The 144,179-nt window shown below is 34.7% G+C and overlaps 10 protein-coding genes and 1 long non-coding RNA gene across 20 annotated transcripts in view; 4 read left to right on the top strand and 7 right to left on the bottom strand.

Annotated features, from left to right (window-relative positions):
- The first annotated feature begins 3,592 nt into the window (after positions 1-3,592).
- On the top strand, positions 3,593-28,129 carry LOC131949847 (uncharacterized). Its single transcript, XM_059311858.1, has 46 exons — positions 3,593-3,736; positions 3,832-4,061; positions 4,160-4,249; positions 5,123-5,246; positions 5,408-5,530; positions 6,008-6,167; positions 6,521-6,702; positions 6,845-6,976; positions 7,862-8,028; positions 9,295-9,488; positions 9,601-9,858; positions 10,097-10,179; positions 10,326-10,568; positions 10,697-10,805; positions 10,915-11,117; positions 11,421-11,577; positions 11,791-11,895; positions 12,535-12,688; positions 12,869-13,007; positions 13,408-13,539; positions 13,916-13,996; positions 14,214-14,286; positions 14,671-14,783; positions 15,082-15,241; positions 15,448-15,684; positions 16,099-16,106; positions 16,275-16,285; positions 16,924-17,042; positions 17,480-17,640; positions 18,117-18,318; positions 18,465-18,616; positions 19,187-19,402; positions 19,486-19,713; positions 19,833-19,946; positions 20,150-20,377; positions 20,914-21,118; positions 21,296-21,535; positions 21,898-22,130; positions 22,948-23,138; positions 23,246-23,430; positions 23,992-24,096; positions 24,341-24,493; positions 24,656-24,759; positions 25,073-25,217; positions 25,997-26,286; positions 26,734-28,129. Exons 2-46 carry the CDS (start codon positions 3,880-3,882, stop codon positions 26,929-26,931), a joined length of 7,089 nt encoding a protein of 2,362 aa, XP_059167841.1. The 5' UTR covers positions 3,593-3,736; positions 3,832-3,879; the 3' UTR covers positions 26,932-28,129.
- Positions 28,130-29,221: 1,092 nt separating this feature from the next.
- Positions 29,222-33,447, bottom strand: LOC131949823 (integumentary mucin C.1-like). Its single transcript, XM_059311815.1, has 6 exons — positions 33,443-33,447; positions 32,798-32,863; positions 31,967-32,087; positions 31,549-31,782; positions 31,193-31,343; positions 29,222-29,554 (listed from the first exon to the last, which is right to left on the bottom strand). Exons 3-6 carry the CDS (start codon positions 32,034-32,036, stop codon positions 29,380-29,382), a joined length of 630 nt encoding a protein of 209 aa, XP_059167798.1. The 5' UTR covers positions 32,037-32,087; positions 32,798-32,863; positions 33,443-33,447; the 3' UTR covers positions 29,222-29,379.
- Positions 33,448-35,956: 2,509 nt separating this feature from the next.
- On the top strand, positions 35,957-53,832 carry LOC131949848 (uncharacterized). The gene is made up of 30 exons (XM_059311859.1): positions 35,957-35,975; positions 38,238-38,391; positions 38,551-38,710; positions 39,111-39,242; positions 39,619-39,699; positions 39,917-39,989; positions 40,374-40,486; positions 40,785-40,944; positions 41,151-41,387; positions 41,802-41,809; positions 41,978-41,988; positions 42,627-42,745; positions 43,183-43,343; positions 43,820-44,021; positions 44,168-44,319; positions 44,890-45,105; positions 45,189-45,416; positions 45,536-45,649; positions 45,853-46,080; positions 46,617-46,821; positions 46,999-47,238; positions 47,604-47,833; positions 48,651-48,841; positions 48,949-49,133; positions 49,695-49,799; positions 50,044-50,196; positions 50,359-50,462; positions 50,776-50,920; positions 51,700-51,989; positions 52,437-53,832. The coding sequence occupies exons 1-30, from the start codon at positions 35,957-35,959 to the stop codon at positions 52,632-52,634; spliced, it is 4,614 nt and encodes a 1,537-aa protein (XP_059167842.1). The 3' UTR covers positions 52,635-53,832.
- A 1,092-nt stretch (positions 53,833-54,924) lies between these two features.
- Positions 54,925-60,174, bottom strand: LOC131949822 (integumentary mucin C.1-like). Its single transcript, XM_059311814.1, has 7 exons — positions 60,041-60,174; positions 59,147-59,232; positions 58,502-58,567; positions 57,671-57,791; positions 57,253-57,486; positions 56,897-57,047; positions 54,925-55,257 (listed from the first exon to the last, which is right to left on the bottom strand). Exons 1-7 carry the CDS (start codon positions 60,084-60,086, stop codon positions 55,083-55,085), a joined length of 879 nt encoding a protein of 292 aa, XP_059167797.1. The 5' UTR covers positions 60,087-60,174; the 3' UTR covers positions 54,925-55,082.
- Positions 60,175-66,669: 6,495 nt separating this feature from the next.
- LOC131949849 (integumentary mucin C.1-like) lies at positions 66,670-70,780 on the bottom strand. The gene is made up of 4 exons (XM_059311861.1): positions 70,742-70,780; positions 70,309-70,609; positions 68,610-68,760; positions 66,670-66,906 (listed from the first exon to the last, which is right to left on the bottom strand). Exons 1-4 carry the CDS (start codon positions 70,778-70,780, stop codon positions 66,732-66,734), a joined length of 666 nt encoding a protein of 221 aa, XP_059167844.1. The 3' UTR covers positions 66,670-66,731.
- A 38-nt stretch (positions 70,781-70,818) lies between these two features.
- LOC131949827 (uncharacterized) lies at positions 70,819-72,024 on the bottom strand. Its single transcript, XR_009388201.1, has 3 exons — positions 71,933-72,024; positions 71,388-71,453; positions 70,819-70,915 (listed from the first exon to the last, which is right to left on the bottom strand). It is a non-coding gene; the product is annotated as an uncharacterized LOC131949827 (long non-coding RNA).
- A 3,711-nt stretch (positions 72,025-75,735) lies between these two features.
- On the bottom strand, positions 75,736-86,132 carry LOC131949850 (uncharacterized). Its single transcript, XM_059311862.1, has 14 exons — positions 85,587-86,132; positions 85,329-85,471; positions 84,917-85,086; positions 84,666-84,721; positions 84,353-84,507; positions 83,848-84,048; positions 83,387-83,475; positions 80,397-80,521; positions 78,710-78,849; positions 78,258-78,427; positions 78,043-78,098; positions 77,335-77,489; positions 77,041-77,241; positions 75,736-76,675 (listed from the first exon to the last, which is right to left on the bottom strand). The coding sequence occupies exons 1-14, from the start codon at positions 85,841-85,843 to the stop codon at positions 76,569-76,571; spliced, it is 2,025 nt and encodes a 674-aa protein (XP_059167845.1). The 5' UTR covers positions 85,844-86,132; the 3' UTR covers positions 75,736-76,568.
- Positions 86,133-87,872: 1,740 nt separating this feature from the next.
- LOC131949826 (diacylglycerol O-acyltransferase 1) lies at positions 87,873-107,285 on the top strand. 3 transcript variants are annotated; one of them, XM_059311821.1, is made up of 17 exons: positions 88,366-88,420; positions 92,682-93,290; positions 93,722-93,809; positions 94,118-94,158; positions 94,954-95,036; positions 95,309-95,361; positions 100,617-100,719; positions 100,979-101,116; positions 101,993-102,061; positions 102,202-102,305; positions 102,428-102,466; positions 102,583-102,669; positions 102,958-103,070; positions 103,525-103,590; positions 103,735-103,822; positions 103,991-104,053; positions 104,622-107,285. In XM_059311821.1, exons 2-17 carry the CDS (start codon positions 92,719-92,721, stop codon positions 104,793-104,795), a joined length of 1,881 nt encoding a protein of 626 aa, XP_059167804.1. In that variant the 5' UTR covers positions 88,366-88,420; positions 92,682-92,718; the 3' UTR covers positions 104,796-107,285. The 3 variants fall into 3 exon arrangements, with proteins under 3 accessions (XP_059167805.1, XP_059167804.1, XP_059167803.1); XM_059311822.1 differs by lacking the exons at positions 88,366-88,420; positions 92,682-93,290 and adding an exon at positions 87,873-88,005 and having other exon boundaries at positions 104,622-105,960; XM_059311820.1 differs by lacking the exon at positions 88,366-88,420 and having other exon boundaries at positions 92,634-93,290.
- A 292-nt stretch (positions 107,286-107,577) lies between these two features.
- On the bottom strand, positions 107,578-115,921 carry LOC131949837 (SUMO-activating enzyme subunit 2). The gene is made up of 18 exons (XM_059311846.1): positions 115,763-115,921; positions 114,458-114,541; positions 114,069-114,139; positions 113,780-113,844; positions 113,573-113,673; positions 113,277-113,398; positions 113,080-113,147; positions 112,724-112,848; positions 112,495-112,594; positions 112,257-112,399; positions 111,840-111,933; positions 111,475-111,587; positions 110,975-111,130; positions 110,649-110,706; positions 110,210-110,248; positions 109,970-110,075; positions 109,641-109,750; positions 107,578-108,717 (listed from the first exon to the last, which is right to left on the bottom strand). Exons 1-18 carry the CDS (start codon positions 115,904-115,906, stop codon positions 108,521-108,523), a joined length of 1,896 nt encoding a protein of 631 aa, XP_059167829.1. The 5' UTR covers positions 115,907-115,921; the 3' UTR covers positions 107,578-108,520.
- An 11,256-nt stretch (positions 115,922-127,177) lies between these two features.
- On the top strand, positions 127,178-136,230 carry LOC131949824 (Bardet-Biedl syndrome 10 protein homolog). 4 transcript variants are annotated; one of them, XM_059311819.1, is made up of 3 exons: positions 128,984-129,088; positions 133,673-133,803; positions 134,543-136,230. In XM_059311819.1, exons 2-3 carry the CDS (start codon positions 133,683-133,685, stop codon positions 135,406-135,408), a joined length of 987 nt encoding a protein of 328 aa, XP_059167802.1. In that variant the 5' UTR covers positions 128,984-129,088; positions 133,673-133,682; the 3' UTR covers positions 135,409-136,230. The 4 variants fall into 4 exon arrangements, with proteins under 4 accessions (XP_059167799.1, XP_059167802.1, XP_059167800.1 ...); XM_059311817.1 differs by lacking the exon at positions 128,984-129,088 and adding an exon at positions 130,681-130,851; XM_059311818.1 differs by lacking the exon at positions 128,984-129,088 and adding an exon at positions 131,456-131,573.
- Positions 136,231-143,503: 7,273 nt separating this feature from the next.
- The window catches only part of LOC131949834 (phosphorylase b kinase regulatory subunit beta), a 20,070-nt gene continuing 19,394 nt past the window's right edge, over positions 143,504-144,179 (bottom strand). For all 5 annotated transcript variants that reach the window (XM_059311843.1, XM_059311842.1, XM_059311839.1 and 2 more), the window contains one exon: positions 143,504-144,179. This exon is cut by the window's right edge and continues 828 nt beyond it. The gene's annotated coding sequence lies outside the window, so the exon portion shown is untranslated.

The raw sequence follows: 144,179 nt of genomic DNA on the forward strand, positions 1-144,179 counted from the left end.
TATCTTTTAATCACCATTTCCAGGTAATCTCTTACTCTTAGTTTTATTATCAATGCGTTCGGTAACTGTGCAACCACTCTCCCACAAACACTAATTTAGTGGGTTTTCTAAGTCACTTTGGCCAAACTACATAGGCCTAGATCTAGATTTATATTAAAACAAAATTAGAAAAGAGGAAAATAAAAATATCAGCATAATCTATATATATAATTCTCTTCTTGGAGACGTTAGAAAACACCAAGCTGTAAGCGCGCCTAGCAGCCCCCTCGATCTTCCTCTCTAGGCATATCGCAACCACCCCCACCCCCACATGGTCTGGTGAGCTGTGGTTCACGCTAAATGTTTACAATCGTAGAGCCGGGTTTAGGGGCAGATAATTTAGTTTGAAACTATTTTAAACTTACGGGGAGGTATAACTAAGAGGAGGCTGCTTTCACGGGAGGGGGGGGGGGGGTTGGGGGAAAGGAGGGTTTTAGTGTTTTAAAGCAAATATTTTCAGTGACAGCATTGGTACTGTCGAATTCACAAATTATGAATTACTGAAAAGTAGAAAATAAAACTAAATAGCGGCGTGATACGCCGCGGGTCGGCTCGTGATTAAATAAACTAGATCTAGTCTAGGCTAGTATTTCATTTTGAGTTTACAACCTAAATGCATTTATTAGTTGTTTTCCTATTATATTTTATAAAAACTACAATATTACTTATGGCAGTCTGTTCACATGTAATGGAGTCATATAGGACTATATTTCAATCATTTGTTTGTTGAAACATCAACTGTGCTTATCGTCAGTGACATTTACCCCTCGTTCCAAGAATTTTCCAGGAATTCTAATCCATTTTGCCATATTGGTTTTTCTTTTTCGTGACTAATGGCTTTGGTTATGTTTCATAAATCGATCTCTTATTAGTAAAAATAATCTTTTTATATACATAGTTTTATAAATAATTAATAATCTTATCATGCTTTAAAAAATCATCAATAATTATTTTTCTGTTTTTAGGCAGAACTTTATATAAACTTATTTTATTTTATTACGCAACATTTTTCCTGGTATCTGGCGTTACCGAAACAAACAACGTTTAAGTTGTTGGCCTATTTTTAGCTCTACCACTAGATCTAGGTTCATTATTTCGATCGAAAATGAAACTTAAAGTAAACGCTAAGTTACAGACATATCCTAATTGCAGTTTTAAGGGGAAAACCATTATTACCAAGTATCCATTGGATGGTTTGCTTTTAAATTCACATTGGCAAGTGATGAGTCTCCGAGACCGAGCAAGTCCAACTTAATTAAAAATTATTTATTATTTAACCTGAACTGAACATTCAAGAATTCAAGCCAAAAATGATTTTTGCTTTATCGTGATCTTTCGTTGAAAGTAATGTCACAAATTGTTAATAGATTTAGATCTAGTATATTAGTTAATAATGTTTATAAAATTGTATTGTTTAGGCTGTTTTTTTTTTTTTGTAATAAAGATCTAGGTCTAGATCTAGGTTTACCATTCTTATATCTTAATTAAACTATTAAACTGTAGGCCTAGGGCCTAATAAAAATTTATTGTATTATTTTGCTAACAATTAGATCTAGATCTGATCTAACATACAGTCACTGACTGACAGTATATTTATATATATATATAGGCCTATATATATATATATATATATATATATATATATATATATATATATATATATATATATATAGCCTATATAAAATATATATATATATGGCCAACATATGAGATTTCAACTCCCACTTACAATGTTAAAGCCTAAAGTGTTTTTAAACTTCTTAACTAAAATAACTGAATTTAAAACATGTTGAAATAAATTCTACTTGTGTTAAAAAGTACAAAGCCACAACTCTAGCCAGTAGCCTACTGTATTACCAAAACATGACATTTAAGAAATATGAAAGGATCATACTTTACAATAGTAGTAGCATTTCTTGAACAATTAATTTAACATGTATGTTATTGTTTTTGGTGCACTTGAACTCTGATCAGACTAAGTTGATTTTATTTTTCAGAACTTTTTGATGCCACTGCATGAAACGCATTTGGTTGTGAAATGAATACTGATTCAAAAAGATTGAGTCTTAAGCAGAGTCTGGTTGATTTTCTAAATACTCAAGAGGGTAAAAAATGCCCAATCAAAAGCATCTGGCAAGAATTACAAGGCTTCACTAAAAAGCCTGTTTCTGCCAAGAACTATGGTGTTACAAAAATGAATCGGCTGTTAGATCTAGATGCTTTTAAAGATGTGATAAGTTGTGAAAACAACTTTGTCACTTTGAGGTCAGTAACAGCTAGCGTTGAGAGTCTTGAGAGGAGAGGCAGCTTTCAGCTACAACACGATAAAGTTTCGGAGACAGTGGAAAAAGGCTGGGCACAAACCTCATCACAGTTCTCAACAACAGAAAATCCTCTCAAATCTTTTCCCCAATTTCATCTCAGTAGGAACGTACCTACAGTTACAGGTACATATATTGATTATTTTAATAAAACTTTTCATGGTTTTAATCTTTATAATACCAGTTTTAATTAATAATTAAATGGAATAAATTTTAAAGAAAGTCATTTCTACTTTATATTGGTCTAATGCAATTAATCTAATGAAATATTCAATACATTATTTTTTTAAAAAGTACCTAATCCATCGTTGGATGCTGATTTTCCAACACTGGCTGCATCAAATTCAAATATTCCTCCAAAATCTTCAAGGAAAAAATCCAAGCAAGCTCCCTCACATTCAGAAGAAAGCACATCTCAACATTCAACACCAGAGCGATCATCGCATCATACAACTACAGCACTAGCTGAGATAGAAGATCTAAGTTTGGAGAATGTGAGTAATTTTACTTTAATTTTTGTATTTAAAGTGTTGTATTTTGAATTTTTTATTCAATTTCTAGTTACGCTTTCTTTTCATCATTAGATCATTGTACAACATTATAAAAAGGTTTTTTTTTTAATAAATGCCATGCATTTTTCTTTCTACTATTAGTCATGATAAGGTGATTAAACAAAAATTTGGCTTTAACTTTAAGTTAATGCACTGGTTATGACTAAAAATTAATTTTGCACTATCTGTTTTTAAGATATTCTGAGTTAAACTTTTAAAATTTGGCATAAACAGCTTCATCTAATTCTCATTAGAATGAGTTTTTACAAATTCAGGATAAGAGGAAAACCTCCCAAGTGGTACGTAAAAGTAAAGAGAAATCTCGGCTCAGTGCTGAGTCATGGCCAGCTACACCAGTCAGATCAGGTTGCCTCCCAGGGACCAAGATTGATGATTTTCACAAGGTTTGTTTCTTATATTGGTAGCATGGGGCCTAATCAAATTAAATTGTGATTTTAATTGTAGTATATATTTGTCCCAATGTGATTAAAAATGCTTAAACACAAATACAAATTATACAAAGTACACAATATGTGTTTAAAAAGTGTGCTTGAAATTATAGGTACATTATGTGGTAGTATAACAAAGACTAACGTAAATCTCATTGTTTAACGTATTATTACTTAAGTAGTGTTGATGACATTTACAAATTGGTTTATTTTATTCTAGGAAGTAGTCATGAAATGTATCAATTTACCAAAAGGTACACGCCTTACAACTAAACAAGTTGATAATGAAATACAAATATGTATTGAAGATCTTCATAATGCCAGAAAATTTGTCAATTTAAAAGACGTGGAAACAATACTATTAAAAAAATTCCAGGTAATATGGTATCCCAGTCACTTTTTTTAAAGTTAACTTTTCTGCATTGTAATTTACAATAATGCAGCATTATACATCCATTTTTTTTTATCTAGGTAAGAAGATTTCAAGACCTCGAGTTGCCTGTGAATAACTTTTATAAAATGGAATCGGCAGTTAAACATAGTCGTGCTCTCTGTAAAGTGGATTTGTTTATAGAAACATTTCTGAGAGGCCATTCTACTTGCACCCTGTATGAAATAATGGAATTGTGTGGTCAGTTGAACCAAGATCAGGAGAGCTTTGAAAGTTTGAAGCTTGGGCCAATACAGAGTCTGCCAGTAATGTAAGTGCAGAATTTAGATTTAGAGTGTATTTATTTTTGTCCTACATTATTTAATATTTTTTTAAAATTAAAAAAAAAATGAAATTTAATCTTTCTAGTTGGAAACATTTCCAGTTCCCACAAGATGAGCATGTTCCAGACATAACAACTGCTGATGTGATGGAGCATTTATACAATTATTTGGATGAGTTGGTTATTTTTTTATTACATTTAAGTCTACTATCAATCTCCCTTTATATATATATATAATATATATAATATATATATGTGTATATATATATATATATATATATATATATATATATATATATATATATATATATATGTTATTGTTTCTCTTTCGGTACTCTTGAAATTTTTAAATCTAGAAGCAAGGCCTACAAACAAATATCTGCCATAATTTTTTTGTTATCAATGGGAAAATTATGTTCGCTACAATTAATTTAGCTTGAAAATTAAATCTCTCTTTGGCTCACAAGACTACGAATTTTAAGTGAGAAAGAACGAGACTTACAGGCCCTATAACATCTTAATAATTAAATATTTTAATCGTGGGTCGGCGTGGTCGAGTCGGTAAAGCTCATGGTTGCTAAACCGAAAAGTCTCGAGTTCGAACCCCCGGGCAGATGAGGCTCGTTAGCTGTGGACAGCCACTCTTCTATGAGAGACAACTCCAAAATTAAACAACTGCTGCCTTGTAGTTTGTTCTTGGTTGGACAAAGGCTATGGAAGCAAATCCAAAAAGAAAAGCAGGCTGAAATCGGAGTTAATGGCCTCAATGGCGCATAACCAGTTGACATGTAACGCTTAATTGTGTTGGAGGCGTGGTCGAGTCGGCAAAAAAAGCTCATGGTTGATAAATTTGAACAAAGGTTTGAGTTCAAACGCACTGGCAGATAATTCTCGATCCCCTTCAACACTAATAATTAAGAACGAAGAAGAAGAAGAAGAAGAAATATTTTAATTAAAACAAATAACGGCTCAGCTAGAGGCTTGACAAAAATATTTGAGAAATGACCAGCCCCATACCAATCTAAATAAATACAATTATTAATTTTAAGAAAACAACTGTGGACAGAGAGAACCAACATTGATGACTTCATCCTGTACCTTGCTAATAAATATGCTGTCTCAAGTCCATTTTCATTAGGTGTCAAAATTGGAAGTTTACCTTTGGCTATACAGGTAATTGTTGCAAAATATGTTGTGTTGTTGTTGTTTTTATTTTAGGTGAAGCAAAATTTTATCATGTCAATAGAAATATTAAAACTTTTGAAACATATTAATTACAATTTTCAGGGATCGTCTTAAAATTTCACATCTGTTTCCTGTTTTATTTTGTATAGTCTCTGAAGAAGTCAAATCGTGACATGTCAACACTGAGGAAAAAACTTGTAGAGCAACTCAGAGATGTCTTCTGTCAAGACATTGAAGATGCCTTTCGATGTTTTCAAGATAGCATTTTGCAGGTGTCATATTTTTAACTAGTTGGAACTTTTTTATTTCAAAAGTCACCCAGACTTTCAAAAAAAGTTATTAAAAACAATTATATTAGCTTTGACATTATTCCTTATATTTTAGTGTTTTTTAGAAAAGTTTTTTCATTGAAAAAAAGATTATTTTGTAAGGAACCAACAAATGCAAATGATGTTCTAAAGCTACGACAGCACTATGTGACCTTAACCCCAGAGGTCACCCTCGAGGAAATTTTCAGAAAGTTTAAATTATTAGCAACCATTGAGAATTCTCCTCGCACTTATAAGAAAATTTGTATTCAGATAGAACAGTTTATAAAAGTAAGTGAAAATGACTATTTCTATTTTGATTATATTTAGAATTTTGTTTTTATGATGAAAATCAACCCAAAATATTGTACAGAGCATATTATACTTTCTTACTAAATAAAAGCTTCAGTTAAGATTTGAATTTCTGTATTTCTGTTTCAGGTAGTTCTCCATGATCCTTTAGCCCGCTTGCTTTATCACTTGTCAGTGTGTTTATCTGATCTTCAAGTACAAGAGAAGGCACTTGAGTATTTTCAAAAGTTGAATGAACAAGATCAGGACAATGGACACACACAGAACAAGAAAGTACCACCATCCAGAGGTTAGTTCTAGTTTATTGCTCTGTAAACACTTTACTTTTTCAGGTTAAATATTAATTTTGTTGAAACCAATAAAAAAGATGTTAGTAGCTGTGGATGTGAAACAGCTATTATTAAATTATATTATTATTATAGACATATAATTGATGGCTTTTTAACTCTGTGCCAATTTATTTTTATTAAAATCTATTTTAGTTTTCTAAAACTTTCATTAATCTAAAAAAAAAACCTTATCACATTATCCAAAGTTGATGAAGACCTTAGGTTGTAACTTGTGGTTCTATATTATTCTAATGAAGTTTATAAGATATTTTTGTGTTACAATTTAGCAACCAATTCTAATTTATACTTTCAGTTCTTCTTGTACAAAAAGTGGCACAGCATTTGACCTCCTACCTTCAAAATGGCTCCTTAAATTTAACACACCTGCGGAAGATTGAGTCAGATATTCTTGATGAATTTGATTTCCAATCATTTCCTGAGATGGACAGTCGCACTTTTCTAGACGTTATTGTGTTCGAGGAAAAAATCAAAAAGGTATATTTAACTTCAACTAATAAAATACTTTAAATGTTAAATATATAAATTTTGTCTTTTGTATGTAAAATCTTTTATTATTTTTTTCTGTTTCAAATGTCTTCAGCTCATCTCTTGATGTACTGTATCCAAACTTTTTCAGATTTTTGATGACTGCGGTGGAACAGCACTTGGATCAACTTCAGGGAGCCACGAAACACCTGCACACTTCAGGCCCAGCTTAAAACATCTGTTAGACTTTATAGGCCAGGCCCAGTCTGCAGGTGCCACCAAGGTGATGCTCCAGTTTAATGTTAATTAGTGCACCCTAGGTCATGCTCCACTTTGATGTTAATTAGTGCCACCTAGGTCATGCTCCACTTTGATGATAATTAGTACACCCAAGTTCATGCTCCACTTTAAGATAATTAGTGCCACCTTGGTCATGCTCCAGTTTAATGTTAATTAGTGCCACCTTGGTCATGCTCCACTTTTACATCAGTTAGCACCATTTAGGTGATGCTTTGCTTTCATTAATAATTAAAAGATTATACCTGTCTTGCTGTATATTATGAAGATTAGATTCTCACTAATTTTCGTAGTCAAATGAATTTGTTTTGTATACTTTAGCCTAAAAGTTGTTAATTCCATTTCAAAATTAATTCCATTCCAAATATGTAATAAATATCTTAATAAAGTCGGCGTGGTCGAGTCGGTAAAGCTCATGGTTGCTAAACTAAAAAATCTCGAGTTCAAACCCTCGGGCAGATGAGGCTCGTTAGCTGGGGACAGCCACTCTTCTAGGAGAGACAACTCCAAAATCAAACAACTGCTGCCTTGTAGTTTGTTCTTGGTTGGACAAAGGCTATGGAAGCAAATCCAAAAAGAAAAGCAGGCTGAAATCAGAGTCAATGGCCTGAATGGCGCATAACCAGTTGACACGTATCCTTAATTGTGATGGAGGCGTGGTTGAGTCAGCAAAAAGCTCATGGTTGATAAATTTGAAAAAAAGTTTTGAATTCAAACCCTCTGGCAGATAAGGCTCGATCCCTTCTAACACTTAAAATTAAGAATGAAGAAGAAGAAGAAGATTTTAATAAAAAAAAAATTATTAATTAAACCTTAAGTTTTAAGATGAAACTAAATGTAATGATTTACTATTTGAACTTCTACTCAAAAGATTGAACAAAAAGAAAACTGCATATGCCAGCATTATCAAGTGAGTGACATTCGACATTTGGGTCATGGCAACATTGCACGACTCTGCCAGGCTGCTGAGAAGTCTGAAAAAAACTTATCTAAAGAACACAATGTTTGTTTTGAATCAGCATTGTGTGCAAAAGCCAGGTTAGTTGCTAGGAACTTAAACTTGTTTAATTTGACATTTCTTTAATACTATTTTCTTGTGCAATATATATATTTTGTCAGAGATTTAGAATTACACATGCACATTGGTTATAAAAGAAATAATCATTAAAAAGTGTGTTTGAATGGTTATAAAAGAAATCATTAAAAAGTGTGTTTAAAACAAAACACTTGTTTAAAATATATTGAAAGATACCTTCATTAACTTTATATTTTTTAAATACTTTTAACCCTTTGAGCCCTGGCCTAATTTCTCCCATTTCCTGAGCTCCCAGGGCCAAACCAATTTTCACTTACCTGCTTCTAACTTTGCCTATAACTTTTGAACCGTTTGAGATAATCAAGCCACATTTGATATCCAGACTCAGGATCAAACAACGATGCAGCAAGATTCTAAAATTCTTTATTTTTTAACAATGTATGAACTGAACAATGTATATAAAACGAACACGTAATTATTGTTTTGATAGAACATAGAAGAAACCAATTTACATTTAGTAATTGTTTTGTTATTATTGATACCTGGCCATACTAGTTGATCGTCAGAAGTCCACTTTTGTGTGATAACTTTCAAAACAGTTATTACTGCCGGACCCGATGCAAAGAAAAACTTCGCATGTTTTGCACCAGTAAACAGTTGTTTTTTTTCGTTTCGGCAAGTCTTTGTCCTTAGCACTACGTGCATCAGAACGTACTTGAACAGTTTCATTGTCACTGTCAATTTCAATGTCACCGTGTTATTCTCAAATTCAACGTCACTATCATCACAATAAAGACCAGGAATATTATCTTCTTCATTAGAATCAATAAGTAGTTGTATTGCCTGAGAAGCAGTCATTCTACTTCTTTTGTTGATATTTCGTTCTTTTGTTTCATCTTTTGCACCAACTTTATGTGATGAAGTCGACGGCTGTGGCTTAGCTTTTCGTTTTGGCGGCATTGCTACGAAATGTAAACACTTTCATTTTACCTAAAAATCAATTTTTAAAATCATGATTCCGCACTCAAAAGACGTATGCGCAGTTTTAATCAGTCTTCCGCTAATTATACTTAATTAGACGGTATACCGGCCGCTAGGAATATGACGCTAGATCATCGGGCCGGAAAACCGGCTTTTCGGACATATTTGCCTAATGTTGAAGCCGGTTTACCGGACTGGCGGGCTCAAAGGGTTAAAATTAGATTATATTGAAGACAATTCTACAGTAAAATGTGTTCATTTATACACTCTATACATATAAAATACAGCACAGAGACACAGAGTAAAGTTGGCATTAGAGGAACTATAAAAAAAGAGGCGGCGCTGGCATGTTTGACCACATGTCCACTCCTGGAGGATATGGCTGAGTGGAGCCACTGGTCACTGGTGTTCCAGCCACAACTGGGCTGCTTGAGACACTTTATAGAAAAACATGGAGGAAGACAGAGTTTAACTCTGGAAGGTCAGGGACTGTAACTATAGCTTAGAAATGTATGAAGATATACACGTTATTTTTGGCATGATTTGTTTATGTTTAATTATGTTTAATTGAACTTAGTGTTGTCTGTTCTCAGGTGGACACAAGATGGCCACATCAGATTTCAAGGCCTTGGAGGTGGCACCTGGTAAATTTCTAAAAATATCTTCCTCTGATGGCAGTCTAAAAGATCTAAAATCAGCAGTGGAGACTGGTGATGCCCTGACCACTGCTGGTCAGCTGGTCTCATTAATTGTGGCCAACAAAGGGTTAAAGAATACACAGCTGGCTTTGGTGTCTGAACAGATCAAGACAAAGCTGATCCTATTGCATGCACAAAGCTCACCTAAACAAGGTAAATTTTACTAGAATTTTTTTTTATTTTTGTCTTATGTTCTTTACTACTATTATTCATTTTTGCCATTTTTTTACTAATAAAAACTGTTACAGGTTATTTAATTTTCTGCAGTAGCTCCAGTTTTGTTAAGAATTTGATTTTTTTTTTATTTGAAATGATTTGTGGACCCATATAACTATTTTTGTTAACATGTCGCTATCAAATATTTTCTTCATCATTTCAATTTTTTCTACAGAAAGTCTTGATTCAGCTGTGCTTTTTATAACTCAAATTCTGCTTAAGCTTCCTACCAAAATTTGTGTGGAAGTTGCCAACCAGGTAAAAGAGAAAAATAATGTGTTAAGTTTGTTCTAGTATCCCTAATTTTTGAAAGAAACTTATAAAATTGTTTGAGAAAATATCTAGCAGAATTAAATATGTATGTAATTACAATTTAATTAGTTAAATCTCAATAAAATTTTTAGGTACTGCTCAAACCATTGGGTGATGTTGTTGGCTCAGACAAGTCTAAGAAACTTATTCATTTGGCTTGTGAAGCTCCCTGGCAACAGCAGAAACTAGAGTTGCTTGGCTGCTTGTTAGGGTTGCCAGAGTGGACATCTTCTCTTGACAATAAATTGTTATTTCCACAAAGTTGTGTAGAGGACATATCAAATGAATTGTTTGCACCAGAAAAACTGCTAGCAGAAAATGATGAGGAGAATGAGGTAATTTAATAATTACTATTTTTTTAAATTATAGTTTCTTCATTATTGTAGTGCTAGCAACTTTATTTTCATGTAAGTCAGTTAATTACAAATTAAAAATTACCTGAAACATTAAAAATCTTTGACAGATTACTGATAGCAGTTATTCAGATGATGAGGACCAATTATTAGATCTCACATCAGAGACAAAGCCTGCTGTTGATTTAAATCTTAAAGCTTCCAATAGTGCAGATTTAGGTATTGTGTGAGCATTGTCTAAATAATTCATGCTTAGATCACTTTTTTAACTTTAGTTTTATAAGGGTAAATCAGATAACATAATCTTTATGTTTTTTCTATTAATTAGACTCCAATGAAGATGGGGATTTGCAGAATAAAAAAAGTGACGTAAACAATAAAGAAGAGTTACCTTCAAATGAAAATTTAGCCCTGCAGGAAGATAAATTGTTGGCCCGTGAAGAAAAATGCCGGCTGGTTGTTGAGGAAATCAGACGAGAAGAATTTGGTGTGGGCGTGGAACTTACTGAGGCTGGAAGTAAACTCATGAAGGTAGGTGGGGTTATTTTTAGCTCACTTGGAATACCCATTGAGTTAATGTATTCTAAGAAAAATAAACATGATTTTTCTTTAAGCAATAATTAAAATTGTTTTGTTTATTAAAACTTACTAAATAGATTTCTGGAGCTTTTTTCATTTTTATTGCATTTAAAAGCTTGTCATTATAAAGTAAAGATTTTTCTAGCTGTTTTATATATTGCTTGTATTTACATTGAACGTAGAATAACAAATCGTTAGGGTTATGTTTTATAATTTGTTTGAATGTTACAAATTCTTGAGATTTGTTTCAAACAGACACTGCAGGATCGCCAAGGCCGAAGCTTGCAGAGACTGTCCAAGGATCTGTACAGCAAGGATACCCACTTTGTGCTGGAGCTGATCCAGAATGCTGATGACAACAAATACCAGGGGGAGGTGACTCCATCTGTCAAGTTTCTCATTGACGAGATAGGTAATAGAACTTGAATAGTGCTACAGATGTTATTTGTATATTGGTATGGCACTAATATATTGATGTTACTAGTAGGCCTATAACAATAAATAACAGATATTAAATTAATATGACAGAAATTGCATTAATAAATATTAAAAACATTTAAAGTAGCTATTGTTATTGTGCAAATATTATTGTGGCATAAATTTAAAATGTATTTTCCATTTATAGGGGTAACAGTACTGAACAACGAAGAGGGATTTGAAGAGCAAAACATTCGAGCCGTTTGTGATGTTGGCAAGAGTACAAAATCCAAGCATACACTTGGATACATAGGTAAACATAGGCATACATTCCAGTTTATAAATATATGGACACATTATTTCATTATAGCTATAATAGCAATATAAACATAAAGTGATATTTCAACACCAAGGGTAGACAAAGGTACAGAATATAGTCCAAGTAAAGACAGAACAGACAGACCCGACGGGTTCCGAACCTACCATTCGACACGGCACCAAATCGCCTCGCCTTCCATGCCTCAAGTCTGACTTGAGGCATGGAAGGCGAGGCGATTCGGAGCCGTGTGGAATGGTAGGTTCGGAACCCGTCGGGTCTGTCTGTTCTGTCTTTACTTGGACTATATTCTGTACCTTTGTCTACCCTTGGCGTTGAAATATCACTTTATGTTTATATTGCTATTTCAGTTACAACGCCTGCTTCCACCCCTTACCATGTTTACATTATAGCTATACAAATCTGTGTAGCCTATATAGCTTTCAAATATAGATATATATTATTTCTTTCATAGCTCTGTTTATTGAATGAAATGTTAATCTATTTCTGTATTTTAGAACTATATAAATGTAAGAGAAAAAAAACATTTTAGTTATTATTTCCAATGATATATATAATATATTTGACCTACTTCTGCAGCTAATTTTAACATTGTTATTTTCTATACTTCTTCAGGTCAAAAAGGCATTGGCTTCAAGTCTGTGTTTCGTGTGACCATGAGACCTGAGGTCCACTCTAATGGTTACCATATTTATTTTGATGTCAACAGTGGACCAATGGGCTACATCCTACCTCACTGGTCAGATGACAGCAAACAGGGGGACACAGAGTAAACAATCAGAATTTTTTTTTAGCAAAATGTTCATTGCATGCTGGTATAGGCCAAATCACACTTCACTACAAAAAACAAAAAAACGAAATCATTATAAAATTTTAATTATAGCTCCATTTAATCTTATTGTCAAGCATTGTTTATAACTTTTTGCAGCAAACAAACTTGTGATTTCAGATGGCAAACAAAAATCATTTTGCCCTGGACTGAAGAAATCAGGCAACAAATCCGTACCCATGCCGCCCGTTTCAATGACATAAAGCCCTCACTGTTGCTGTTTCTTCATCGCCTTAAGAAGATAACAATAGATAATAAGGTCAGTCATGATTTTATTCTCATGCTTATTTTCTTATTTTTAAAGTATATATTCTGAAACAATTATTATGTAATTATAGTAGTTGTAATGTGCTTAAAATAGACTTTGTTTTGAACTCCTAAATAAAAGTAAAATAAAGTTACCCTTTTGGACCTGTTAGTATAGTTTCTATGGCCTCTGCATATTTGCATATAAATAGTGTAGTCAGTTTTATGCCCATCCACCTTTACTGTCCTTTATGTGAGTCAGATACCCTGGGTGGACTTGAGCCCAGGATCTTGAGATTTTACTGCTTAACTGTGCCATTCCATTGGAAAATCCTAGGGATTCATTTTAAATTGTATTACGGCCAACATGAATCTGTTATGGCTTACAATGTTGATAAAACCAATGATTACAGGTAGAAGGTGCAGAAACTTTCATGGTGCGCAAGGATTTACCTAATGGAGAAATTCACATTTCACACAATCATGGCACAGACAAGTGGTTTGTGCTGAAGAAAGTTTTGGATACATCAGACATGTCCTTACAGGTGAGTTGTGGATACATCCTTCAGGTCATTACATATGAGTCATGGATACATCAGGCGTATCCTTACAGGTGAGTTGTGGATACATCAGGCATATCCTTACAGGTGAGTCATGGATACATCAGGCATGTCCTTACAGGTGAGTCATGGATACAACAGGCCTATCCTTACAGGTGAGTCATGGATACATCAGGCATATCCTTACAGGTGAGTCATGGATACATCAGGCATATCCTTACAGGTGAGTCATGGATACATCCATTATGTAATTCAATATTTTATTTTAATTTAGCTCAAGCTTGTTTTCCAAACAGATTTTTTAACCATCTCAACAAGTTCTACTTTTATAACCTAACATTGTGTTGATCTTTGAACACAGGCTAAATCAGGTGCGGAAGTTGAGTGTACAGAAATAGCTCTGGCATTCCCATTGAAAAATACATCAGCAATCAATTCACAGGTACATTTACTATACCTCACTGCAGAGGATTTTTTTTTTAAACTTTAGGATATGTGTTCACTAAAGATACATTATTCTTTGAATTTTATTAAGTATTCATTCCATTTTAGAAATATTTTTTAAAAGTGACTCCATTTCTTGCACTCGCTTGTTAAATCTGTTGTTAGTAATATTACCCCACATACTGTCACATTTTTACTATGAAATTAAACCACAGGTAAAATATGAGATGCAGCCAGTGTTTGCTTTTCTACCTCTCAGGTCGTTTGGGTTTAGGTTTATCATTCAAGGTAAGTAATGAAGTTGTATACTGGAGTTACAGGGCTAAAAAAAATTGTACATGATTCATCTACTTAAATTACATACGTAACAGTATTCTATACAACATAATATTGGTATATGTTTGTGCTAGCATTTTATAACATTTGTTGAAGATTTAATATTAAGGTTTTTCTCCTATTCTTTTACTAAACAATTTTGTTGAATTAATTTATTTAAAAAAAAAAATTTACTACATATGAATATGCAGTTAGTCTGATACACAAGAAAATAATCAAATAGCAGCTTTTTTTTCTACAACCACATGATGAGATTTTTGTGTATGTGGACTATCTATTTTGACAAGTTTTTGTCTACCTATTGGCAACTTTGACAATTGTTGTGTGTACCTGTAGGAGACTTTGATGTTCCCTCTAGTAGAGAAGACATTGATCAAGACAGTGCATGGAACCAGTGGTTGAGGGATGAGATTCATCTCTTGTTTTTAGAAGCTTTTGATGCCTTCAAGGTAAACAATCAAATCATTTTTTTACTGCTAGATGAACAGTGTCTGTATTAGTTTACCTATTCCGCACTATCATTTACTTATCCACACCACTGTTATATTGCTTATTGGTTTCCTTTTTTTTTAAGTCTTTTTGTTACAATTTTGTTTCACTGATACTTTTTAAAATACAAAATGTTGATGTGAAAATTGTAACAGTCAGGGTGCCTGTGGGGCAGGTAAACCAGTTTTCTACAGGCAGCCTGTCAGCAGGTTACCTGTTTTCTACAGGTAATCTACAACCAGGTATTCTTGTTTTCAGACCAAGCCAGACATCCCAGCCCTTGAAGCCTTTGTCATGTATCTTCAGTTCATCCCCCTTGAAGGAGAACTTCTGGATTTTTTCAAGCCAGTCTCCACACAGATCTTGAGACAACTCAAAGCAAAGGAATGTGTCCCTGTGCTTTCTACAGACAGTAAAAGTAACATATACATTTTCAGTAGAACAATATTACATTTTTATCGCAAGATGCTGTTTATCAGTATTATATCAACAAAACATTTTCTCTCTTCAAGTCTGTTACTTTTAGAAGTAACTTTATATTATAAGAAGTTAACAGTTTTATTATTAGAAATATTTTTTTATCAATTTATGAACCACTGATCATGAATATTTTGTAACCACTAGGCATTGTGTGGAAAATTCCATCAAAAACAGTGATCACCCATGACAAATTAGTTCTGAGAATGATCTCCCCTGAGAGGTTGCAGAAGGAGTTAGACTTGTACTACCTCCACCCTGATGTGGCCAAAGTTTTGAGTGAGCCACTTCTGCATGCACTGGGCATCAACTCAGTAACAGCTAAGCATCTGCTGCATCTTGGACAGTCCATCAGTCAAAATTTCAAGCATACAGATATTGAGGGTAGGCTTTAGTGGTTTAATCTCATCCATCAAATGAGCTCTAACCCTGGTGCAAGGGTACCTGTCTCATGTTTGGGACAGTAAGGGTGGCTGGGCATAATGCTGACATACCATCTTCACATGCCAAACTCAAAAAACATATAAACCCTACTTCATCTGCCCTATGTATATATCCTTGGGTTTAAAGGGTAACTTTAACTTTACTGGTCAAAGTTATATTCAGATATTAAACTGTGAAAGTCATTCACTTGATATAAATATATATTGATGTTTTCATTGCACTAACATCAAAATTATGTTTGATTAACTTTTATATATCGCATATAAATCTTTAGAAATAGCAAACTGGTTGGCCTGCCTTTATCGCCACCTTGATAAACATCAAGACAATTCTGAATTATTTGATCATCTTCAGAATATGAAGTAAGATTTTTTTAAATATCAAGATGAAAAATATGTTTTATAACTGCTTATTTTTACTCAAATTTCTAAATGTATTCATCTTTAATATTTATGCAGTGATTTAAAGAAATGTTTTTAGTTTTTATGCTGTGTAATTACTTTTAAATCAGTTTTTTTCTCTTATTCTAGCTATTCAAGAGGTATTTTTCAGAATAAATTACATTTTTGTGTTTTTAATAATTTGATAACATTTTTGTTGTTTATTTTTGTTTTTACTCCACTTTCTCCCTTTTCATATATATATATATATATAGAGAGAGAGAGAGAGAGAGTTGGATGGAAAGTGACACACACACATATTTTGTATCTACCCTTGTTTTTATTGTTGTTATTAATTATCACTGGTTCTTCATTTTGGAAAATTTGAAGTTTCGTTAGCTCAAAGTTTCATTTGTTTTTTATTTAAGTCACCACACGTGTATCAGCTGGTCAAAAGTTTTTTTGTTGTTTTTTTTAAATTAAAAATTCCCAAGATAGCCTTATAAATAATATTGGGATTTAGATAATTGTATTAGTTTTGACTTTAAGAATTCAGCAAACTTTAGCTTTCATTTTAAAAGCTCCCTTTAAACCTTATAATTTTTTCAAACCCTTATACTTGTATGTAATTATATGTATTTTTCTTTGTGTAGTGTACTGTTTACTTCACTTATTTAAATTATTCTTACTTCAATAAAACTAAGATATATATCAGCCAGTATGCATAGTTTTAATTAACAGCACTTTTATACTTTCATTTTGTCTTTTCACATAAGATCATCATGAAAATTACTTTCAGGATCATTCCTTTATCAAATGGAGACCTGGTATCCCTCACACAAACAACAGTTTTTCTCTTGATCAGTACAGACCAATCAGGTCCTAGCGAGAAAAAGCAAAAAGCTGACAAAAGCAGAGGTATTTTATTTTTTTCAATCCATGTAGGTAGTATTTTTTTGCAATTGCATAATCAAGCAAAAAAAATTATTATTTAATCACATAAAAATTTTGGTTTGTTTGTTACATTATTGTTTTAAAAGCGTAAGGTCCAAGCAATAGTCATCATCAATGTTACATTTGTCCTGCAACTTTTAAATAATTAAAACACATTGAGATGTTCAATGTTTCTGATCTCCATCCTAATTTGGCTTTTATATCTGCTTCTGGATTTTTATTTTTATCTTTAGAATGTCTTATCTATAAGGCAATTTGTGGAGCCCAATAAACATGAACAATATTAAAGTTGACACATTAAACTTCCACTGTGTCTACCATGGACAGATCCTCTAGAGAAGTTAAAGACAGATCTGAACTTGGTTGACACATTAAACTTCCCCTGTGTCTACCATGGACAGATCCTCTAGAGAAGTTAAAGACAGATCTGAACTTGGTGCACTTTGACCTGGTCAACACCCAGGCGGTCAAGCTACTGCAGAGAATTGGCATCAAACAATTGACCGCTCATGACCTCATCCACAGCCACATCATGCCTGTGTTGAGATCAGATCAATGGAGAGTAAGTTGATGGTTGATTTGGTTGTTTTTAGCCAACTTTATAACTATACATACACTTCAATAAATACATATGTGTACTTGCAATATGCTGCAAGTCAGATACTATGTCACTTACTGAGTGAGTCACTATTGCTGGTTATGGTGCTAGCCAATAAGCTCATCATTGTCTAGGGGTTTTTATCAGTAGTGTCTGAATCAGCCACAGTAAAATCTTGTAGGAAGGACAAAAAAACTTACCTGAGTTTAAAAGTTGATTTACTCAATAAAAGTGTTCTGCTGAGTGAGGCTGTAGTCCTATCCTAATCGCTTGTAGGTTGATAGAGCAATTATCAGACTAACCAGAATTTGTAACCATGTCCTATCCCTCTAGCTATTTCCACAGATTTAAACTAATGAATTATCCTTTCTGGTACTGATAGCTCTGCCCACTGGTCATTACTACCCTTACATTGTCTAAGCTGTCCATCTCTCTTAAAGGACAAACATCCAGACATCATAGTCAGTTATCTGATCTACATCAAAAATGAGTTGGACAATAATCCATCCATCTTGGACAAGTCGGAGCTGCGGTCAGTTATAAAGCTGGTCACAAACCATGGCGTTAAGTCCCCAGTAGATGTTGACATTCACTTCTCAACAGCCTATGGAACTAAAATTGACTTGTTCCACTTATTACCTGGTAACCTAAAATCTCTTAATTAGAATTTGTAATTATTTTCTTGTTATCTACATAAACTTGATCTTTCATTAATTTCAAAAACATGGTTCAATATAAGCCATCTGTTATTATTATTTAATATTCTTTTTTTGTACCTTTTGTTTAAGGCATAGACTGGGTTCTACTGGACTCGTCCTACCTGCCAATCCCCCCCACACAGCATGACAAGGACACCTGGAGAAGTTTTCTCCAAGACTTGGGTGTGGTGGAATTCCTGAAGGTGAGAGAGGTGGAGCTACAGGTGGATGAGATCAATATGGTGAGTACTGTCCCACTATACTGAGGCTTATTGTTGAGTCAAGGTTTAATTGAAATTGCTGAAGCTTCCAATTTGTCCCAATACACTGAGGCTTATTAATGATTAAAGGTTTACTTAAGGCTGCTGAAACTGTCTAGAATTAATGAATCAAGTTTTAACCTTTCCTGATAAAGCTTCAGTAAATCATAAATGAATAAGTTTATTTGTAGGAACAACTTTAACCTAATGAATTGAAAATTTTAATTTTTAAAATAGAAATAATAATTTGAATTCACTTATTATCTACTTAAACTTGGTGTTTCTCTTTTTCTGTTTGGCATGTAATCTTTTCTTATTTGATTGCCCAAAATCTTAAACTTCAGAATTTTAAGTATTCATATGATGAGCATTAGCACGTTAGGGAAAGTAAAGGCGGCTGGGCATAGTGCTGACCACACTATCTCTTCATATGCCGAGGTCACAGAAACAAGTGAACTCTACTTCACTTGCCCCATAAATCGTCAGGTTTGAAAGGGAAACGTTACTTTTTTTTACTTATATGATGAGCATGAGATTTTTTTCCAAATCCAGCAAGAATTGGCTGACTTGCCAGATGGGTATACCATTCTGGACTTCCAATGTGAAGAGTTCTACAATCTTCTCAACAACAACCAGCAGCCTGACACTCTGTATGAGCAGATGGGGCAAGTGTTTGAACTGTTGAACAGGGAATGGGAATCACAGTATCAAAACTTTGTCTGTAAAGAGATAAGATACAAAAATGGAAAAGTCCACAAAAAAACTCAAGTAAGTTTTTGAGTTATTGCATTTGTTTATCACAGTGATGATGAAATGTATTTAAAAATAATATTCTTTATTATTAATTTTAGAGCACTTTTGGTAAGCAGTTACAGTCCTTGCCCTGGCTACCAACATACTCAACCAAAGTCACATTTGACAAACAAAGTAAACAGCTGGATTCCCAAGAATTTCATAAGCTGCAGTCTCCAGTTCAGCTCTACCTGAAACAGGATAATATACAAAGATTGCTTGCAGATACAGTTCAATACCTTGATGTGAAGTCACAAAAGGATACCCCGTTTACAAAATTCCTAAATGTAATACATTTTCACTGTATAGAAATTATTCATTTATTATTTATATTTATAATCTTTTTACTAAAAATTTCATTGTGCCATTTAATTTTATTTATCTTATTTTTTATTTGTAATATCAGATCAAGTCCAATGTAACAGCTGAAATGGTTAAAGAGAATTTAATCTCTTGGTGTACTAGAGAGGACGATGATGTCCCAGTCACATTCTGCACTAGAGTCTGGCACTTTTTTGAAGTAAAACATTTTTTGATCAGTTGATTTTTTTTCCATTGTAACTATAGAATGTCTGTTTAAATAAACTTTTGTAATTACGTCTTTCTGCTCATGTAGCCTATATTTGATTTTAATCATAATAATATATATTAGAAATGGTTTATGATTCTCCACCAAATTTATTAAATTATTGCAATACAGAAATTAAAATTTAATTTTTTCAGGTGTATGCTTACCTAGAAGGAAATCTGAAACCTAAAGAATCTCAGGACCTCTTCCACACCCACCCTGCCATTTTTGTCCCCCTGACTGAGTGTGATGGGGCTGGAGAGTTCTGTGCGGGGTTGATGATGAGGAGAGATGAGGTCTGGTGGTCTGACTATGATGGACTCTTCCTCAAGTATCAGCCCTCACTGGACTTGTACAAGTCTCCACTACGCAAATTTAGAACAGTGAGGATACATTTTCACCAGTGTTTTTGTTAAAGAGCATTATACCTTTTTGTTGTTTTTTTTTAAAGCAAATTTCTTTGTCGTTTGAGGTGTTGACTTATTTAGTAATATCCAGAGCGGAAAAAATAAATATTGTACTAATTGTTTTTAAATTTTCAATATCAACTTAATATTGTATTTTTTTAAATTTCTAGATGCTAAAACAGCTTTATATCTATTTTTTCTATTTTGTTAAACAACACTTAGCAATTATCTTTTGGTAAATTTAATTTTCCCCACAGGATAATTTTAATGTGAAAATTGTTAATATTTAAATTAATTAACCACACCTAAAAGGAAGGTTTAATACATGCTTAATCCTTTTATTGGATAATTCAAAAATGAATAGGCCTACTAGTTTTAGTTTAAAAACACATTTTAAATAGATTAAATAATATTAAAATTTGAATATTCAAACAAAACAGTAGAGCATTCTTAATTTAAAGTTGGATACACCTGCACATAGATATCATAACATTGATTTATTAAAATTCCAGCTGGAGAAAATGTACCAGGAACAATATAAAATGTTAAAAAAGTTGTTCAGGATCCAGAAAGAACCTAATGCACTTTATCTGGCAGAACTTTTGAAACACATCTGCACCATTCATTCACTTTCTGAAGAAGGTGTTTTGGCAGATAGTTTAAACATACTTTCAAAAATTGGAAATGATCTAAGCCTTGCTGATGATATTGAAGGAGGTGAAAATGTTGTAATATTGTCCTTAATATATTCTTATACACTTACTTAGACGTGACAGTTCATAAGTGTTATTTATAACATAAACATTATTATTTTAATTTAAAATATAAAAAACTTAATTGCTTATACTACTTTACTATGCTAAAAACAACCGTTTAACTTTTTATACAATTCAGGTGTGCCGACTCAATTTGCTCTGGAGGTTAAAGAAATCTTCCCCCAAGTGATGGAAATACTGCAAGAAGCTTCTATGTTCCCAACTAAGTCAAATCTCTGGGTCAGTATGAAGGATGGACCAATGATAGCAGATGACGCAGAGCTAGCAGAAATGTTTAATTCAAAACCCGGGGTCCATTTTCTGCATTTGGATACAAGGGGTTCACACAAGCATGAGAAAAAGCCAGATGGAACTATGGGTAATGTTTTAACTTTACTTGAAATCACAATTTATGTTCACATTTGTTTATCATTTGTCATTTTAGGAGAATGAAACTTTGTAACTTTATTTTTGGGTAGAGGATGTTTGTCATTTTGTGACTAAAAATTGAATGTCATTTTTGGGTGGCAGATAACACCAAAATATTGAGAAATGTAATACTAACAAGTTTTAGAATTATAAGGAGTAATTTTATATAATACTTGTAAAATTTTAGATATTTACTGTTTATCTCATTGGTTTTATTTTAGAATGAATATAAATAAAAACATTTGAAAAGAATTTGTTTTTGAAATAAATCAGACAATATATCTTCTATAAAATCTGATTGATTCCTGTCAGCAGGTAATGAGTACCTAGAGCACCTGTTCACATTACTAGATGTGAAAAAATTAAGTGACTGTGTCACTGTGGAAGCCGTCACATTAATGTTCCTGCCATACACCAAAGGCCAGACATACCTCCACACTGTTGTTGGTCTGCTACAGAGCTTTCTGTATAAGCACTATCCTGAGGTCTACTGGAGAGTGAAGGAGAAAAAATCTGGACAGTTGAAGGAGCTGCTGGTGTGTCAGGTGGGTCCATGTTGACTTTAAAGTCATGGGGTGGTCAGGTGGGTCCATGCTGACATCATGGGGTGGTCAGGTGGGTCCATGCTGACATCATGGGGTGGTCAGGTGGGTCCATGCTGACATCATGGGGTGGTCAGGTGGGTCCATGCTGACTTTAAAGTCATGGGGTGGTCAGGTGGGTCCATGCTGACATCATGGGGTGGTCAGGTGGGTCCATGCTGACTTTAAAGTCATGGGGTGGTCAGGTGGGTCCATGCTGACTTTAAAGTCATGGGGTGGTCAGGTGGGTCCATGCTGACATCATGGGGTGGTCAGGTGGGTCCATGCTGACATCATGGGGTGGTCAGGTGGGTCCATGCTGACTTTAAAGTCATGGGGTGGTCAGGTGGGTCCATGCTGACATCATGGGGTGGTCAGGTGGGTCCATGCTGACATCATGGGGTGGTCAGGTGGGTCCATGCTGACTTTAAAGTCATGGGGTGGTCAGGTGGGTCCATGATGACTATAAAGTCATGTGGTGGTCAGATTTTTGATCATCCCTATCCAGACTTCCATTAACCCTATCATTTATCCTAACATGACCATTACAATAACAGTTTCTTATTCTATTTGACATGTGACATTGTTTCCAATACAACCTCATTCCAAAGCAAACGTTCACTTTTTATACTCTCCTCATTTAATGCACAACCTCCCCTTATTGGTACCTAGAACATAAGATTAAAATATTGAGCAGGATATAATATTGCTGATAAAGATTCCCACTATTTTCATACAACTTGTTACTATTCTCAATGGCTTGCCATCTTATCAATCCCAGGTTAGTGAACTAAAGATCAAGTATTCATTATCTGGTCATGAAGAGGTGAATGTGGTCAAAGAGATGGATTGTTTTGTCATTGACAAGCATTTCTACATTCAAAAAGATTTTATCACTGACATGGATGTCATTAACCGTCAGATTGCCAAATATTTTTCTGATGGAGACAATAGCTGTTGTAGAGAAATAGGGTAAGGATAAATAATTGTTTTACTACCTTTTTCCAGAGCCCCATTTAACCCCCCCCCCCTATTTATGTAGTTAAATTCTGTTAGTAATTTTTTGTGCTGTCCTACAGGCGCTTGCTGCCAACAAAAGCATCTTTTCTTGACCACCCATCTGAGGAGTTTTTGGCTGAGATGTTCAAAAGGAATGAGTTAGAAGATTTACCTGCTGATGAGGAGGCATGGGTTGTCTCCCTGCCTGTGATTCCAGTCAGTCCAGTACCTGAGCCTGAGGAGGAGATGATGGTGTATGGAAAAGGTGAGTGAGCTTGTTCAATGTATGATTCAGGTAGCCTGACAGGTAAATTGTATGACAGGTAATCTGACATTGTATGACACAGGTAGTCAGACAGGTAAATTGTATGACACAGGTAGTCTGACAGGTAAATTGCATGACACAGGTAGCTGACAGATTGATTGTATGACACAGGTAGTTTGACAGGTAAATTGTATGACACAGGTATTCTGACATTGTATGACACAGGTAGTCTGACAGGTAAATTGTATGACACAGGTAGTCTGACATTGTATGACACAGGTAGTCTGACAGGTAAATTGTATGACACAGGTAGCCTGACAGGTTCATTGTATGACTCAATTTGACAGGTTAGCTGTATGGTTAATTGTATGACATATATATCAACTAATTACAGTAGTATAAGACAGGCATGCAGATTGATAATTGTGTATACTAGTAGTACCAGACAAATTGATTTATAAAAATGTCAGGTTTCTGTGGCCAAGTTATAAAGGCTGTGATCAAAGTGTTTTGTTACATCCAAGTTATAAAGGATGTGATCAGAGCATTTTGTTACTTCAGGTACTGACACAGAGGATCCAACCACTGTGGTGGAATGTCATGAAAGACAATCCTGGCCTCCAAAGTTAGGTCAAGAGTTTGATCCCTTGGTTGTTCTAAAAATAGGTATTTATATTATACTTGTAGATTTATTTTGTAATTTTAAACCTGAGCCCATCTTTAAGCACCAGTTGTTCAGAGAATGGTTAGTCTATGATGTGATTGTTTTAACACTTTATATTGGTTCAAATCAAATATAAAAATTATGGTGTCTAGCATACCACTATAACTAAAATTCATTTACTTTTTATAATCTAGAAAAAAAAAGGTATTGAACTGTAACTCACTAAGAATTATTCCTTAATGTCAGATGGCAATAGAGCTGACAATATTTGGCCACCACCAGCTCCCCCTGAAGGCTTTATCAGCCCACCTCAACCAACCATCACATACAGATCAGGGGAGACAACCACGAATATTTCATCATCGGCTACTGAAGACAGTGATGAAAGATCTACTGAAGGTTAACATAAACATTGAAATTATTTATCTTGTTTATATCAGCTGGTCAACTTTTGCAATTAATTTTTTTGTGTGAACTTTTATAATTAAGATAGACTATTTGCTGAACAATTTTTTTTTTTTACATTAATTTTGTATGATATTTATGATCTAAATAATAAAGATGTGAAGCAGTTGACTGGAACACAGCCCAGGGATCATGGCAGTACCACTGTCTCCAGATCTAGCTCAGTGCTAGAGGGTCCATATATCCACACTAGGATACAGGTGGGCACTTTACAATGTTTACCTTTAGCTCAGGTGTGTAGATATCCACACTAGGATACAGGTGGGCACTTTACAATGTTTACCTTTAGCTCAGGTGTGTAGATATCCACACTAGGATACAGGTGGGCACTTTACAATGTTTACCTTTAGCTCAGGTGTGTAGATATCAACATTAGGATACAGTTGGGGGATTTAACAAGTTTTACCTACAGCTCAGGTGTGTGTAACATTTATACATCACCTGAATCCATGAGCTCTCCTATGTCTTCCTGTTATCTTATGTATAACACATGGATATAAAAACCTTTTTCAGGGAGAACAGATTAACAAAGACAGCCAGGAGTTTCAGGGTTTTGAATACCCATTTCATATGCCAGTTGAAAGTACAGAAAAATATTTTGATACTTTTGGTCAGACCAGTGGACAGCATGGTGCCAACCATGGTGGCATTAACTTTAGTGAGTTTATTTTATAGCCTGTTTCTAATTTAACCTCTTATGGCCAAAAACATTTTTTTAAGTATGCATAAAACATTGCCTTATGTATTTTGTATATCTTATCAGTGATATCTTACAAATTCTATACCAGGAATCTTAATTAAGTCTTTAGGGTAAACAGATATATGCTTTACCACACTGCAATGCCGTCCTATAAGCTGTCTTGTATTAAGTATATGTTATGCTATGTAAAAATTTAATTTAAAATTATTCTTATCCACCTGCAAAATAATTCCCATCCAATGTAAAATGATTCTCATTCACCTGTAAGTTAGAACGAAGAAGAAGAAGACCTGTAAAATCATAATTTTTTCTAATCTACCTGTTAACTGACTCACCCACCTGTAAAATGACTCACCCACCTGGTAACTGACTCACCCACCTGTAAAATGACTCACCCACCTGTAAACTGACTCACCCACCTGTAAACTGACTCACCCACCTGTAAACTGACTCACCCACCAGTAAACTGCCTCACCCACCTGTAAACTGCCTCACCCACCTGTAAACTGACTCACCCACCTGTAAACTGACTCACCCACCTGTAAACTGACTCACCCACCTGTAAAATGACTCACCCACCTGTAAACTGACTCACCCACCTGTAAACTGACTCACCCACCTGTAAACTGACTTACCCACCTGTAAACTGCCTCACCCACCTGTAAACTGACTCACCCACCTGTAAACTGACTTACCCACCTGTAAACTGCCTCACCCACCTGTAAACTCACCTGCAGATGAGCCTGTCTGGACAGAGACCAACAAAGAACTCGACTACACTGAGCTCAAGTGTGAGCAGAACCTGATCACATCCCTGCAGACGCTGGCAGACGACGCCTCCCTCATAGAAGTAGGTCAGTGGGGCGAGAAGCTGGTCTGGAACTTCCTGCAGCAGCAGCAGTGTGTAGACCAGACAATTGTGGATGTCCAGTGGGCCAACGTGGACTGTGAGAGGGGGCTGCCTTATGACTTTAAAGTCACTTGTCTGACTGATGATCCTAACAAAACTAAAACTATTTATATAGAGGTGAGAGGTTTAATGGGAAATTTAGGGAGCTCATAAAGTCTGTGTCGGGTGTTTTGTGGGGTTAAACTTGGTGCAGAATGTTTGCTCGTTTAGGCACTTCTTTCATTTTATTTCTACAGTTTTTATGGTTGAGTTACTGTGATTGTTGCACTAATAGAAAACTTAATAAGTTACAAATATTCAAGTTTAGTACTTGACACTTTGGAGGAAACTGTGGAGTTACAAAGACAGCCTCAGAAAAATTAATTAAAATTGTTTTAGCTATGTTAATTAATTTTTTTTTTATTATATATTCAATTCATTTTTTTTCTACTTAAAACTATAAGGTGTGGCATATTTCTATTCAACTATAAATGAAAGTTCAGTCTGGACATGACTCTATATTCTAAATGTAATTTTCTATTTGCATGAACAGGCCATCACATATGTTTTGCTTCCTTTTCTCAGGTGAAAACCACCAAACACTGGTCGAAAGAAAACTTTCGTATCTCCTACAACCAGACAGAGTTGGCCATCCAGCAGAAGGAAAACTTTGAGATCTATCGCGTCTATGGAGCAGGTAGTTCCAGCTCAAAGCTGATCAGGATAGAGAATGTAGCAGAGAAGATGCACCAGCAGCAGTTACGGCTGTACCTGGTTGTCTAGTATTTAAATCATTCTAGTCACATGATACCTTATTATTTTCTAGGCCATTCGCAATATTTTGTGACAACTTTATTCCAAAGATTTGAAATAATTATCTAACTCTGTTTTTTATATATTTCAAGAAAATTATTTTAACTGTTAGACATTTGCAATATTTTATGATAATTTTTTCCTTTACTTCAGTGTATGTAAAATATTTTGTATTGTTTGTTGCTTCAACAAACCAATTATAAATATACCACCAATTATTGTCTAAATTATTGGAATTTTATATTTGCCTTTTTAAAAACATTTTGACTTTTTTACTCACCGGTTATAGAATTTTTATATTATATTAATTTATTATCACATATGCCATGTTTTTAAAACCATGTATATGAGGCTATTTTGATCTTCTATATTGTTTTTAGACAAGGGAGTGCTGAAAAATTAATTTTGATTAACTAATATTTGTATTTATAAGTTGTTGTTTTTTTCACTTTGAAATTATGTATTTATTTCATGAGTGTAATTTTTCTACAATAAATGAAAGTTTGATCAAGTAGAAGGGTTTAATGAGAAAAAAATTTCCAGAATGCTAAACTTTATTGCATAATTAATTGGTCTAGCTGCTCGTCATAATAAAATGAAATAGTTTCCTAAACTAGATAACTGTGTTCACTGTTGACGCACCTGTGTGGAGTTTTGTATAGTGACAAAATCTTTAGGGTAAACTGGAAGCTGTTTTATTCTTCCTTTTTTTTTCTTTGGTTCCTTCTCTGTGTCTCAACTGTTTATGTAGAATATTTCAGTTGTTTTTTAATATATTTACAGCATTACTTGTTTTACCTTTGTACAATTACAACACAATTTAATGACACCAAGAGTTAAAACGACTCAGATATTTTAACTCTCTACCTTTACATTTAACCAGTGATCATGTCTTTTATTTTATTTTTATTTATTTATTATTTAAACCTCTCACAGTATTTATAACATAAAATGTATGGCATGTAAATTGTTATATGTTTTAATTCTTTATGTGTAATATACAAATTTACATGAATGTGATTGTTTTTTTTAAGGAAATCTCTAACCCTCAGATAATTTAATATAAATGTATTGATAATTTTTTTTATACATCAAATAACTTTGATCTTTATAATATAATATAAATGTTTATGTTAAGAAACTGAGCACCATTTATATAAATATTAAACATGAGTTTTATAATAAAATGGTTATAAATAATATCTCACATGTTAATGCATTGTTTGTTTTAAAATTTAGAATTAAGATAACTTTTACCCAAACTTGCATCGTAAAATTTAATTTTCCTTTAAAATGGAAAATAAATATCTCCTATTGAGTCTGTATAAAATTCTCTGTTAGGTTATTTTTATTTACTGTCCCTCAAATCAACCTTCTGTGGGACCCTCAGACAAACCTTCTGTGGGACCCTCAGACCAACCATCTGTGGGGCCCTCAGACCAACCTTCTGTGGGGCCCTCAGACCAACCTTCTGTGGGACCCTCAGACCAAACTCCTGTGGGACCCTAGGACCAACCTTCATTGGGACCCTCAGACCTAACATCTGCAGGACCCTCAGACCAACATTCAGTGGGTCCCTCAGACCAAACTCCTGTGGGACCCTCAGAACAACATTCTGTGGGACCCTCAGACCAACATTCATTGGGACCCTCAGACCAAACATCTGTGGGACCTTCACACCAACCTTCATTGGGACCCTTATACCAACCTTCAGTGGGACCCTCAGACCAAACTCCTGTGGGAACCTCAGACCAAACATCTGCAGGACCCTCAGACCAACATTCTGTGGGTCCCTCAGACCAAACTTCTGGCAAGTTTTTCCAGGATCAACTTTTAGTTTTTTATACATGTGTTGTTTTAGTTTGTTGTGGACTGCTCTGAGTCTGAAGATAAGGTGTTGTTCTTTGCGTGCAAATTTGTAACATCCGTCGTCTTATGTGCAGTTTTGGGTGCTTTTCATACATTTGAGATTGTTTGGTGCTTTTTATTATTCTTTAGATTGCTTTTGGATGTGGATATAGTGTTTTCTTTCAAATCAAAGCAGGTTTTAATCGTTTTTATCAAACCCACCCCACACCCTTCCTAGCCCTTTTTGTTATTGTTTAGAGGAGTTATTCTGTTCCAAAAAATTAATTTAGTTATTATATGACCTGGAAAAAGTATTATTTTAGCAGTAGGCTAGATCTGTATTTTGGACTTTTTCACCTTGTAGTCATCGAGCCCTTAGATTATGTAAACAAATGCCAAATGAAAAGATTTTTTTTTTAAGTTTTTATTGCCAGATAAAGATGTATCAAAGTAGGTTTTACTTTAAAATCCAAAATTTTAATTTTGAAAAATGTAATATAGACAGAAAGAAAGACTTGAGAACACTTGTTAGGGGTTCCATGTGCCAACAGTGTTAGAACCACGGTTCATTTAAACAAACTGTACAAGTGTGACGTCATACGGCTTCACGGGCAGGTTGCATCCAACTCCAGTACAGCAGAAGGTGCAGTCAAGGTCAAGGCCAGTGTAATCTATGACCAGGCAGATGGGTTTGGTAGACGTCTGCTCCCACCACTTTAACCGACAGAAATCTTCATCGGCGCATCTGGAAGTTTAGAAATACATACAAAAGTAATTGAAGACATCTTTATCAATTTTAAACGATTTTATTTACATGTGTGTGAATAATGTACCAATGTACGTTAAAGATTTCAGGTAGCTGATACAAGAAAACATAAAAGTACGGCAGATTTTTGTAGATAGAAAAAAGATTTTAGTTGCACTTTTGATTAAATTAAAATTACAATAATATTCAAATTTAGAAGCAGAATAATAAAAACAAAAGATAAATTTGTTTTACATTCATTAATTAAATACGTATCAGCAAAATCGGCAAATATCTTACAATTTAAACTAAGCGACGGTTAATGACCGTGCACATGTTAATGCACATGTTAAATAACAAAAAGTTGGAAATTTTTTCTCATTTCCTATCTGATTAACATTATTATATAACCTTTTCCTGAGACCACGGCCCCTCATCCTTATGAGCCTATTGACTTTATAGGACGCTTCACCGTGATAACCTTGACTACACAAGGTACTAAAAAACTAGGACTTTTAAACAAAAATACGAGTGTGAAATCATTTGAGAATAAAATAAGCTATTGTTTCAAATTAACAATGGGGTCATCTATAAAAGACGGTACACCTTAGCCTACAACCCCCCCCCCCACCCACCCACCCCCCCCCCTTCAAAATTGCAGATGAATTATTTTTTAGCGCAATTTCCATTCTGGAGAATTGCGTTTATTAACTCGTCATTTCTGGGAATGGATGGATGGATGGATGAATGTGTGTCCGGGCTTTAAGTCGTATCTCCTCCTCAACGAAGCAATATCGATGAATAGTTCCAAAAGCAATTATGTTAAGCAAGTTACGAGAATGAGCATAGGCCATAAAAATTCCGGGTTTCTTTCATGTATTTCCCGGAAAAGCCAAAAAACCTCGAAAAAATTCAGTTTTTGGCCCATATCTCGGCAACCAGACCACTTAGCGACTTGAAACATGTACCAATCGATTCCTGTCATAATTTAGAACAATATTGCCGAAGAAAGTTTTCAAAAATATTCTCTCGTTCGGTCACAAATTTTAAAATTACATAAACACCTACAAACCGATTGTTCTTCTAGCTTGAACGCACCCCAACATTATACGTCAGAGCTATTTTTAGATAACATAAGGAAATTGCGCACAAATGTCACTAGACTTTTTTAATTAACTTGTTTAAATATTGACTGAGCTCGGTCAAAATACCACAAACCATCACACATCGCTATAAAAAGCCAGAATCCTTACTCATCTCCAAAAAAATACACACATAGTAAAACATTTGTAACTAAAATCAGTTATATTTTATATAGTAACTGACACACCCTTTAAAAAACGAAAGACAAGATAGATGCTAGGTGTTAGGAAATATTGGGGTAGGAAGACATTTCTACTATATGGTTGTGTTGACTAAGTATTGAACGTACTACTTTGCCTTTCCAGCTTTATTTTCTTGTCAACAACCCTGCTGGGCGATGTTGGCAGTGTGGTGATGGCGTGTGAAAGACACTTTGTAATCCAGGTAAATATTTTACGGTACAGTTCATATTGGGTCCCAAGGCAGTAAGACAATGTATTTATCGTTCCAGGACCGGGCGATGGAGCTTATCATTGAATCTTCTCCCAGACCTACCCTTTGTAGATATCCTTTTCCACCTGGTTCTGCACGATGCTGGTGAAACAGTACGGCTGTTGCTGGTCACACAGCTTTGGTGGCGTCACCTGGACAGTGTAGGCGTCACACGGCTCACTCACGTTACACTGGATGCATATGTTGGGTGGTACTGTGGATATGTGAAACAATGGATGGTATGATGAGAATTAGCGGTGGTGTGGATAACATGAGTTGTAGCTCGTTATGGGTAGCATTTTTGTGTCATGAAAAAATAGAATTTCTGGAATGAGGTCATCTTGAGGTTGGAAGCACAAAAGGACTAAATATTTAACTAAATAATTATTTATATATTTAGTACATATAGTATATTTTACCTGGTGTCGTCGTAGTTGTAGTTGTAGTTGTTGTGGTGGTAGTTGTGGTGGTGGTTGGTGTTGTAGTGGTGGTAGTTGGTGTTGTAGTGGTGGTAGTTGGTGTTGTAGTGGTGGTAGTTGGTGTTGTTGTGGTTGTAGTTGGCGTGGTTGTGGTGGTAGTTGGCGTGGTTGTGGTGGTCGGTTCCTCAGTTGTAGTGGTCTGCTCCACCGGAGCTGCTGTTGTTGTGAGGTACTCTGGAAGAATTTTAAAGAACATTTTTTTTACAAAAGTTGCTGGGTCGAAACCCAAACACGTCTAAAAATTTCGAGGTTTTTGCAGATATGAAAATGCGTTCAAATGATTCAAGAACTTACAAATTGTGATAAACAGGGCCGAGAAATAGGTCGCGACATTCAGAACGTGTCGAATGGTACTCACGTCCAAACAGTTCCTCCCTCTGTAGCTCACACTCTGTCACACCGTGGCAACAGAACGTGCATTTTTCCATGTGGGTTGGCTCGCAGTGGTGGAAGTGGGTCAGTTCATGATGGTAGCATGCCTAGAGGATATAATGGTCAGTTTGTGATGGTAACATGCCTAGAGGATATAACGGTCAGTTCATGATGGTAGCATGCCTAGAGGATATAACGGTCAGTTCATGATGGTAACATGCCTATAGGATATAACGATCAGTTCATGATGGTAGCATGCCTAGTGGATAATGGTAACATGTAGTGAATATAACGGTCAGTTTGTGATGGTAGCATGCCTAGAGGATATAACGGTCAGTTTGTGATGGTAACATGCCTAGTTGGTTTAACAAATGGTCAGTTTTTTTATTGTAACATCGCTAATCATTCCATTCAAATTAATAGAAATGTCACTATTCCGTTCCAGCCCCCAAAATGCCACCTCATTTATTTTTGTTACGTGTTGTAGTTTTTTTTTTAAAGAAAAGTGTATTTATACATGACAAATATAATAATATGTTTAGTAACATATTAAAGGATAATGCAAAAAAAAATTTTAAAAAATGAGCTGGTTTTATTAAGTGTATTTATCTTGAAAATCAGCCGACTTGAGCTGTATTGGTTACCTCGTGTGGTATATTTTTGTAATTTGGTTACCTTGTGTAGTATGTACTAGTTACCTTGTGAGTGGAGCCTATTGTAAGATAATGTAATTTGTATGTTAGATCAATGACCAAAGGCGGGGTGTGTACTGATTGGATGACTTACAACTTGACTGTGTGTACTGATGATGACTTACAACTCGGCTGTGACAGATATACTCGACACTGTTGAAATCTTTCAGATGGACCGTCAGCTCACACACCTGACAAATTAAAAAATTATTGAACAGTCGCATCATTACAAACGTTTTAATTTAACATTATTAGAATTTGAATATATACCAAGGATACAACAGTGTCACCATTTCTCGATTTTACCATGGGCTAAAATATAAGCAGTGTAAATTTGATTGCTATATGTGCATAATTTTTTTAAAAAAAAAAAGCTTTTTCGTTTTTAAAACAGCCGAAAAATTCAAAATGGCTTTTTTTTGGGTGGGGGGAGGTTTCCATGACAACCGTCATTGTTTTCAACCGTCTTTTTTCTGTTCAGTACTTGCTTCCATGTGCCAAACATGACAAAAGTACTTTTATGGCTAAAGATGTTAAATTGTAAAATATGAAAGAAGAAAAAAACTAAGAATATCTCATAAGTTGTGGGCTATCTAACAACTGAGAGATAAATTGTTAAAGTTATCTTGTCATTGGTTTGGATGATGTCTTTAAGATTCTCGACAGTTTGACGTCCACCACAGCCAGAAGAAAATACCTAAGTCTTAGGACATGTTGCACACGTGTGCATGATGTGTAGAGAGACTAAATGTCACGTGACCAAAACTTACGTCATGTGACTGGATGGCATGTTTGCACACCCGTACACGATGTGTAGTCGTATCTGTTGTAGCACACGGGGCAGTCTAGGGCCTGGGCTGTGAAATAAATAAGACCAGTGACAACATAGTTTACTCCCTTTGTTTTGTTTCTTTTTTTTTTTTACTGTCTCCAAAAAAAAAGTTTTAAACTGTTAGCCGATTACGCTGCGTTTTAACAGAATAGAGTAATGTTTCTTGAAGACTTTTTTCTCCGGGGGAAGGGGGGGGGGGCACTTAATATTTTCGAGGGGGGGGGGCGGTCAACATTTTCCTTAGGGGGGCAGACACTGATAAAAGTATATGTTTTCTATATAAATTCCATTTCGTTCGGGGGGGGGGGAGGAGGGTAGACTTTCTTCGAGGGGGGGTGGGGGGGCGGCTCTGCAAAGCTTTAAAAATCGCAAAGCTTTAGCCGTGTAAACTCATGTCCACAGTTCAACGGGCTGTTCCACTACTCACTACCGCAACTACTTAAAATTGTTATCTCCCCTTTTGTTATTGAATATCGTCATCTTTAAATTAACTTGTAATGGTCAGGTTAATATCTAATTAGATTAAAAAGTATATATTCTTGCGTTGTCATCGGAAACAAAATTATATGGATAAATTCTTCACTAGAAGCTGGTCCAGTCCCCCACCCACGGACGGACATTGTGACCTAAGTATTAGCCCAGTTCTAACAAATGTTGAGTACAGATCTAATTCTTCTTGTACGTACGTTTGCAAACACAAAACTGTCCCTATACCAACACTATAAATTATTTGGTGCACCAGGACACCAAAGACATAAAAGTAATAAAGGAAAAGAACTCCTAAAAATCTAAAAGCGAAAAGAGCGAATGAAATAAGTGCCGTAAAACATTTACCAAAAACCACCAAACAGCCGAAAAACAGAAGCACCAGCTTGTCCATGACAATCCGTTCGACAAAACTTTCAAGTCTGCCCGGACGAAAAAAGTTGCAAGCAGCGTTCAAGGGTTCCCTATCTTTTTATTTGAATAAAAGTGGACGGGAACGATTCCTCTGCTTCGATTACAAGTTAAACTTCGATTATAATGAAGTATCTGTTTCATTTTTTGTATCGTTTTTTTTTTCATCTTGCCGACTTGCAACAGCCGCAATTTGTTTTTTTTAATAGTTTTTTTTAGGCAGCTTTTAATTTTTTTCTCTGCATTCCATCCATTGTTTGAATTAAAATATGTGATATCATTTGAAATTAAATTATTTGACAATCACAAATGATTCAAGCAATTATGGATATTTGTAAATTGGACGATTTAACACTTTAATTTTAATTTTAGGCTACATGTTTGATAGGTTAATATGGCTATGTTGTTTATTTCGAACTTAAAATTTGTGTAAATTTTGTAAGTGGTTTTGATGAGTTTTTAGTTTTGTGAGTTACATTGTTAAGTAAGTGGGTTTTGGTTCGCTTTTTAGTTCGCATTTATTATGTAATGTAAGTAAATTTGATGAAGTTTTAGTTTGGTACGTAGCTTGTATAACTTCATATGCCGAGGTCACAGAAACAAGTAAACTCTACTTCACTTGCCCCATAGACCGTCAGGTTTGAAAGGGAAAATTTTTAATTTACGTTACTTGTATTATAAAGGCAAAGTGATTTTTGTTTTGTTTTCTAGCTTGTATTTATTATATAGGTTAATTTGAGGACTGTTTGTTTGTTAAAGCAACTTTTAGAATGTACATACTTTTGTTTGATTTTTATTTTTGGAAGTTACATCTAACTAATATATCAAGTGTACTTAGAAGAAAGAAAACGATATTGATGCCAATCGTGTATGTTAGTTCGCCAAAAAAATGTTTAATTTGCTTTTTTTATAATCTGTAAGTAAAAATGTTTCTTCCTATCTGTAACAATATTTTTTCTCTCTATCTGTAACAATATTTTTTCTCTCTATCTGTAACAATATTTTTTCTCTCTATCTGTAACAATATTTTTTCTCTCTATCTGTAACAATATTTTGATGTCACCGTCTGGTGAAGGTACAGCTTATCTGGAGGGTTGTAGGTCACCGTGACCGATCACCTTATGCAAGCTCGGTCTTATCGTCGAACCAAATGTTTGCAGACGTGAATATCGTCTGCTTAACTCAGACTTTTTAGCACTGAAGATCTGAAAATTATAGCGAGAAAATACCTTGATATAAAAATATAATGAAGATAAATAAGAGGAAAATATACGAATCGTACCCTAGCTGTTGATAGAGTATCTTAAAACTAACAATTATGTAATTATCACGTGATGCGGCGTGTCTTGTAAGACAGAGTAGACGATATCTCTGACCTTGGATTGAATCAGTAGTGGACCCTTCTTGCTTCTTTACTTTCTAAAAAAAATATTCTTTTAACCCCTACCTCTTCATAACTTAAGGGCTCTAATTAAACCCTACTGTGAACTATTTATTGGTTTGATGTTTGTCTACAAGACAATCACATTATTAATCGCAACATTATTTTCTCAACATGCATAAACAAAGGACCAGTAAGACTTAATTAAAATAACACAATTAGAAAATTGTGTCCGGTATGTATTTCGACAAAATAGTGTCTGGTATGTATTTCGACAGGTCAGCTAACAGATAAGACACGAAAGTTTAAAAAACAAAACATGGCAGCCATGTTGGTTTCCAGACAGGCCGTCTGTCACGTGGACATGCTACAACATGTGTCGTCACGATTTGACGCCCTATCAGCTGATTGAAATTTATATTTTTATGTTTTAACCTCGCTATCTTGGGGGTGGGGAAGGGGCTGCTTTTAGGGGGGGGGGTGTTATTTAAGTAGAAGGAAATCTAATACTGCACTTCATGACATTTATAATCAGATGCGACTATTGGATGGCTGCAGTTATTATCTTCTAATTTCAAAGGCAGTTTCCATAAAAAACTGTGACTACTTGAGTCAAAGTTTTGTCCATAATTGACGTCATATTTTTGTGACGATTTTTCTCGCCGCTCCCCCCCCCCCCTCCCAAACACCCCACAAATGTCGTAAGCTCATCTAGAATGATGTCACAATGATGAACCCATAACAATCTCTGGTGATACAATCTGTGTACCCATCACACGGCTTCCCCACATTGCACTGCAGACACAGGTTGCGTTGTTCTGTGGATGGTTGCAGAGGCGTAGCGACCCTTCCGGCGCCCGGGGACAAACTTTCTATTGCACCCCCCCCCTCGAGATTTTCATTTGCACCCCCCCCCCTTTCGAGATTTCCATTAGCACCCCCCCCCCCCTCAAACTTTCGATTTACACCTTTCAATTTATTTTTCCAACCCATTTTGGCGCCCCCTAAGGTCGGCGCCCGGGGACATATGTCGTCCCCCGCCCCCCCCCCCCCCTCGCTACGCTACTGGATGGTTGTAGTTGAAGATAAATGGATTTGTTGTGGATATACTCCATCATGATATGGCTTCTGGAGATAAACTAGTAAACCTACACGCTATGAAAGATTTTTTTCCGTATTTAATTTAGAAAATGTCCTATTTGTTGATGAGTAAAAATGAGCCTCCAATCAAAACGTTTCTGAATAGTCACGAAAAAGTCTAACACACACATATGTACTAAATACGTAGGCTTATGCCCTTTGCAAATTAAATGTGTTAACATATAAATGCATACGTTGTTTGTTTTTTCACTCAGTGGTTAAATGGTGTTCATTATTTTTTATACCATGTACACGTGGTATAACATGAACATTGAATTTTTTTTTTAAATAAAAAACTCAAATAGCTAAAACAACGCACTATAGACAGTCAAAGAGACGACAAATAACAGTAACAAGGGAGCCATAATGTCATCAATCATATGCAGCAAACTTCGAGTTTTGTTTAACATAATTTAAAAGAAAATCAGCCACGACCGACCAATGTCGTACACCACTTAGACTTACAGCGACCACATATCTTATCTTTGCATTTCTGTCAAGATTCTGTCGATTGCTAGCGTTGTATCGGTTTCGTTTGCACTCGAGGAACGAAGTTCAGAAGCCGTAACCAGAGTTTCTTCCAGGCATCTCTTCGGGGGGGGCAAAGCCCCCCTGAAAATTTTTTACCGCCCCCCCCCCCCCCCCCCCGAACGAAATAAAATTTATATAATTTATATAGAAAATATATACTTTTAACAGTGTCCGCCCACCCGAAGAAAGTTTACCGCCCCCCCAAAGATTTCAAGTGCCCCCCCCCCCCCCGGAGAAAAAAGTCTGGAAGAAACACTGGCCGTAACTAAGGACGGGTTAAGCTTGAGCTGAGACCCTGGCGTAAAAAATATCCCGGGGGTGGGGCTCTTATTATCACTGTCAGACGGGAAAACTTGAGTCAGACTTGAGGCATGGAAGGCGAGGCGATTTGGTGCCGTGTCGAATGGTAGGTTCGGAACCCGTCGGGTCTGTCTGTTCTGTCTTTACTTGGACTATATTCTGTACCTTTGTCTACCCTTGGCGTTGAAATATCACTTTATGTTTATATTGCTATTTCAGTTACAACGCCTGCTTCCACCCCTTACCATGTTTACATTATAGCTATACAAATCTGTGTAGCCTATATAGCTTTCAAATATAGATATATATTATTTCTTTCATAGCTCTGTTTATTGAATGAAATGTTAATCTATTTCTGTATTTTAGAACTATATAAATGTAAGAGAAAAAAAACATTTTAGTTATTATTTCCAATGATATATATAATATATTTGACCTACTTCTGCAGCTAATTTTAACATTGTTATTTTCTATACTTCTTCAGGTCAAAAAGGCATTGGCTTCAAGTCTGTGTTTCGTGTGACCATGAGACCTGAGGTCCACTCTAATGGTTACCATATTTATTTTGATGTCAACAGTGGACCAATGGGCTACATCCTACCTCACTGGTCAGATGACAGCAAACAGGGGGACACAGAGTAAACAATCAGAATTTTTTTTTAGCAAAATGTTCATTGCATGCTGGTATAGGCCAAATCACACTTCACTACAAAAAACAAAAAAACGAAATCATTATAAAATTTTAATTATAGCTCCATTTAATCTTATTGTCAAGCATTGTTTATAACTTTTTGCAGCAAACAAACTTGTGATTTCAGATGGCAAACAAAAATCATTTTGCCCTGGACTGAAGAAATCAGGCAACAAATCCGTACCCATGCCGCCCGTTTCAATGACATAAAGCCCTCACTGTTGCTGTTTCTTCATCGCCTTAAGAAGATAACAATAGATAATAAGGTCAGTCATGATTTTATTCTCATGCTTATTTTCTTATTTTTAAAGTATATATTCTGAAACAATTATTATGTAATTATAGTAGTTGTAATGTGCTTAAAATAGACTTTGTTTTGAACTCCTAAATAAAAGTAAAATAAAGTTACCCTTTTGGACCTGTTAGTATAGTTTCTATGGCCTCTGCATATTTGCATATAAATAGTGTAGTCAGTTTTATGCCCATCCACCTTTACTGTCCTTTATGTGAGTCAGATACCCTGGGTGGACTTGAGCCCAGGATCTTGAGATTTTACTGCTTAACTGTGCCATTCCATTGGAAAATCCTAGGGATTCATTTTAAATTGTATTACGGCCAACATGAATCTGTTATGGCTTACAATGTTGATAAAACCAATGATTACAGGTAGAAGGTGCAGAAACTTTCATGGTGCGCAAGGATTTACCTAATGGAGAAATTCACATTTCACACAATCATGGCACAGACAAGTGGTTTGTGCTGAAGAAAGTTTTGGATACATCAGACATGTCCTTACAGGTGAGTTGTGGATACATCCTTCAGGTCATTACATATGAGTCATGGATACATCAGGCGTATCCTTACAGGTGAGTTGTGGATACATCAGGCATATCCTTACAGGTGAGTCATGGATACATCAGGCATGTCCTTACAGGTGAGTCATGGATACAACAGGCCTATCCTTACAGGTGAGTCATGGATACATCAGGCATATCCTTACAGGTGAGTCATGGATACATCAGGCATATCCTTACAGGTGAGTCATGGATACATCCATTATGTAATTCAATATTTTATTTTAATTTAGCTCAAGCTTGTTTTCCAAACAGATTTTTTAACCATCTCAACAAGTTCTACTTTTATAACCTAACATTGTGTTGATCTTTGAACACAGGCTAAATCAGGTGCGGAAGTTGAGTGTACAGAAATAGCTCTGGCATTCCCATTGAAAAATACATCAGCAATCAATTCACAGGTACATTTACTATACCTCACTGCAGAGGATTTTTTTTTTAAACTTTAGGATATGTGTTCACTAAAGATACATTATTCTTTGAATTTTATTAAGTATTCATTCCATTTTAGAAATATTTTTTAAAAGTGACTCCATTTCTTGCACTCGCTTGTTAAATCTGTTGTTAGTAATATTACCCCACATACTGTCACATTTTTACTATGAAATTAAACCACAGGTAAAATATGAGATGCAGCCAGTGTTTGCTTTTCTACCTCTCAGGTCGTTTGGGTTTAGGTTTATCATTCAAGGTAAGTAATGAAGTTGTATACTGGAGTTACAGGGCTAAAAAAAATTGTACATGATTCATCTACTTAAATTACATACGTAACAGTATTCTATACAACATAATATTGGTATATGTTTGTGCTAGCATTTTATAACATTTGTTGAAGATTTAATATTAAGGTTTTTCTCCTATTCTTTTACTAAACAATTTTGTTGAATTAATTTATTTAAAAAAAAAAATTTACTACATATGAATATGCAGTTAGTCTGATACACAAGAAAATAATCAAATAGCAGCTTTTTTTTCTACAACCACATGATGAGATTTTTGTGTATGTGGACTATCTATTTTGACAAGTTTTTGTCTACCTATTGGCAACTTTGACAATTGTTGTGTGTACCTGTAGGAGACTTTGATGTTCCCTCTAGTAGAGAAGACATTGATCAAGACAGTGCATGGAACCAGTGGTTGAGGGATGAGATTCATCTCTTGTTTTTAGAAGCTTTTGATGCCTTCAAGGTAAACAATCAAATCATTTTTTTACTGCTAGATGAACAGTGTCTGTATTAGTTTACCTATTCCGCACTATCATTTACTTATCCACACCACTGTTATATTGCTTATTGGTTTCCTTTTTTTTTAAGTCTTTTTGTTACAATTTTGTTTCACTGATACTTTTTAAAATACAAAATGTTGATGTGAAAATTGTAACAGTCAGGGTGCCTGTGGGGCAGGTAAACCAGTTTTCTACAGGCAGCCTGTCAGCAGGTTACCTGTTTTCTACAGGTAATCTACAACCAGGTATTCTTGTTTTCAGACCAAGCCAGACATCCCAGCCCTTGAAGCCTTTGTCATGTATCTTCAGTTCATCCCCCTTGAAGGAGAACTTCTGGATTTTTTCAAGCCAGTCTCCACACAGATCTTGAGACAACTCAAAGCAAAGGAATGTGTCCCTGTGCTTTCTACAGACAGTAAAAGTAACATATACATTTTCAGTAGAACAATATTACATTTTTATCGCAAGATGCTGTTTATCAGTATTATATCAACAAAACATTTTCTCTCTTCAAGTCTGTTACTTTTAGAAGTAACTTTATATTATAAGAAGTTAACAGTTTTATTATTAGAAATATTTTTTTATCAATTTATGAACCACTGATCATGAATATTTTGTAACCACTAGGCATTGTGTGGAAAATTCCATCAAAAACAGTGATCACCCATGACAAATTAGTTCTGAGAATGATCTCCCCTGAGAGGTTGCAGAAGGAGTTAGACTTGTACTACCTCCACCCTGATGTGGCCAAAGTTTTGAGTGAGCCACTTCTGCATGCACTGGGCATCAACTCAGTAACAGCTAAGCATCTGCTGCATCTTGGACAGTCCATCAGTCAAAATTTCAAGCATACAGATATTGAGGGTAGGCTTTAGTGGTTTAATCTCATCCATCAAATGAGCTCTAACCCTGGTGCAAGGGTACCTGTCTCATGTTTGGGACAGTAAGGGTGGCTGGGCATAATGCTGACATACCATCTTCACATGCCAAACTCAAAAAACATATAAACCCTACTTCATCTGCCCTATGTATATATCCTTGGGTTTAAAGGGTAACTTTAACTTTACTGGTCAAAGTTATATTCAGATATTAAACTGTGAAAGTCATTCACTTGATATAAATATATATTGATGTTTTCATTGCACTAACATCAAAATTATGTTTGATTAACTTTTATATATCGCATATAAATCTTTAGAAATAGCAAACTGGTTGGCCTGCCTTTATCGCCACCTTGATAAACATCAAGACAATTCTGAATTATTTGATCATCTTCAGAATATGAAGTAAGATTTTTTTAAATATCAAGATGAAAAATATGTTTTATAACTGCTTATTTTTACTCAAATTTCTAAATGTATTCATCTTTAATATTTATGCAGTGATTTAAAGAAATGTTTTTAGTTTTTATGCTGTGTAATTACTTTTAAATCAGTTTTTTTCTCTTATTCTAGCTATTCAAGAGGTATTTTTCAGAATAAATTACATTTTTGTGTTTTTAATAATTTGATAACATTTTTGTTGTTTATTTTTGTTTTTACTCCACTTTCTCCCTTTTCATATATATATATATATATAGAGAGAGAGAGAGAGAGAGTTGGATGGAAAGTGACACACACACATATTTTGTATCTACCCTTGTTTTTATTGTTGTTATTAATTATCACTGGTTCTTCATTTTGGAAAATTTGAAGTTTCGTTAGCTCAAAGTTTCATTTGTTTTTTATTTAAGTCACCACACGTGTATCAGCTGGTCAAAAGTTTTTTTGTTGTTTTTTTTAAATTAAAAATTCCCAAGATAGCCTTATAAATAATATTGGGATTTAGATAATTGTATTAGTTTTGACTTTAAGAATTCAGCAAACTTTAGCTTTCATTTTAAAAGCTCCCTTTAAACCTTATAATTTTTTCAAACCCTTATACTTGTATGTAATTATATGTATTTTTCTTTGTGTAGTGTACTGTTTACTTCACTTATTTAAATTATTCTTACTTCAATAAAACTAAGATATATATCAGCCAGTATGCATAGTTTTAATTAACAGCACTTTTATACTTTCATTTTGTCTTTTCACATAAGATCATCATGAAAATTACTTTCAGGATCATTCCTTTATCAAATGGAGACCTGGTATCCCTCACACAAACAACAGTTTTTCTCTTGATCAGTACAGACCAATCAGGTCCTAGCGAGAAAAAGCAAAAAGCTGACAAAAGCAGAGGTATTTTATTTTTTTCAATCCATGTAGGTAGTATTTTTTTGCAATTGCATAATCAAGCAAAAAAAATTATTATTTAATCACATAAAAATTTTGGTTTGTTTGTTACATTATTGTTTTAAAAGCGTAAGGTCCAAGCAATAGTCATCATCAATGTTACATTTGTCCTGCAACTTTTAAATAATTAAAACACATTGAGATGTTCAATGTTTCTGATCTCCATCCTAATTTGGCTTTTATATCTGCTTCTGGATTTTTATTTTTATCTTTAGAATGTCTTATCTATAAGGCAATTTGTGGAGCCCAATAAACATGAACAATATTAAAGTTGACACATTAAACTTCCACTGTGTCTACCATGGACAGATCCTCTAGAGAAGTTAAAGACAGATCTGAACTTGGTTGACACATTAAACTTCCCCTGTGTCTACCATGGACAGATCCTCTAGAGAAGTTAAAGACAGATCTGAACTTGGTGCACTTTGACCTGGTCAACACCCAGGCGGTCAAGCTACTGCAGAGAATTGGCATCAAACAATTGACCGCTCATGACCTCATCCACAGCCACATCATGCCTGTGTTGAGATCAGATCAATGGAGAGTAAGTTGATGGTTGATTTGGTTGTTTTTAGCCAACTTTATAACTATACATACACTTCAATAAATACATATGTGTACTTGCAATATGCTGCAAGTCAGATACTATGTCACTTACTGAGTGAGTCACTATTGCTGGTTATGGTGCTAGCCAATAAGCTCATCATTGTCTAGGGGTTTTTATCAGTAGTGTCTGAATCAGCCACAGTAAAATCTTGTAGGAAGGACAAAAAAACTTACCTGAGTTTAAAAGTTGATTTACTCAATAAAAGTGTTCTGCTGAGTGAGGCTGTAGTCCTATCCTAATCGCTTGTAGGTTGATAGAGCAATTATCAGACTAACCAGAATTTGTAACCATGTCCTATCCCTCTAGCTATTTCCACAGATTTAAACTAATGAATTATCCTTTCTGGTACTGATAGCTCTGCCCACTGGTCATTACTACCCTTACATTGTCTAAGCTGTCCATCTCTCTTAAAGGACAAACATCCAGACATCATAGTCAGTTATCTGATCTACATCAAAAATGAGTTGGACAATAATCCATCCATCTTGGACAAGTCGGAGCTGCGGTCAGTTATAAAGCTGGTCACAAACCATGGCGTTAAGTCCCCAGTAGATGTTGACATTCACTTCTCAACAGCCTATGGAACTAAAATTGACTTGTTCCACTTATTACCTGGTAACCTAAAATCTCTTAATTAGAATTTGTAATTATTTTCTTGTTATCTACATAAACTTGATCTTTCATTAATTTCAAAAACATGGTTCAATATAAGCCATCTGTTATTATTATTTAATATTCTTTTTTTGTACCTTTTGTTTAAGGCATAGACTGGGTTCTACTGGACTCGTCCTACCTGCCAATCCCCCCCACACAGCATGACAAGGACACCTGGAGAAGTTTTCTCCAAGACTTGGGTGTGGTGGAATTCCTGAAGGTGAGAGAGGTGGAGCTACAGGTGGATGAGATCAATATGGTGAGTACTGTCCCACTATACTGAGGCTTATTGTTGAGTCAAGGTTTAATTGAAATTGCTGAAGCTTCCAATTTGTCCCAATACACTGAGGCTTATTAATGATTAAAGGTTTACTTAAGGCTGCTGAAACTGTCTAGAATTAATGAATCAAGTTTTAACCTTTCCTGATAAAGCTTCAGTAAATCATAAATGAATAAGTTTATTTGTAGGAACAACTTTAACCTAATGAATTGAAAATTTTAATTTTTAAAATAGAAATAATAATTTGAATTCACTTATTATCTACTTAAACTTGGTGTTTCTCTTTTTCTGTTTGGCATGTAATCTTTTCTTATTTGATTGCCCAAAATCTTAAACTTCAGAATTTTAAGTATTCATATGATGAGCATTAGCACGTTAGGGAAAGTAAAGGCGGCTGGGCATAGTGCTGACCACACTATCTCTTCATATGCCGAGGTCACAGAAACAAGTGAACTCTACTTCACTTGCCCCATAAATCGTCAGGTTTGAAAGGGAAACGTTACTTTTTTTTACTTATATGATGAGCATGAGATTTTTTTCCAAATCCAGCAAGAATTGGCTGACTTGCCAGATGGGTATACCATTCTGGACTTCCAATGTGAAGAGTTCTACAATCTTCTCAACAACAACCAGCAGCCTGACACTCTGTATGAGCAGATGGGGCAAGTGTTTGAACTGTTGAACAGGGAATGGGAATCACAGTATCAAAACTTTGTCTGTAAAGAGATAAGATACAAAAATGGAAAAGTCCACAAAAAAACTCAAGTAAGTTTTTGAGTTATTGCATTTGTTTATCACAGTGATGATGAAATGTATTTAAAAATAATATTCTTTATTATTAATTTTAGAGCACTTTTGGTAAGCAGTTACAGTCCTTGCCCTGGCTACCAACATACTCAACCAAAGTCACATTTGACAAACAAAGTAAACAGCTGGATTCCCAAGAATTTCATAAGCTGCAGTCTCCAGTTCAGCTCTACCTGAAACAGGATAATATACAAAGATTGCTTGCAGATACAGTTCAATACCTTGATGTGAAGTCACAAAAGGATACCCCGTTTACAAAATTCCTAAATGTAATACATTTTCACTGTATAGAAATTATTCATTTATTATTTATATTTATAATCTTTTTACTAAAAATTTCATTGTGCCATTTAATTTTATTTATCTTATTTTTTATTTGTAATATCAGATCAAGTCCAATGTAACAGCTGAAATGGTTAAAGAGAATTTAATCTCTTGGTGTACTAGAGAGGACGATGATGTCCCAGTCACATTCTGCACTAGAGTCTGGCACTTTTTTGAAGTAAAACATTTTTTGATCAGTTGATTTTTTTTCCATTGTAACTATAGAATGTCTGTTTAAATAAACTTTTGTAATTACGTCTTTCTGCTCATGTAGCCTATATTTGATTTTAATCATAATAATATATATTAGAAATGGTTTATGATTCTCCACCAAATTTATTAAATTATTGCAATACAGAAATTAAAATTTAATTTTTTCAGGTGTATGCTTACCTAGAAGGAAATCTGAAACCTAAAGAATCTCAGGACCTCTTCCACACCCACCCTGCCATTTTTGTCCCCCTGACTGAGTGTGATGGGGCTGGAGAGTTCTGTGCGGGGTTGATGATGAGGAGAGATGAGGTCTGGTGGTCTGACTATGATGGACTCTTCCTCAAGTATCAGCCCTCACTGGACTTGTACAAGTCTCCACTACGCAAATTTAGAACAGTGAGGATACATTTTCACCAGTGTTTTTGTTAAAGAGCATTATACCTTTTTGTTGTTTTTTTTTAAAGCAAATTTCTTTGTCGTTTGAGGTGTTGACTTATTTAGTAATATCCAGAGCGGAAAAAATAAATATTGTACTAATTGTTTTTAAATTTTCAATATCAACTTAATATTGTATTTTTTTAAATTTCTAGATGCTAAAACAGCTTTATATCTATTTTTTCTATTTTGTTAAACAACACTTAGCAATTATCTTTTGGTAAATTTAATTTTCCCCACAGGATAATTTTAATGTGAAAATTGTTAATATTTAAATTAATTAACCACACCTAAAAGGAAGGTTTAATACATGCTTAATCCTTTTATTGGATAATTCAAAAATGAATAGGCCTACTAGTTTTAGTTTAAAAACACATTTTAAATAGATTAAATAATATTAAAATTTGAATATTCAAACAAAACAGTAGAGCATTCTTAATTTAAAGTTGGATACACCTGCACATAGATATCATAACATTGATTTATTAAAATTCCAGCTGGAGAAAATGTACCAGGAACAATATAAAATGTTAAAAAAGTTGTTCAGGATCCAGAAAGAACCTAATGCACTTTATCTGGCAGAACTTTTGAAACACATCTGCACCATTCATTCACTTTCTGAAGAAGGTGTTTTGGCAGATAGTTTAAACATACTTTCAAAAATTGGAAATGATCTAAGCCTTGCTGATGATATTGAAGGAGGTGAAAATGTTGTAATATTGTCCTTAATATATTCTTATACACTTACTTAGACGTGACAGTTCATAAGTGTTATTTATAACATAAACATTATTATTTTAATTTAAAATATAAAAAACTTAATTGCTTATACTACTTTACTATGCTAAAAACAACCGTTTAACTTTTTATACAATTCAGGTGTGCCGACTCAATTTGCTCTGGAGGTTAAAGAAATCTTCCCCCAAGTGATGGAAATACTGCAAGAAGCTTCTATGTTCCCAACTAAGTCAAATCTCTGGGTCAGTATGAAGGATGGACCAATGATAGCAGATGACGCAGAGCTAGCAGAAATGTTTAATTCAAAACCCGGGGTCCATTTTCTGCATTTGGATACAAGGGGTTCACACAAGCATGAGAAAAAGCCAGATGGAACTATGGGTAATGTTTTAACTTTACTTGAAATCACAATTTATGTTCACATTTGTTTATCATTTGTCATTTTAGGAGAATGAAACTTTGTAACTTTATTTTTGGGTAGAGGATGTTTGTCATTTTGTGACTAAAAATTGAATGTCATTTTTGGGTGGCAGATAACACCAAAATATTGAGAAATGTAATACTAACAAGTTTTAGAATTATAAGGAGTAATTTTATATAATACTTGTAAAATTTTAGATATTTACTGTTTATCTCATTGGTTTTATTTTAGAATGAATATAAATAAAAACATTTGAAAAGAATTTGTTTTTGAAATAAATCAGACAATATATCTTCTATAAAATCTGATTGATTCCTGTCAGCAGGTAATGAGTACCTAGAGCACCTGTTCACATTACTAGATGTGAAAAAATTAAGTGACTGTGTCACTGTGGAAGCCGTCACATTAATGTTCCTGCCATACACCAAAGGCCAGACATACCTCCACACTGTTGTTGGTCTGCTACAGAGCTTTCTGTATAAGCACTATCCTGAGGTCTACTGGAGAGTGAAGGAGAAAAAATCTGGACAGTTGAAGGAGCTGCTGGTGTGTCAGGTGGGTCCATGTTGACTTTAAAGTCATGGGGTGGTCAGGTGGGTCCATGCTGACATCATGGGGTGGTCAGGTGGGTCCATGCTGACATCATGGGGTGGTCAGGTGGGTCCATGCTGACATCATGGGGTGGTCAGGTGGGTCCATGCTGACTTTAAAGTCATGGGGTGGTCAGGTGGGTCCATGCTGACATCATGGGGTGGTCAGGTGGGTCCATGCTGACTTTAAAGTCATGGGGTGGTCAGGTGGGTCCATGCTGACTTTAAAGTCATGGGGTGGTCAGGTGGGTCCATGCTGACATCATGGGGTGGTCAGGTGGGTCCATGCTGACATCATGGGGTGGTCAGGTGGGTCCATGCTGACTTTAAAGTCATGGGGTGGTCAGGTGGGTCCATGCTGACATCATGGGGTGGTCAGGTGGGTCCATGCTGACATCATGGGGTGGTCAGGTGGGTCCATGCTGACTTTAAAGTCATGGGGTGGTCAGGTGGGTCCATGATGACTATAAAGTCATGTGGTGGTCAGATTTTTGATCATCCCTATCCAGACTTCCATTAACCCTATCATTTATCCTAACATGACCATTACAATAACAGTTTCTTATTCTATTTGACATGTGACATTGTTTCCAATACAACCTCATTCCAAAGCAAACGTTCACTTTTTATACTCTCCTCATTTAATGCACAACCTCCCCTTATTGGTACCTAGAACATAAGATTAAAATATTGAGCAGGATATAATATTGCTGATAAAGATTCCCACTATTTTCATACAACTTGTTACTATTCTCAATGGCTTGCCATCTTATCAATCCCAGGTTAGTGAACTAAAGATCAAGTATTCATTATCTGGTCATGAAGAGGTGAATGTGGTCAAAGAGATGGATTGTTTTGTCATTGACAAGCATTTCTACATTCAAAAAGATTTTATCACTGACATGGATGTCATTAACCGTCAGATTGCCAAATATTTTTCTGATGGAGACAATAGCTGTTGTAGAGAAATAGGGTAAGGATAAATAATTGTTTTACTACCTTTTTCCAGAGCCCCATTTAACCCCCCCCCCCTATTTATGTAGTTAAATTCTGTTAGTAATTTTTTGTGCTGTCCTACAGGCGCTTGCTGCCAACAAAAGCATCTTTTCTTGACCACCCATCTGAGGAGTTTTTGGCTGAGATGTTCAAAAGGAATGAGTTAGAAGATTTACCTGCTGATGAGGAGGCATGGGTTGTCTCCCTGCCTGTGATTCCAGTCAGTCCAGTACCTGAGCCTGAGGAGGAGATGATGGTGTATGGAAAAGGTGAGTGAGCTTGTTCAATGTATGATTCAGGTAGCCTGACAGGTAAATTGTATGACAGGTAATCTGACATTGTATGACACAGGTAGTCAGACAGGTAAATTGTATGACACAGGTAGTCTGACAGGTAAATTGCATGACACAGGTAGCTGACAGATTGATTGTATGACACAGGTAGTTTGACAGGTAAATTGTATGACACAGGTATTCTGACATTGTATGACACAGGTAGTCTGACAGGTAAATTGTATGACACAGGTAGTCTGACATTGTATGACACAGGTAGTCTGACAGGTAAATTGTATGACACAGGTAGCCTGACAGGTTCATTGTATGACTCAATTTGACAGGTTAGCTGTATGGTTAATTGTATGACATATATATCAACTAATTACAGTAGTATAAGACAGGCATGCAGATTGATAATTGTGTATACTAGTAGTACCAGACAAATTGATTTATAAAAATGTCAGGTTTCTGTGGCCAAGTTATAAAGGCTGTGATCAAAGTGTTTTGTTACATCCAAGTTATAAAGGATGTGATCAGAGCATTTTGTTACTTCAGGTACTGACACAGAGGATCCAACCACTGTGGTGGAATGTCATGAAAGACAATCCTGGCCTCCAAAGTTAGGTCAAGAGTTTGATCCCTTGGTTGTTCTAAAAATAGGTATTTATATTATACTTGTAGATTTATTTTGTAATTTTAAACCTGAGCCCATCTTTAAGCACCAGTTGTTCAGAGAATGGTTAGTCTATGATGTGATTGTTTTAACACTTTATATTGGTTCAAATCAAATATAAAAATTATGGTGTCTAGCATACCACTATAACTAAAATTCATTTACTTTTTATAATCTAGAAAAAAAAAGGTATTGAACTGTAACTCACTAAGAATTATTCCTTAATGTCAGATGGCAATAGAGCTGACAATATTTGGCCACCACCAGCTCCCCCTGAAGGCTTTATCAGCCCACCTCAACCAACCATCACATACAGATCAGGGGAGACAACCACGAATATTTCATCATCGGCTACTGAAGACAGTGATGAAAGATCTACTGAAGGTTAACATAAACATTGAAATTATTTATCTTGTTTATATCAGCTGGTCAACTTTTGCAATTAATTTTTTTGTGTGAACTTTTATAATTAAGATAGACTATTTGCTGAACAATTTTTTTTTTTTACATTAATTTTGTATGATATTTATGATCTAAATAATAAAGATGTGAAGCAGTTGACTGGAACACAGCCCAGGGATCATGGCAGTACCACTGTCTCCAGATCTAGCTCAGTGCTAGAGGGTCCATATATCCACACTAGGATACAGGTGGGCACTTTACAATGTTTACCTTTAGCTCAGGTGTGTAGATATCCACACTAGGATACAGGTGGGCACTTTACAATGTTTACCTTTAGCTCAGGTGTGTAGATATCCACACTAGGATACAGGTGGGCACTTTACAATGTTTACCTTTAGCTCAGGTGTGTAGATATCAACATTAGGATACAGTTGGGGGATTTAACAAGTTTTACCTACAGCTCAGGTGTGTGTAACATTTATACATCACCTGAATCCATGAGCTCTCCTATGTCTTCCTGTTATCTTATGTATAACACATGGATATAAAAACCTTTTTCAGGGAGAACAGATTAACAAAGACAGCCAGGAGTTTCAGGGTTTTGAATACCCATTTCATATGCCAGTTGAAAGTACAGAAAAATATTTTGATACTTTTGGTCAGACCAGTGGACAGCATGGTGCCAACCATGGTGGCATTAACTTTAGTGAGTTTATTTTATAGCCTGTTTCTAATTTAACCTCTTATGGCCAAAAACATTTTTTTAAGTATGCATAAAACATTGCCTTATGTATTTTGTATATCTTATCAGTGATATCTTACAAATTCTATACCAGGAATCTTAATTAAGTCTTTAGGGTAAACAGATATATGCTTTACCACACTGCAATGCCGTCCTATAAGCTGTCTTGTATTAAGTATATGTTATGCTATGTAAAAATTTAATTTAAAATTATTCTTATCCACCTGCAAAATAATTCCCATCCAATGTAAAATGATTCTCATTCACCTGTAAGTTAGAACGAAGAAGAAGAAGACCTGTAAAATCATAATTTTTTCTAATCTACCTGTTAACTGACTCACCCACCTGTAAAATGACTCACCCACCTGGTAACTGACTCACCCACCTGTAAAATGACTCACCCACCTGTAAACTGACTCACCCACCTGTAAACTGACTCACCCACCTGTAAACTGACTCACCCACCAGTAAACTGCCTCACCCACCTGTAAACTGCCTCACCCACCTGTAAACTGACTCACCCACCTGTAAACTGACTCACCCACCTGTAAACTGACTCACCCACCTGTAAAATGACTCACCCACCTGTAAACTGACTCACCCACCTGTAAACTGACTCACCCACCTGTAAACTGACTTACCCACCTGTAAACTGCCTCACCCACCTGTAAACTGACTCACCCACCTGTAAACTGACTTACCCACCTGTAAACTGCCTCACCCACCTGTAAACTCACCTGCAGATGAGCCTGTCTGGACAGAGACCAACAAAGAACTCGACTACACTGAGCTCAAGTGTGAGCAGAACCTGATCACATCCCTGCAGACGCTGGCAGACGACGCCTCCCTCATAGAAGTAGGTCAGTGGGGCGAGAAGCTGGTCTGGAACTTCCTGCAGCAGCAGCAGTGTGTAGACCAGACAATTGTGGATGTCCAGTGGGCCAACGTGGACTGTGAGAGGGGGCTGCCTTATGACTTTAAAGTCACTTGTCTGACTGATGATCCTAACAAAACTAAAACTATTTATATAGAGGTGAGAGGTTTAATGGGAAATTTAGGGAGCTCATAAAGTCTGTGTCGGGTGTTTTGTGGGGTTAAACTTGGTGCAGAATGTTTGCTCGTTTAGGCACTTCTTTCATTTTATTTCTACAGTTTTTATGGTTGAGTTACTGTGATTGTTGCACTAATAGAAAACTTAATAAGTTACAAATATTCAAGTTTAGTACTTGACACTTTGGAGGAAACTGTGGAGTTACAAAGACAGCCTCAGAAAAATTAATTAAAATTGTTTTAGCTATGTTAATTAATTTTTTTTTTATTATATATTCAATTCATTTTTTTTCTACTTAAAACTATAAGGTGTGGCATATTTCTATTCAACTATAAATGAAAGTTCAGTCTGGACATGACTCTATATTCTAAATGTAATTTTCTATTTGCATGAACAGGCCATCACATATGTTTTGCTTCCTTTTCTCAGGTGAAAACCACCAAACACTGGTCGAAAGAAAACTTTCGTATCTCCTACAACCAGACAGAGTTGGCCATCCAGCAGAAGGAAAACTTTGAGATCTATCGCGTCTATGGAGCAGGTAGTTCCAGCTCAAAGCTGATCAGGATAGAGAATGTAGCAGAGAAGATGCACCAGCAGCAGTTACGGCTGTACCTGGTTGTCTAGTATTTAAATCATTCTAGTCACATGATACCTTATTATTTTCTAGGCCATTCGCAATATTTTGTGACAACTTTATTCCAAAGATTTGAAATAATTATCTAACTCTGTTTTTTATATATTTCAAGAAAATTATTTTAACTGTTAGACATTTGCAATATTTTATGATAATTTTTTCCTTTACTTCAGTGTATGTAAAATATTTTGTATTGTTTGTTGCTTCAACAAACCAATTATAAATATACCACCAATTATTGTCTAAATTATTGGAATTTTATATTTGCCTTTTTAAAAACATTTTGACTTTTTTACTCACCGGTTATAGAATTTTTATATTATATTAATTTATTATCACATATGCCATGTTTTTAAAACCATGTATATGAGGCTATTTTGATCTTCTATATTGTTTTTAGACAAGGGAGTGCTGAAAAATTAATTTTGATTAACTAATATTTGTATTTATAAGTTGTTGTTTTTTTCACTTTGAAATTATGTATTTATTTCATGAGTGTAATTTTTCTACAATAAATGAAAGTTTGATCAAGTAGAAGGGTTTAATGAGAAAAAAATTTCCAGAATGCTAAACTTTATTGCATAATTAATTGGTCTAGCTGCTCGTCATAATAAAATGAAATAGTTTCCTAAACTAGATAACTGTGTTCACTGTTGACGCACCTGTGTGGAGTTTTGTATAGTGACAAAATCTTTAGGGTAAACTGGAAGCTGTTTTATTCTTCCTTTTTTTTTCTTTGGTTCCTTCTCTGTGTCTCAACTGTTTATGTAGAATATTTCAGTTGTTTTTTAATATATTTACAGCATTACTTGTTTTACCTTTGTACAATTACAACACAATTTAATGACACCAAGAGTTAAAACGACTCAGATATTTTAACTCTCTACCTTTACATTTAACCAGTGATCATGTCTTTTATTTTATTTTTATTTATTTATTATTTAAACCTCTCACAGTATTTATAACATAAAATGTATGGCATGTAAATTGTTATATGTTTTAATTCTTTATGTGTAATATACAAATTTACATGAATGTGATTGTTTTTTTTAAGGAAATCTCTAACCCTCAGATAATTTAATATAAATGTATTGATAATTTTTTTTATACATCAAATAACTTTGATCTTTATAATATAATATAAATGTTTATGTTAAGAAACTGAGCACCATTTATATAAATATTAAACATGAGTTTTATAATAAAATGGTTATAAATAATATCTCACATGTTAATGCATTGTTTGTTTTAAAATTTAGAATTAAGATAACTTTTACCCAAACTTGCATCGTAAAATTTAATTTTCCTTTAAAATGGAAAATAAATATCTCCTATTGAGTCTGTATAAAATTCTCTGTTAGGTTATTTTTATTTACTGTCCCTCAAATCAACCTTCTGTGGGACCCTCAGACAAACCTTCTGTGGGACCCTCAGACCAACCATCTGTGGGGCCCTCAGACCAACCTTCTGTGGGGCCCTCAGACCAACCTTCTGTGGGACCCTCAGACCAAACTCCTGTGGGACCCTAGGACCAACCTTCATTGGGACCCTCAGACCTAACATCTGCAGGACCCTCAGACCAACATTCAGTGGGTCCCTCAGACCAAACTCCTGTGGGACCCTCAGAACAACATTCTGTGGGACCCTCAGACCAACATTCATTGGGACCCTCAGACCAAACATCTGTGGGACCTTCACACCAACCTTCATTGGGACCCTTATACCAACCTTCAGTGGGACCCTCAGACCAAACTCCTGTGGGAACCTCAGACCAAACATCTGCAGGACCCTCAGACCAACATTCTGTGGGTCCCTCAGACCAAACTTCTGGCAAGTTTTTCCAGGATCAACTTTTAGTTTTTTATACATGTGTTGTTTTAGTTTGTTGTGGACTGCTCTGAGTCTGAAGATAAGGTGTTGTTCTTTGCGTGCAAATTTGTAACATCCGTCGTCTTATGTGCAGTTTTGGGTGCTTTTCATACATTTGAGATTGTTTGGTGCTTTTTATTATTCTTTAGATTGCTTTTGGATGTGGATATAGTGTTTTCTTTCAAATCAAAGCAGGTTTTAATCGTTTTTATCAAACCCACCCCACACCCTTCCTAGCCCTTTTTGTTATTGTTTAGAGGAGTTATTCTGTTCCAAAAAATTAATTTAGTTATTATATGACCTGGAAAAAGTATTATTTTAGCAGTAGGCTAGATCTGTATTTTGGACTTTTTCACCTTGTAGTCATCGAGCCCTTAGATTATGTAAACAAATGCCAAATGAAAAGATTTTTTTTTTAAGTTTTTATTGCCAGATAAAGATGTATCAAAGTAGGTTTTACTTTAAAATCCAAAATTTTAATTTTGAAAAATGTAATATAGACAGAAAGAAAGACTTGAGAACACTTGTTAGGGGTTCCATGTGCCAACAGTGTTAGAACCACGGTTCATTTAAACAAACTGTACAAGTGTGACGTCATACGGCTTCACGGGCAGGTTGCATCCAACTCCAGTACAGCAGAAGGTGCAGTCAAGGTCAAGGCCAGTGTAATCTATGACCAGGCAGATGGGTTTGGTAGACGTCTGCTCCCACCACTTTAACCGACAGAAATCTTCATCGGCGCATCTGGAAGTTTAGAAATACATACAAAAGTAATTGAAGACATCTTTATCAATTTTAAACGATTTTATTTACATGTGTGTGAATAATGTACCAATGTACGTTAAAGATTTCAGGTAGCTGATACAAGAAAACATAAAAGTACGGCAGATTTTTGTAGATAGAAAAAAGATTTTAGTTGCACTTTTGATTAAATTAAAATTACAATAATATTCAAATTTAGAAGCAGAATAATAAAAACAAAAGATAAATTTGTTTTACATTCATTAATTAAATACGTATCAGCAAAATCGGCAAATATCTTACAATTTAAACTAAGCGACGGTTAATGACCGTGCACATGTTAATGCACATGTTAAATAACAAAAAGTTGGAAATTTTTTCTCATTTCCTATCTGATTAACATTATTATATAACCTTTTCCTGAGACCACGGCCCCTCATCCTTATGAGCCTATTGACTTTATAGGACGCTTCACCGTGATAACCTTGACTACACAAGGTACTAAAAAACTAGGACTTTTAAACAAAAATACGAGTGTGAAATCATTTGAGAATAAAATAAGCTATTGTTTCAAATTAACAATGGGGTCATCTATAAAAGACGGTACACCTTAGCCTACAACCCCCCCCCCCCACCCACCCACCCCCCCCCCTTCAAAATTGCAGATGAATTATTTTTTAGCGCAATTTCCATTCTGGAGAATTGCGTTTATTAACTCGTCATTTCTGGGAATGGATGGATGGATGGATGAATGTGTGTCCGGGCTTTAAGTCGTATCTCCTCCTCAACGAAGCAATATCGATGAATAGTTCCAAAAGCAATTATGTTAAGCAAGTTACGAGAATGAGCATAGGCCATAAAAATTCCGGGTTTCTTTCATGTATTTCCCGGAAAAGCCAAAAAACCTCGAAAAAATTCAGTTTTTGGCCCATATCTCGGCAACCAGACCACTTAGCGACTTGAAACATGTACCAATCGATTCCTGTCATAATTTAGAACAATATTGCCGAAGAAAGTTTTCAAAAATATTCTCTCGTTCGGTCACAAATTTTAAAATTACATAAACACCTACAAACCGATTGTTCTTCTAGCTTGAACGCACCCCAACATTATACGTCAGAGCTATTTTTAGATAACATAAGGAAATTGCGCACAAATGTCACTAGACTTTTTTAATTAACTTGTTTAAATATTGACTGAGCTCGGTCAAAATACCACAAACCATCACACATCGCTATAAAAAGCCAGAATCCTTACTCATCTCCAAAAAAATACACACATAGTAAAACATTTGTAACTAAAATCAGTTATATTTTATATAGTAACTGACACACCCTTTAAAAAACGAAAGACAAGATAGATGCTAGGTGTTAGGAAATATTGGGGTAGGAAGACATTTCTACTATATGGTTGTGTTGACTAAGTATTGAACGTACTACTTTGCCTTTCCAGCTTTATTTTCTTGTCAACAACCCTGCTGGGCGATGTTGGCAGTGTGGTGATGGCGTGTGAAAGACACTTTGTAATCCAGGTAAATATTTTACGGTACAGTTCATATTGGGTCCCAAGGCAGTAAGACAATGTATTTATCGTTCCAGGACCGGGCGATGGAGCTTATCATTGAATCTTCTCCCAGACCTACCCTTTGTAGATATCCTTTTCCACCTGGTTCTGCACGATGCTGGTGAAACAGTACGGCTGTTGCTGGTCACACAGCTTTGGTGGCGTCACCTGGACAGTGTAGGCGTCACACGGCTCACTCACGTTACACTGGATGCATATGTTGGGTGGTACTGTGGATATGTGAAACAATGGATGGTATGATGAGAATTAGCGGTGGTGTGGATAACATGAGTTGTAGCTCGTTATGGGTAGCATTTTTGTGTCATGAAAAAATAGAATTTCTGGAATGAGGTCATCTTGAGGTTGGAAGCACAAAAGGACTAAATATTTAACTAAATAATTATTTATATATTTAGTACATATAGTATATTTTACCTGGTGTCGTCGTAGTTGTAGTTGTAGTTGTTGTGGTGGTAGTTGTGGTGGTGGTTGGTGTTGTAGTGGTGGTAGTTGGTGTTGTAGTGGTGGTAGTTGGTGTTGTAGTGGTGGTAGTTGGTGTTGTTGTGGTTGTAGTTGGCGTGGTTGTGGTGGTAGTTGGCGTGGTTGTGGTGGTCGGTTCCTCAGTTGTAGTGGTCTGCTCCACCGGAGCTGCTGTTGTTGTGAGGTACTCTGGAAGAATTTTAAAGAACATTTTTTTTACAAAAGTTGCTGGGTCGAAACCCAAACACGTCTAAAAATTTCGAGGTTTTTGCAGATATGAAAATGCGTTCAAATGATTCAAGAACTTACAAATTGTGATAAACAGGGCCGAGAAATAGGTCGCGACATTCAGAACGTGTCGAATGGTACTCACGTCCAAACAGTTCCTCCCTCTGTAGCTCACACTCTGTCACACCGTGGCAACAGAACGTGCATTTTTCCATGTGGGTTGGCTCGCAGTGGTGGAAGTGGGTCAGTTCATGATGGTAGCATGCCTAGAGGATATAATGGTCAGTTTGTGATGGTAACATGCCTAGAGGATATAACGGTCAGTTCATGATGGTAGCATGCCTAGAGGATATAACGGTCAGTTCATGATGGTAACATGCCTATAGGATATAACGATCAGTTCATGATGGTAGCATGCCTAGTGGATAATGGTAACATGTAGTGAATATAACGGTCAGTTTGTGATGGTAGCATGCCTAGAGGATATAACGGTCAGTTTGTGATGGTAACATGCCTAGTTGGTTTAACAAATGGTCAGTTTTTTTATTGTAACATCGCTAATCATTCCATTCAAATTAATAGAAATGTCACTATTCCGTTCCAGCCCCCAAAATGCCACCTCATTTATTTTTGTTACGTGTTGTAGTTTTTTTTTTAAAGAAAAGTGTATTTATACATGACAAATATAATAATATGTTTAGTAACATATTAAAGGATAATGCAAAAAAAAAATTTAAAAAATGAGCTGGTTTTATTAAGTGTATTTATCTTGAAAATCAGCCGACTTGAGCTGTATTGGTTACCTCGTGTGGTATATTTTTGTAATTTGGTTACCTTGTGTAGTATGTACTAGTTACCTTGTGAGTGGAGCCTATTGTAAGATAATGTAATTTGTATGTTAGATCAATGACCAAAGGCGGGGTGTGTACTGATTGGATGACTTACAACTTGACTGTGTGTACTGATGATGACTTACAACTCGGCTGTGACAGATATACTCGACACTGTTGAAATCTTTCAGATGGACCGTCAGCTCACACACCTGACAAATTAAAAAATTATTGAACAGTCGCATCATTACAAACGTTTTAATTTAACATTATTAGAATTTGAATATATACCAAGGATACAACAGTGTCACCATTTCTCGATTTTACCATGGGCTAAAATATAAGCAGTGTAAATTTGATTGCTATATGTGCATAATTTTTTTAAAAAAAAAAAGCTTTTTCGTTTTTAAAACAGCCGAAAAATTCAAAATGGCTTTTTTTTGGGTGGGGGGAGGTTTCCATGACAACCGTCATTGTTTTCAACCGTCTTTTTTCTGTTCAGTACTTGCTTCCATGTGCCAAACATGACAAAAGTACTTTTATGGCTAAAGATGTTAAATTGTAAAATATGAAAGAAGAAAAAAACTAAGAATATCTCATAAGTTGTGGGCTATCTAACAACTGAGAGATAAATTGTTAAAGTTATCTTGTCATTGGTTTGGATGATGTCTTTAAGATTCTCGACAGTTTGACGTCCACCACAGCCAGAAGAAAATACCTAAGTCTTAGGACATGTTGCACACGTGTGCATGATGTGTAGAGAGACTAAATGTCACGTGACCAAAACTTACGTCATGTGACTGATGGCATGTTTGCACACCCGTACACGATGTGTAGTCGTATCTGTTGTAGCACACGGGGCAGTCTAGGGCCTGGGCTGTGAAATAAATAAGACCAGTGACAACATAGTTTACTCCCTTTGTTTTGTTTCTTTTTTTTTTTTACTGTCTCCAAAAAAAAAGTTTTAAACTGTTAGCCGATTACGCTGCGTTTTAACAGAATAGAGTAATGTTTCTTGAAGACTTTTTTCTCCGGGGGAAGGGGGGGGGGCACTTAATATTTTCGAGGGGGGGGGGCGGTCAACATTTTCCTTAGGGGGGCAGACACTGATAAAAGTATATGTTTTCTATATAAATTCCATTTCGTTCGGGGGGGGGGGAGGAGGGTAGACTTTCTTCGAGGGGGGGTGGGGGGGCGGCTCTGCAAAGCTTTAAAAATCGCAAAGCTTTAGCCGTGTAAACTCATGTCCACAGTTCAACGGGCTGTTCCACTACTCACTACCGCAACTACTTAAAATTGTTATCTCCCCTTTTGTTATTGAATATCGTCATCTTTAAATTAACTTGTAATGGTCAGGTTAATATCTAATTAGATTAAAAAGTATATATTCTTGCGTTGTCATCGGAAACAAAATTATATGGATAAATTCTTCACTAGAAGCTGGTCCAGTCCCCCACCCACGGACGGACATTGTGACCTAAGTATTAGCCCAGTTCTAACAAATGTTGAGTACAGATCTAATTCTTCTTGTACGTACGTTTGCAAACACAAAACTGTCCCTATACCAACACTATAAATTATTTGGTGCACCAGGACACCAAAGACATAAAAGTAATAAAGGAAAAGAACTCCTAAAAATCTAAAAGCGAAAAGAGCGAATGAAATAAGTGCCGTAAAACATTTACCAAAAACCACCAAACAGCCGAAAAACAGAAGCACCAGCTTGTCCATGACAATCCGTTCGACAAAACTTTCAAGTCTGCCCGGACGAAAAAAGTTGCAAGCAGCGTTCAAGGGTTCCCTATCTTTTTATTTGAATAAAAGTGGACGGGAACGATTCCTCTGCTTCGATTACAAGTTAAACTTCGATTATAATGAAGTATCTGTTTCATTTTTTGTATCGTTTTTTTTTTCATCTTGCCGACTTGCAACAGCCGCAATTTGTTTTTTTTAATAGTTTTTTTTAGGCAGCTTTTAATTTTTTTCTCTGCATTCCATCCATTGTTTGAATTAAAATATGTGATATCATTTGAAATTAAATTATTTGACAATCACAAATGATTCAAGCAATTATGGATATTTGTAAATTGGACGATTTAACACTTTAATTTTAATTTTAGGCTACATGTTTGATAGGTTAATATGGCTATGTTGTTTATTTCGAACTTAAAATTTGTGTAAATTTTGTAAGTGGTTTTGATGAGTTTTTAGTTTTGTGAGTTACATTGTTAAGTAAGTGGGTTTTGGTTCGCTTTTTAGTTCGCATTTATTATGTAATGTAAGTAAATTTGATGAAGTTTTAGTTTGGTACGTAGCTTGTATAACTTCATATGCCGAGGTCACAGAAACAAGTAAACTCTACTTCACTTGCCCCATAGACCGTCAGGTTTGAAAGGGAAAATTTTTAATTTACGTTACTTGTATTATAAAGGCAAAGTGATTTTTGTTTTGTTTTCTAGCTTGTATTTATTATATAGGTTAATTTGAGGACTGTTTGTTTGTTAAAGCAACTTTTAGAATGTACATACTTTTGTTTGATTTTTATTTTTGGAAGTTACATCTAACTAATATATCAAGTGTACTTAGAAGAAAGAAAACGATATTGATGCCAATCGTGTATGTTAGTTCGCCAAAAAAATGTTTAATTTGCTTTTTTTATAATCTGTAAGTAAAAATGTTTCTTCCTATCTGTAACAATATTTTTTCTCTCTATCTGTAACAATATTTTTTCTCTCTATCTGTAACAATATTTTTTCTCTCTATCTGTAACAATATTTTTTCTCTCTATCTGTAACAATATTTTGATGTCACCGTCTGGTGAAGGTACAGCTTATCTGGAGGGTTGTAGGTCACCGTGACCGATCACCTTATGCAAGCTCGGTCTTATCGTCGAACCAAATGTTTGCAGACGTGAATATCGTCTGCTTAACTCAGACTTTTTAGCACTGAAGATCTGAAAATTATAGCGAGAAAATACCTTGATATAAAAATATAATGAAGATAAATAAGAGGAAAATATACGAATCGTACCCTAGCTGTTGATAGAGTATCTTAAAACTAACAATTATGTAATTATCACGTGATGCGGCGTGTCTTGTAAGACAGAGTAGACGATATCTCTGACCTTGGATTGAATCAGTAGTGGACCCTTCTTGCTTCTTTACTTTCTAAAAAAAATATTCTTTTAACCCCTACCTCTTCATAACTTAAGGGCTCTAATTAAACCCTACTGTGAACTATTTATTGGTTTGATGTTTGTCTACAAGACAATCACATTATTAATCGCAACATTATTTTCTCAACATGCATAAACAAAGGACCAGTAAGACTTAATTAAAATAACACAATTAGAAAATTGTGTCCGGTATGTATTTCGACAAAATAGTGTCTGGTATGTATTTCGACAGGTCAGCTAACAGATAAGACACGAAAGTTTAAAAAACAAAACATGGCAGCCATGTTGGTTTCCAGACAGGCCGTCTGTCACGTGGACATGCTACAACATGTGTCGTCACGATTTGACGCCCTATCAGCTGATTGAAATTTATATTTTTATGTTTTAACCTCGCTATCTTGGGGGTGGGGAAGGGGCTGCTTTTAGGGGGGGGGGGTGTTATTTAAGTAGAAGGAAATCTAATACTGCACTTCATGACATTTATAATCAGATGCGACTATTGGATGGCTGCAGTTATTATCTTCTAATTTCAAAGGCAGTTTCCATAAAAAACTGTGACTACTTGAGTCAAAGTTTTGTCCATAATTGACGTCATATTTTTGTGACGATTTTTCTCGCCGCTCCCCCCCCCCCCTCCCAAACACCCCACAAATGTCGTAAGCTCATCTAGAATGATGTCACAATGATGAACCCATAACAATCTCTGGTGATACAATCTGTGTACCCATCACACGGCTTCCCCACATTGCACTGCAGACACAGGTTGCGTTGTTCTGTGGATGGTTGCAGAGGCGTAGCGACCCTTCCGGCGCCCGGGGACAAACTTTCTATTGCACCCCCCCCCTCGAGATTTTCATTTGCACCCCCCCCCCCTTTCGAGATTTCCATTAGCACCCCCCCCCCCTCAAACTTTCGATTTACACCTTTCAATTTATTTTTCCAACCCATTTTGGCGCCCCCTAAGGTCGGCGCCCGGGGACATATGTCGTCCCCCGCCCCCCCCCCCCCTCGCTACGCTACTGGATGGTTGTAGTTGAAGATAAATGGATTTGTTGTGGATATACTCCATCATGATATGGCTTCTGGAGATAAACTAGTAAACCTACACGCTATGAAAGATTTTTTTCCGTATTTAATTTAGAAAATGTCCTATTTGTTGATGAGTAAAAATGAGCCTCCAATCAAAACGTTTCTGAATAGTCACGAAAAAGTCTAACACACACATATGTACTAAATACGTAGGCTTATGCCCTTTGCAAATTAAATGTGTTAACATATAAATGCATACGTTGTTTGTTTTTTCACTCAGTGGTTAAATGGTGTTCATTATTTTTTATACCATGTACACGTGGTATAACATGAACATTGAATTTTTTTTTTAAATAAAAAACTCAAATAGCTAAAACAACGCACTATAGACAGTCAAAGAGACGACAAATAACAGTAACAAGGGAGCCATAATGTCATCAATCATATGCAGCAAACTTCGAGTTTTGTTTAACATAATTTAAAAGAAAATCAGCCACGACCGACCAATGTCGTACACCACTTAGACTTACAGCGACCACATATCTTATCTTTGCATTTCTGTCAAGATTCTGTCGATTGCTAGCGTTGTATCGGTTTCGTTTGCACTCGAGGAACGAAGTTCAGAAGCCGTAACCAGAGTTTCTTCCAGGCATCTCTTCGGGGGGGGCAAAGCCCCCCTGAAAATTTTTTACCGCCCCCCCCCCCCCCCCGAACGAAATAAAATTTATATAATTTATATAGAAAATATATACTTTTAACAGTGTCCGCCCACCCGAAGAAAGTTTACCGCCCCCCCAAAGATTTCAAGTGCCCCCCCCCCCCGGAGAAAAAAGTCTGGAAGAAACACTGGCCGTAACTAAGGACGGGTTAAGCTTGAGCTGAGACCCTGGCGTAAAAAATATCCCGGGGGTGGGGCTCTTATTATCACTGTCAGACGGGAAAATATCCGGGGAGGCGGGGGGGGGGGGGGTTACTATCACTGCCAGACGGGAAAATATCCGGGGGTGGGGCTATCACTGTAACACTGAAAAATATCCAGGGAAGTGGGAGGTGGCTTTAACTATTACTATTAGACGGGAAAATACCCGGGAGGTGTGGTTATAAGTCACACACGCTTGATAACAACATCGAATACAACTGATCAGCTAAAGCGTAATGGGAGTTTAAGTATCAGTCATGACTATAACAAATTTATGGTCAAAGGGGAACAAACATGAAATTATTTCATTTCGTAGTTAAGCTCAAGTTACTTCGCTTGAATATTTTGAGTCAGTTATGTTGTAAAAACGTTTAATTAATTAAAAATAATAATAATAAATATACGATAAAAATTTAGTGAACAGTAATAGTTCATTCTTAATCATATCATATTTTCTTATTTTATTGATAATATTAATGGGGGTATGTTATAAGTTTCTGTTAAAGAATATAAAATTAAAGTTATGATCAAAGGGGAACAAACATGAAATTATTTTATTTCGTAGTTAATCTAGAGTTACCTAGCTGTTATATTTTTGAGTCAGTTTTATTGTAAAAATGTTTAATTTATTTAAAATAATAATAATTATTATTAATTTAATAATAGTAAACACAAAATGAAAACAAGTGAGCAGCGCTAGTCGATTCTTACTCATATCATATTTTCTTAAAAATAAAGAAAGAAAATTAAACGAGTTTCATTTAATACATAAATTAGCCTAAATATATAATGATGCTAATTTTATTAATAAATATTAACATTAATACATATTAGTTTTAGTAAATGTTATTTTTAACACTATAAAATATTAATATTAATAAATATCAACATTTTATTTATAAAAAAATAATATCTATAAACATTCATATAAATATTGATAAATCCAACAAAAACACTTAAGTTAGGTAACCTCGTCTTAACTACGAAGTCAAATATTTTCACGTTTGTTTCCCTTTGACTATAAATTATATTTTTTTTTATGGGGTTTTTTTTTATCGTTTCTTTTTTAATTTAAAACAATAAAACATAATTGTCTGTCGTTAACTTCTTCCATAAAGATTTACATTATTTTCTTTACATTTTTGCTCACAATATCAACGTTACTCTTAGAAGAATGGAAGAATGGCAATTTTAAACTTTAAACATAGCAGATAATCTTTTAACCCTACATAGACGTTTCTTTCTTGTCCGCATAAACTTAGTGTTATGTATATTTCTGGTAGTCTAACCAATAAAAATTCTTTGCGAAGCCACATCTTTTATCAGAAAATGAGTTACGTATCTAAAATAGGCTTGAAAAGCTGGTTCCAAATGGTTGTTGGCAGAAAGCATATTTTTTAACCAAAATTGAATATTTTATAACATTTGTGAGAAACGTGTAAAAAAGAACATATTCAAGCAGATAATTAATAGTCATATACAAGCAATGTACCTAACACTTTTATTTTTTTTTATTTGGATTAGTAGAATCAGTTTGTTGTGGTGAAAGGCAGTGTTTCTACCAGGCACCTCTTGGGGGGGGGGGGGGGGGGGGGAAGGGGGATGAGTCTTGTGATCGTGTATCTTTTGATAGCGTGTGTCTTGTCATAGTATGTCTTGCGACAGTGTTTTATGAGAGTGTGTCTTGTGATAGTATGTATAATGCATTGTATTTTTATACAGAGTTTCTTCTCATACAGTGAGTCTTGTCAAAGATTTGAGTAGACATTGACTTAGACAATAAACTAAGACAATTTTGCTGCCCCCTAGTTAGATAGGTCAACCAAAAGATAAGACTGATATAAAAACCCCGCCTGGCGGCCATGTTGGTTTCCAGACAGGTCGTCAGTCACGTGCACATGCTGCAAGATGTCGTCACGACTTTATCTTATCGCTTCCTATAACAGGATCAATTTTTTTTACCTGATAATCTTGGTGGCTGGATTTATTTATTTTTTTGTCGAATGTGGTTTTTTTTGTTTACACTTCATGACTTTAAAAAAAATCATTTACATGTTTTGGAAGTTTCGGAAACAGCTGTTTACTTTGTCTGCCTGTCTGTCTATCTGTCCGTCTGACCGTCTGTCCATCTGTATGTACGTCTGTCGGTGAATCACTAGGTTATTGGTTAGATATTCTGTCAGCTCTTGCTTCTAAAACTTTTATCGTGTTGTTGACTAAAGAACTTAACAATGGAAATAATATGATACTGACATTTTTTTATTTAAATATTCCCTATTGTAATTTTTTAAGTTGCTAGTTATTTAAAACCGATAGAAAAACTTGGAACACAGCAATAATTTTATAAACTGCACTAAAAATGAAAAACTAAAACAAATTTTCTTGAAACCGCTGGACGCTCATGAAATTTTCACACATTTTAGCGACCACCTTTTTTACAATTTAAAGAAAGTTGGTTTTATTTTTTTATTTTTTTTTTAATGCATTGAAAAGAAATTTTTTTAATTAATGTTGGAGGATTTGTCTTATTTAAATTTCTGTGAATCCATTGCTTCTTTCAGACATTGTCTCTCGAAGGGGTAATGAGTGATTGGGGGGGGGGGGATTCTGGATGGATAGAACTTGTAACTTCCGAGTAGAGTAGGCTGGCACCCCCCCCCCCACCCACCCCCACCCACCCATTTAAGAGGTACCTGAAACAACCTCCAGCTTATCATTCTCATCCCAATGTCAGCACTGGTTAAAAATGTGTAAAGACATCCCGGCAATGTTATTTTTTTATACCTTGCCTTGTGGCTGTTTTAGTTATTTCCCTTTCCTTGAGCAGCGTAAGAGTGTTTCTTGTTTTTGGGTTTGTGTGAACATTCTCATCGGATAAAGCAGACAAATAAATTGGAATATATATCCGGTACCAGACATCTGTATCAACTGCTCGAGAATCAATTCATAATAAAATAAATAAAAACAAAATATGCTTGTACATCCTCAATAATCCATAACACAATCCCTCTTAGTCAGTTAATTATATTCAACTTTTTCTTGTCATTTATACAGAATGTTTTATGACTTAAATGTACCATTTAGCTTCATTCTTTTTTTTTTTTCAAAATAATAACAATTTTGAAAAGTTCAATAATCGCATATTAAAAAAAAACTTCTTGAAAAGTGTGGCGCGGTGATGTTAGGGTCCATGTTCAGTCAATCGGTGGTGTGGGTGTTATCCCGAGTCATTATCCTTAGAACTTTCGCGAGCTCACGTGAAGTGCACAAGCGTGACGTCATACGGCTTGACGGGCAGGTTGCACCCCACCCCGGTACAGCAGAAGGTGCAGTCAAGGTCAAGGCCGGTGTAATCCTCGACCAGACAGTTGGGTTTGGTTGACGTCTGCTCCCACCACTTTAGCCGGCAGAAATTTTCATCGGCGCAGCTGGAAGTAACCAGACAAAGGAAACGTGTTAAAAGATGTGTCACGTGATCAGGGTGTGATGGCTACCGTCAGTTAACTAGGGGAGAGATAATACAATTATGTAAAGGACTTTTAAAATAGTGACCTTAGTGAGATAGATTTTATCGTTAGCTGCAAATTTGAGCTGGTTTGTTTAACCACATCATTAATAAATGTCCCAAACGGTGACCGGGAATATGCGCAACGGAAAACTGCGCAAAAATAAGTGCGCAAGGGCATTTTTGTTTTCTTATAATTAAAGAGTGATTAGATGTACATTGTAGCATAATAAACATATTTCCACGAAATACGACAAAGTTAAATTATCCTAATTTATAAAACGCCATGTGCGCTCTTCTCTCTCTCTCTCTCTCTCTGTCTGTCCGCAAAATATTTTCGCCGGACATCAAGTCAGAAACGGCAGCGATATATGGAGAACTTTATACGGACTTTTGTTGAAAATAATATGTTAGATGTTTTAAATGTATAACCACAATTTTATTTAAAGAATAAAAATAAAAAATAAAGGCGTATTCGAATGTAGAAAAACAATTTTATTTATGCAACCGGAAAAGCATTAATAGATGTGAAAAAGAACGCATAAAACTGTGACGTCACTATTGCTTATACATTAACTAATGACGTCATCTGCAGTGTTTGGAATAAAAAGAAGTGAACTATTTCATTCAAATTTGATTTAGATCTACGTACACTATGAAATGTATACAATACAATTTTTCCGGCCTAAACTCATAAAATTTATGTAGACCCTACCTAGACCTAGAATCTATTCAAATAATACATTTCTATACTGAAGTATTTCAGGCCTTAATTACTTTATTGAAATCTTTGTTTATCTATGCAATTTGCTAATCTCTATAATATATAAAGCAAAGTTGTCGGGTGCTCGATAGGGCACTTCCCGGCGCCGCAGGCGCTTCAAATTTGGCATGATCTTGCCTTGGTGCGACAGAACACGGGGGCCGGTTGGCCGAAAAGTCTACGATGTGGGGGTCAAAACTGACCTCGACTGACCGGTACCTTATATGAGCTATAAATCGAAAAAAAAATGTCCACGGAGGAACCTCTTCATAACTCTTGAGGTCGTAGACCGACCTTCGGGCGAATTAATTAAGCATTCAAATTCTCAATGTTTTCGAAAGCCTAAGCGAAGCTGGGCAGCATGCCTAGTATTAATATAATTAGTTTGTATTTGCGCATTTTACATTGCGCAGTTTTCCGATTGCGCACTTTTCCGATTGCGCATTTTTCTGTGAACCGACTCAGACAGATCCTGAAATTGAGGTGGCAGGACAAAGTGCCTTACACAGACCTGTGGAGAAGGACAGGGGTGGTCCCATGATAGTACAAATAATAGGGAAACAGTGGCGCTAGGAGGGTCACGCTTTGCGAAAGGCGATTGAGCGGGAAAGGCGAAAGAAGAGGGCGCTCAAGACAGGCCTGTAGACGGTGTCTTGTTGAAGATCAGGGATGTCTTGGAAGACCGCTAAATTCAACACTATCGACGAGACAAAGTGGAAGAATGATTGAGGCCGAATGCTCAACAAGGAGTAAAGAGGACTAAGTCTAGTTTAACCACATCCTGGACTCCGCTACAAACTCAAGTTGTTTTAAGTCATTCAACTTCACTTCGTGTTCAGTGTCTATTTCCCTCCTAAACCTACCCTTTGTAGATATCCTTTTCAACCTTGTTCTGTACAATGGTAGAGAAACAGTACGGCTGTTGCTGGTCACACATTTGTGGTGGCGTCACCTGGATGGTGTAGCCATCACACGGCTCACTCACGTTACACTGGATGCATATGTTGGGTGGTACTGTGGATATGTGCAACAATGGATGGTATACACTGGATGGGTGGTACTGTGGATATGTGCAACAATGGATGGTATACACTGGATGGGTGGTACTGTGGATATGTGCAACAATGGATGGTATACACTGGATGTTGGGTGGTACTGTGGATATGTGCAACAATGGATGGTATACACTGGATGTTGGGTGGTACTGTGGATATGTGCAACAATGGATGGTATACATGGGATGTTGGGTGGTACTGTGGATATGTGCAACAATGGATGGTATACACTGGATGTTGGGTGGTACTGTGGATATGTGCAACAATGGATGGTATACAGATGTTGGGTGGTACTGTGGATATGTGCAACAATGGATGGTATACACTGGATGTTGGGTGGTACTGTGGATATGTGTTACAATGGATGGTATACACTGGATGGGTGGTACTGTGGATATGTGCAACAATGGATGGTATACACTGGATGTTGGGTGGTACTGTGGATATGTGCAACAATGGATGGTATACACTGGATGGGTGGTACTGTGGATATGTGCAACAATGGATGATATACACTGGATGGGTGGTACTGTGGATATGTGCAACAATGGATGGTATACACTGGATGTTGGGTGGTACTGTGGATATGTGCAACAATGGATGGTATACACTGGATGGGTGGTACTGTGGATATGTGCAACAATGGATGGTATACACTGGATGTTGGGTGGTACTGTGGATATGTGCAACAATGGATGGTATACACTGGATGGGTGGTACTGTGGATATGTGCAACAATGGATGATATACACTGGATGGGTGGTACTGTGGATATGTGCAACAATGGATGGTATACACTGGATGGGTGGTACTGTGGATATGTGCAACAATGGATGGTATACACTGGATGTTGGGTGGTACTGTGGATATGTGCAACAATGGATGGTATACACTGGATGTTGGGTGGTACTGTGGATATGTGCAACAATGGATGGTATACATGGGATGTTGGGTGGTACTGTGGATATGTGCAACAATGGATGGTATACACTGGATGTTGGGTGGTACTGTGGATATGTGCAACAATGGATGGTATACAGATGTTGGGTGGTACTGTGGATATGTGCAACAATGGATGGTATACACTGGATGTTGGGTGGTACTGTGGATATGTGCAACAATGGATGGTATACACTGGATGTTGGGTGGTACTGTGGATATGTGCAACAATGGATGGTATACACTGGATGTTGGGTGGTACTATGGATATGTGCAACAATGGATGATATACACTGGATGGGTGGTACTGTGGATATGTGCAACAATGGATGGTATACACTGGATGGGTGGTACTGTTGATATGTTTGTTGAATATACGGGTTGTGGTAACACTGATGGTATACTCTATTACATATAATGTTGTCTGGGGCTGTGCTTTAACATCTATCTGTTGTTTCCCGCCCCTGCACCAAGGGATTCAACTTGACCCAAGCACCGTCCCCACTCCCCACCCCTTATAACTGAACCATTAGAATCAGCAGTCGAACAATGATATAGTAGATCTCACTTGGGGTTGTTGTGGTCGTGGTTGTGGTCGTGGTCGTGGTCGTCGTTGTAGTTGTCGTTGATGTTGTAGTTGGTTCTGGTGTTGTAGTTGTCGTTGATGTTGTAGTTGTAGTTGGTGTTGTAGTTGTAGTTGGCTCTGGTGTTGTAGTTGTTGTTGGCTCTGGTGTTGTAGTTGTGGTCGGCTCTGGTGTTGTGGTCGGCTCTGGTGTTGTAGTTGTGGTTGGTCCTTGTGTTGTAGTTGGTCCTGGTGTTGAAGGCAGAAACCCTGAGGACCAACAACAATATAGTTTAAGAAAAAAGTTCTTGGAATATACAGATAATTTATTAATAATTCAGGATTTAAATAATACAAAGTTTACTTCTAAAAATAAGATCCTTTAGTTCATTTCATTCTTGAAATATTAAAACAGACTGAGTTATATTATATAAATGACCAACAACGTTTGAAATATAAAGTGAGCGTTAAAGTGCATCCAGCTGTACTCACCTCCAAACAGTTCCTCTCTCTGTACTTCACACTCTGTTGGACCGTGGCAGCAGAACGTGCATTTTTCCATGTGGGTCGGTTCGCAGTGGTGGAAGTGGGTCAGTTCATGATGGTAGCATGCCTGGTGGATATAACGGTCAATTCGTGATGGTAACATGCCTAGTGGATATAACGGTCAGTTTATGATGGTAGCATGTAGTGGATATAACGGTCAATTCGTGATGGTAACATGCCTAGTGTATGTAACAGACCGTCACTTTGTGATGGTAGCATGCCTAGTGGATGGAAGCCGGACGTTTTCCCGAATGGACAAATGCCCGAATGGACACTTGCCCGAATGGACACTTGCCCGAATGGACAAATGCCCGAATGGACAACTGCCCGAATGGACAAATGCCCGAATGGACAAATGCCCGAATGGACAACTGCCCGAATGGACAAATGCCCGAATGGACACTTGCCCGAATGGACACTTGCCCGAATTGCATAGTTTGAGAATAGCTAGCTTTGTTGGTAGGATGGGCCATGGGGCATAGTTTGAGAATAGCTAGTTTTGTTGATATGAATCTGTTGATATGAATCTGTGAACTTACAACTCGGCTGTGACAGTTGTACTCAACACTGTTGTGGTCAGTCAGATGAACGGTCAGCTCACACACCTAAGGAATACATGTTGGTATTTCAGCAGCGTTTTATACGTAAGGAATACATGGTGGTATTTCAGCAGCGTTTTATACGTAAGGAATACATGTTGGTATTTCAGCAGCGTTTTATACGTAAGGAATACGTGGTGGTATTTCAGCAGCGTTTTATACGTAAGGAATACATGTTGGTATTTCAGCAGCGTTTTATACGTAAGGAATACATGTTGGTATTTCAGCAGCGTTTTATACGTAAGGAAGACATGTTGGTATTTCAGCAGCGTTTTATACGTAAGGAAGACATGTTGGTATTTCAGCAGCGTTTTATACGTAAGGAATACATGTTGGTATTTCAGCAGCGTTTTATACGTAAGGAAGACATGTTGGTATTTCAGCAGCGTTTTATACGTATTGGATTGAGTGTAAATTGTGATATTAAATTTGGAGTCATAACTAGTGTGTGTAGAGGGATTCAATGTCACGTGACCAAAACTTACGTCATGTGACTGATGGCATGTTTGCACACCCGTACACGATGTGTAGTCGTATCTGTTGTAGCACAAGGGGCAGTCTAGGGCCTGTGCTGTCAATGTAACAAGACAACAAAGTTTACTCACTAATTTGTTGGCTAAGGTTTCTTCTATAATTTATTTATTTTATTTTTTATTCATTTTCATCTTTTCAAACAGTTATTTATTTTTATACATTTTCGTCTTTTCGAATATTTATTTATTTTTATTCATTTTCATCTTTTCGAATAGTTATTTATTTTTATTCATTTTCATCTTTTCAAACAGTTATTTATTTTTATACATTTTCGTCTTTTCGAATATTTATTTATTTTTATTCATTTTCATCTTTTTGAATAGTTATTTATTTTATTAATTTGCGTCTTTTCAAATAGGCCTACTTTCTCTCATGTATTTGATTGCGGATACTTTCAAGCTGGAAAAAATGTCCGCCACACTGACTTTAGATGAGCTAAAGTTATTTCGCGTGGATGTATTGATGCTGTGAAAATTCCCGTGATTAATTTAACAAAAAACTGCATAATTTCGATTTTTAACTGCAGGACTGTGCCTTCTTGGCAACACTAACACTTTCTGGTAATAATGATTTCTCCATTATTTCATGATCTCTGATCCACAAAGTAATGTAGACGATACGTTGTCTCAAAAACTAGCGTTCTAAACTATACGTTTTCTAAAAAAAAAAATTTACCGCTTTGAAAGAATATAGATTCTATATTCTTTTAAAGCGGTAAATTTTTTTTTTATAGAAGACTTACACCAGACCCAAGCACAATAATTTAAACTATATCGTAAAACGCACGATTATTTTTAAAGTCATATCAAACTTTCGTATTCAGCTTCTTGAAACATTCTTGCTAAAAATTACTGGTGTTTTAGCGGAACAAAACAAAATGGGGAAAAACTCACAAGAAACAGCCAAACAGCTGAAAAATAGTAGCGACCACAGCTCCATCATGTCACAAACTTGCAGTCAGACGGAGACAACCTCTGCTTTTGTTTACCCGATTTTAAAAAAAAGTGAGCCACGGACAATTTCTTATGTCACGTAGTGAGACAGTTGCCTCATATCTTTAATATTTTTTATCTATGGAGATTGGCCGATTACCAACGATGTATCGGTATCGTGCACACTAGAACAGCGATATTCTGATGCCAGAACAAGGGCCTGGTTAAGCTGTAGCAAGACCCAGGGATGAAGTATACTGGGGGGTAAGATCTTCGATCAGACATTTGGGTGACGGCATTCAGTGCGAGCACAGTTTCGCCCCCCCCCCCCCCCAACGAAATTTATATAATTTATATAGAAAATATATACTTTTAACAGTGTCCGCCCCCCCCCCCGAAGAAAGTCTACCGCCCCCCCCCCCCCGGAGAAAAAAGTCTGGAGTTGAATAGAAGGGAGGGGGCGTTTAGGCAGAAATATTTGATCATAAATAAAATTTAAAAATTATATTCAAATTAATTGGTTTATACATCTTTGTAGCCGTCCTCTCTTTATATGGTTGAATACAGGGCCCCGCAACACGTTTATATGGTTGAATATAGGGCCCCGACACACGTTTATATGGTTGAATATAGGGCCCCGAAACACGGGGAGTTGCAGGCCTACATGTCGGTTTTTTTTTTTATCACAGATAAGAGGCCCAAATTCTACTTGAAAAGAACTCACAATAAATCATACGCTATTTTAAATACAAAATAATAATCATTAAAAAAGTTTTTAAAAACCCACGTTTTCTGATTGAACTAAAAAGTAGAAAATAAACGCTATACATCACAATAATGCAAGCGATCACTCTACTATAAGCGATGAAAAACGTGGGGCGCCGAAGTAAAAGTTATATTACTATTGATTAGATAATACTATTGACTTTTATTAGGGAGCTTGTAGAGAGTCAACAGTATTAGAAACTGTAAGAAAATCACGGCGCCCCACGTTTTTGATCGCTTATAGTAGAGTGATCGCTTGCATTATTGTGATGTATAGCGTTTATTTTCTACTTTTTAGTTCAATCAGAAAACGTGGGTTTTTTAAAACTTTTTTAATGATTATTATTTTCTAGTTTTTAGTCTTTGTTTGTTTGCATTAAAATCTTGCTATCGATTTTATCTTTTCACTTTTTTTGGGTAAACGAAGACAACTCGTAAAAAGACAACTCGTAAAAAGACAACTCGTAAAAAGACAACTCGTAAAAAACACGTTGTGTTAACACATAGATTTGAACCCGTGTCGAGTGGGATAGCAATCGTGTGCCCAACCACTCGACCATATCGTCTCCCCCAAACTGGCCTACCTCCTGTAAGTTTAAACTCGGTTCAAACTAAATTATCTGCCCCTAAGCCTGTGGCGATGTGGGATCGTTCGCTTCACTGCGCGCGAGGTACGCGTCGCTCGTTTTTTTTCTAATGGCTCGCAGAGGAGAATTATATATATATAGATTATATAGCGGTCTAAAATGCTCAATAAAATGTTTCCATTGATCAATTTAGTAATAATAACAATTGAATATTCAATGGTCATCCAAAAGAAAGCTTCCATGAAAATTTCAGCGCGCTAGCTAACTGGGAAGTGCCAGAAATTTCGATCGCAAGATTTGATTGGAAAGACAAACAAACACAGAAACACAGACACAGAGAAAGCAAGTTAAAGAAAACGTGGGAATTAGGTTCATCTTTAAAAGCAAAACCTCCCTCCTGTAAGTTCAACAAATAGTTTTTACAAACAGCTATGTTAATTCTTATTTCATTCATTTATACATTGTTAGTTGTTCCCTTAAAAATGGTTTAGTGTTACAAGAAAATTTCTCCACGGTAGCTAAAGCTACTACTAAGTGTGACATCTTTTGAAGAGGATTTCAAAACATTAAGTAAGACTCGCTCCAGCTCGGCTTACTTGAGATTTAGAATGAATGAAGTAATAAATTCCTAACCCGGATTGGATACAATTTATAGTTTTAAATAGTATTTAGCTGTTTTAAATTTCACCCAAACCAACAGACTTAAGGAATGTCCCTTTCAAAGGGAAACAAATCAATTATGTTTTGCAAAAATCAACCTAGCTTGGTTACATCCCCTTAGAGAAATAAACTTTGAAAATGTAGTATGACAATGACATTATCGTGGGTGGGATCTGACTTTTTGTGACGATGTATGAGAAGGAGGGAAAAAATTGCCAAAAAAAGAAAAGATCATGTAATTTTATGGACGCTAAGTAAAACTCCAGTTTTTGGAAGCAGGACAATATATATATGGGTAACAGACAAAAAATAAGGTCAGAAATTATTTCTAAGTTGATTTATACCAATATTTAAATCACAATTGATAGGTAAAAAGTAAGAAAGAGAACAAGTTTATTACTATTCATTTGTAACAGAAATAAAAAATTTAAATTTTGTTGTTTGAATTTTTTTATTACTATCACAAAGTTGTGTATCGATTTGTTAAAATATTTGATCACTGAGGCAAGCTCAAAAGAGAAACTTGATAAAAAACGTGTAGATCTGAGCATGGTAAAAAGGATGCTCATTTACTAACCAATATTGTATGAAGGATCTAGAAAGTGAACTGTATTTATAACAAAGGGTACTCAAGTGAATCTTCTGTGGTAGGTTACACGATAACATCTATCTACACTCAATTTTAACTTCAGATAAGTATACTAAGAGATCTTGGATTGAAGCAAAAATGTCTGTTAGCGCAGGCCGATCAAGATTCTGTTTTTGGTGGGTGAGATAGATATAAATATATGGGGGGGGGGGGGGGGGGGGGAGGGGGGGTCCGTGTCCCTCTTGAGATCTGCTCTAGGTTTTACAAATGTACATTTTAAAATATTCAAAACAGAACAACTTAAATACAAAATTTTACACTTTTCCCGTCAATGGATGGGGTAGTTAAGACCCCCACCCTCTCTCCAAATATATTTGTGAGCATTTCTTTAAGTGAAATGAATAACATGAGCAGGCAAATGTTAAGACTGACAAATGTCAGTGACATGAAAAAAAAAAGAAACCAAATTATATAAATTAAACAACCACTTTTACAATTAAACTTGTATACATACATTGTTTACATACAAATGTATAAAGAAATAAATACAATAAAATTAACAACCAGAACTATTTTACCAATGGTCCATTTTTACTTTTGATTTAAGTAGTGTTTATATAGATTAGTGTTTGTTTCACTTTTTACTGACTTGTTTCATTAAATTCAGCCAAAAAGTATTACTATCATCATCTTAAATATTTAGAACTGACACAAATTGTTCAATCAAGTAGACAATTTTCTTACTTTTACTTATGTTCTCAGGTATGTTGTAAAGTTTATCTATTTGAAAAATAGGGGTTTATGCAAATTTTTTAGAAAATAGCACCACACTAAGTGTCTATCAGCTATTTAGATAAAAGAACTCTGTGTTAATGTGCTAAACAAAAATCTAAGATTTGAAGATTGTTTTTAATCTCCAAACTGTATCATCCAAATACAACAAAAAATTAAAACTTTAATCTCTGATAACAGCACCAGTCAAACTGATTTAGGTTCAGCTTATTGTCACTAATGAGTTTTTACATCCAGTGAACTCATCTGTTCCATGACGACTCTATAATTTAGCCACAGCGGGGCGGATAACTCCCTCCTGTGAAACAGTTGTCACCAAAGTTCCATTTGTGTCCCAGATTCTTCCATGGCATAGAGCTCGACCATCACCTGTAGTAAAACCATTGGAAATGTTAGAAAACTATAACAACATTCTGGTTTCACAAAAAATTGTTTTTGTTTTTTATTTTTATTTTTTTGAATCAATTTTTAAGCACAAAATTAAAACAAATCCATGCTGTATTGAGGCTATCACATTTTGTGATATTCACTGAAAGAGTACATGCTGAATTCTAGAAATAAATACTAAATAAATTTCAGACTAACAGTATTCATTTTTACAATAATGAGCATTAGGTATTTGGTCATAAATTAAAATATGGAAAGCTAACAATTCTTTAAGATAAAAGAAAAAGTAAAAAGAAAAGTTACCTTATGCAAGTAAGAAATAATTAAGACACCAATTTGATGTTTACCTGTGTTTTCAGCTTCAATTTCATACAACAACCAGTCATCAGCTCTACAGGGTGCATGGAACCACATGCAGTGGTCCAAAGATGTCACAAAAAATGGTTTCTCCCAGATGGGGGCAAAGGGTAACAACGCTGTCTGAACTATGTACAGGTCAGACAAATAGGACAAACAACATTTGTGTACATTCTGGTGCTGGTCATCACCTGCAAACAGTTTTAACCGCTAGCTTTAGTTAACACATATCTCAAGTTCCATTTATAGTGATTTTATGTAAATAAGGTACATAAGAAACAAACCTATGTGTCCCCTGGACTTGATCCAAACACTTCTCTTGGGGTAATGTGGCCGGATATACAAAAATAACTCGGGATCTACCCATCTAATATCCATTGGGAAACCCTCAAAATATTCCAGGCCAAGCCGGAGGCGCTCTTCTGTTATCAGATCATGTCTGCAAGTGAGCAAGTCATCAAGGATAGGTTACATTTTGGAAGGGAAAGATTCTTATATAGGTTTAGATTTTCACTTGAAATTAGCAATTATCACTCATAGGACTTTACTGGGGATGTTAGTAATCATCACAATTGGTAAATAAAATTTTCTTTGGAATATAGAAATCATCACATTTTAAAATAAACTGGGGTTTTTTTTTGTTTTGTTTTGTTTTTTTTTTGTGGTATTTTTAAAATTGTCTTTGATATTACTGATTAAAAGAATGCTAAAATTAAAAAAAGAACTATATTTTAACAAAGTCCTATTTCAAACTAGGTCATGTAGTCATAATTATGAGTTAAAAACGTAGGACTTAGATGGTGGGACTTTGTTGTCTGGCCTCAAGAGACAAGAAGCAAAAATGTTACATAATGACATCAAACATTTAATTTCAGGAACTGTACAGTGTAGCAACTTTATAAAATTAAAGAATACCACTAGAGATCTGTCTATCAGTATAAGCTAACCCACATTATTAGTTCAGACTGATTTGCTATTGCTCAAATACTTACTGTCTTAAAGTTGACAGTATCTCAGGTGGGGCTTTTAGCTCATTAGGGTGTGGTACCTAAGCCAAGTAGAAAAAAATAATTTAACAATAGTCAAAAAGTCAACACATATTCACAAACTTTTACATTAACCAATTTATAATGAAAAAAAATTCCACACCATATCCTATCTATCACATACTTGTTGACAACGCTGTTATAAAAAATGTAAACAAAACCTTTGGCATGGGCAGCTGATGAGTTTTCTCTATAGATTCTGCCATTTTAAATGAAGCCTGCATGGTGAACACAACGCTGCCTGCCTGTACTGCCTTTATTGAGCGGGAGCAGTAGGTTTTACCCCCTCTTGTTTTATCAACATGGTACAACATGGGCAGATCTGTGTTGCCTTTGGGAATCAATAGCTACTCATATTATAAAATATTCATACAAAAATTGTGAGCCTGAAAAAAATATTTATTGTGATTTTTTTTGAACTCCAAAAACTTTGTTTTTGTAATTGTATGACAAGAAACCACATAATTTAATACGTAACATCTATAATTATTTTAAAAGAAACTATAGTTGTAATATGTTTTCACCTACAAAAATGTAGGCCTAATGAATTGCTATAAAATGTACACAAATATTAAAATTATAGTTGATTCACTCAACAAAAATTAGCACCAACCTTTCTGTAAGAAATATGAATGTAAACTATGTATATGTTGATTTTCAGGTATTCCATATGAAGCAGCTATGAGGGATTGGCCAATGAGTTGTCCTCCATAGACACCACGAGCTAATTTGTGTTTCCATAGTGATTTACTTCTAAAAAAAATTTATCATATTATTAAAAACAACAAAAGTCTTTTAAAATGTTTTAAAATTAAAATTAGTTGCTCAAATAATGTGTGACTTGACCAACTGATTTTATGTTTTGCAAAGGTTGCTTTTATTATATTTTTATTATGTATTATGTATCAATTAAATAAAAAACTCTTTGAAGAATTCTCAATAATATAATACAGCCTTCCAATTTGCATGAAAAATAAAAAGCATTTTTTTGTATGTAATTTTATTGTAATACTAGCGCAACATTTATTAATTGAAAGCTGAACTTATGCCAAATAAACAAAATGGTTTATAATGACATGAAGAAGAAAATACTAATAAGATAGTTTATTGAAATCAGCAAAATTAGGCCTATGTGTTGGGCTTTTTTTATTCGGCTGTGGTGGCGTCACTTTGTGGTTTTTTGACATGTTGGCTATTATTGAAATGTGAATGACCATTTTTATAATAATCTCTCAGCTAACAACTGGAGGAATCAGCATTTCATCCCAGTGGTATAAATATGCAAGTTTCTTTTCAATAAAATATTTTAAAATAATTTTTTCGCACACTTGTGTTTTTAAATAACTCAATCAAGAAATACTCTTACATGGATAGAACAAAGTCATTCATAGTTTATGAATTAGGGGTTGCCCATAAATAACGTCACACTCATAGGAAAAGAGGCTTTCATAATTTTAAGATGATATGGCGGGGATGGAGTTCAGATAGAGTGACTTCAAACTTGCTATTTTAAGAAAAATGGTATTTTAGAAACTAGAAACTGAATTTCAGCAGTTATTTCACATTTTAGAAAACAGTTTTTATAAATTGTGATAGAAATTATTGAAACACTTTGCATTCTATATTATAGAAAAATTAAATTTTTATATTAATATAATTTTATATAATATATTTCTAAATTCTTACGGAATCTTACCATTCTTAGATCTACATACATAGATCTACATCTTAATGAATGATTCTTTCGGTAATCTATCGTTTTGGGTACGTAAAATCGCCAGCGGCTATTAATGTACGAAAACGTTACCTCATTGTCAAGGCTGTAATAGAAGTATATTGTGATATGTTTGTGTCAAATATTATAGATAAATGAATAATAAACCTAAATCAATGGCTAAATATATCAATATAGGCCAGAAATTAACTTTAAACAGCAGTGTCTGCAAGCAAGATTTGCTGTATAAACAGCAGCCGTTTGTAAAATAGAGTGACTTCCGCCTGAATCTCGCGCTATAAGTCTATAAAAATAAAACTTTAACAAGATGGCTGCTATAGTAAATGAGCATGGTTGCATCTGTTGGAAACATCGCTGGTGTTCATTTATTACTGAAAAGTTTTAATTCAATTGTTTAAAAACAGGTACATAAATGAAACAAGGAAACATTTTTGTATTTTTCAAAACATAAATCCTCCTCAAAATGTGAAATAATTATTAAAATGTAAGGAGTCACCTGTTTTTCACATTACTAGTCGCGGGCGATTTTACGTACCCAAAACGATAGATTACCATTCTTTCTTACCTAAACAAATTGTCATCAATCTTTTCTAAATCTAAAAACGATCGTGTCAAGAAACTATCAAGTTCTGGTGATTGATTGTTTTTCTGTACTACCGACATGACTCCGTTGATCTTGCAATGTGTATTAGATCAAGATCTTAATCGATGTTTTCAAGTTTTTATACGTAAGTTCTAGACCTATACATTTTTTTTATAGAATATCAATCATCAAGTACCGGTTGTAAAGGTCAAAGTTCGATTCCAATTTTTTAAACTTCCAAGCAGGAAATGGAAGACAAAAATTATTTATTACGAGCAGAGTTTCTTCCAGGCATCTCTTCGGTGAATTCGACAATACCAATGCTGCCACTGAAAATATTTGCTTTATAACACTAACCCCCTTTTCCCCTAACCCCGACCCTACCCCCCCCCCCCTCGTGAAAGCAGCCTCCTCTTAGTTATTTCTTAGTTACCTCCTGTAAGTTTAATTTAAAATCGAACTAAATTATCTGCCCCTAATAGAAACCCGGCTCTACGATTTGTAAACATTTAGCTTTGTAAACATATAGCGTGACCACAGCTCACCAGACAATGTGGGGGTGGGGGTGGTAGTGATAGAGAGAAAGAGAGGGGACTGCAAGGAGGCGCTTGCAGCTTGTTTTCTAACGGCTCCCAGAAGAGAATTATTAATACTAATAGTTTCGCTGTCTGTGTATCTATCTATCTGACAAGAACGCTCTAGAGAAAACACAAGCAAATTAAAAACTTGCACAGTGAAACGAAAAACGAAGTATGACGTCGTCACATTTAGCACAGAGTAGAAAATAATCTCAAGCCGGAGAGTGCACGCAGTAATATGACGTCATTGATTCTCGAGTAAACATTGAATAAAAAGGAAATTTTGTCTGATCTAAGTGGTTTGCGTGAAGAGTTTCTTTCATACAATTCTTCGGGTAGGGGCGAAGCCCCACCCCCGCGTAAGAACGTCTGAACCCCCCCCCCCCCCTCCCTAACTCAAAAGAAATTTCTTCATCGATACTCTATAATAAAATTACCGCCTAATTAATGTGTCTAATCTAAAAAGTGGTTTTCTTGCAATTTCTTTAATGCAATTCTTTGGGTAGTGGCTAAGCGCGACACCAGTGTTTCTTTCAGACTTTTTCCTCCCCGGAGAGGGGTGGGGGTACTTGAAATTTTCGGGGGCGGGGGTAGAATTTTCGGGGAGGGGGCGGACACTGGAAAAAGTATATAATTATATTTCGTTGAATGGGACGGTAGACATGTTTTTTTGGGGGTGGGGGGGGGGGGGTGTGTGTGGGGGGGGGGGGGTTTAGTTTAGAGAAAAGAGACAGCACTATCAGCCTAGCGCCCGTTGTATCCTTCCTCAACGGGCCATTTTTCTCGTATATATAGATTATTATGCCCTATCCTATTTTTAAACGGAAAAATAGTTATTAAATGACCATATAAAAATTATTAATTATAGCCTAATGCAATGTTAATCTGATCCCCTTCCCCAGATTAGGGATCTAGGTAAAAGCCACACCCATTAACTTATCTAATGCTGAATCAAAACATCCTGTTGTGATATGTAAATGTTGCAACAAGTGGCGTCGCTAGGTTGAGTGTAACCCGGCGCGACACTTCGTGGTGTCATCCCCCCCTTCCAAGAAACGTATATATATATATATATATATATATATATATATATATATATATATATATATATGTGTATTGGCCTACATAGGCCTATAATTTAAATATATGCCAATGTATGTTTATAAGCTTTTATCTATAATTTGTTAATATAGTTGGATATAGCAATGTTTCTCTAAAGTTAGCATGTATACATCATGGTGTCACTCCAACCCCCTTGTTATAATTGTCGAGTTTTGCTTAGAAGACTATTTAACTTTATTAATTGAACAATAAGCCTAACATTAACAAGCTGAAATACTTTGTCTGGGTGTATACGCGACTACTTATTGAATAGAGGTCAAGATTATCACACATAATAATCCATCTTGGACAATATTTGGAGTTGACCCTTTGTTGTATCTCTAGCAAAACGAACCACCGGCATGACTCAACCAACTGGCGAGCTTGTTGCATTTAGTTAAATATCAACTCAAAACAAAAATATAAACAATCTCATTTTACTTGGTCAGGACTCAAACCACGCATGCATAGTGTTGTGTGTCATGCTTTAACAGAAATAAACCAATAAACAAAAATAAACAATCTCCCTTTATTTTCATTTGTGATAATTTTTTAACTAATTAAGAAATGAAATTACAAATCTTTTTTTTACCCACGTGACCAAAAAGATGAGGACTGAGTGATGTATGGTTCATTTATTTTGTGTGGTGTGTAAGCAATTTTAATAGTGAATTTTTAGTGTTCTGTGATTGAATGTAACAAACGTGTGCTGAGTAAGGACTGTTGAATTTGTTTCCTTTCAATAAAATCATTGTATCATACTTCATACACTTGTGTTTTTGTCAGTGAATAAGATTTCCCTTATGGTAATATAATTCAAAGCTTGTTAAGTGGATACAAACCTTTTTTTTTTAATATTCCTGCACACGTCAAACTAAAACTAGTTTCAACCATTGACAGTCGTGACAGTCACATAAAATCAAACCTTAAAAAAGTCAACCATACATGAAATGACAGATTTCACACATATACACTCACTATAAAGGCCAGACAGCCTAAATTTATACATGATCATTACAAATAACTATAATTCTGGTGTAAATTAACAACTTTTATTCTTTATAAATAGTACACCACATTCTCTCTTTTTTCCTGAAAAGTTTTTTGGGAACTGTGTTGCTTTTTATTTTTATGAGATTATAATAACATCCTCACGTTAAAGCATACAAAATACAGCTTCTTTAACCATAAATAATATAGCCACATACAATAATTTACATAAACAGGACAATAAAAAAACTTTTTCATAAAAACTGTTATCACTTGTCTGAGAATTTCTTTTGTAAAGATTTAAAATCTCATCACACCTTCTTGAGCCACAGTTGTCACTAAGGTGCCATTACTATCCCATATTCTTCCATGACAAAGAGCTCGTCCATCTCCTGTTTCAAAAAATGTATTTTACCTCTAAACAACAAATGCTAGCTATTTATTTCAATTTAAACATATGCTTTTATAGTCTGTTATTTAATTATAAATTAAAATGTCATGTATACTTCTACAGTCAAAACTTCCTTTTGTCTAATATTTTATCAAATCTTTTCATGCTAAAATTATGAAATGTTTTGGACAAATTTAAATTAGGTTAGAAGACTTTGATATTAGAGTGATTAATTGACTGAGCTGAAGTATCAGCACATGGCTCATACAAATTATACATGCACAATTTATTATTACCTACCTTTAAGATTACTTAAGTTACTTATTAACTGAAAAACTTAACCATTCATTCAGTAACTAATGAATAAACATACCGATATGTTCTGCTTCAGTCTCATACAGTAGCCATTCATCGGATCGGACTGGAGCATGAAACCACATAGAATGGTCCAATGAGGCTACAAAAATGGACTTATCCCAAATTGGACTAAGAGGCATCAAGGCAGTTTGAAGAATGTACAAATCTGATAGATATGCTAAGCAGCACTTATGAGTATTCTGGTGCAAATTGTCACCTAAAAAAATATTTTTTTTACACAATTAGTTCAATGAGTAAAATTTAGCAACTGCGGGCTCTGAAAACATATCAGTTTTAAACATCAACAATGATAGGTCCAGCAAAGTGTAACATACACAATCAACTAACACAAATTACCATTGTTGATAAAAATGCAAAGAATTTTTTTTTAAATACAAAATATTTGTATTGCAAAATTACCTGTATAATACACTCTGTATATGTTTTTAAGTTGCAAAGATATGCTATATTAAAATTAGTTTTTAGTAAATACTGGAAGCCTGAATAGGTTTGGCACCTACCAATGTGCCCATGAGCTTTGATCCATACACTCCTCTTAGGATTCTGTGGTACTGTATACATAAAGCTAGTTGGGTCCACCCACCTGACATCCATAGGAAAGCCTTCAAACCACTCTAATCCAAATTTGTGGCGCTCTTCGCTGATCAAATCTTGTCTAAAAAGAAAGAGTTAAAAAGGAATTTTTTTATAAACATGAGCAGAATTTTGAAATAATTATCACTGAAACTGAGCAGTTCCAGGCAAGGCCTACTACAAATATTATTAAAGCATTTAACTTAGGAATAATTCTATAAACACAAATAAAGGACTAACTTTCTTAAGTTATCTAGAACTTCTATAGGAGAAAGTAGCTCGTCTGGTAATGGAACCTAGAAGTAAGTAAAAATGATAAAACTTTCTTCAAAAATGTTATTTTAAAAACATACAAAATGTTACTGGATTCTTTTATATTAAGTTTTTTCTCGAAGCTTACATCATAAGGAGCTACAATGTCACTTTCATTTTGTACAATAAAAAGTACATAAGAACAAAATATATTTTTAGAATACTTTACTTTTCCTTACTTTCGGCATTGTATTCTGGTGAGTTTTAGGAACTGATTCAGCTCTCTTGAATGATGCTTGCATAGTAAATATTGGAGAACCAGCCTGCACAACTTTTACTGATCGAGAACAATAGGTCTTGCCATCTCGTGTTTTGTCCACATGATATAGAATTGGGCGATCTGTGCTACCTTGTTGATATGAAAATAGAAATTATGTTAAGCTAGACATTTTATAATATTTCAAATGAGGTATTTTCGTTAATAAAAAAATGCATAATACATGCTTTTTTACACACAAAAACAAGCTATGGCTGACTCCAATTGGACCTCAAAATTAATATTAACAAAGTGTTTATTTCTAGTATGTTTGAAGTACTCTAAAATTTATATTCAAATCACTTGAAATTGAATAAATACAGAATCAATCAAACCTGATTGAAGGAAATATGAGTGCAGACTGTGGATGTGTTGACTTTCTGGCATTCCATGTGAAGCTGCTATGAGAGCCTGTCCAATCAGCTGACCTCCATATATACCTCTGGCAACTTTTTTGGGTTTCCATAAAGTTTTACTTCTAAATATAAAAATATTTTAAACATTTTATTTTTTAAATAAATTAAAAATAGGCTCAAACTTCTGACTAATAGGGAAAGAGGACTTTACAAATACAAGATCTACTATCTACTCACCTAAATAAATTTTCATCAATCTTTTCCAGATCTAAAAAGGATTTGGACAAAAAACTATCTAGCTCTGATGTATTGTTGTTGCCTGATAAATTCCACAAGCATCTGTTGATACTACTTTTGGTTTTGCCAGCTAGGCCTATGCCTAGTATATTGTTTAGAAAATTTTGTCCAGTGGAAATTGAGCTAAAATTTGCTTTCGCATACAAATTTGTTGCAGCTGAGTACTTAAACATTTTCAACAAGTGATTGAAACCCATAACTTAAAAATGTAGGCCTAATTATTATAATAAATAGGACTAATTGAAAGCTTTTTTTTTAATTTAAAAAAAAAATAGATTCTAGGATATAGATAGATAGATCTATTGAAAAAAAACTTATTTCAGACTAGATCTAGAAACTATTGTTTGATGTTAGTTAATTAACTAAAAAACTATTAATTAGAATCTAGTAGGCCTAATATTTAGGCTCGTAAATTATAAAATAATTGTGTCAAATTTATGTTACTGAACTAAATTTAATTTGTAATTTACTTGAACTTGCATAGGCCTAGAGAAATAAAAGAATAAAAGGCCTATTACTAGTATTAGATCTATGATTTATTATTTAGGCTAATTTAATTAGGCCTAATTGATAGTAGGCCTAATTATACTAAACAAATTAACTAATTAGGCCTATTTAAACTAGACTCATCGAACTAGATCTAGATCTAAATGATTTTAAATAAAATAGTAGATCTGGGGCCTAAATTCAAAAATTGGCCTAAATATTAAATAAAATAGATTAGGGCCTATAGAGTCTAGATTCTAGATCTAGTAACTAGATCTAACACTAAGAAGTTTATAGATCTATAGGCCTATTATATTTTATCCTAATATATAATGGCCCATGTGCACACCTCTCTCTCTCTCTCTCTCTCTCTCTCTCTCTCTGTCCGCAAAATATTTTCGCCGGACATCACATCAAAAACTGTAGCGATATATGAAGAACTTTATACGGACTTTTGTTGAAAATAATATGTTAGATGTTTTAAATGTATAACCACAATTTTATTTAAAGAAGAAAAATGAAAATTGAAGGCGTATTTGAATGTAGAAAAACAATTTTAATTATGCAACCGGAAAAGTGTTTAAACTTGGGACAAGAACGCATTTAACAATGACGTCGCTTATTGTTTACACTAAAAAAAGAGCACGAAACTGATGATGTCATCTTCCGAGTTTAGAATAAAAAGAAATGAACTATTTCATTCAAATATTATTTAGATCTACGTACGCTATAAAATTTATATAATACAATTTTGCTCGGGCTAAACTTTAAAAAATTTCTATTAGGATTCTAAATCTAGATATTCTAGATCTAGATTATCTAGATCTACAGAAAAACTAGACTTAACACAGATGTAGACCCTACCTAGATCTAGAATCTATTCAAATAATTTATTTCTATACTAAAGTATTTCAGGCCTTAATTACTTTATTAAAATCTTTGTTTATCTATGCAATTTGCTAATCTCTATAATATATAAAGCAAAGTTGTCGGGTGCCCGATAGGGCACTTCCCGGCGCAGCAGGCGCTTCAAATTTGGCAGGATCTTGCCTTGGGGCGACAGAACACGGGGGCCGGTTGGCCGAAAACTGACCTCGACTGACCGGCGCCTTATATGAGCTGTAAATCGAAAACAAATGTCCACGTAGGAACCTCTTCATAACTTCTGAGGTCGTAGACCGACCCTCGGGCGAATTAATTAAGCATTCAAATTCTCAATGTTTTCAAAAGCCTAAGCGAAGCTGGGCAGCATGCCTAAGTTATTTTATAAACTAATAATTTTTTATAATATTATAATAGACTATTCACTATAGACTATAAACTATAATAGACAATAGAAGATATAATTTAGAACATCTATCTCTATCTATAACTAAAACTATTCTATATTCTGTATATTATATATAGGCCTAATTAATGTAATTATCATATATAATATATAATTATATAATATATAGAATATAGGCCTAATAAATTATTAATCAATTATAGATCTAGATTTTAGATTTATATTAACTCTTGACATAAAAGTTCATTGAGCCATACTGCCTCGAGTCTATACCTAGATCTAAACTCTTAGATTTAGATCTAGATCTAGATTGAAGTCTAAAGTCCAAACACCATACGACCCGATAGACATAGATCTAGATCTAATTTTGGCTGGCAATGACTAGGCCCTAGGGGCCTATACAAAAAAGCCTAGTCTAAATCAAATTTTTAACATCGAAGAGCTCGTTAGATAACTGGAATTTGCCCCCCTCCTATATTATGAAATGGCGACGAAAACTCGCCTACGTCGCTCTCAAAGCACGAATAAAGTAGAAGACTCCCAGCAGACTGAACGAAAGGAGCGATTTTTAAGTGACTGTAAACCGTAAGTTAGATCGTTTTCATTTAACATTTTCATTTGCAATGTCGATTTACAGTCTAAAATCACCAGACCTGTGTATGGTAGAAAATAGTATGACTCTGAGTGGTTTAATTACTACGATATTTTGTTTTTGGCCTCAAAGAATTTCATTCTTATTTCCCTTTGTCAATATTTGACCTTGACTGTATATGCAAATTATGCAGATCAAGGCGTTACTAAAAATAGAAATGTTTTTGTTTATACAGCCCAGTCGGGTTAAGTTGGACCAGTGTCTTCAAACACTGAAGCTGTGTCGGATAACCGGCGTTCAAATGGCTGATACGGATATTCTAATACTAGAATTTAGATAAAATAATTTTCTAAAAGTTTTGTTGAATAAGAGTTAGCTCATTCACAAGTTAATTGTATTGTTTGTATGGTGTGTTTTTAGGCTATTTTAATTTTATTATTTATTATTTACTATTTAGGAGGTAATCTATCGGTTTGGGTACGTAAAATCGCCCGCGGCTATTAAATTACTATTAAGTATTAATGTACGAAAACGTTACCTCATTGTCAAGGCTTTAATAGAAGTAGATCTATATTGTCATATGTTTGTGTCAAATATTATAGATAAATGAATAATAAACCTAGATTCTAAATAAAATCTATCGTTTTGGCCCAACATTTGGGTACGTAAAATTACTAAAATCGCCCGCGGCTATTAATGTACGAAAACGTTACCTCATTGTCAAGGCTTTAATAGAAGTATATTGAAGTATATTGTCATATGTTTGTGTCAAATATTTTAGATAAATGAATAATAATAATAAACCTAAATCAATGGCTAAATACTAAATGAATTTTAGGTTGAATTATGGATTTTTTAAAATAAAATATTCTGTTATTTCAAATACACCATTAACTTCCTTACCCCTTACTTAAGAGAACATTTGACACCACATTGACATTTAAATATTTGTAAATGTCTAGCTTACTTGGTTGACGAGCAAAGAGAGAATTTGAAAATTACTGTAGAATGGAAAATGAAAGCCCAAAATCGCGTTCTTGCCCCTCGACCGGCATAACATGATGTCGTGGACTTGTGTACACGAGCTTTTAATTCCCACTATGGTAATCGCGTCAGCTTAGGCTATTTATATTTACTCACCGGAAAATAACAAAAAGCAACTGGTTGATAATAAAACTAGATCTAGTTATTTTATTATTTATTAAATTCTACTCTACATGTTATTCATACCATTTTATGAAATAATGAACACCTGCATAAATCAAATAACCATAATAAATATTTTTATTTCAAATTCTAATTTTAAATATTAAATATATCGATATAGGCCAGAAATTAACTTTAATTTAAACAGCAGTGTCTGAGAGCAAGATTTGCTATATATACAGCAGCCATTTGTAAAATAGAGTGGCTTCCCCCTGAATCTCACGCTATAAGCTTATAGATCTAGTTATAAAAATAAAACTTAAACATGATGAAGATGGCTGCTATAGTTAATGAGCATGGTTGCATCTGTTGGAAACATCGCTAGTCTTCATTTATTACGGAAAAGTTTTAATTCAATTGTTTAAAAACAGGTACATAAACGAAACAATGAAACATTTTTGTATTTTAAAAACCATAAATCCTCCTCAAAATGTGAAATAATTATTAAAATGTAAGGAGTCACCTGTTTTTCACATTACTAGCCGCAGGCAATTTTACGTACCCAAAATGATAGATTACCATTATTTAGGCCTATTATATTTATATATTTATAGTAATAATACCTATGACACTATGACGGCCTTTGAATCCGAACAGAACGTCCGCCTGTAACTGTAATGAGTCAAGTAATAACTACTAGGGCCTAAATAACTAAAAACTAATATTACTATAGTATACTATAGAGTATATTACTATAGTATAGACTAGATCTTGTAAATAATAGTGCCTACTTAGAATCTAGTACTTAGTAATTAATAGTATTAGTATTACTTACTTCTTAGTTAGTGTTAGACTAATTCACTAAATAATAGTATTAGACTAATATTACTATAAAGTATTATAATATTAGGCCTAAATATTTAAATTTTAAAATTAAAATAATAAAATAAGATATGATAGTGATACTACTAGTACTAGCTAGTGATAGCCTATGTAGGCCTATGTACTATACTATACTACAGACTTCTAGATCTGTATTAATATTAATATTAGGCCTAATAGTAATATGATTAATAAGGTTAATACGCCTAAATAATATAAAATTATATAGGCCTATATAGTATAAATTATATAGCCTATAGCACTATAGTATAGTTATAGGCCCTTATATACTTTAGGCCTAATCAGAGCCGTCGTTAGGAATAAGCGTGGCCTAGTGCCAACCATCCGCGCGAGGCCTGCTTTTTTCCATTATATAAATAGCCTATATAAAGATATATATATATATATATTATACATGCACACATAAAAGCTAAATATTTTGGAGTCTATAAGCTAATGTAAAACTTCTCACTTTAATAACAGATGTTTACCTCTCTCACGTTTTAGCAAATGCTCTTAATTTTTTTTTTTGCGAAGATATTAAATCACTTTTGACAGTTATGAAATCCATACCAAACACTCAAGGAAATTCAATGACATGCCAAAAAAATTAGGACAAAGTTGTTTAAAATGTTTGTTAATGACCAATAGTTAATATAAAAGTCAAGCGTTTTAGGTGAATTTAAAAAAAGAGACTGTACTGTTAGTAACTTAGTAAGTGCACAATTTTAGACAAATTACAATATCAACAAAACAAAAGTAATTAAAGTTAAAACAAAAGAAAAATGATAGCTTTTGGGCTTAGCTCGAATCGTGAATTAACACTGGTTACGAATCGTGAAAACCCACTCTATGTTTATGGATATCCAAAAGAAATAATTCTCAAATGTAGGGTGGAGCTTTGGGGTGGGTGGCAGTTAAAGCTATGCCTTGAGTTGCCAAACCCTAAGAAAAAAATCTCCAAATTCGAGTACTACGTTACTGGATCTCTGACCGGAGAAGGTTTGTGTTTATAGAGCGTCCACGTATTACATTACAGGCCATGATCGCGGTCTCACAAGAAAGGGTTCGTTACTATAATTAGGGAGAAAACGACGTTCCAGTCAGCTACACCTTATTTATGAGTTTCCAGACGGCATGTTCGGGCTGTCGTGAATGCCGGTACTTTAGACGTGTGAGAACTCAGGACAAATTTACAATAAAGTGAACTCTGCCCGAGGTATCAAAACAGTTATGACTTCAAAATTTGTTTAGAATCCATACAATATTTTTAAACCAAAATCATTATGGTCTTAACTATTGTAAAGGATATCCTGCAATTAAAAAAATGTGCGTTTATTAATGACTACCATATCACTGCCCTTCAATAATGCCCATTCCTCCATAAAAGTTGTGCAACGCGGACAATTCGATGACTATATTATGTCAGCACCATTGGAAACGATTGTATATAACAATTTGAATGAATTCGATAAATTAAAAATTCTGTTTGGTAACAGATGAATCTTTAAGATGACACAACATAACAACACTTTTATTCTCTTCCAAAAAAATAAATAAAAAATCACTCTGTTGGATTCCCGCCCCCCCCCCCCCCCCCTACTGATGTTGATGCCCCTATGCCCTCCCACCCCCTATGCCCGCCATTGAATGTTAATTTTGTTATACCAAGACAAGTAAGCCTACATATACGACAATTACAACAAGAAAGTCAGGACTAGCGTTCACTAATTGTCTACTACAGGCATCCTGTCTGTTCACTACAAAACGTCTTCATCAGGCCGCATACAATAGGGTATCTCATTACGTGTTTTCCAAATTTTCCTCCCTGGTCAGGTCGGGGGCTAATTCGAGTCTACCCATCTACAGTCACCTCAGGTCAAATGCAAGGCGACCGTACCCTTCACACTGGGAGGTGTGTGACACTATAATTTACGGCCTGTCCCAGTTTAGGTGGGTGATAACTCACTAACATCAACCGGGGCCTCATTTATAACAATCAACAACGTTGGCATTCGACCATTTAGTTTTTCCCAAGTTAATTCAGCATCAATTATTTAAGTTTACAAACTAATTCAGATAACAGTGAAGGTGCTGAAGCGCGGGGCCTGGGGCATTCGCCCCGCTCGCCACCCCCAAACGCCGGCTCTAGGCCTAATATTAAATATACTATAGGCCTACTTATTTAATATTTAGTAATACTATGCTCAAGTCTATAGTGAGTCCATAGACTAGATCTAATCTAGCATTCTAGAGTGTAGCTAGGCTATGATTAACTATTAACTAAGAAGGCCTAACTAAATAAATATTAAAGTGAATAGGCACCTATACTAAAAATAGTTACAATAACACTCAGAACTGTATCAGTGCGGTCAATTGTCAGTTGTATGCAGTCTAAATGCAGTATAATTAAATTTAGTTGTAAATCTTAAATCTAATCTATATATCTCATATCTATATATTATATTCTATATATTTACTAGGCATACTCAAACTATGTTAAAAATTTTAAAGTATTTATTTTTCACCTACCAAGATTAATTGTGGTATAGTGTTATAATTTTGTGGTTTATTTTATGAATAGACAATCTGAAAAATTGTTTAGGTCGGATTCAAATTTTGTGTTTAACTTTTAATATAGATCTTTATTAATACTAATATTGGTGCAAAATTGTTCAATGGCTCTGGATAAGAAAACCAAAGTCCAATTGAAGAAAAGCTTAACTTCAAAAGCTATTAGCTCTAATAAGAATAAAAACATACCTGGGCTGACAAAAGATCTCCTTTTTAATGGAAACACAGAAACTTCAGACACAAATGGTCATACTGTTGAAGAAGGCAAAACTCTGCTGCTGTCAGCAAGTTCTGAATGTGATAATTTAAGTTCTCTTTCTGATAATCATTTGTGTGTAGCATGCAGTACACAGCAGTCTTCCTTATTATTAGCCCAGCATCAGTGTAAAACACTGGGCTCCTTGCGACCACGACTTTCACACAATGGCACAAATGGTCATCTCTCCTGTGAGAAAATGACTAACCATCATAAGGTTGAAGCTGATGATATCAAGGAGCATCCACCAAGTGATAACAATTATAATAAGGCTACTAAAATTAGAAAAGGGCCACAAAAAGATGGTACAGGGCTTTATAAAATAGGGAAGAATTTGTTGTCAAGAAATGTTGCATTGCCATCTTGGCTTACAGAACCAGAGTTTATGGTGCATCCCAAACCAAAGGCCAATAAGGAATTGTAAGTTTATTGTTCTGGCTCTAACTCATTTAGTTCCTCCTTTTTATACATGTATTTTATTTATTTTTTCTGTAGAATTAGGCTAGACACACACACTAATTGCAGTATGAATCAGATCTTTTGACTTTTGACTCAATAATAATTGTCCATAATAATCCAGTAAATAATATTTCTAAAAGTTTGGTTATTTTACTGGTTGTTACTATAGTAAAATTAATTAAACTATATTCTTCTATATATTTGGGCTGATGTGGGTAACAACTTTGGATATCAGCTGTTTTTATAATATTGTATAGAAATTTTCTGAATTATACCTAGTAGGTATATTTTACTCATTTTTACCCTCTGTCATCTATTTTTATCTTACTTGTGGCCACCACTTTGCTGTTCTTTGCCTTATTCATTTTTGGCTTGTTCATTTTCTTTCTCAGAGTTCACAGCCATGCAGATTCCTTGTTTAGTACCAGCAGTGGATTCACTAATTATTATGGTGTCCTCAATCTTTGTCTCATACTACTGGTAAGGGTTTAACTTTGTTTTTATTTGTCTACATAGTCTTTACTTTATTGTACAATGTAGCTTTATCCTCATAACTATCCTGTACTGTCCTATTATCAAGAAGCAGGGAAATAGCTATAATTAAGTTTAAGAATAGTATGAATGAAATAAAGTGGTGAAGGTTAGTTTTGGATTAAATATTACCTTAATAATGAGTTAAATGTGTTTATTGTTTCTGTATTTTATATTTAACTGGAAAGCCTCTTTTCTCCATTGTATTAGATTTAATTAATGGATCTTTTAATGATTGCAATGTTATTTTTCTTCAGGTTTTGGGTAATGCTAGACTTTTTCTGGAAAACATCATCAAGTAATAGAAAAACTTAATCTTCATTTGTAAAATTTACTATTTTTATATTGCTTTTACTTTGTCCTTGATTACCTAGATTAAAAATAAAATAATTAAATGAAAATAAATATGGATTCACCAGATAAAGCAGAACTAAACATAATGTAATGAAAATTAAAACTGATATGTTTACTCAGGTTTTTCTTAGCACAGATCAAATGTGGTTAAGTCTGAAAAATTTAGTTTGAAAAACCTCAGTTGTTATTTTTATTTACATTATGTTCCAATGCTTTGTTTTACTAATTTTCAAATCACAGAATTGTGTTTCCCTTCCCTCTTTATCATTATGTCATCACAAAAAGTTAGTTTTACCCTAAAACAGCACAACAAAACTGCACCACATCCTTGGTATAATTCTGAATATTGTTTATTTTTTAAAAAAATAATATAGGTAGCTTTTCAAAAGGTAGAATGTAACATCATTTTATGGCTAACTCATTAACAAAAACATTTTTTTTAAATATTTGAAAGCTTACTATACATGTGTGACTTAAGTACCCTTATGTTCTTTCATTTTTCAATCCACAAGCTGTTAAGAGAATTAGCTGAGTGTTAATTTATTAATGATATAAACAAAATTAGACTTAATGTTTCATTAAACTGCTCAATTCTTTTATTTTTACATTTTATAATAAATTACTTCTGAGCAAGTATTTATTTATAAGTTATCATTAACCTTACTTTTTCCACCTTCTTAATACCAGATGTGGATCAAAATGTTTCTTAGATTATTTCAGATGTTTTGTTACATTTCAGATATGGCATTCTCATCAATTTATCATTTACAGACTGGTTTTTAAGTGAACCTTACAATTGGCCTAATTTGGCCTTGACTTTATGTAAGCAGCCATCTTCATATCTGTTATACTCTACTATCACAGGATTAGTTACTTGACCTTGCTTTTTTAATGTCAAATTTTGAAGAGTCTAATTTGGTTCTAAACTTATGAACATTTATAACAATAATGCAAAATTATGTACTGAATATTATGTTATAGTAGGTTAAATGCACTAATTTAATAGCTAAAGATCTGTGTATTAAATAAAATGTTTTTAAACATGTTCTTTAAATTCTTTCCATTATGTTGATTATTTTACGTTGTGTTCACAGCTATCACCATATTCCCTGCAATAGCCCTGTACACAGAAAAACTTCTCTCACTTGTAAGTTCCTTATACATTTTGTTCCACCATTCAGTTATGGTTTTATTTATAACCACTGTATAACAGTATAACTCAATTTCAGTCTTGTTAAAATATCTATTATAAACCAGTTAAAGAGTAGCTACATTTTAAATTTAATGTTGTGTGTGTGTGTTAATTAAATGTCAGATATTGTTAATACAATTCATTGGCACTGTTAGTTTACCTAAAGGTATTACTGTGATGGTCAAAGTCTGATTTTAAGTGTAAAATTAGAAGTCTTGTGTTAAGGAATTTTACTTACATGTAAATCCCTGTAAATCTTCATGAGTCATAAGGTCTAGTAACTGTAAATAAATTTTGCATTGTAGGTCTGCACTGTATTAATAAATTTCATTTTATTTAAGTTTATTATTTTGGTAAACCTCCTTTACCCCACAAAGATGCACATATGAAAGAATGACACCACCTCACTTCCCTTTACAATATCAGTTCCCCTTACATTTATTTTCTGAAGATATGTATACATAGGTACGACCTGTGAATGGCTTTTTTAAATTATATTCATAATGACATGACTCTTAAGTTCTGAACCCACTCAGTTCTGAGTATAAGATGATACAACTTTTAAGCTTTATTGTTAAACTGATCAAGTAAACTGTTTATTTAATAATATAAGGTAGAATTTTCTAGAAATAATTAGTTTGTAATGCCAAAGTCAAACAATGATTGAAAGTCATGTCTTTGCGAGTATTACTACCAGGTTGAGATTCCCTCAAAATGATAGTGAAATTTGCTACTCAGCAAGTATGATTGGGTTGTTGTTTTTTGAAGTATCTCTTCTTAAAGTAATGAGTTCTAGACTCTCGATCTATTTGGATTTTTATTTTTCTTAATTTTGGGGCATTTCATTGGAACCAATGTTTTTTGTTTAACAAAAACGTTCTTTCCTAGAGTGCAGCTTATGTATAATGTACTTTGTGTTCACGTGGTACATTACATTGTTTACTCCGGAACTTTTGGGTCAAGGTTGGATTTTTGTGTGGTTATTTTTAGAATTTACCTAAAGCTATCATGCAGTCCTTGGCTTATCAAAACCTTGAACTAATGACGTCTTCGTGCAGTGAATATGTTTCGCTTACCGCATCTACCGTTTAATCACATGCTCCATATTTTTTTTTGTCTTAAACATGCAACCTCGGCTGTATTTTGTTTCTGTCCGGCATGGGTGATTCATGTAGAGTATTATAGGGGGGGGGGGGGGGTATGTAAAGTATGTTAAATAGTAACTATAGGATAGGCCCATAGCTTTTAAATCCAGTGTGTTAATGTATGTTTTGAGCTGGTGTTCTTGTATTGGCAAGTGCGTGGGTATTGTTTTCTGGTCCCAGTTTAACACCGTTTTATTATTTCCATTATGGGACAGTGGTATGTAAAAAGGCGGGTAAAAAGTAAAATCAATATCTCCATTGACCCTGTATTGGGGTCAAGGCCTCGATGAATTGATTGGATTGGACTCAGCTAGTGCTGGGGGAAAAAAACATGGTTTCTCTTCGTTTATGGGTAAATATGTGACATGTATCTATATACGAACATGTGACATCTCTTGATACGAATAAAGTTGCATCCTAAAAGTGAACAAATATAAATATTGTCTAGATATATGTCTAATTGATTTTTAAACTTTTGATAACAGATTAAAATACTGTTGTAGCCGTAGTAGTACGTATAAAATGATTGTTGTTTCAATGTTTGGGTTCAGTAATGTTTGTATGGGTGGAATTTTTTTGTGTTCGTTTTAATGTGATGTAGGGAAAAAATATAACTGTTAAAACGGCTTGACATGCCCGCCCCGCCACTATAATTGTAGAACAGAGAGCACTTTAACGGGCGAGGTCACCGTGCTTTCGTACTTGGCCCACTTCGAGAAAGCTGATTAGTAATTTTCCTGTTGAACAGATGATGTCAGTTGAAAGACTAGACTTCTGTTTTCTAGAGTCTTTTTTTCCCCCACCTAGGTAACTTTACAGGTAAACTAACGGGAAAATAATATATCAACTACATAACATATCGGTTGATTTTTATGGGAGGTGTGCTTACATTAACATTTTACTCCGCGTGAAGGGGGGGGGGGGGGGCGACCCTGGTTAAAGTGTAGGCTATACTTGATATATCATTTATACGGATGGACATGCTGACTTTGTGGGAGGTGTTCACGTGATGACTTTGTGGGAGGTGTTTACGTGATGACTTTGTGGGAGGTGTTTACGTGATGACTTTGTGGGAGGTGATGACTTTGTGGGAGGTGTTTACGCGATGACTTTGTGGGAGGTGATGACTTTGTGGGAGGTGTTTACGTGATGACTTTGTGGGAGGTGATGACTTTGTGGGAGGTGTTTACGTGTTGACTTTGTGGAAGTTGACGCGCTAACTTTGTGGGAGGTGATGACTTTGTGGGAGGTGTTTACGTGTTGACTTTGTGGGAGGTGATAACTTTGTGGGAGGTGTTTACGTGATGACTTTGTGGGAGGTGTTTACGTGATGACTTTGTGGGAGGTGTTTACGTGATGACTTTGTGGGAGGTGATGACTTTGTGGGAGGTGTTTACGCGATGACTTTGTGGGAGGTGATGACTTTGTGGGAGGTGTTTACGTGATGACTTTGTGGGAGGTGATGACTTTGTGGGAGGTGTTTACGTGTTGACTTTGTGGAAGTTGACGCGCTAACTTTGTGGGAGGTGATGACTTTGTGGGAGGTGTTTACGTGTTGACTTTGTGGGAGGTGATAACTTTGTGGGAGGTGTTTACGTGATGACTTTGTGGGAGGTGTTCACTTACTTACTTTGTGGGAGGTAATGACTTTGTTGGAGGTGTTTACGTGATGACTTTGTTGGAGGTGTTTACGTGATGACTGTGAGAGGTGTTCACGTGATGACTTTGTGGGAGGTGTTCACGTGCTAACTTTGTGGGAGGTGTTCACGTGATGACTTTGTGAGAGGTGTTCACGTGATGACTTTGTGAGAGGTGTTCACGTGATGACTCTATGGATGTAAGCATGCTGACTTATTGGGAATGTTCTTGATTCAAGACTAACGGTCGGCATTACTGGTGCACTACAAAAAGCTCGACACTGAAGAAAGATTACCGACCTAGCGACTTGACACATTATTGACTGACCTCACATCTCTCGTCAGATGATGACGACATGAAGTGGTTGGCCCAGATGTGACGCACTGAGGGGCGCGTTCACTAATCGCTAAGTCAGTACTCACACTGGGATCATGTTGATAAGAGGATCAGAAACATAGGGGGTTGGGCTTGACAAGGGGATGAGAAGCATGGGGGGTGGGGGGCTGGGCTTGACAAGAGGATAAGGAACATGGGGAGAGGGTTGGGCTTGACAAGGGGATAAGGAGCAGGTCTGTGCTAGCAACCGTCTAGTTTACATGGTGTAATTGTGGTAATTTCTTTGCTTTGAAAAAAGTTTGAGTTTGTAATGTTTTACATTTATGCTCAATTTGCATTCTCGTTGATTTGTTATTGCGACATCACTAAATATTCCCTATCTGTTGTTGGATAAACTTGTATATACTTGTTACCTCTAGTCATCTGCTGTAGGAATCAAATTTTAGCTGGGACATAAGATTGTTTGACTGAATGAGTAGTAGGCGTATTCTAATTGTGGCGTCGTAGTTGGCAACTTGTGGGAGGGGGAGATAACGATTAGGTTAACAGTGGGGTCTCTAGGGCGGGTGGCAACAACCATATAGTAAAAATATAGTCAGTATGGTGTCACCCCCATCTTATATTATAAGTTATAATATATGGGTTCACCCTATGTCGAATGATATGCGTGAGTTCAATAAGCTATTTACCTAACTGGAAACGGTGAACATAACAACCCCCCCCCCTTTCACACACACCGCTTTGTGACGCTACTGAAGCAAGACTAATCAGAAAAGTTTGATTACTTTGCAAGCCCAGACTGTTTCATTACTATTTAGCATAGGGTCATTAACACAAGTATGAAATGTTGGGGTGTTAATTATTTTTCCCCCTTCTCTTCGCTTCTTCGGCGTCTTGCTCGCTCAGAGGGGAAAAGTACCGAAGCTTCTTCCCAATGTTTACATTTTTCTGTTTGGCTGAACAGGGCATTAACCCCGCGCTCGGGTCAAAAAGGTGTATAAATAGAACCGACAGGACCTATTGAATTGCAGTTGGTTGTCCACGTGATCACTGGAGCGGTGGGAACGTGAGGAACTTTGGGAAATCGTATGGCAGCCCGCATGGGCCAGTGTTGACAAAACACCTAGCGCAGCGCTGTTATCACAAAGTTCACGCAACTGGCGGGCCTGTCTGGTGAACTCCTGCCTTCTGCTAGACAGCAGTGAACTCAGTGGCGTAACCAACCTGTCCACAGTTTGATTTAGGGCAGGTGAGGAAACATAAAGGCCGCCCCTATACAATATTAATACAACAACCAGGAGGGGGAGGGGGGGCGTGCATAAATGACGTCACACTCTTAGTAGGAAGAGGGTCAGTAATTTTGTGACAATAGGCCTTTCCCAAAAACAAAAATAAAATAAAACGAAAACAAAATCATTTTCATTTTTTGAGAAATACAAATGTACAGTATGTTACATATTTTAACCAAAGGCCCTTATGTGCGAAGTGTCATGGATGGGCTACTCCTTTCCCTTCCCTCCTCGCTTTCTCGCCACTTTTTTTTAATTAGAAGTTTGTTGTACCCATCTACAAAGTTATCTCTTCCGTTATTAGCTACCTACTTTATTCTAACTCCGCCCATGCTTTACTTTATCTTCGCGAGACAAGTAAGCCGAACGGTCTTGGGGTTAGGCCTAGATCCGTGGTCCAGGCTTGAAGGAAATATTGAACAAAAAATTAATCACGCGGGTTTTTTTTTTCGACTGTGCACGATAACTTATCTTAAGTTTGTTTTCTGTATTCACTGATGTAAGATTTTCAAGTCGCATTGATACAGGGAGATAAGGCAGTGGTTCTCAAATTGTTGAGTCCCATTCGGACATAGGTCACAAAATCAGCTCCACTCTCCGCTCTTTCTGTCTGTCCCTCCCTCAAGATAGAAGAAGCTGATGTTTTTTTTTTTTTTTTTTTTTTTTAATTTGATTGCCACATTTCCTGTTGTGGGTATTGAAAGATGACACATTCCTTTCTCATGTGGTAGGCTACAAAAAAAGACGTCCCTTATTTTCTATTGTTTCTGTTTTATGATAAAATTAGTTTCACCTCCCCCAGGGAAAGATCAGCAACAGAACTGGGACAATCATCTATGTGATAAACCTTTCTGTTCTCCTACTGTTTCCTGCTGCTATTATTTACTACCTACATCCAGTCATTGGTAAATCATTTCCTCCACTTTGATACATTCTGTAGCATATTACAGTAAAAACATATTTTTAAATGTCTTAAAATGTAAATAAATGATTGGTTTTTTTAAAACTATCTCTACAATATATTTTTGTGTTCCCTGAGAAGTCAGTATGCATTTAAATACAAGTTTTTATTTTCCTCCCCTGTTTGCTAGTTAGTTCATGTTTTATAATTCTCTACATGACTTGTTCTTTTACAATAATTTGTAATGATGATTTTTCTTTCAGCTTTCTCCATCTTCACATTGGGTAATGTGACCATCTGTTTCCTCAAGCTTATCTCATATGGCCATGTCAACTTCTGGTGCAGGGAATATCTCAATGTCAATAAATTCAAGAGGAGATCATCCTCAGGGAATTTGGATGGTAAGAGTTATCCTAAAGTTGTTTTTTTTTTTCTTCATTCTCTAAGTATGAATCACATTAGAGTATAGAATATTTATTAGTAAAATATTAAAAACATCAAATCATTTTGAAAAATCAAAACATGAATTGAAATGAACTAAAAATCAATAAATTGGTGATTAAATACTGGTTTCACCTTTGAGGAAAATGGGTTCATCTGTGTGGTTAGCAAGGTTATGTCACCCTTAGCCAACTTGTCCCATAAACTATCCTGGTCTTAACCGAAACCAACATGATAAGCTAAACCCAAAAGTTTAGGTAACATAAACTGAGATAAATGGAAATGAGATAGTAGCTGTGGGAAAATTGTACATACGAGCCGACCCGCGGTGTATCATACGCCGCTATTTAGTTGTTGTTTTTTTCTACTTTTCAGTAATTCATAATTTGTGAATTCGACAGTACCAATGCTGCCACTGAAAATATGTGCTTTAAAACATTAAAAACCCCTCCCTCCCCCCCCCCCCCCCCCGTGAAAGCAGCAGCCTCCTCTTAGTTACCTCCTCTAATTTTAATATCGTTTCAAACTAAATTATCTGCCCCTAATAGCCGTCACCAAACCCTGCTCTATGATTGTAAAATGTAAACATTTAGAGTGAACAACAGCTCACCAGTCCATGTAGGGGTGGGGGGGGAGGGGGGGTTGCGGTAGAGAGGAAGAGAGGGGATTGCAAGGCGCGCTTGCAGCTTGTTTTCTAAAGGCTCCCAGAAGAGAATTATATATATAGATTTTCTACCTGACAACCATTGATTTAGTTTGATGTGAGCTTTTTGTTTTTCTATCTAATGTTTATTTCACTGAAATAAGTGAGTACAATATTTATTTTCAAACTGTAGTCTCTCAGAAGTCTAACAACACAGCAACTGAAGTTACACAGTCATACCCCGGAAATCTCAATGTTAAAGGTACTTTGATGATAGCTAGAGATGCACATTCTATACATTTATATTTTCTGAAATTATTCTACTTTCATGCACAATAACTTGTATTATCTCAGTTTTAATATTAAACAGAATTTTTATTTTGGCCTTTTGTTTTTGTCCAGATTTGGCTTATTTTATGTTTGCTCCAACTTTGTGTTATGAGCTGAATTTTCCAAGATCTGCCCGCATTAGGAAGCGATTCCTAGCCAAGCGCATTATTGAAATGGTTAGTCCTAAAAATGCATTTATATATATATTGCAAAATACTACATATAATTTTAAAATTTCTAAGCAAGCCATATAACTCTACCAAAACAAGTGTATCATAGACTTACTGTTATATTCCAGGTATTTCTGTGTTGGCTGATGGTTGCTCTTATGCAGCAGGTAATCCCACACTGTGGCTTTGTAACAATTTTTTTGTGAAACTTATGTTACGAAAAGTTTGATGTAGCAAATAACATAGGAAAGATGGTTGATTGAAGGTAATTTATCTTTGACAGTGGATTGTCCCTGCTGTGAACAATGCTAGACAACCTTTAGCTGAGATGGAAGCTTTCAAAATGCTGGAGCGCCTGTTAAAACTATCAGTAGGCCATTTTTGTTATTTAATATTGCGGAACATCTTGAGCAATCATATATTTTATAAATAGCGTAATGTGACATTATGTTTGGCGGACCTCCTAATTCTTCTTTCTTGTTTTTGTCGTTCTGCCATCATAAATCTATTTTTACAATTGTTATTTTGTCAAAGAAAAATTCTGGCAAATATTAGGCCTAATGGTTTTTTTTTTAATTTCATGCTTTTTTGATCTTGTTTCATACTTACTTTTCAAAAATATGCATTTTTTCAGTGACTTAAATTTTTGTTTTACCAGATACCAAACCATTTGATCTGGCTAGTATTTTTCTACTGGTTCTTTCACTCCACTTTAAATGTTGTAGCTGAACTGTTAAGGTTTGGAGACAGAGTTTTCTACAAGGACTGGTGGTAGGTACTCACTCTTAAATCACATTATTCATCTGTCATTGCTTGACATTATCTTGGATATAACCTTTTGTGTTATTAGAAGTTTTAGGTAGTGATATCTCTAGATATTAAATTAAATTAAATGCATAATCTAAAATTTTGTTGTTAGCAAAATAATGTTTTATGGGATGATCCATAAATGATGTTATAGACTTTACCCCACCTTCCATGACAATATAAAGTTCCACCAATCAAAACAATAGCCATAATTCTAGTATAAATTATCATGTTTTCAGTCATTTTTATTTGAAAAACATTTTACATTTTTTGAGCTCTTTCCTGCTAGGTGTGTGATTTTTTTTTTTATGATTGACCCCAACCCCTATATTAAAAAAATAAATCTTGGAATTCATATCTGCAACACACTTTCTTGTACATTTATGTTTTTTGTTATTGAGAACTTTTTAATCTCCAGGAATGCTGAAACTGTGTCTGAGTTCTGGCAGCACTGGAACATCCCTGTTCACAGATTTGCTACTAGGTACAGCCTGCTAGTTTCTTCAAATTCTTCATTAGATTTGTTTAAAAATGTCTTTTGCTCAATAGTTAACTTTGGATTAAAGGTTACGGTTACCTTTAATTAAATTAAATGCTAGTGTCAAATCCGTCATGGTTTAATCCTCAGACATGTGTACAAGCCCTTGCTGAGCACTGGATGTTCTAGGTTTACTGCCTCATGCTTTGTTTTTTTACTGTCAGCTTTTTTTCATGAGGTGAGGTGTTGCTTTTATTTAAAATAAAGTATTGGTAGGGTAACTGTTTAAGCTTGTGGGGAGTTTTGCTTAGTACAATAATATTTTCTTGTAAATTAAATTGTGTGCAATTAATTTATTTAAATATTCTATTCCATATTAACCTGTTTAAATTTTTCCCTACCACAGTATCTAATCAGTGTACCCCTTAGGATGTTTAAAACCTGGGCTTTCATGGGAATGTTGATGCAGGTCTGATTCTTTTTATTTTATTTTAACTGTGCTTAGATTATCCAATTACACTTCACGTTGATAAATCTTGTTTAAATCAGCAAATGAATTTAGATTATCACTTTTAAAGCAACTAAATATTACCTATGTTATATTTCAAAGCAATAATCCCAGCTTAATTTTAATCTGATTTTATAGGTTTAAAATTTTTATTATTTGAAATATATTAACATTTAGAAATATTTATTAAGCAGTAAAGTTATATGTGTTGCTGCTAGATATTTTAGTAAAGTAAAGTTTCCCTTTCAAACCTGAAGGCCTATGGGGCAAGTGAAGTAGAGTTCACTTGTTTTTGTGACCTCAGCATATGAAGAGATAGTGTGGTCAGCACTATGCTCAGCCGTCTTTACTTTCCCTAACGTGAGTTAGGTACCCATCAGAGTTGGGTGGACTCATATATGGTGGTCTATATACTGACTTGAACCCGGATTCGAACTTGAGACTTACGGGTTAGCAGTCCAGCTCTCTACCGCTAGACCACTCGTCCCACGCTAGATATTTACTATACCATAAAATGATCCTACCCCAGGTTCCTACAGCATACTTGACATCTAAGTTTGTGCGAGGCAAGTGGGGCAACATCACCATGTGGTTGTCTCTCATCCTTGGCCAGCCAGTGGCCATTTTGGCCTACTTTCATGACTACTATATTGTCCACTCCCTTCCTCTGCTCAACAACAGCACAGCAACACCAGGTCTGTAATTGGATGACAGTGCAGCAGTATAAAACTTTTGTGATGAATGCCTAGAGACCAAATATTTAAAGTGGTGCATGGATATTTAGGGGTCACCATAAATGACATCACACAATCCAGCTAATATTTTTATTCTAAATCTTCTTCACTCCAATGGTTACAAAAGCCAAGTTTTTCCCTTGAGATATTCAAAATTCAATCACACCCCCCTCCAATCCAAACAAGATAAACTAAAGTTATCATGTTTTGTTTTTTCTTTGCTTTTAAATACACAAATTTCCTAAACCCTCTAGTCCCATAATTAGTGCAGAAGTGATAGCCACTTCACCCCACTTTTTCAGGTTGTGTGATGTCACTTTAGAGTCCTTATTGATCATGTTTATTATATTTAGCTCACTAATTTCTTATGTACAGTTGAATTTTTATGTTATTACTATTAAGTAATTTACTGTGTAAGGAAAAAATTGTAGAACTAATGGTTATTGCTGACTTGATTATGATTTTATAAAGTAAATTTAACTTTTACTTATGTAAGAATGCAGTTTAGTATTTAGAATTTTTCATCTTGCTTCTGTAATGATGAATATACTAGTATTTTTTCCTCTTTTTAATTTTTTCCGTTACTGTGTGTAATATCAGTCTCAATATCAAACTGCAGGGATTAAATTAAAATTAACCCAAGAATAAAATGTTTTATAAAACTGAGTCTTTTTGAAGTTACTTAGTGGGTTTCTCCTTAATCAAGAGATACAGTACTTACTGTTCAGCAGCTAATGGGGGGGGGGGGGGGCTCTGTTGGAAAATAACCACATTTATTTAACCACAGTTTTTTGTGGAATTTGTTGCACTAATGTTGTTAAAATGTTTTCAAAGCCAAATTAAACTACTTATTTTTACTATTTTATCCTCCTAAATTCTATAAATCTTTTATTTATAAAGCCAATACAAGTAAATCTAACACTATTAAATTATGGGTGGGTTAACCATTTATTTATTAATTAAATTAGTATTCATTTTTAAATTTAATTCTAAACACATTGTTGCCTAAAATTCATACAATTTTAATAACAGCTCAACATTTCTTTAGTATGTCCAAGTAAATTTGATTTCACGGTATTTTATTAAAGGAAATTATTCCTTTTATGTTTATTTTATGATCAGTATAAATATTTTTTGCTGTATATAGTAGATTATAATTTTCCCAACTGTTATCTGGACATGTCTTATAATCACTTAGTGACCTGTTGTTTCTTGAGCATAATTATTAAAACAAGCTGTTCTGTTGACTTATTTCAGTAGATAAGGGGTTAGATACAAATGTTATGGATTCTATTTTCTTACATTGTAATTACTATCTACATTATATTTTTATTATTTAGAATTTGTTAATGAAATAGTTATGCATCTGTAATATTTGACATGTACTTGTTTTGTATTTATGGAAAAAGGTAATGCAAAATTGATGTCAAATTTATATATTTTTTCTGTAATTATACATAGTTTACAGCTATGTTCATGATAAAAAATCTTACTATTATGTGTGGCATTATGAGCTTTAGGATTGTTTAATTTTATTTTTTATGTAACAAATAACATGACCAGAAATTTACAAGAAAATAATAGCTTAATGCTGTGATGAACTAAACTGATAAATTTACAGCATTGAAAAAATGTCCTAACTATTTAATACAATTTTAGATGCTCATATTACTGGTAATATCTATCAGAACTACTATCATCACTCATCCAAACAACTTGAGTTTTAAATTATAGGGAAGTGACTTTTTTGAAATATTTAACTGGAAAAAGGTGATCAATAAATTTTTTTGTTACTTTGGTGGTTGCTTTGGTGGTTGCTAAGAACATTAGTCAGCTACCTCTATGCCACAATAATTTAGTTATGTTGCTTACCTAAGCTTAGAAAGAACTGGAACTCCAACATCAACAAAAGTTATTAATTTTGCACCATAACCACATATTTTGACATGTTTGTTATGAACCTTCCATCAGTTTCTCACAAATTGACTTCAGAAATGTTTATGCAATGTGATTCACAAGGCCATATAAATGTTACCACTACCTAAGTTTTTAAAGCTTTAATTTTAGGGATGTATTTAAATTATGCATTTATTTATTCACCTTTTCAAGTTACTTTATAAAATGTCTTTAGCCTAATTACTACATAGTGATATATAAATATAGGTCTTACAAGAGACTGCTCAAGCAGTTTGTAACTGTCTAGTAAAGTTGATTATTAAATTCTCAATTATTTTTTTTATACTATTTGCTTCTGTAATGAACTTATTTTTCTTCCTAAGCTTAACTCTGCTAGTTCTATACTCAGCATTGCTCACCCCTTACTTATAAATTGTGCATTTATTTTATTTTCTTACCCTTTTCTAAAACACAAACTATAGCTTGTATTTAAACAAATGACCAGTACTTGACATAATTACGGTAATTACTTTATATGTAAAAATCATTAAATAAAAAATGTACAATTGATGCTCACTTTTTTTTTTTTGCACAGTCTTTAATTGGCTTCTAGTTCTCAGCCATATCAACTATTGATGCTAGTTGTATGACTCAAGTTTCTGGGGTGAATAAATTCTAATTGTAAATTTTTATTGTGGTCAGTATCCTGACTCCAGATAATCTTGAGTTATATTTAAAGTCACACACAATTTTTAAGTTTTTGTACATTCCTCTAGTGTATGAAAGGGGGAAAATTCTCTAGCGAAGAAGATAAAAATTAACATGATTTGGCAATGAGCAAAACAGAACAAGATATGCAGCACAATATTTAATAACATGATTGGAGAGAGTACAAAAATTAATCAATTTGATATGAATAACAAGAAGAAAAAAATGGTTGATTTACAGTTGTAACAAAGTATGGACACATTGCTCAAACCTCAATTATTTAGTTGAAAATAACAGACCGCAGAAAACATAATTTTCAACAAATTACTGTGCTAATTTGTTGTTTAATGAAAATAGTTCAGAAGTTCTTCAGAGTAGCTTATGTTAGTAACAAAAATGTATCAGATCAAAATATTTTACTAAAATTAAAAAATGTAAATGGTCCCTGAAAAATATATTCAGTTTTGTTGATTTCCAACCTGTACACAACCAGCAAAACGTAGGGTAGAAAATTAATGTTCTAATGTTGGACTTCCTGCGCCAACCAAAAATTTTCTTATCAAATTCTACAGAATTTTACAGCAACAACAAAAGTAATACATGAAATTTATCTATTGTTTTTTAAAATTCTGGACGAAACACGAAAGTACTTTTTATTATAAAAGCAATTTAACATTTTACAACTGGGATGTATAAAAATATTCTTAAACGAATATGATTATGACAGGAATTTTTTTCTACTGTTAAAAATAAAATTAAAGTAGTTGTGTAGATCACCAAACTACCAACATTTTGAATTAATAAATGAGTTGAATATGCAAACAAGAAAAATGATAACATCTTAGACAATAGCCTAACTCAGGCTACAGATATGATTAGTAGTTAACATTGTTACTGAACTAGCTCTTGTGAATCTAAAACTGAAATCTTTGAGGTTCACTCTGGGGAAAGTCAACTAAACTTGATCAAATTTTGAGAATTAGTTTTTTTTCTTCAAATTTAGTAAACACGCTAGAAAAAAATTACACCAAAGAAAACGATAAAAAAAGGGCAGTGGTGTAGTGATGTCTGTAGCATGTTCACATAACGACTATAATATTTCTATAACATGATCACTCTGTCCACTGTCTCCACCAGCCAACTCTTGCTTCTTTCTTTTAATAATGGAATCCTCATCATTAGATTCAGCTGGACGCTTCCTGCCAGTGTTTGGAGAAATTTGCTCTGGCATCTCATCATCCTCTTGATCCTCCATCAGCACCAAATCATCATCTTCATCTGCCTTGGCTGCAAAGGAAACATGGGGCAGTGGTAGAGGCAGACATTCAACTAGGAGTTATCTGATCTTGTCAGCATGCATTTAGTACTCATTTTTTTACTTGGTAACTAAGGATAAGCTACTTCAATATATTTTAAATATGTGCTGGGAAGGAGTTAAAATCAAACACACGGAAAAGAATTTGTTTTAAAGCACTAAAAGCATTTAAAATTTGTAAACTTTAAATTTGGTTATAAAAAAACAATTTATAATTGTTATATTGAGCTATTAAATAATTTAATAAAGTTCGATTAATAAATTTTTTAAAGTGTTATCTTAGTTGTGATTTAACGATCTATGGCAATTTAATTCAAGATTCACAGTACGGAAGGAAAGCAGGCAATAAATACAATTTTATGTGGTTATTACCTAACAGTGGATCAATACATAAGTCATACATATACATATTTACTTGCATTTGTTTTCTGTTGTTTTTTTTAAATATGTGTATAACAAACATGGGAATTTTTAGGTTATTAGAATAATCATTTTTCCTTTTTTTAAATTTCTCACCAAAATATAAAACATTTTATATGAGTTGCAAAGGCATCTTAAAAATATAATTCCATATAAACAAATATGAACGTATTTTTTTGTAAAATTACTACACAAGAGTATATACAATAAAAATTGCATTTCATAAAACAATTTTTAAAATATGCAATTATATAAATTTGAGCAGATTATTAACATATTTAAGTTAAAAATGTATCACAATAAAGTTAAGATTTTAAAAATTCTACAGCTAGAGAAAGTTATAAGACAATTTAGATACAGCCGTACTGTTCTATTATCTGGTTCTTGTGTTGGATGGAATGTTTTAAAACAATTATATTCTGTCTCAACTAAATACTTATATTCAATAAATGAAACACTTGTTAGATCTAACGACCTCTAGAAGATTCTCCATTTTTACTGGCAGTTCCGTTGCGCTCTTCCTTGGGTTGTAGCTGTGAGAGGTCTCCTACAACTTCAAACTCTTTTTCTTTGTCTAGCTTCTCTCTACAATCAAAACAACACTTTGTAAATTAACATAACCTTTTTGTTGGGTGAACTTACTTAGGACCTATCTGATGAACAGTCCTGATGACAAAAGCATCATTATACAATGCAGCACAAATTACAGTAGCATAAATGCATGGTACTAAAATAACTTTAACAGCAAACCTCATTGTATTACAATTAATGCTTAATTTTAAAACAATAAAATAGGCTTCTTACACATGAACAATAGTGATGTTGAGTTCATAGTTCTGAAGGAAGTCATCACACTTCAGTCTTGTGTTGTTAATTATAGAAAAGTCACTCAAAAATTTATCATTGTTTTCTGAAAATTTAAATGGGGGTGTATATTCATTTTATTGATACCCTAGTGTGATGCTCTTATATTTTAACACATTTGAGGAAATAAGATATATAGTATAAATAACATTAGAAGAAAATACTTGTAAAAACATTTACCATCTGTTTCTCCTTCTTCAGAGGAAATAATAATGGTTCCTGAAACAATCACATTTCAGCATGGTCAAATATTATTTTCACAGAATGATTTATAATTTAAACGTAACAATTATATGGCTTGTGTAGATTGAGCTATTGCCATAGAAACATTATTCCTATCCATCTACTTATCTTTTTTTTTTAAACATTTCTTAAGACTAAAATATTGTTAGATCATTTTAAATACAAAATAAATAAAATTCACACAGCATGGCATTTTGGTGAATGTTACATTTATTAGTTGGCTTATCAATTTTCTTAATTTATTCTTTAAATCATGCAGAATAAGAATTCTGTAGTGTACAATGTAACAGGTTGGAGCTAGAGAACTTCATGAAAGTGTTCGAGCATCTACAATTAAAGCAAAAAAATTAAAATAATGTAACAAATAATCCCGTACCTTTACCATCATCAATTTCAACATCTGGTGCAATCATGTTTAAGTGACCTTTGAGAATCTGAAATTGATTTGTTTTTTTTTTAACAAGAAAATTAAGAAAGACAAATGCATACATCAGGAAAATAAACCTATATCAACTGTTTTTTATAAAGAGTTATGAGAAACAAAACTAATGCACACACTTAACACTGGACCTAGGATTTTTAGATTAAAAAAGGTGTGTTTGTTTATTGATGTTTTGAAAGATTTTTGTTTCCCACATATTTTATATATTGATGCTCAAGATGCTTTACTACCCTAATGTGTACAGATAATAGTTGGCTGACCTTATCCTGTAGCATCCTGACAGTTGTTTTTGTGGTGTTAAGGACAACAGTACACTCAGGTTTTTCAGAACACACGTAACATTTAGGGTTGGGTGGGTCTAGTGCACAAGGTACCAGCAGACGTTTTCTGTCATTTGGAATGCGGTTCAGGTAGATCTGAGGATGAGATATTTTTTAAATATTAATTTTCTCTTTAAAAAAAAAAGCTTAATAGTTCACCAGCATGTTGCTTACATCTAATAAAGGTTTAATGTTTGAAGTTTGTGCATGCACAAATTCTCTAGAAATACAGTACAAAACTAGACGATTTAACCCTGCACTTTCTCCACAATCCTGAGTTCCAATAAGCTTTTAAAAGTAGCTATTATTGCTCTAAATAAAGTGTTGTTTTAAATTTTCTACAAGCACAGGATTTCTTTTGCATATTATAAGTTTCTAAAATTATTTAAATAAATAAAAATTTTCAATATCCTTGAAGCTCTGGAAACCGATGCACTTACTTGTTTACATTTGGATATATTGCCAGAAAGAATCTTAAGGGCCTCCATCACTATGAGACCAGCAATAATGGCATTGGTTGTGGCAATAGCAGGAATAATGTTGCCAGCCATTGCTGAGGAGAGTAAGATTTTTCATGTAAGAAGATTGCAAGTATCTATTAAAACACTGATAATATACTGTAGAAATTAGAGTTACATTCTAATGAATGAGACACATCATTGGAGTAAGCTACACAGATTATTAAAAATAAGTTTTGAAATATTAAGATAACATAAAATGCTTTATTGCTAAGTTTCTAAAAAAATAATTTTTAATTTAAACCCTTACAATACAGACAATAGTATAAATTTCATTTGAACCTCACATTTAATATCAAATCTGGATTTGAGAGGGATTCCAAAAACACAAGCTCTGATGTTAGCAACACAAGTGACAAAGTCCATACAGCTGTCATCATCCTGAAACAGACAATACAATTAAATTATTCCCTACATACCATATTGTAGAGGTAGCTCCTGATCAAAACAGTTTCTAAACAAAGATAAATTTGCATAGGCACTTTTATTTTATAACTTGAAATCTGGAATTTTTAGATAGTTGGTTTGCTATTTGACTTGCTAAATATTTAAGTTGAAACAAAATGGATACCATCTTGAAACAAGGCTGATCAATGAATATCTGTGCATGTTGGTACACGAGAGGTCAGTGAATAGCTATACTGACAGACCATAATATTTATCATAATTAAATAACAGTAACAATGATGATTAAAAACTATTACCTTGTCCCAGACAAGTGTGCCTCCCTCTCCTCGCTGAGCCAGGTTTCCCTTGAGAGCTTCTAAACATTTACCAAACACTTCAGCACATTCCTGCACAGGCCAGACACGCTGATCCCTCATAACTGAAGTACCAGTGCTCTCCACTAGCAGTAGAAATACAGAGACAATAAATTTTTACAGCAGAGATTACAAAATAATTGTCTCATTAAAAGATTCAAAAAGTGGAAAGGAACTTTACCTTTCTCTGGTAAATTGTCATAGTCCAAAGGTTGTGGAGGTCGACGTTTTTTCCACAAAGTCTCCATAGAGAGAAGGTATTTTATGTCGTCCCTGAATAACTGTGCAGGGAAAATACAGTGGTAAAGTTAGTTTCCTAAGTTTTAAGTGTTTAGTAGAAAATCAAATTCATTGAAGATAATCTTCAAAGCAACTAATTAATCAGGGAAAAAAACCAAATAGACTCTAACCTTGTTAAAGATTTTCTGTGGATCATAGCCAGTCTCCATGGCCCATGCACGAGTAGACTTGCGTTCAATGCCACCCACAGTATCTTTCTTGGCTTCAGTAGTTAGGGCAGTCTGTCCAGCTTCAGCTTTTAAAGTAAAGAATTTTTTAGGCTAAGTCAAATCACATAAGATAATTTTTAGTTCTAGGCAAATGTAGTAGCAGAGGCATCCTTTTTTCAAATGTCACATTAAAATGTTTCAAAATAAAATATAAATGTATGGTATCAATCAAGTTATTGAAGGGAATTGATAGTGTCTAATGCACTAAATGACTAAGAACTAAGATTTTAGCACCATACAAACAGAACCTAACATACCAGACAACTCTGGATCTGCTGTGTCTGGAGACACATCTTGGTCTGGGTCATCTTCACCAAACAGCTGGCTATTAGTGGAAAGAAACAATCAAACAAACAAAAAAGAATTTTTTTTCTATCATGCTGTGTTTTTTAAAGATGGGTAAGAAGTAAAAATTAAGTTTGCCCGATACTTTTTAGATTTATGGCCGACTTACTTAAATAAATGTTTGGCCCATACAACACAGTGGATGGGTTCGGAAGGGGTGTTCCTAATAGTGCATCCGGGGAATGTTTTCTGTGTTGGTTTTGGCTGACATTCATAACATTCCGTCTCACCCTGATTACAACAGAAATGATTAATTGGTTTCATTAATCAACAAATTATTGCGTAAAAAATAATTTACAATTGTAGTTATATATTTTTTTTAAATAAACTGAAAAATGACTGGAAGCATCACCTATTTAACTTTAACATATCCTATACCACTAATGTCTAATTGCACCAATTAACCTTTTTGATAACAGTAACTTGTCCAAGATAACCAGCTGTTCCACTCTCTACTAATGGTATCTTTGCAGCCAGACACATGCGGTTCACATGGTTACGAGCAGCTGAACAGAAACAATGCAGTTGTCATGAATTATTTAAGGTACAGTTATTAAATCAAACATCAATGAAACATGGTCTAACTATTCCAAAAATAAAATTTTAAAGTACCTCTGTTATCTAAGGCATTGAGAACCATAGTAAACTGCTTGAAAAAATCTACACCATACTCTGAGCTGAAATAAGATATAAACTGATAATCAAAGTATTTATAATAACTTAGGCTAAAGTAACAATGAGTTCTGTTAACTTAAGTTATTATATATAAACATGATTTGATCGACACACTATTTTTATAGTGAACATGAGTTATTAAAATTGTTACACTGCTTAAAATATATTCTTTTTAACTGTTTTTGTATTAATGTGAACAATAAGCTGATGAAACAAGGACCTGTACCTAAAGATACTGTTGTGGTCAGCAACAATGTTGGCTTTTGGGTTGAACTTAAGAGCACTCTCCTTGGCCACCTAATTGCAAACATCAAAATGAAAACTAGCATAAACTCAATAGCAACACATTAAATATTAAATATACAAAAATCATTAACAAGTTCTGAAGACATTTCCACAAGTGCAGTTGGCACTCAAAATTGGAATAGATAGGCTGTTAACCAGTTGTTTTTTTAAATTGTGGTTTTGAGACAATTACCACATTGAATCTGATTACCCTCCCTATCTACATCCCAGACATACCTGACCTACAAGCCCCAATCTTTCAACCTCCGCCATATTACATTTGAGGGATCAACGCAACATAAAAACAGTAAACATAAAAAGTATTTTTACCTGAGCTTTTGATTTTTTAACATGTTCCTTACGAAACAAAAACTGTCTGTTGAGATTACTGACATCTATTGTGTCAAGGTCAATCTGTTGGGGAAAAAACAGAGTTACTTCAATGATTGACCAAAGGTCTTCAAATAAAAAAAAAACTTAAAGGGGGTGTTAAGTTACTGGTATTTAACTAAACACTAAATTATACACACATGGCTTGCTAAAGTCACAATGCTAGAACTATCCCTAACCCTAGTTAGTCTTCCTATCCCCTAACCTTAATTTCTAACCATAAAACTAGTCAAGATTACAATACTACTACTGTACTTGTACTAACAACCTAACACACCTATTTCTAACAACCTAACACACCTATTTTCAGAAGAGCCAGTATTACTAAAATACTGTTTGATATTTATTTTTTACTGGTTGCTTGGACATGTTTGTGTGTAGAGATACAAACTAGAATTAGATCTAGAAGAAGTAGATAATGGAAACTTTAGAAAATATATAAGATATAGAGTATCAAGATTAGATCTAGACATCTATGATCTAGATCTAGGCTAGTCTAGTTCAAGTCGTTGGTTACGCAGCGAGGGTAAATGCCCAAAAATAAAAATCCCAACTGCGGGCACCCCATTTCTCCACTAAGATTGCTTTTTTAATAGCTTTAACTGTAGTATTTAGTATTTACAGTGTACAACACGTTTGTAGAAGCTATTTATTTTAATCTAATTTTAAAAGCTTTGATTGGTTGAATTTATTTGTCTAATCCGGGACCTAGATAGTGCTTTTCATACGTGAATGTGACCTGTATTGTATACTACTAGTGTATACGAGATATGTCGTACCTCGCAATTTAGAAAATTTAAACGTCTTCCAGAAGGTGGAAACAAAAGAATTTGACCTGGATGTGTTTAGAAATGGAAATGTGTACAACAAAAAGTGGTAGTTTTCTATAAAACATCCAAAAAATTATTAGAGTGTATTGGGCGAAAAACAGAAGGTTGTTTGAGTTTGACCATGCACAAGACTTTGCAATAGATAGAACTTAGTCTTAGAAGAATCTGTTCAATCTAGCTAGATCTAGATTATTCTAGATCTAGATTAGATTAGTCAAGCTAGCTCTATAGGTTTTTATTTTCACAAGTAGACTCAAGAGTCTAGTCTAGTACTCATAAGTACTCTAGTTCGAAACTGGCTCGGTTCTCAATAAAAAAAAAAAAAAATTTATTTTTAGAATTTTAGAACATTTCATTTTGGAATTGGATGGAGGGCGCTAATTAATTAGGCTACAAAACTTTAATAATTAATTACCATATGTATATCTGTGACGCCTGTTAAAACGAGGTTTTTAAGCAGTTCACAGCCGATACCACCGGCACCAACCATTAACAATTTACATGTTTTTATATTATCAGCAAGTGATTTTTCAAGAACTCCATTCACACTAGCCGCCATTTTTGATAGAGCTAAATCTATACTTTCCTTGAAAATAGGGGAGCTAATTCAATAAAATTGGATTTTTCCACGAATAAACAAAGCCTGAGTGGAAATCTGTGTTGTCCGAACCAAAATAAAAATTAAGGCCTAAAACTTCTGTTAAATAGCCTATATATATATATATATATATATATATATATATATATATATATATATATATATATATATATATATATATATATATATATATATATATATTGACAGACAGACAGGCAGGCAGTCAGACAGACAGACAGGCAGACAGACAGACAGATAGATATCTATATTATGTAGCCAAATATTTCAGTAGTCATTGATCTTGCAAAGGTTGTAGGGCATCTCTTCGGGGGGGGGGGGGGGGCAGGGCCCTCCACCCCGAAGAAAGTCTACCGCCCTCCCCCCCCCCCCCCCCCGAGAATTTCAAGTGCCCCCCCCCCCCATCCTCGGAGAAAAAGTCTGGAAGAAACACTGGTCATCCATAAATGACGTCACGCTTTTTTAAACGATTTTTTTACCTCCCCTCCCCTCCGTCACACGTCGTCACAAAAAGCCAGACCCCTCCCCTAAAATGACGTCACACCTCAGCCTACAACCCCCTGTTGAATTTTTTTAAAAACATCGATATTTTTCTAAAATCTTGTCTGTCAAAATTGAGTATTTTAATCAATTCCTATTACAATTTATTAAAACGGTTTTCTAAAACGCGAAATGATGTCTAAAATTCGTTTTCTAACATCTATAATATAAGCGGGCTGTGTCTGTCCTTCCTTCCTTCCTTCCGTCCGTCATCGCTATAGATCTATAATATAAGCGGGCTGTGTCTGTCCTTCCTTCCTTCCTTCCGTCCGTCATCGCTATAGATTTTGGGACTATAAAAGTAAACTACGCACCATGCTGTGCTTTTCAGTGCACCGCAGTGTCTTATTATAAGTAATAGAGTAGGGTTTGTTTATATAGCGGCATAGAGCTATTTTATAATTTCCACTGTTTGTACAACTTTGCATAACGTAAAGAGAATATTAAATACACGCACATTGCTAAAACATATTAAAAGGATCAATGTCAAATATTGTTTTCGTTAATATTCCTAGAAAAAGTGGATACATTTTAATAACATAATAACTGTAGGTTAGAAAAATCAAATGAATTTAACTCTTTTCTAATTTTGACAAAGGAGGTAATTTAAAAATACATTAAACTCACGCTAATAAAAAATGTGAATGCAAATATACGTTCGTCATAGAAGGAATTAGTGTTGCAATAATATAATTAGCAAAATGTGAATGCAAATTATGTGGATGTGTAAGAGGAAATTATTGTTAGAAAATTATAATTAGCATGGATTGATAAAAGGCAATCTTTTATTTATTTTATTCACTGAATGTAGGCCCTACTGTTTATTACTTATAATTTTTAATCAACTATTCAGCACTATTATAGACGCGTCATCACGTTCATTAGGTGCGCAATGGTTTTAGTTATGAAACTATTGTAAATTTTTAAAATTTAAAGTACTGGGAAAAAAATGCGTGAATGGATAAAGTGAAATATTGTAGGTAAAACACGGATATTTTAAATACTGCCTATTATTTATACTGTTTACTAATTATTATTCTATCTTTCGGTTTGAGGACAAGCTAGGGGTTTTATAGGAGAGGCGTAGCGAGGGGAGGGCATATGTCCCCGGGTGCCGACCTTAGGGGGCGCCAAATTGGGTTGGAAAAAATTTGCGAGGGGGGGGGGTGGAAATCGAAAGTTTTAGGGCGGGGGGGGGGGGGGGCAGAGGTGCAAATCGAAAGTTTGAAAGGGGTGCAAATCACCGGAAAGGGCGCGATTTGGCGCTACGGGCTAGACTGTGAGCAATATGCCTTTACGATTGCATTTAAATTGTGTTTATGTTATGAGTGTTGTGTTTGTTTTTTCGTTTTTTTTTGTTGTTTTTTTGCGTTCGTTTGTGTTGTGTTTAGTTTTGTTCTGTTCCAAAGTTGGTACATTTTAAAAAGATTTACCGTGGCGGAGCACGGGATGCAGCTAGTTGTTTATAATGCAAAAGTGTGACGTCGCACCTTCTGAACCCCCCCTCCTCCCCCTCATTACACACCGTCACAAAATTACGGACCTCCCACCTCTCCCCTACGAGTGTGAAGTCATTCATGGACGACCCCGTACTTAAAGTTATAGATCTATATATGGGTGCGCCTTTTACTTATAAAAATTTAGTGAATGTGTATCAATATATTGTGTTATATAAACTGTGTTAACACACGTTTGTTCTCATCCCTGCGATTTTTTTTTATCTCTTCCATCAGCACCACTCCCTTCGCCACAAATGGTTACAAAGTCCGATAGGTTTTCCCCCTTCTCGGGGTGTGACGCCATTTATAGATTCGGAGAAAAAGTCTGGAAGAAACACTGGTCATCCATAAATGACGTCACGCTTTTTTAAACGATTTTTTTACCTCCCCTCCCCTCCGTCACACGTCGTCACAAAAAGCCAGACCCCTCCCCTAAAATGACGTCACACCTCAGCCTACAACCCCCTGTTGAATTTTTTTAAAAACATCGATATTTTTCTAAAATCTTGTCTGTCAAAATTGAGTATTTTAATCAATTCCTATTACAATTTATTAAAACGGTTTTCTAAAACGCGAAATGATGTCTAAAATTCGTTTTCTAACATCTATAATATAAGCGGGCTGTGTCTGTCCTTCCTTCCTTCCTTCCGTCCGTCATCGCTATAGATTTTGGGACTATAAAAGTAAACTACGCACCATGCTGTGCTTTTCAGTGCACCGCAGTGTCTTATTATAAGTAATAGAGTAGGGTTTGTTTATATAGCGGCATAGAGCTATTTTATAATTTCCACTGTTTGTACAACTTTGCATAACGTAAAGAGAATATTAAATACACGCACATTGCTAAAACATATTAAAAGGATCAATGTCAAATATTGTTTTCGTTAATATTCCTAGAAAAAGTGGATACATTTTAATAACGTAATAACTGTAGGTTAGAAAAATCAAATGAATTTAACTCTTTTCTAATTTTGACAAAGGAGGTAATTTAAAAATACATTAAACTCACGCTAATAAAAAATGTGAATGCAAATATACGTTCGTCATAGAAGGAATTAGTGTTGCAATAATATAATTAGCAAAATGTGAATGCAAATTATGTGGATGTGTAAGAGGAAATTATTGTTAGAAAATTATAATTAGCATGGATTGATAAAAGGCAATCTTTTATTTATTTTATTCACTGAATGTAGGCCCTACTGTTTATTACTTATAATTTTTAATCAACTATTCAGCACTATTATAGACGCGTCATCACGTTCATTAGGTGCGCAATGGTTTTAGTTATGAAACTATTGTAAATTTTTAAAATTTAAAGTACTGGGAAAAAAATGCGTGAATGGATAAAGTGAAATATTGTAGGTAAAACACGGATATTTTAAATACTGCCTATTATTTATACTGTTTACTAATTATTATTCTATCTTTCGGTTTGAGGACAAGCTAGGGGTTTTATAGGAGAGGCGTAGCGAGGGGAGGGCATATGTCCCCGGGTGCCGACCTTAGGGGGCGCCAAATTGGGTTGGAAAAAATTTGCGAGGGGGGGGGTGGAAATCGAAAGTTTTAGGGCGGGGGGGGGGGGGGCAGAGGTGCAAATCGAAAGTTTGAAAGGGGTGCAAATCACCGGAAAGGGCGCGATTTGGCGCTACGGGCTAGACTGTGAGCAATATGCCTTTACGATTGCATTTAAATTGTGTTTATGTTATGAGTGTTGTGTTTGTTTTTTCGTTTTTTTTTGTTGTTTTTTTGCGTTCGTTTGTGTTGTGTTTAGTTTTGTTCTGTTCCAAAGTTGGTACATTTTAAAAAGATTTACCGTGGCGGAGCACGGGATGCAGCTAGTTGTTTATAATGCAAAAGTGTGACGTCGCACCTTCTGAACCCCCCCTCCTCCCCCTCATTACACACCGTCACAAAATTACGGACCTCCCACCTCTCCCCTACGAGTGTGAAGTCATTCATGGACGACCCCGTACTTAAAGTTATAGATCTATATATGGGTGCGCCTTTTACTTATAAAAATTTAGTGAATGTGTATCAATATATTGTGTTATATAAACTGTGTTAACACACGTTTGTTCTCATCCCTGCGATTTTTTTTTATCTCTTCCATCAGCACCACTCCCTTCGCCACAAATGGTTACAAAGTCCGATAGGTTTTCCCCCTTCTCGGGGTGTGACGCCATTTATAGATTCGGAGAAAAAGTCTGGAAGAAACACTGGTCATCCATAAATGACGTCACGCTTTTTTAAACGATTTTTTTACCTCCCCTCCCCTCCGTCACACGTCGTCACAAAAAGCCAGACCCCTCCCCTAAAATGACGTCACACCTCAGCCTACAACCCCCTGTTGAATTTTTTTAAAAACATCGATATTTTTCTAAAATCTTGTCTGTCAAAATTGAGTATTTTAATCAATTCCTATTACAATTTATTAAAACGGTTTTCTAAAACGCGAAATGATGTCTAAAATTCGTTTTCTAACATCTATAATATAAGCGGGCTGTGTCTGTCCTTCCTTCCTTCCTTCCGTCCGTCATCGCTATAGATTTTGGGACTATAAAAGTAAACTACGCACCATGCTGTGCTTTTCAGTGCACCGCAGTGTCTTATTATAAGTAATAGAGTAGGGTTTGTTTATATAGCGGCATAGAGCTATTTTATAATTTCCACTGTTTGTACAACTTTGCATAACGTAAAGAGAATATTAAATACACGCACATTGCTAAAACATATTAAAAGGATCAATGTCAAATATTGTTTTCGTTAATATTCCTAGAAAAAGTGGATACATTTTAATAACGTAATAACTGTAGGTTAGAAAAATCAAATGAATTTAACTCTTTTCTAATTTTGACAAAGGAGGTAATTTAAAAATACATTAAACTCACGCTAATAAAAAATGTGAATGCAAATATACGTTCGTCATAGAAGGAATTAGTGTTGCAATAATATAATTAGCAAAATGTGAATGCAAATTATGTGGATGTGTAAGAGGAAATTATTGTTAGAAAATTATAATTAGCATGGATTGATAAAAGGCAATCTTTTATTTATTTTATTCACTGAATGTAGGCCCTACTGTTTATTACTTATAATTTTTAATCAACTATTCAGCACTATTATAGACGCGTCATCACGTTCATTAGGTGCGCAATGGTTTTAGTTATGAAACTATTGTAAATTTTTAAAATTTAAAGTACTGGGAAAAAAATGCGTGAATGGATAAAGTGAAATATTGTAGGTAAAACACGGATATTTTAAATACTGCCTATTATTTATACTGTTTACTAATTATTATTCTATCTTTCGGTTTGAGGACAAGCTAGGGGTTTTATAGGAGAGGCGTAGCGAGGGGAGGGCATATGTCCCCGGGTGCCGACCTTAGGGGGCGCCAAATTGGGTTGGAAAAAATTTGCGAGGGGGGGGGGTGGAAATCGAAAGTTTTAGGGCGGGGGGGGGGGCAGAGGTGCAAATCGAAAGTTTGAAAGGGGTGCAAATCACCGGAAAGGGCGCGATTTGGCGCTACGGGCTAGACTGTGAGCAATATGCCTTTACGATTGCATTTAAATTGTGTTTATGTTATGAGTGTTGTGTTTGTTTTTTCGTTTTTTTTTGTTGTTTTTTTGCGTTCGTTTGTGTTGTGTTTAGTTTTGTTCTGTTCCAAAGTTGGTACATTTTAAAAAGATTTACCGTGGCGGAGCACGGGATGCAGCTAGTTGTTTATAATGCAAAAGTGTGACGTCGCACCTTCTGAACCCCCCCTCCTCCCCCTCATTACACACCGTCACAAAATTACGGACCTCCCACCTCTCCCCTACGAGTGTGAAGTCATTCATGGACGACCCCGTACTTAAAGTTATAGATCTATATATGGGTGCGCCTTTTACTTATAAAAATTTAGTGAATGTGTATCAATATATTGTGTTATATAAACTGTGTTAACACACGTTTGTTCTCATCCCTGCGATTTTTTTTTATCTCTTCCATCAGCACCACTCCCTTCGCCACAAATGGTTACAAAGTCCGATAGGTTTTCCCCCTTCTCGGGGTGTGACGCCATTTATAGATGGTCACTTGAATGGCATATTATTATAGCTCAAATGGTCTATTCTAAACTCAAAATTTGAGTCAAGCAACCCAAACATCTATATGGGTCAAAATAGTCGATTCATTGTTTGCCACCAGTCTATATCTATAATTATAGCTAGATTACATTTTTTTTCCATGCATCTCTTCGGAGGTTGGGGGGGGGGGGGGGTCGGGGAAGGACCGCACTCCCCTCCCCGGAGAAAAAAGACTGAAAGAAACGAAACACTAACTGACTATACTTATGTTGTGATTAGGGATCGGACTTAGCTGTGGAGACATTATTAATTAAAAAAAAAAGCAGACAACTTTACACAAGCAAGATCAGTCAGTGAAATTGAGGTTGTTAATTTTAAATCGGCGTCTGTACAACCCTCGTGGGTAATGAGAACGCTTTTCTGTAAGCTACTTATTAACCTTTTAATTAAATGAAGTCATATATCTTGATGTCTGCGTTTTTACCTCACTGTTGGTTGATTAATGTATCTCTTATGTGTCGGCGTCTGTATATAGCTATTGGTTAGTAAAGGCGTCAATCAACGACATGGCTTACACACTTTACAGCACGCTGTTGATGTGGTCAGGGGCGTAGCGAGGGGGGGGGGGCGGGCGGGGGGGGGCGGACCGCACCGGGTGACACCATTTAGGGGGGTGACACCAAGGCAAAAAATAGCAAAATATATAGAGAAAAACTCGAGGGGGGGTGCAAATCGAAAGTTTGAGGGGGGGGGGTGCAAATCGAAAATTTGAAAGTTTGTCCCTGGGAAGGGTCTCTATGCCTCTGGGGGGGGGGGGGGGGTGACACCATTAAGTGCCGCACCGGGTGACACCCGACCTCGCTACGCCACTGGATGTGGTATATTTGTGACGAGTGTGTCAGTTTCACCAAAAAGCCCAAGTCGTCGGGCTGGAGTTACAACATTATTTAATTATAGCTTATAGCGGGATTCAACATAGTCTGTTAGCCTATGTGTCATCCTGTCTGTCATATTTTTAACCTTTGCGCTATCATCTTGTCAGTTGTCAGATAAGTTGTCAAATGGTGAAAATCGCTCGCAACTCCTGACCCTAAATAGCCATTTTTTATACGCTGAAAATAGACTATAATATCCTACTTAAAGTTTTATAAACTCTTGTATCTCCCTATTCTACATAGTCGCTTGGGTCATTCTTGCGATATAGATCTTTACTTTGATCATCTCCGCCCTTCTAAATAGTCTGCCACCTTCATGTCTCTTCCAGTGTTAAACCTGTTCACTCTCTGCTGTTGTCTTCCCAATCTTTCCATCTGTTGCTCCGTTTAATTTTGTCTTTGTTTGTCCATATATCTAAAGATTTTCAAATGTGTAGCTTCTACTATATCATTACTTAAAATAAAATCTTGTTAAAAATATGTTATTCTAAAGTCTTAAGAGTATGCCATCATATTGATACCGAAATTGCAATCAGTTTTACTGGAATAGTTTAAGTATATTTTTTATATTTAATAAATCATTAAACATACACACTCACACACACACAGTCTATATTGACAAGCTGGCACCTTTTTTGTCCTTCCGCGAAAACTTGCATACGCCCCTGCATCAAAATAAATGGTAATCCCCCCCCCCATTTCAACGTGCATCGACAATGAGTTCTTACAGAATACATTAGTAAAAAGAAATGCGGACATTTTATTAGAAACTATATACAATTCAATAGTGCATCTTTAAAAAAAAATCACTACTGTAGTAGATCAATGCTATAAAGTAGCAAAAGTCGTTTTAATATCTAGCGGCCTCTCGCGCGATGGACTTTATTTTCAAAAGAATTTTGTCGAAAACAGCGTGTGTGTGATGTAGAAAGAAGACTCGGGGTGGTGTTTATAGAATAAAGATAATTCGACCGCAGTCACAATATTCTTTTTACAAAAGAACCATCAAGTCAAAAATGCAAGAAAATTATTTTTCAACTATTAAAAAAATGATTATGGTCGGCTGTGGGTCTGTCGGCACTGTACTCTTTTTGAGTCCACACTAGGAGTAGGGTCAGTGCCAAAGCCGCCTCCATCCACAACCCCATCGCCCCCAATCTACGCCACCGTTGGGCACTCATGAACATTCATTTTTACGACGTAGCATTTACGACAGCAGTCACTATGTTATGCTCTGTTTTTGGCAATAAACAAGTATTGTTATCAAAACACATTTAGCACATGTGGTTCCCCCATTTTAATATATTTTATAACTTATTTAATATTTTTATCTTCTTCGATCTATAAACATGCCATAAAATTATAATAATATATTACGATAGTCTCATAGAATGCTATAGATCTAGATTTAGATTTTAGTCTTATATATTAATAGATATATATTCTAGTTAAAAAGAAAATACTTTTAAAAATACTATTCAATTACTAGGCCTTTCGATTTGCACCCCCCTCCTTAAACTTTCGATTTACAACCCCCTCGGCCTCATCTCATACTTTATAATTAATATATATATATATATTATATACCGAGGGGGTCTATGGGGGGGGGGTGTTATGTTCCCCCTGCCTATGCCACTGCTATAGTTTACAGTACAGTAAAATGCAATTTTCAGGAGGCGGTGGTAGAGAATCTAGAAGTGTGATAACATGGCTTTTTGTGATGGGGAGGGAGGAGGTAGAAAACATTGGGTAATCCCTTAGTTTAGCGTCGGAAATTATCGGGTAATGTTTGTTGAGTTTCGGTAGCTAGAGTTACGGTAAACCATGGTTTATTTGACCATTGAAATATAAATAAATTGAAAGTCGATTGTAGTAAATTAATGTTTTAATTTTTTAAGTTTAATCGACTAAAGAAAACAAGAATAAATATAATAGTAGATTTAAATTAGTAGATCTAAAAATTAAAAAAAACATATATAAATATAAATAATGAAGTCAAATGTAATAATTTAATGTTTTTGGCTTGCAGCGGATTTGCGACCATTAATTAATTAGATCTAGCTAGATATCTAGCTGCTAGACCAAGTAAAAAAATCTAGATTACGAAAATAGTAAAAATGATTACAAAATGTAAAAATGATTACAAAAATAAATCTATCCAAAATTTAAACATTCTGTATAAAAATAAAAGATGACGCCAAATAAAGTATTGTTTACAGTACTTCCGGTGAATTCCGGAAGTGTGTGACAGACTTTGGCATTGTTTTACTGTTTTTTACTGCTATACGATTCCGGAATAATAACCGACGCTAAACTAAGGGATTACCAAACATTGTTTTGGTTATCGATAATCTATAGTGACACTATTATAATTATAATATATTATTATAGTCTATCTAGATTCTTGAGCAAGCTGGAATCAGAATAGTTGTGTTGTTAAATCCCTAACCAGAGAAACCAATCTGAGAACTATAGCTATAGCCTATAGGGCTACTTATAATATAATAGTATGTAGTTTTTCTTACTAAATCTAGAATTTACCCAAATTTCAAATTAAACATGACTACTGAATGATAGACATCCATATTTAATCCATTAGGCACTAATTTTGAAGTTTTTAGTTCATTTTAAACTAAATTACTTTATTTAATATTTATTGACACTCACTGCCATGGCCAACACACCTTTCCATGACAACTCTTCTTAAGCTTGAACGTAAAGAAAACCACAAATAAGTTAGACTTTTTAAGTGGCCATGTACCCAGAGTTCCCCACTAGTGATCATCAAATAGCGGTCACGTGGTTTAAAAAAAAAAAAATTTGGTTGTCATTCAAAAGTCGTGTCTTATTTTAAAAAGTGCATGCAATATTTGATTTATTTCTTCATATAATGATAAAACTAATAATTTTACAACCTCCAATTCATTTTTGTGACCTCCGGGCTGATATTTTAGAAGTTCTATTAATTTTAATGAGACCGACTTTTAAATTTAGCCTTCATTCTCCAAAGCAAATTTTGAAATTCTTTTCTGGCATATTAAGCCTTGCCACCTATAGCATGTTTTTATAACATGAAAACCCGCCATTTTACTCGTGATAAAAAATTTTAAAAGTAATTCTAAGAAGGTCTCTGGAACTAAGACGAAAAATCGTCGGAAGTCATGCATCCGGTCCGTACGCCATATTGTTGTTAGCAACCGGCCACGCCCCCGGGTTAGTGAGAAATACTAGTATATAGTATACTTACTAGATCTATGTTGTTATCAGTTATCACAGTTAAGAACATAAGCAAGATTTGGACATTGGTAGCACCAATACTGGCTATAATCCAATACAGTAAACTTTATTTTACTAAGTTATAATAACTAGTAGCTCAGTGAGTCACCACACAGGAGCGCTTGTTTCAGACTGCTGCCTAAATAAATTAATTAAATTAAAACATAATTGGAAAATGTTTTATTTCAATCTGGTTATAGACCTCCTTTTTATTTTACAAATTGTAGTGTAACAAATTTATTGTTTCTTGTAAAAACCAGTAAAGGGCATTGTTTAAATAAAATAAATATTTTGTACAGAGTTGATTATGTAGCCAGTATAACTGTTTGCTGTACACCCATGTTTGCTGGCAGGGCAATGTTTTTGTTTGTTGGTATCACACCCTGGCATTCGTCAATAGTTGAATTTGCAATATGGTTATTATGATAGCAGTTGTTGATTTATCAAATAGAGAATATCACTAACCAATAGGAAATTTAATTTTGTCCTGGTATTCAATTCTCTTAAAATAAATAGACATCATACATTATTTCATCTTTTCCCATTTATGCCCAAGACACATAGGGCAGATGAAGTAGAGTTCATCTGTTTTAGGGACCTTAGCAAATGAAGAGATAGTGTGTTCAGCACTATGCCCAGCTGCCTTACGTGCCCAGCTGCCTTACGTGAGTTAGGTACACCTCAGAGCTAGGTGGACTCAGGGACGTCCTACTGACTTGAACCCGGATTCGAACTTGAGACTTTTGGGTTGGCAGTCTAGCTCTCTATTATTTTTTCTAGTTAAGTGCAGTGTTAATTTTTTTTATTACTGAGTAAATTTATAATATGGGTTCTAGTGTATGTGTATTAAAAAAGTATTTTTACTAGTCAAATTCATTTATTCATCATTTTCACAGATAACAGCATCTTGCTTGAATGAACTTGACAGAACTTGACATGGCTTGTTCTGAGACATTAATACATTTCAAGGATTTAAAGCAGATTAGTGGTTCAATGATGAACCTTGTCGCATCATCATTTGGTCCAAGTGGCTCAAAAACACTGTTGACATCTTCCACTGGGCAAGTTATAGTTACCAATGAAGGTATCAATATTTTAAGATCAATAAACTTCTCACATCCCTTGGCTAAATGCATCCTTAATGGTGTAAGTTCATTTTGTGATGTTTATGGAGATGGTTGCAAAACATTTATGATCTACTTGTACAATTTGATCACTGCAATTGAACACAATTGCTTTCAGCTTGATCTACACAGTGATAATGCTCCATATAAAGTTGCAGTTGCAAAATGTTTACATGATTTTATGATTGAGGATTTTCCTTACATTTGTGACAAAATCAAACAATTTTCTTCATTTCAAAATAGAATTCAATTTAATGAGCTTCAATTGGATTCTGACAAGTTACTTTATTTTGTGACTAAGTCATACATGAATGGTACTTTTTCTGAAGATGTTGTTGAACATCTTGCACACTTGATATTGGATTTTATAAAAAGTTTAAACCAGAGTTTACTAAATGTTACTTTTGCAGTGGAATGGTTTGATTGTTATGTGTTTACATTCAATAGTCTATATAGTGCATCCCATATTTTAGAAGGAATTTTCATCCAGGGAAATATATATTTAGTTCAAAATTCACAGAAAGAAGTTAAAAATTGTATTCTGATGCAGTGTGCAATAGAAGGGAGTACAGACAGAAATTCATCAGATATTGTGACATTGTCTACAGAATCAACAGACAGTTTTCTTACTCTTAAACCATCAATTGCTTATAAATTTCTTACTGAAATTAAAAGCAGAGGTGTTTCATTAGTTTTGAGTTCTGAGGTGGTCCCAAGTTATGTTCTACAGATTTGTGGTGAATTAAAAATTGATATTGTTTCGTGCATAGATCAGAGGGATTTAAAGTTTTTAACTTATCTTTTTAACAAGTTACCTTTGTCAAGTGTCTATGATAATGTAACTTCTGATAACATTATTGCATTGGATTCTTATGATAAAATGTTTACTGCTGGGAAATGTTTTCTGAAACTTAAGCTTAACAACAGCTATTCATGTTCTCATTTTAGTTGCATGTTTTTAAGTGCACCTATAGATGGATTAACACAGCAGCTGAAACAAACCATAAAGAGATGTCTTAAAATTGTAAAGCAAAGTAGTATTGATTCAAACTGTGATACTTTTGAAGGCAATTTTCTTACCCTTGAGGAGGATATGCAAAATTTGAATCAGTTTTCATCCACTTTTGACTCAGAAAGCAAAGAAATTAATGCCGTAGTTACAAAATCTAATCCAATGAGTTGTAATCATGATAATTTAAACCCAGATGACAAAGTGGGATTGAAGTCAACCGCCAGCGTTATAGCTGGTGGAGGGTACTTTGAATATCTCATGTCACATCTACTCAGTAATTATGCATCAAAGAATATTTATCTTCCAAAGCATAAACAATTTTGTTGCAGTGTGTTAGTTAAAATGTTGCAGTCAGTGCCTCACAAGCTCCATAGCAATCTGGCCAATGGAGGGAATACTGACAGACTGTACATGAAAGCTTACCAGGAAATAACACAACTGTTATCTCAGCAGGCTATTGCTGGATTGAATCAGTTTGGAAGAGTGTGCAATCCCTTTCAAGAAGGAGTACTGGATGTTCTGAATATAAAATTAGCAATGGTTTATGAAGTGATAAGTTTGGTGGAAACACTGTTCAAAGTTGGTTCTATCATAGGAGTAAAAACACCAGTAGCCAAGTTAAATCAGCAGACTGAGTCTACAGAAGACAGTGATTGATACTGAATGCAGAGCTTGGTGAGTAAATTATATATATATATATATATATATATATATATATATATATATATATATATATATATATATATATATATATATATATATATATATATATATATATATATATAGTTCAATCAAAAGGTATTGGAAAAAATTCAAAATTTCTGAAGCTGTAGCTAAAGCAGTGGATTCTCTTTGTTTTGTTTAAATGAAGCGCAAAATGTTAAAAGTAAAATTTTCTTTACATAATAGTAAAGTTTTGTCTCTGGATACATATTTCTTCTTTGCTGATATCCCTGAAATTTTCAATTTTTCAATTTGTTACAATTTCTGTGTGCAAACAATCTTTGGACAGAAAATTCCAGGGGTCCAGATTTGTTCTGAAAATTTGTTTGCAGACAGTATGAAGCATGTCAAATTAAAATGTTGAGGTTACACCATTCTAAATGATTCTTGGTAAATAACCAGATGCTGATAAAATATTTATTTGATTGGGGGGGGGGGGGTGTTGCTCTTTTTAAAATAACATGGCCATAGAATCTAGATTTAACTATATTTTTGTATGCCTTAGATTGCTGAAACAATATAGATCTAGTTTCTTTTTGTTGATAGGATGCTTGAAATATATAAACTCAAGTTAAAGGTCTTAGCTTTTACAAAAAAGTTATAGTCATTACTATTCCTGATCAGCACTTTAAAAACCAAAGTGCTGATCAGGAATAGTAATGACTATTAAAATGACTTTAAAAACCCTTAATCCGGGTTCAAGTCAGTAGACCGTCAAGTCAGTAGACCGTCCCTGAGTCCACCCAACTCTGATGGGTACCTAACTCACGTTAGGGAAAGTAAAGGCGGCTGGGCATAGTGCTGACCACACTAGTAGTATACATGTAGAATCTATAGATCAAGATTATTATATCATTTCGATGCCTAGTAATAAATAATATTAGTGTTTTCTCTCTCCTCCCCATCACCACTCATTTGTAATGCGAGAAACTTTAAAACCAACCGCAATTGAAAAAAGGCCCAATTATTGTGCCACTTAAAAAAACGTTTAACCATTATATAATATCCATCTAACTATTACTCTGAAAGATTTTTTTGTGAAGAATGTAAATTACTTGAACTAGATCTGAATTATTATTTTAAAAATCTCTTTATTATGATACTTTAATAAATAATAATGTAGTCATGACGTTATCCGTGGATGTATGAATTAACCTATTTTCATTTTGCTTGCGTTATAATCAACTGCGGTGGAAAGTAAGGTCAAATTACTCTTTGGCTTAAAACAACTGACTTGCTATTCAAATTTTGAGACGGTTATGGGGGTTTAGTGTTTAGGATATAGTCTAGTAAGTAATCATTACGATGCGGGGTCATTATCACTGTTGTATAATTATAATGCCCATGAATATATTGGTTCGTTGCCTCGTGGTGATTCAAAAATAAAACAGTAAACATTAGCATCAACGAATCATATTGGCGGATTCTATAATTTCGATCCGGGTTATTCGTGATATACACGTGATGAAAACATAGTATATTCCTTTAAAGGAAGTTGACCTCATTAATATATAGTAGGCTCCCCCTGTTGGGAACACAGCAACCAATGAAAATTGAGTATTTCTTCATACGTAAACAAAGCGCTGACGCTTGCGCTGATGGTCGCTGGGTTTGATCAGCTGTTCTCCACCCTATCAACAAATTTTTGCAGTTGCTCAGTTTAGGTTCAGAATTAGGCTCGTTACTTCTAAAATTGTGTTTATATTTTAGTCTATGTAAGTATTGCCATATGCATTTATAGCGTACATTAAAGATGAAAATGTGTTAATATTTTAGGTATAAATTTTGCTATGGCTGCCGATTAATACACACAACCAACAGTATTTAGTATTTAGGTCATAACAATAGTGGTGTAGTATTAGATTTATTAGGCCTATTCCTACATCTCATACTGATTAGAATAATCATATTAGTTTACTCATGCTACAGTGTGTCGTAGGTTTACATAAAATGCATACGAAGTATGATGCATTTTGATTGTAAATTATTTGTGTTTTCGTAGTGGCAACTGAAACTTCATTAAAAATATATAATAGGTCTAGATCTAGAAACGGAATGCCCTTCATTACACAATTTGCATATTCGGTCAGAAGTGCAGTCATAAGTGTGTGTAAACCGTTTTTTTATTCAGTCTTCCGCATTAAAACCTCTAGCTTTTTTCTGTTACTAAGTTATTTTTATAGACATTTTGTTCGCTACTGTAGTTTCTAAGTGTACTAAGTACTAATAATTCAAACAGAAAGATAAAGGTTACTACGTCATAAAATGTAAAGGTCAAGATTGGAAGTTATTTTTAGGTAGGCCGTCAGCGTTAACCCAATAACTTGTCGAACTGCTTTATATTTTGGATACACTCAACAAAAGCTTATACACGTCGTATACATATTTCATGACGAGGGATATAGACTTAACTCTTGTAACTGTAACAGTTGTCGAAGTATGTAATTAAAGATATAGAACATTAGAAATTGACCTATTTTTTTCTTGACGGAAATTAGGTGAACTAACGTGAAACAAACTTTTCCATGACAACTGGTTATGAATATTCATTTGCAGATCTAATTTGCCTTTCTTTTGGCTTATGGGCACCTCCGATCGAGTTTTGTACAAAGAGATATGAAGAGCGCTTGGGGGAGGGCAAGTGGGGGGGGGGGGGGGGGCATTAATTGTCCTATCAAACATTTCCACCTGAGCACTCGGTTCTTTCTGTCTGTCACAATACAATAGTGGTAGTGTTTTTAATCGGCTACGGGGTTTTGTTCATACTACGCAGTTATTAAAGTTTTTTCTTTAAAAATCTACACAAAGTTTTTAAATTCAAAAACTCGTGAGTCTGATATATTATTTAAATATAGCCACATTTAGTTATTGGGAAGCAGTTATAGATCTAGATTATTCTAGATTTTCAAAAGAAAGTGCATTTTTAATAGATAATCGTCTTAAAGTCAAACCGTGTAGCCTAAGTCGGCGATTGCACAGTATGGTGCGATTTCAACCATTGTATTCGTAATCTCGCACAGTTGTATACCTCCCCCTTTTTGTAACACAGTTTTAGGTTAAACCTTCTCATTGCACCACTGTTGCAATATAGATCTAGATTTAGTCTAATACGCGTTCAGCTTAGTAGTTCATTGGTAAAATCTAAAGCAGGCGCGAACTATTTTTAACTGTCTCTCTGTTGATTTAACCTTTGCGCAAACGCCTAATGTAAATATAGTAAAGTAAAAATAAAATGTGGGTCATATCGATTGGACCTTCTCAATATTACGTCAATGTTTTATTTAGAAAAAAAGACGTCCGTTATCTGGAGCAGAAGGCTTCCTACCAACTGGACTAAGTCTCCGTAATAATAATATTAATAATACTATTTTAATTAGCTATGTCTCAGTTTCTGCGTAGAGAACTATAATTTAAGTCTAAAGACTAACAAGACTAACAATAAAGTTAATTTTCCAGTGCTATGAGTTTCATTAGCTTTATTGTACATATGTTAACTACATTCAGTATATTGCCTTCTATATAGATCTATGTAGATCTACCACTTGATTCTATATAGCCCACCAACAAAGAAAAAAAAATTTTAGCTTTTAAATATTGGAAATAAGAATTAAACATCTTTGGTGTTTGAGTAGACTTACACTTGTGGTTGCAGATAAAGATAACTAATATTAGCCCTAAAATATAGAATAAGGGGTTTCTTTGTTTCTAGCAAATCAGAGGCTAGCCTTTTATCTTTACCATTTAGTAGATGAAGCATGGGATGGGTTTATAATTCTAATTATAGCAATGAGGACACTGCAGATAAAAAAATACTTTAATTGTGCTTCTTGTCAAACCTGATTTAGATAGTAATAAAGTTAAAGTTATACCTACTGCAAAGCTTCTAAAATAACTTTCCATTGCATGTTTGATACTGTAATCTCATTAAATCAGTTTTCTTGAGTTTCAAGAGATAGACTTTTTGTTTCATGAACTTAAATGATTGTTGTGTGTGCAATACATAGAACAGAACACAGTAAGGTCCATTGAGGAGAGCAAAGGTGAAGTGGATGAATGTGTAGTCAACCACATTCGCTTTTTTAAATTCTCTAATTTTTGCCTATTTTTGAAGCAATGAAATATTCTAAATTTTAAAATCCTATTTTATAAGATTCAATGACATGTTGGATTTTTAATGAGTTTTACCTCACAAATGCTTTATTTGAAAGTAAAAAAAAAATTCAACTTGTTATGCAAACATTTTGTTACATGTGTATCAAATCAGCCTCTCTTTACAATTACTCATCCAAGTTGAAAGGTTGAGTGGACCAAAGTCCACGGTGACCTGATCATTCATTGAATACTTGACATTTTTGTTCCTCCTTTCTACTACTACCAACAGAGTAATGAAGTAGTTATTAATTTTAACTCAACAGAAACCAATTTCCAACCAATATTTATTTGGTTTATGAAAGCTTTACCTGGACAAATTGTGTACATGTAAAAACTCTTCAAAGCAATTTCGATTGAAGAGTATTTATCCCTTTTCTTTTGCAGATCAATCAAGATGTGGGTTTTGAACAAACTCATCTATGGTTCATCTGCTGTCAGTGAAGCAGATGAAGAAGTGTTGGGAGAACAACTGGAAACCCAGCAAGTTGAAGATTGGGTGGTTGTTAACTCTCCTGGTGAGTGCTGGGCCAGTTTGTGTGCAAGGATTTCTTGTTTTCAATGTTCACTTTTATGTTAAACATATTCTGCTTTATTTTTTTTCAAAATCACATAACTAATAATTAGGCAAAGACATTACTGTTTACACATTCATTGACAATAATACTGGTTGATTCACTGAAGAGGGCAACACACTCAATACCACATGCTCCTTGTTTTTTTTTCCACCATTGCTTCAAAACTGTCAATTTTACAACAGGCAGATATATGCACAAGGTGGAGAGGCAGATAGTGACTGATATCTTAACAAAGTAGCACACAGAATCTTTAAATCTTTGCAAAAAATTCCATTCCATCGATCCATAGCCAAGTCTAATCTTCACAACTTCTTTTGTTTCTATTGACAGTTTTTATTTATTTTATATTTATTTTGTGTCTCTTCTTGACGTAAATGTTATAAACTGTGAGGCATCTAGATTTTGTTCTTAAGATTTATAAATATATTTTTTATATATTTGAAAGTTCTTGGACTATTAGAAGTAAGTGGCTTAGTCCGTGATTTATTTTTCTTTATAACTGTTAAATTTGATAAACTTTAGTGGTTTCCTAATTCTTTTGTTTCCACAAGTTTATGTTTTTAACCTGTTCTTCCTTGTTTTCAAAGTCTTATTGCATGTATTTCTGCCTTGGTGGTGACAGATGATGAAGTAATAAATAATGTGGAACTTTTCTGCATTTTAACTTTTTGCCTTTCAGATAAGGAGAACCTTGTACAGTCCTCTCACCAACAACATCATACCCACTTTCATCACCACCAACAACATTCATCGCTCAGTCACCCCAGCACACATGTGGGAGGACATGAATCTCTATCACAGAACTCCTCAAGCAATGTGGAAGAATTGCTGGATGAAGCCAACACCTTGGCGGCCAGTTGTCCATGTTCACCACACAGTGAAGGCAACTGTTTTGAGATGCCACTTCACGACTGTGTAAATAACTACTTTGACATAGACAGTAACTACTCCTCGGACAATGAGTCTTCACCTGAGTCTGTTTTCTCAGCCAGCTCTGGCAGGTCTCACGCCACATATCGACCCCGTGGTAACAGTAGTGAGCCGTGGCTTGTGGCCCCTGCCCCTTGCTTCACTGGCTCAGGTGTAGGGGAGCTCACTCCTATCGCATCCAGCCCCCTGGAGAATCTGTTGATTGAGCACCCCTCTATGTCAGTGTACCTTTCATTTCCCTTCACTCCCTCTCACCCCTACCTTTCCACTCGTCCCACAGGTGAAAATAATGCTGTCACCCTACAGGAAGAGGAGGAGCTAGAAAGTGAGGAGAGGCCCGTGCAGCAGACGCCAGCTGAGCTTGTTGCACGCCAGCACAGACACAACATACAGGCAGTGCTGAACCCAAACGTGTTGATTAGCCAGCAGGTTAAGAGCCTACGATCAGCTCGTCGCTGCCAGTACATCAAGGCCCATGAAAATATAACAAGTGGCAAGTGCCAGCGCCAGAATATGGCAAGGGATTGCCAAGGTCAACCAAAGGGCAACAGTCGTAAGAACAAGCGAGTACGCCCATCTGGCTTTAAGGCTTCCAGAGTTGCACAGCGCATGTAATTATAGTTTGACATTTAGGTACACGATTTCATTATGTAAATTTGTGATAGCTTTTTTCTCTTTGCCTTTTTACCTATATTTAGAAAATTAAATTATTTTAAAAGATAAAATAGATAATTAACATTTTATTCTTAATTCTTCTATTAACCCCCTATACTAAGGTAACTGTATTGCGTATATTATTTGTAACATATTTAAACTTCATAATTTTAAAAATATTATATAACTTGCTTTTTATGGCCTGTTTGACAAAAAAAAATAATCAAGGTAATTTTTAAGAATTTAAAAATAGAAACCTAGTAAAGTCCACTATCCTTTGTTGCTAATCAGCTTTGTACAAAAATTCCAAATTTTTAATTTAGCCTTTTTAATAAAACCATAATTTTTTTATTTAAAAATTGTGAATAGAACAAAACAGTCCACACAATTGATTTACTATTTATCAGTTATTGCAAATTTTGGCATGTTTTTTTCTTTTGAAAATAATTCTTTGTTTACATTTATTCATGTCTATAATTTTTAAAGCATTAGTTTTTAGTCACTCCATTCATGTACTTGTGTGTATATATTTATAAATATTTAAAAAAAAATAGCTGATCTGAAACTTGTAATTATTAATAGGAAGACACTCCTTTGTTGTTTTGTGCATAAAACTAATATTGATTTATACCTCAGAAAAAACCTGTGAATATAGATTTAACTTTCCTTGACTAGCTTGGTTTGCTTTTTGAGATCATGTTGTGTTTTTGCTAACCAAGTCTGTCATCTCATTCCATCACAGCTGCTGTAAATAAAAAGCTGCATTAAAAAAACAAACCCAGCGACCGAAAATATAATCTTCACAGCTTTGTTTTCTTTTTCCGCTGCTGGTTCATAGTGTTTATTTTTTCCCATTGGTCCTGTTTTTTTAAAAAAACCAAATGTTTAATTGGTTGAAAACTTACCACTGATTTTGATGATTTTAGCGTTAATACATCTTCTGTTCTTTTAAATTGAGGTGGATGGGATGGGAAGGTTGTGTTTGTGTTTATTTTCAATTTTTTCTTTTTTCAATAATTTGCTTTGAAAAAATTTACTGGCCCTTGCTGACAGCTAACACTCACGAAGAAGAAAATATTGTGTGTAAAATATCTTGATTGAGAAGCTTCTATGATCTGTAATTTCAAACAAATATTGATATAGAATAATTTTTTGCCTAAATTATACATAATTATGCTGGACAAGTTAATCCAATTAGTGTTAATGATTTTTTTATTCTTGGTGAAAAGAAGCCATTAACATGGTAAATATGTAAATAGTGTGTCACTAATTGTCAATTATTCTGACAAGGACTTAAATTATTTGTGGTTCAATCTTGCCAACTCCCCCAACAGAATTCACATGTGAAAGTATAATACAACTTACCACAATGTGAAAATTGACATTTTAAAAGTGTTCAGTATGCATCAGAAACAGTGAATGGTGTAATTGTGTACTAACAGATAATGGTGCTGAAATCCATAACACCAAAAACATCTCAACACACCATTCATATAACACCTTAACCACGCCAAAGCTGCAACACCTCTCACCCAATGAATACCCACATAAGCTGTAACACCCTTGTAATGAAGCACCGAGCATTTTGTAACACCATCATTGATGATACTTTATTCTCATCAGAAATGTGCTGAGATGCATTTATGTAAAGGATTTAGGTTTTTTGTTTAAAAAACAAATTTGATATTTGGAAAGATTGGGTGTAACATGGGATGTATTGAAGTCTTAAGTCTGATTATGTAACAGTTAATGGATATCCATGTGACAGCAATATTCAAGGTCCACTCAGTGTCACTGCAAGCTCTGTGCAATTGTATTCCTCATAAAACCACTTTAGATTGTGTTTACTTTTCTGTTTGTCAACGATCTTGCCCCAAAACCATAACTATTGTTGACTGCTTGGGTCTTATCATACTCCAATGTATAACTTGTTGAATATATTCCATCCTGTATGCAAATGATTTCCATCCTGAGTATAAAAAAAAATTGCTAGATATTCAAAATCTCCTGGTGAAATGATACATTATTTGTTTGTAGGTAACCAAGGCATCTGAGTAGTGTAGTAGCATGGGATAAATCTCATCTCTTCTAGTGGTTAATGGGTGGTCAATGCTATCCATCAGTAAAGAAATAAATGAATAGTTAACCTCAGTTGCTGGCCAAACTTGTAGGCCCCCTATTAGATATTTTAAAATCTGATTGATTATACTACTACACTTAATTAAATTAACAGCTTAATGCAATAGGTTGTCAACATTCTTAATATTTTAGCCACTTTGACACTTATTTTAACAATTCAAGTGGAAAAATGCATTTTACAGTAATAATAATGGTCTAAAAACATGATTGTAGGTTGTTTTTTTTTAGTGTTTTAAATTTTGTTTTGATACTTTTACCTTAGTTTTAATACAAAAAGAAGGCTTATTTACAGTTATAAACAACAACAAAATAAAACTATGCTTTAATTAGTGGGATGATGAAAAACTAAGAACATTTCACTCAGATTCTAGTTTGTTTAGAACCATCTCATTTAATCTTAACATCCTGATGGTAACTTTTTGATTGATATATTAATGCCCAATGATCTTGTTGGCATGTCTCAAAGAGTAGCAAGTTAGCTACAGTGCCTTAGTTAATGGTCCAGTGACTTTTTAGTGATTTATTAATCCTAAAACTTACACAAGTTAAAAGAATGTGCAAACAGCTGTTCTCATTTTTAAAACATCAAAATGAAAATTTTAAAAAAGTTTTTATATGTAAAATACTTACGCAATTAATAGTTTTTAAAAGAATACTACTTTATTTTCATTTAATTATTTAAAAATAAATCAAGTTTCAATAACTTGTTATTTTAAAAAATATTTTAAAGTTTTGATTACTCATTAGTTTTTAGAAATCTATTTTTACTTCTGGTCGAATAGAAAACAAATGTATGCTATTTCCTAATGTCTGATACTACATTTAATTTTGTGTAACACATTTAAAGTATAACTGGGTACAACTTATCCATTAATAGAAACTTTTTGTAACTTTTACAGTTTATTATTATATATTTTAATGCAGCCTCTACTTGAGTTAGTTGTTATTTATCTTTTTTATTTTATATTTTTCAAAAATAAATAATTAAAATCTCAAAATCTTTTACAATCAAAGCTTCAAGCAGAATTTTGTCTTTGGTGGGTGATGTTTCTGTACAATAAGCAGAGTTTTTGAAAATATTTCTGTCTAGATAATTAATTGTTGAAGAATATCTCATCGTTAACAGCTGATATTTCACACTGATATTTTTTTAAAGCCAGCTATTTTAGTCATTTAATAATATGTTAATTTTTTAAAAAACATATTTAAATTTTGTAGTGAGCATATGAATGTTTAAAAATATATTTTTCTGTTTCTGTAAACTGCCTGTTAAAGTAATACAGCACACATCTTTTATTTATAAAGTTAATACAAAGCACATATTCCCTAGTATAAAATTAATTAAAAAAAACATCCCCCCCCCCCAACATTAATACAGAATCATTTGTTGTTATAAAAATTTTTTTAGAACTATTAATATTATAATATTATATTATACTATTTTAATATTACAAAACACTTCCCCTTTTATAAAATGTAAAAGGAACTACCTTAATGTATATATGTTTTAGTTCTGTGTTGTAACCCTGTTAGTCTGGGTTTTAGCTGGCTTATCATAGCATGAACCTATAGAAGTGTTGTATCCAATCAAATGTCTTGTACTGAGTTGTGTCCAATCAATTGTCCTGTACATTGGTACAAACAAATGTCTGGATTGCACCCAAGCTAATGTCTAGAACAGTATAGTCTTGTCAAAATTAGAATGTTTAATATTTTATATGGATGTTTGTTTTCTTAACTAAATTACAGTGAGCACTGTTGTCCATTGATTCCATCAATGTAATAAGAATTGAGATTGGAGTTGCTACAAATTAGAAGTTAAACTTTTAAAAATTATCAATGTTTCTCTTGGGATTGTTTTTTAAAAAAATATGTTGGTAACAGAAGAAATATTATACACCAATAAAAAGCTAACATTTGCATGTTTTTTTTAGCAAGTCTGTATATATAAATATAACCACTTTCCTGTATTGTTTTTACAACTTAAAGTGTTAAATGTATTGTTTGTAATAACATTCAGGTAGTCAATGAAACCAGACTGTGATTTCAAGACAACAATAAACCTTGCAAATTTTATTATACATTGCTTGTCCCCAAGAATGCATGTGGTGTCATATGATGCGGACAACACTTAAAAATGCGTCTGTCTGATGGGTGTAAACAGTAGCCTTGTAGATTTAAGCTCTGTGCTAGTGAAGTGGCTGTTGATTGTTAGAGCCATTGACCACATGATAACAAAAAGATTTGTTTTAGATAGAGCTGAGATCGCTGGAGTTTGCATTGCTTGGAAAAGATCAATTATGTGATAATAATCATAAAATAAATGTCAAACATCTTTTTAAAGTGATTTTTGATTGATGAATTTAAGAGATTTTTTAAAAATACTGAATGAGTTTAGCTGTGTCAATTGATTATGAGACATTAAGTGATTAGGTTTTTTAATTAATTGTAATTGCCAATTGTTATTTTTTTTTAAAAATCGTTTGAAATTTCATCCATTTGTACAATTCATCAACAGGTATAAATATCTTTGTAAAAAAAAAAAAACTTGTTATTTATAAATAAGACCTTTATCACTGTAAGCCTTAAATCAGTGTAGCTGCACTCGTGCGGCGTCAATTCGGCCAATGACGAAACGGCCCCGTCAAAACGACCCCGACAAAACGACCCCGTCAAAACGACCCCGTCAAATCGGCCCCGTCAAAAGGGCCAGCGACATATGGACCCCGTCATATAGGCTCCCGACAAATAGGCTCCCGTCATTTAGACTACCGACAAATAGGCTCCCGTTATATAGGCTCCCGAAAAAAGGGCTCCAGTCAATAAGGCTCCTGACAAATAGGCTCCCGTCATTTTGGCTCCCGACATATAGTCTCCCGTCATTTAGTTTTTTCCACAAAACGGCCCCCGTCATTACGACTCCCGACAAATAGGCTCCCGCCATTTAGTTTCTCCACAAAACGGCCCCCGTCATTACGACTCCCGACAAATAGGCTAGCGTCATTTTGGCTCCCGACAAAAAGGCTCCTGTCAATTTGGCTCCAGACAAAAGGACCACTGACACAGTGGCGTAGCTACCGTAAAGCTAGCGTAAGCAAGGCATGGGGGCCCAAGGCACATAGGGGCCCTTTTCCCTCATAAAAAATTAAAACTTTTACAATGGAATTTTAATATTTGTTACATATAAATAATTTTAAAAAAGAAAAAGGTTAAAAGTCCAAAAAAGCCCCCCCACCGTTTCGGCAGTGGGATTCAGTGTTTGTGGGTCAAACAGAGCCCAATTGTTATAATAACACTACAGGCTATATCACTTTGTCGTGCAAGACATTGAGAGAATCAGCCTATAAATAAACTTTTTAGCAGTAGTAGGCAAGCATAATAATATAGTATAAATACAAAATCAGGACATATAAAATACAAAATGTTACCTTCAGAATATTTATATATTAAAAAATATCCATCGTAAGTAGAAGTTGATCTCTTCGTTTAACTCCTCTGTAGCCTAACGCAGAGGCGTAGCGAAGGCGAGGCGGGGGGTGCGGACCGCAACGGGTGACACCATTTATTGGGGGGGGGGGTGACACCAAAGGCAAAAAATTGTAAAATTTATAGAATGAAATGCCATTTTCCAGATCCATTAGTTAAAGTTAAATAGTCTTCTAAGTACAAATCGAAAATTATATCAAGAGGGGGGGGGGGGGGGGGAGGAAGTGTGACACCACGACGTAAACGTAAACTATAAAGAAAACAATGCTACATCCAACTGTATTATAAACAGACTGTAGATAAACATCGTTACTATTAAGTCAGCAGTGATTAAAGCTTAAACACGTGTACCAGTATGTGGTATATATATAAATTTTAGGCCTATGTAGGCCGACACACACACACACACACACACACACACACATATATATATATATATATATATATATATATATATATATATATATATATATATATATATATATATATATATATATATATATATATATATATATATATATATGTTTTGTTTCCTGGGAGGGGGTGACAATACGAAGTGCCGCACCGGGTGAGACCCGACCTAGCGACGCCACTGGCCTAACAGCTGACGAAGGGGCCCACTGATAATTTTTGCATAGGGGCCCAAAATTCCTAGCTACGCCACTGCACTGACAATACCGTTTCTGTAGAGACTAAGTCTCCAGGCAAAGCGGTCTCATTGAATATGACATCTGCCAGTGAAGGGTGGGGGTGCAAATCGAAAGTTTGGGGGGGGGGGTGCAAATCGAAAACTTGAAAGTTTGTCCCCGCGAAGGGTCGCAACGCCTCTGGGGGGGGGGGGTGACACCATTAAGTGCCGCACCGGGTGACACCCGACCTCGCTACGCCACTGTTCTTGTAGGTTATCAAAACAAAATGCTGTTATCATGTTAACATCATGTATATCATACAGTTACACTTCTGTGCTCGCTTTTAAGCAACAGATCTTTTCTGTTGTAAATTAAACATTATCAAAACTTTAGAATTGGTGGAATTTAGCTGTTAAGGGCTTGATTTGTTTGTGAATTAATTTTGGTTCATGAAAAAATAATTTCATTCGGGCATTAAAAAGAGGTTATGGTGGTATTGGAGGTAGGACACAATGGTTACTTTTATGCCAATAGTGGTCATATCATTCATTTTTCTGGAGCCAATATGTCGGGAGTCATTTTGTCAAAAGCCAATATGTCGGGAGCCCAATTGCCGGGAGCCAATATGTCGGGAGCCCATTTGTCGGTAGCCAAAATGTCGTGAGCCCATTTGCCGGGAGCCCATTTGTCTTGAGCCCTTATGTCGGGAGCCAATATGTCGGAAGCCGCTTTGTCGGGAGCCAATATGTCCTGAGCCTATTTGTCAGGGGTTAATATGTCGGGAGTCCATTTGTCGGGAGCCTAAATGTCGGGAGCCCATTTGTCGGGAGCCTATATGTCGCAAGTCAATATGACGGGAGCCCATTTGACGGGAGCCAATAAGTCGGGGTCCTTTTGACGGGGCTATTTTGACGGGGTCGGTTTGTCGGGAGTCGATTTGACGGGGTCGTATTAACGGGGCCGTTTTGACGGGGCCGATTTGTCCCGGGCCGTTTTGACAGGGCACCAGCTGCACTGGATGTCACCTTCTAGCAGTCACTGACAGTTAAACATTAATTGATCTCCATAGCTGAGCTGAATTTTTTATCATGTATATGTTATAAATATGCACTTTCTTACTGTCATCTTAAACACTTGTATAATTTATTATGTATAAAACTAAAATTGATTGTCAAATTATTGACCTTCATACATTTTTTGTCCTATAACCTATATATTTTTATTAGTATGTTAGTTAAGTATGGCTGTAATCTAAGTTTGACTTTCTCTAAACAAAACCAAAAAAAATTAATAAATGGCTGTTTTTTTAAACTTACTCATTGTTTTTAGTCATTTGTATTTTTGGATGATTTTGTGTTTTCTATAAATGAAGTCACATGCTCATTGGAATCTAATTTTCTACTTGACATTCCTCCCTTTTACAAATGGATTAATCCAGTTGGTTGACATGTTCTACCTCAAAGTGTTATGACTTAAACTCAACTACTGAGCTTTAACATTTCCTATTTTTACAAAATCCCATTAGTAGAGCTGATTTCAGCAAAATAATCAATTTTCACAGATTAATTATGTATAGTTCAACACATGCTGTAAATCAAGACACAGTCTCCCATAAATGTTGTCACTTAACTGGTTCTCATGAGGAGGAACTGAGTTAAAATAAAAAACTTGAATAGTCCAGTCAGGAAACTTGGGTGCACTTTTTTGTTGGCACAGAAAATGGAAATGAATCTTTTACTCTTTGGTCATCAGTTAAAGAATTGAAAAAAATATATGAAGAAATAAAAAAAGGACACGAAAGAAATGTTTGCTTCCAGTTTACTTCACTACACCAGCATGAGGGTCATCTGTACAACATTTTAACAAACTTTATACAACTTTTAGATGTCAAACGTGAACACAATGAATCCAGAGTCACATGGATCTAGTTTATTACTTTCACACCCCATATTTTCTTCACTAAATTCTCATTGTTATGTAAAAATGAGGAACAGATCAGATCCATAGTATTCAAGAGAAATAGTTAAACCACAGTGTATAATAAACACTAGAATATTCAGACATAACCAATTCACATGCAAGCACCAAATTTGGTTGAACCTGAAGACTAAATTTTAAAACTTAGGAACAATTAGTTACATTTTAGAAATCCCTGCATGATAAACTGAATACAAATAAAATGAACAGTATCCATAACAGTACTAGTTACATCTATTTTAGCCTCAGTAGGCAATTTGCATATGTAATAAATGTAAGAGAAAGAAGAGAGTGCCTTTGCACACTTTGTATCACAGAATCAATACATATTTATTCTTCTTGTTTCATTTCGTTGTTTTATTCCAGTTTTATCACAATTATATGTAAATTGAGGTCAGCCCATGACCGAATGATATCAATTCTAACTTGCTTTTATGTTTTTTTAATTACCCAAAAAACAGACAATTTTAAATTCACATTACCAGTGTAAGCAACAGCATG

This window comes from Physella acuta, unplaced genomic scaffold, assembly GCF_028476545.2.
Source record: "Physella acuta isolate Inbredline_101_S28 unplaced genomic scaffold, ASM2847654v3 ptg000716l, whole genome shotgun sequence".
NCBI lineage: Eukaryota > Metazoa > Mollusca > Gastropoda > Physidae > Physella > Physella acuta.

Bases quoted from the DNA above. Each gene is read 5' to 3' on its own strand.
- LOC131949847 (XM_059311858.1), top strand. From the start codon at position 3,880: ATGGAATCGGCAGTTAAACATAGTCGTGCTCTCTGTAAAGTGGATTTG. The intron at 4,250-5,122 runs GTTGGTTATTTT...ATTAATTTTAAG, and splicing joins TTATACAATTATTTGGATGA to AAAACAACTGTGGACAGAGA. The intron at 25,218-25,996 runs GTGAGTTTATTT...ACTCACCTGCAG, and splicing joins CCATGGTGGCATTAACTTTA to ATGAGCCTGTCTGGACAGAG.
- LOC131949823 (XM_059311815.1), bottom strand. From the start codon at position 32,036: ATGGAAAAATGCACGTTCTGTTGCCACGGTGTGACAGAGTGTGAGCTA. The intron at 31,344-31,548 runs GTAAAATATACT...ACATATCCACAG, and splicing joins TACAACTACGACGACACCAG to TACCACCCAACATATGCATC. The intron at 29,555-31,192 runs GTAGGTCTGGGA...CTAAACTTCCAG, and splicing joins GAAAAGGATATCTACAAAGG to ATGCGCCGATGAAGATTTCT.
- LOC131949848 (XM_059311859.1), top strand. The intron at 39,700-39,916 runs GTACATTTACTA...ATTAAACCACAG, and splicing joins CATCAGCAATCAATTCACAG to GTAAAATATGAGATGCAGCC. The intron at 47,834-48,650 runs GTGGGTCCATGT...TATCAATCCCAG, and splicing joins AGGAGCTGCTGGTGTGTCAG to GTTAGTGAACTAAAGATCAA.
- LOC131949822 (XM_059311814.1), bottom strand. From the start codon at position 60,086: ATGGACAAGCTGGTGCTTCTGTTTTTCGGCTGTTTGGTGGTTTTTG. The intron at 59,233-60,040 runs GTAAATGTTTTA...TTTATTTCACAG, and splicing joins CGGCTGTTTGGTGGTTTTTG to CCCAGGCCCTAGACTGCCCC. The intron at 57,487-57,670 runs GTGAGTACCATT...AAATTCTTCCAG, and splicing joins GAGGGAGGAACTGTTTGGAC to AGTACCTCACAACAACAGCA.
- LOC131949849 (XM_059311861.1), bottom strand. From the start codon at position 70,780: ATGCACTTTAACGCTCACTTTATATTTCAAACGTTGTTG. The intron at 70,610-70,741 runs GTCATTTATATA...GTATATTCCAAG, and splicing joins TTATATTTCAAACGTTGTTG to AACTTTTTTCTTAAACTATA. The intron at 68,761-70,308 runs GTGAGATCTACT...ACATATCCACAG, and splicing joins CACGACCACAACAACCCCAA to TACCACCCAACATATGCATC.
- LOC131949850 (XM_059311862.1), bottom strand. From the start codon at position 85,843: ATGGGTTTCAATCACTTGTTGAAAATGTTTAAGTACTCAGCTGCAACA. The intron at 85,087-85,328 runs GTTTGATTGATT...CATATCAACAAG, and splicing joins CTCATATTTCCTTCAATCAG to GTAGCACAGATCGCCCAATT. The intron at 78,850-80,396 runs GTAAGAAAGAAT...AATTTTTTTTAG, and splicing joins ATTGATGACAATTTGTTTAG to AAGTAAATCACTATGGAAAC.
- LOC131949826 (XM_059311821.1), top strand. From the start codon at position 92,719: ATGGCTCTGGATAAGAAAACCAAAGTCCAATTGAAGAAAAGCTTAACT. The intron at 102,467-102,582 runs GTAATCCCACAC...TATCTTTGACAG, and splicing joins TGGTTGCTCTTATGCAGCAG to TGGATTGTCCCTGCTGTGAA. The intron at 103,071-103,524 runs GTAGGTACTCAC...TTTAATCTCCAG, and splicing joins GTTTTCTACAAGGACTGGTG to GAATGCTGAAACTGTGTCTG.
- LOC131949837 (XM_059311846.1), bottom strand. From the start codon at position 115,906: ATGGCGGCTAGTGTGAATGGAGTTCTTGAAAAATCACTTGCTGATAAT. The intron at 113,845-114,068 runs GTACAGGTCCTT...ATCTTATTTCAG, and splicing joins GACCACAACAGTATCTTTAG to CTCAGAGTATGGTGTAGATT. The intron at 112,849-113,079 runs GTATGTTAGGTT...TTACTTTAAAAG, and splicing joins AGCAGATCCAGAGTTGTCTG to CTGAAGCTGGACAGACTGCC.
- LOC131949824 (XM_059311816.1), top strand. From the start codon at position 127,193: ATGAACTTGACAGAACTTGACATGGCTTGTTCTGAGACATTAATACAT.